This window comes from Carcharhinus amblyrhynchos, chromosome 2, assembly GCF_965287045.1.
Source record: "Carcharhinus amblyrhynchos chromosome 2, sCarAmb.v2.hapA, whole genome shotgun sequence".
In the NCBI taxonomy this organism is placed as follows: Eukaryota; Metazoa; Chordata; class Chondrichthyes; order Carcharhiniformes; family Carcharhinidae; genus Carcharhinus; species Carcharhinus amblyrhynchos.
Window position 1 is genome coordinate 146,704,234 of NC_137325.1, and position 121,896 is coordinate 146,826,129.

At 44.5% G+C, this 121,896-nt stretch overlaps 2 protein-coding genes across 2 annotated transcripts; one reads left to right on the top strand and one right to left on the bottom strand.

Moving 5' to 3' along the window:
- The first annotated feature begins 15,786 nt into the window (after positions 1–15,786).
- On the top strand, positions 15,787–19,719 carry scrt1a (scratch family zinc finger 1a). Its single transcript, XM_080217750.1, has 2 exons — positions 15,787–16,005; positions 17,463–19,719. Exons 1-2 carry the CDS (start codon positions 15,852–15,854, stop codon positions 18,188–18,190), a joined length of 882 nt encoding a protein of 293 aa, XP_080073876.1. The 5' UTR covers positions 15,787–15,851; the 3' UTR covers positions 18,191–19,719.
- Positions 19,720–58,075: 38,356 nt separating this feature from the next.
- LOC145359345 (TBC1 domain family member 20) lies at positions 58,076–120,979 on the bottom strand. Its single transcript, XM_080213948.1, has 8 exons — positions 120,788–120,979; positions 104,350–104,535; positions 102,925–103,005; positions 96,980–97,166; positions 93,558–93,659; positions 89,233–89,374; positions 87,116–87,300; positions 58,076–70,851 (listed from the first exon to the last, which is right to left on the bottom strand). The coding sequence occupies exons 1-8, from the start codon at positions 120,849–120,851 to the stop codon at positions 70,599–70,601; spliced, it is 1,200 nt and encodes a 399-aa protein (XP_080070074.1). The 5' UTR covers positions 120,852–120,979; the 3' UTR covers positions 58,076–70,598.
- Positions 120,980–121,896: the final 917 nt, after the last annotated feature.

Sequence of the window (121,896 nt, forward strand, 5' to 3'; positions counted from 1 at the left end):
TTTGGCATGTCAGCTACGATTCTCACCAACTTTTACAGATGCACCATAGAAAGCATTTTTTCTGGTTGTATCACAGCTTGGTATGGGCTCCTGCTCTGCCCAAGATCACAAAAACCTACAAAAGGTCGTGAATGTGGCTCAATCCATCACTCAAACCAGCCTCTCCTCCAATGACTCTGTCTACACTTCCCACTGCCTCGGCAAAGTAGCCAGCATAACCAAGGACCTCACAGCACCCCGAACATCCTCTCTTTCCACCTTCTTCTGTTGAGAGAAAGATACAAAAATCTGAGGTCATGTACCAACCAACTCAAGAAAAGCTTCGTCCCGGCTGCCAGGAGACTTTTGAATGGACCTACCTCGCACTAAGTTGAACTTTCTCTATGACTGTAACATTACATTCAGCACTCTCTCCTTTCCTTCTCTATGAACAGTATGCTTTGTGGTTAACTCTCAACTGCCCTCTGAAATTACTTCAAAATAAATGCTGGCCAGTCGGTGACGCCCATGTCCCACGAATGAATAAAACAAGTAGTGAATGGAATCCAGCATGGAAAAGTGTGAGGTTATGCACTTTGGTAGGAAGAATAGAGGCATAGACTATTTTCTAAGTGATGTGGAGATGTAATTATCTTGCAGTTGTGTCTTTGCCTATATGTGCTGTGTTTGTGAACTAACCTCCACTCACCTGATGAAGGGACAATGCTCCAAAATCTTGTGATTCCAAATAAACCTGTTGGACTTTAACCTGTGACACTTCTTACCATTTTCTGAAAGTGGACAGAATTCAGAAATGAGAAGTGTAAAGGGCTTTGGGAGTCCTAGTTCAGGATTGTCTTAAGGTTAACTGGCAGGTTGAGTTGGTAATTGGGAAAGCAAGTGCTATGTTAGCATTCATTTTGAGAGGACTAGAATACAAAAGCAGGGATGTGCTTTTGATGCTTTATAAGGCTCTGGTCAGACCACATTTGGAATATTTTGAGCAATTTTGGTCCCTTTATCTAATGGAGGATTGGAGAAGGTCCAGAGGAGGTTCATGAGAATGATCCCTGGAATAAAAAGCTTGACATATGAGGAATGGTTGAGGACTCAGGGTCTGTACTAGACAGAGTTTAGAAGGATGACAGGTATCTCATTGAAATTCACAGAATACTGAGAGGCCTGGATAGAGTGGACGTGGAGAAGATGTTTCCATCAGTAGGAGAGACTAGGCTCAGAGGGCACAGCCTCAGAATAAAGAGATGACCCTTTAGAACTGAGATCAGGAGGAATTTCTTCAGCCAGAGAGTGGTGAATCTGTGGGACTCGTTGCCACAGGAGACTGTGGAGGCCGGGTCACTGAGTGCATTTAGGATGGAGATAGATAGGTTCTTGATTGGCAAGGGGATCAAAAATTACTGGGAAAAGATGGGAGAATGAGGTTGAGGAACTTATCAGCCATGATTGAAGGGCAGAGCAGACTTGATGGGCTGAATGGCCTAATTCTGCTCCTATATCTTACAGGCTTATGGTTTATTCACCCTGACTGTCAATGTTCCATTGTCACTTATAAACCCAGTACAACAGTGAGTATGAGGGGTAGGTAAAACAGCAACAACTTACATTCATATAGCACCTCTAACATCAAAAGCTGCAGAAAGGATGATGGGGGATAGTTTACTTTTTCATGGTCACAGGATCAGTTGTGATTTTGATAATTGTGAGGCAGACATAACCATCCACATGGTTTCTGTGGGTAAGATTGCAATTTTCTGAAAATTGCACGGTAATTATTCAGCCGTTTTGTTCTTACATAGCTGGAATTGATTTACTGATCATTACTTGTTACTCTGAAGTTGAGCGTCTCGATGGATAACACCAATGAGTGTGAGTCAATCACATGTGGGGTTGGAGTTAGGTGTTCAGGTAGATTCATTTCCCTGAAGAAAAAGTAGTGAATGAGCTGGGTTTCAGTGACAATCCTGCTGTTATTATGCCCATCAGCTTCTACTGCCAGCTCAGAAAGTAGCAGTGCTGTTGTCTTGGTGAGATGCCAATGTCATTACCATTCACATGATTGGGTGTACTTTAGTGCCTCTGAGCCCAGAACCGAAGCTGATTCAAACTCACTTTGCTTTGGCCCCTAATGGGTTTTCAAAGATAGTTTTGATCCCATGTAAGAATTATTCTATATACAAACCACCCAAACCTTTCAATTAGCCAACTCAACCCCAGCTATCCATTATTCTATATTTAAAATAACCAAACCCTTTGATTAGATTCCAGACACTAACTCACTCCCAGAAACCAGTTTCTATTCAGTTCCTGGGCATCAAACAGTTCACATCTGTTCACATTATATCCTGGGGAGGAGATAACCATGAATATTTTGTAATAAACTTGCTTTGGCCTACATCTGCCTCATTTCACATACAGCTCTGGGTCTTCACCTCCATTCATGTGAGGAAGGCACTAACTGGAGGTCAAACCCCTAAACATTAAATATTCTCCAATTAATCACACTGTGAGCTCTTATAATGGCTGTGCCCATGAAAACCCATGCAGATCAATTATTTCTATCTATAGTGTGCGTTTCAAGTATTACATCCAAAAATGCTTCACAGGAGAACTGTGACACTGAAGAGTAGAACATAGAACATAGAACACTACAGCACAAACAGGCCCTTAGGCCCACAAGTTGCGCTGATCACATCTATACCTACCAAGCCATAGACCTATCTGTAACTCCCAATCCCATTAAGTCCCATATATTCATCCAGAAGTCTTTTAAAAGACCCCAGCGAGTTCGCCTCTACCACCACTGACGGCAGCCGATTCCATTCACTCACCACCCTCTGAGTGAAAAACTTTCCCCTAACATCTCCTCTGTACCTGCTCCCCAGTACCTTAAATCTGTGTCCTCTCGTAGCGACCATTTCAACCCGGGGAAATAGCCTCCGAGAATCCACCCTATCTATTCCTCTCAACATTTTATAAACCTCTATCAGGTCACCTCTCAACCTTTGTCTCTCCAGGGAGAAGAGTCCCAGCTCCCTCAACCTATCTTCATAAGGCATGCCTCCCAATCCAGGCAACATCCTTGTAAATCTCCTCTGTACCCTTTCAATAGCTCAATAGAGTAGTTACAAAGAACAAAGAAAATTACAGGATCTGCCCAACTGAACTGAACCCCCCTACCCTTCCAAGGACCATATCCCTCTATTCCCATCCTATTCATGTACTTATCAAGGCACCCCTTAAAATGCACTACCATATCCGCTTCCACTATCTCCCCGGCACCGAGTTCCAGGCATCCACACCCTCTGTGTAAAAAATTTACCTTGTACATTTCCTTTAAAGCTTGCCCCTTGGAATTGACTCTCCCACCCTGGGAAAAAGCTTCTGACTATCCAAAATGTTCAAAAATTTGATCAAAGAGTTAGTTTGTACGAAACATCTTATAAAGGGAGTTAAAGCCAAGGAGAGGTTGAGAAAGCGTTTTGAAGATTGTGGAGCTTAGGCAGTTGAAGGCACAGCCACCAATGGTGGAGTGATTGAGATCAGGGATACCTGTGAAATCTGTATCAGAGGGACGCCAATATCTCGGAGAGTCGTGTGGCTAGAGGAGATTACAGAAGAAAGGAGGGGTGAGGCCATGGACAGTTCGACAATAAGGATGAGAATTGTAACATCGCTTCACAAGGATTCAATGTATGTCAGTGAGCACGGGGGATTGATCTCTGAATGAGACTTGGTGTGAGTTTGGACAGAGCTTTGAATGAGCTGGTATTTGTGGACGAGAAGGAGATAGAAGGCAGACTAGAGTTAACTGGAACAATCGCAGTAAGAAAGAGTTGGACAAGGGTTTCAGTAGCAGGACAGCTGAGGTAAAACCAGTTAAGAAGGGGAACATCACAAGTGCTCACATTATAGTAACCACAGCTGAAATGTGCCACACAAACAACAGTTTTCCCAATTTGGACATTAATCTTCAGGCCTTTGAGTCATAGATTCACGATGACACAGAAAGAGAGCATTGGCCCATCATAATGTGAGGAGAAGGAGTAAACCTTTTAGAACTGAGGTGAGAAATTTTTTTCACCCAGAGGGTGGTGAATGTGTGGAATTCACTCCCACAGAAAGTAGTCGAGGCCAAAACATTGTCTGATTTGAAGAAATTAGATTTTGTTCTTAGCACCAAAGGGATCAAGGGATATAAGAATATAAGAACATAAGAAATAGGAGCAGGAGTAGGCCATCTAGCCCCTCGAGCCTGCCCCGCCATTCAACAAGATCATGGCTGATCTGTCGTGGCTCAGTTCCACATTCCCGCCCCCTCCCCATAACCCTTAATCCCCTCTCTTATCAAAAACCCATCAACCCGCGTCTTAAAAATATTTAGCGAGGCAGCCTCCACCACTTCAACGGGCAGAGAATTCCAGAGATTCACTACCCTTTGAGTGAAGAAGTTCCTCCTCAACTCCGTTCTAAACCGCCCCCCCTTTATCTTGAGGCTGTGCCCCCTAGTCCTACTATCCTTTCTGAGCAGGAAGAGTCTCTCCACCTCTATCCTATCCATCCCATTCATCATCTTATATGTCTCAATGAGATCTCCCCTCATTCTTCTAAACTCTAATGAGTACAAGCCTAGTTTATTCAGCCTCTCCTCATAGCTCAATCCCCTCAACTCCAGTATCAGCCTAGTAAACCTCCTCTGCACTCTCTCCAAGGCCAAAATATCCTTGCGTAAGTGCGGCGACCAAAACTGCGCACAGTACTCCAGCTGCGGCCTCACCAATGCCCTATACAGCTGCAGCAAGACCTCCCTACTTTTATATTCAATCCCCCTCACTATGAAGGCCAGCATCCCATTCGCCTTCCTGACCACCTGCTGCACCTGCAGGCTGGGTTTTTGCGACTCATGCACAAGGACCCCGAGGTCCCTCTGCACTGTCGCCTGCTGCAGTTTTTCTCCACGTAAGTAATAGTCCTTCCTACCATTATTCCTACCAAAGTGGACCACCTCGCACTTGCCAACATTAAATTCCATTTGCCATTTCCTGGCCCATTCACCCAGCCTATCTAGATCCTTCTGCAGACCCTCCACACCCTCCGCACAATTTGCCGTTCCACCAATCTTGGTGTCATCAGCAAATTTCGACACCATATACTCGGTTCCCTCCTCCAGATCATCTATATAAATGGTAAATAGCTGAGGCCCCAGCACCGACCCCTGGGGCACTCCACTAGTCACCAACCGCCAATCCGAGTAGCACCCATTAACCCCCACTCTCTGCCTCCTATTTGACAACCAGTCCTCTATCCACGCTAACACCCTACCCCCAACTCCATGCCCCCTTACCTTCTGCAATAACCTCTTGTGAGGTACCTTGTCAAACGCCTTCTGAAAATCAAGAAAGACCACATCCACCGGCTCTCCTCTATCCACTGCCCTAGACACATCCTCATAGAACTCCAATAAATTTGTCAGACACGACTTCCCCTTAACAAAACCGTGCTGCGTCTGCTCTATCAAGCAATTCCCGTCAAGATGCCTCGCTATTTCCTCCTTGATGATGGATTCTAACATTTTACCTACAACAGACTGGGGACTTGTCCACAATCAGTCCCTCCAGTCTGTTGAGCACTGCCTCTCTAGTAACAATAATGTCATTCAGACCCTCCACTCCTACCACCTTTCCATCGCTAACACGCGTCCTTTGTTTGAACAGACCTACCACCTTTCCATCGCTAACACCCGACAAATTATTCACGTCCTCCTCCGTGAAGACCGAAACAAAAAAGTTATTCAAGACCTCAGCCGTTTCCCCATCCCCTACCACTAAGTCCCCCTTCTCATCCTCTAAGGGTCCAACGTTCACCCTAGTCAGCCTCTTCCTTTTTATATACTTATAAAAACTCTTGCTATCCTTTTTTATATTAAGTGCTAGCCCAGCTTCATAGTTTCTCCTACCCTTCTTTATCAACTTCTTTGTCAATCTTTGTTGACATTTAAACCTCTCCCAATCCTCTTCTCGCCCACTACTCTTAGCTACTCTAAACGCCTCCGCTTTTAATTTAACACTTTCCTTCACCTCCTTCGTTATCCACGGCTTATTACCTCTCCTCCTACGGTCCTTTTTAACCATCGGAATAAATTTCTGCTGAGCACCAAGAAAGATCTCCTTAAGGATCCTCCACTGCTCCTCAGCAGACCTACCTTCCAACGCGCTCCCCCAGTCCACATTCGCCAACTCCTCTCTCATCCTACCGTACTCCCCTCTGTTCAAACAAAGGACGCGTGTCCAGGAACCCACTTTCTCCTCCTCCATCTGCACCAGAAACTCCACCGTACAATGATCACTCTCCCCAAGAGGATCCTTCACCGCAAGGTCCCTAATTCTACCCGCCTCATTACATAACACCAGATCCAAGATAGCTCGCTCCCTCGTCGGCTCCAACACACACTATTCAAGGAAACTATCCTGGCAGCATTCCAAGAACTCCTCCTCGAGCCCACCGTGTCCAACATGGGTCGACCAATTGAAATCCCCCATAATTACAGCCGTCCCATTCCTGCACGCCGCACTTATTTGCGCGTTAACAGCCCGCCCCACCTCCAGATCATTACTTGGGGGCCTATAGACGACACCCACCAGCATCTTCCTCCCTTTGCTGTTCCTAATCTCTACCCACAACGATTCCACTTTCTGCTCTTTGGCTCCAATATCATCCCTTGCTACCACCCCGATGCTATCCTTAATCAGCAGAGCTATGCACCCCCCTTTTTCCTCCCGCCTATCCTTCCTAAACACTTGATACCCCTGGACATTCAGCTCCCAGTCCCTGTCACCTTGCAGCCACGTCTCTGTAATGGCCACCAGATCATATCCATTTGTGCTGATCTGCGCCACCAGCTCATCCACTTTATTCCGAATGCTTCGTGCATTCAGATAAAGTGCCTTCATCCCAGCCTTCACCTGGACCCTATTTGCCAGAACGCCACCAACCATACTCACACCCCCTACTCCTTTTATTATTGGGACATCCTTGGCCTCTTCCCTTACCTGCACCCTCTCCTTAACTTTAGACCCTGTAATGTCACCTACCCTCGCACCCTCCTTCCCCCTAATTAGTTTAAAGCCCTACCTACAGTCCTATGATATGGGGGGAAGGGGGATCAGGATATTGAATTCAATGATCAGCCATGATCAAAATGAATGAAAAAGCAGGCTCGATGGGCTGAATGGCCTCCTCCTGCTTCTAGTTTATGTTTCTATGAAAATGTGTGCTAGTTCTCAGTAAAATAAATCCAGTCAATTGCATTCCCCCATTCTATTCCCATAACCATTCATATTCAGTGCTCTTTTGAAATCAGTGATTGTATCTTCCTCAAGAGTTTCAGCTCATTGCATAAACAAAGTCCTCTTCATATCCATCCTCTCTTGCCCAAAATCCTACATCTGTGTCCCCTACTCCTTATACCTTGAGCTAATGAGACCATTTTATCTTTCTCCTAACCCATAACTCAATTCCTTCATTTACGAAGCCTAATATACTTTCCTAACTATTCTTTCAGTATGTCCTTCCACCTTCAAAGATAATCTTAGAACCATAGAATCCCTACAATGCAGGAGGAGGCCGTTCAGCCCATTAAACTTCACCGACCACAATCCCACCCATGCCCTACTCCAGCAACCCCACATATTTACCCTGCTAATCCCCTGACACTAGGGTCAATTTAGGACATCTTTGGACTGTGGGAGAAAACCAGAGGACTCGGATGGAACACACGCAGACATGGGGAGAATGTGCAAACTACACACACTGACAGTGACCCAAGCCGGGAATTGAACCCGGGTCCCTGGCACTGTGAGGCAGGAGTGCTAACCACTGTGCCATTGTGTCACCCCTCACACTACCTAAAATAACAACGAAACACTGGATTCTGGAAATCTGAAATAAAAACAGAATGTGCTGGAAAAACTCAGCAGGCCAGGCAGCATCTGTGGAGAGAGAAACATTTCTCTGAAGAACATAAGAACATAAGAAATAGGAGCAGGAGTAGGCCATCTAGCCCTTCGAGCCTGCCCCGCCATTCAATAAGATCATGGCTGATCTGAAGTGGATCAGTTCCACTTTCCCACTTCCTCCCCATAACCCTTAATTCCTTTGTCTATCAGAAACCTATCTACCAGTGTCTTAAATATATTCAGTGAGGTTGCCTCCACCACTTCAATGGGCAGAGAATTCCAGAGATTCACCATCCTTTGCGTGAAGAAGTTCCTCCTCAGCTCCGATCTAAACTGCGCCCCCCATCTTATCTTGAGGCTGTGCCCTCTAGTTCTGCTGTCCTTTCTAAGCGGGAAGAATCTCTCTACCTCTACCCTATCCATCCCCTTCATTATCTTATACGTCTCTATAAGATCCCCCCTCATCCTTCTAAACTCCAACGAGTACAGACCCAGTCTATTCAATCTCTCCTCATAGGCTAACCCCCTCATCTCCAGTATCAGCCTGGTGAACCTTGAAGAATCACATGAACTCAAAACATTAACTCTGTTCCCCTCTCCAGATATGCTGCTATACCTGCTGAGTTTTTCCAGCATTTTCAGTTTATAATATATCTCCCTATCTCTTCTTCTATCTCACATTTCTCTGCTTGAAGTCCAGCTATCACCTATCTGTCCATTCTACTAACCTACGCATCGCTTGTTGCAGTCAGTTGATATCATCCTCACGGTTTGCCACACCTCCAAGTTTGGTATCACCACAGCATTTTGAAATGTTACTTTGTATTGCAGGATTTATAAATGTTAAAACACAATCACCCGACTGCTAACCTTTGTGGAACATTATTATCTATCATTCTCCAGTTTCATAACTATTTGCCAGACTTTTTTTTGTTTTTAATTCTTTCTTTAATCAGCCCATTTTGGAGTGAGATGTTATGTGATGTCACCCTCACCAGCCCCCCCAACTACCCCTCACTCCATTCCCAAGGTAAATGTGATGATTAAACAGATCTAGGGCTACTAATGGAAAGGAACAATGGAACAGTTTTTCCGAGAATAGTTTGATATTAGTGCTTCTAGTGGATGAGAAGTCTCTCTCTCTCTCTGGTCAGGTAAAGATGAACAGAGGCATTCTATCGAATTTTGGCCAACATTCTTTCATGAACCAACCCCACCAAAAGAAGCCGTGAATTCAGATCTTTATAAACAATGATACAATTGCTTACCTGACGAAGGGGCAGAGCCCTGAAAGCTAGTGGCTTTTGCTACCAAATAAACCTGTTGGACTTTAACCTGGTGTTGTGAGACTTCTTACTGTGTTTACCCCAGTCCAACGCCGGCATCTCCACACGATGGATCTATGCAGCCAATCGAAATGAAGCGTCGCTCTGAATAAATCAACTTCAGGAAGGAAAGAGATTATTGGTAAGTTTGTAATACAAAATTAAAACCGAGCGCTGGTTTCCCTCACCTCCTCCATGGCTGGGACTCTCCAGCCCTGCTTCAGTGAACAGAGATTTGGCTGAGCACCAAATTCTCCATTCTCACTGGCAGCAGCGGGGCTTGTGAGACTGGAGAACATTAAACTGCAATGTTCAATATCTCTGACAGTTCTTGCTGGTTATGGAAAGGGGAAATAGTAATTTTGAGAATCAACAATTCATGATTCCCTTTATTATCCAGTTCCATTCTTGAGAATATTCATTGTGCATGGATCAATTCTAAATTCACTTCCACACTGCCGTCGTTCAGTAGAGCTGGCCATCCGCTATTGAAGATAAGTTCCCAATCTTCATGTGTGACCTGAAAGAGTGAGAGGCTATTCAACATTGGACACATCACAGCCAAGTCACATTTTATCTCATTTCAAGATCCAACAGACATCTCGAAACAACAGACAAGAGGAAGACTTGACCAAGAGATCTGACTCCATGACAGTTAATGCATTTCCCAGGCGCAAAGTAAATTGTTTATTCAGGGAGTCAGTGCAGGCATGATGCACCAATGGCAACGTCACCTCTTCAGGCTGACCAATCCTGAGCAAGGATCTCCCATGATGCAGGTTTTCAGGGAATCCTTGAAGCATTTCACCTGGTTGCCATGGGATCTTGCTGTGTTCACATTAGAAGGTTCACTTAGGGAGTTGGCTGTCAGGCATTCTGGTGATATGTCCAACCCATTTTCTTCTAACATTGTGAAGGTGCTGCCATGCTGGTTCTCCCAATAGCCTCTGTGTCTGGCACTTTGTCTTCCCACTTTATATTGAGGAGCTGGCAGGGGCAGAAAGGTGGTAGTGATTGATTTTCTTTGCGTGTTGTTGATGGACAGTCCAGGTCTCACTCACATAGAGAAGGGTGTCGAGGACAACTGCTTGCCCTGGAGCTTGGTTTTAGGCTCACCCTTCTATGTTCCCTGATTGAATAGTGGAGTCTTCCAAAGACACACTGGCCTTGGCAATTCTAGCATCCACCTTGACATCAATGTGAACATAGCGTGAGACAGTGCTGCCTAGGTAGGTGAACTCATCAACAGTTGACAGCTTCTGGTCATTCACTCTCACTGTCAGCTTTCCTGGAGCAGGATGAAACATGACTTCTGTCTTCTTTGTGCTGGTGGTACAATGAAATTTATCACAGGATGAGGAGAACAGGCCCATAATGTGCTGTATATCGACCTCACTTCCAGCATTTAGTGCACAGTCATCAGCAAGTAGAAAGTCATGAGAACTTTGGTCTTGGCCTGGAGCTTCACAGATCGAGGATCTTGCCATCTATTTGGTAGTTGATGTTGATGCCTGGGCCCTTGTTGTGGAAGGTCTCAGTGAATATAACTGAGAACATGATGCTGAAGAGGGCTGGTGCCAGAACACAGCCCTGTTTCAATCCATTGGTGACAGAGAGGGGGCCAAAGTCTCATTGTCAAAAAGAACATGGGCCTGCATGCCATCCTGGAACCTTCAAACTACCTGAATGAAATCTTCTGGGTACCCAAATTTGCTCATGGTCTGCCAGAATCCTTCACAGCTGGTCAATAAAGTTGGTGTATAGGTCAGCATTTTATTCTTGGCATTTCTTCTGCAGTTGGCAGGCAGTAAACAGCATGTCAATGATTCCCTTACCCTTTCTGAAATCACACTGGCTCTCCAGAAGTAGACCCTGCTCACGATGTATTATGAGCCGGTTTAGACAAGACAGATAACAGGAATGAGATAGAGAACATGGTGAACTGGTACGGCAACAATAATCTCTCCCTCAATGTCAACAAAATGAAGGAGATTGTCATCAACTTCAGGAAGCATAAAGGAGAACATGCACAACAGGGTTGAAGTAGAAAGAGTCGAGAGCTTCAGGCTTTTAGGTGTCTAGATCCCCAACAACCCACCATGCTGACACTATAGTTAAGAAAGCCCACCAACACCTCTACTTTCTCAGAATACTATGGAAATTTGGCAGATCACTCTCACCAATGTTTACAGATGCACCATAGAACACATTCTTTCTGGTTGTATCACAGCTAATGGATGTCCTCAACAGACTTCTGCTCTGCCCAAGACCACAAGGAACTACAAAAGGTCATGAATGTAGCCCAATCCATCACGCAAACCAGCCTCCCATCCATTGACTCTGTCTATACTTCCTGCTGCATCAGCAAAGCAGCCGACATAATTAAGGACCCCCAGATTTTTGTATCTTCGGGAAAAAGATACAAAACTCACAAACCAACTGACTCAAGAACAGCTTCTTCCCTGCTGCTTCAGACTTTTGAAAGGACCTACCTCACATTAAGTTGATCTTTCTCGACACCCCAGCTATGACTGTAACACTACATTCTACACTCTCTCATTTCCTTCTCTGTGAATGGTATGCTTTGTCCATATGGCACGCAAGAAACAATCGTTTTCACTGTATACTGATACATGTAACAATAATAAATCAAATCAACTCAAATCAGAGGATTCTGGCAACTAATTTTCCATCAATAGACAGAAGAGATATTCCTCCGTTATTGCCACAGGACTAGTGGTTGTCCTTGTATTTGTAGGTGTCAGCAATGAAAGAGTCTTTATAGTCTTCTGGAAGGACCCACTGCTCCCACACGGACTGGACCAGCTAGATGAGCTTTCTGAGCAGTTGTGATCCACTGGATTTATAGATCTTTGCTGGAATGCAATCGGCTCCAGGAGTTTTGCTATTTGATAAAAGTTCTCCAGCTTCCTCTGTTTCCAGCTGTGTGGGTGGAGTGTCGAGAGTAGGGTTGGTGTTGGCCTGGGAAAACCTATTTATAGCTTCCTCACTGATGTGGGATAGTCTGTTGAGGACATTATTGAAATGCTCATCCCATCTCTCCAGGATCTGAGATTTCTGTGAATAGTATAGTCCCATTAGCAATGAGTGGCTGAGAGAAGCTGGCTGATTGAGGACCATGGACCATCTTGATGGATTTGTAGAAGAGTTTTATGTCATTTTTATCAGCATTGACTTGTATTTCATCTGGCTTTTGACTCAGCGACTTGTCCTGCATCCCACATAGTCTGCATTGTATTGTACTGCGAATGTTGTTATGAGCACTTTGTTTGGCTGTGGACTTGTCATTTAGGTACACTCTGTGTAACTTGGATTTTTTTCGAGGAGATGCTCAATTTCAGCGTTATTTTTATCAAATCAGTTCTGATGCTTGTGCTTGGTGGGACTGAGTATCTCATAAGCTGTGGTGTACACAGTTCCCCATAGGGTAGCCCAGGTTCCCTCAATGTTGTCTGAGGGGATGTGAAATTCATTTTGCCTCTTCTCTAAATCACCAATGAGTTGCCATTGATGTAGTTGATCTTCAATCTTGAGATGTTCAGGAGCTTGGGAATCTTCTTTCCTTCAGAGCTTCACTTTGGCTGAATGTTCAGACATATTTTGCAGATGACTAGTCTGTGGTCAGTCCAGCAGTCAGCACCATGCATGGTCATAGTCACCCTGACATCCTATCTATCATTCTCCCTGACAATGGCATAGGTGATGAGATGCCAATTCCCGAGTGACAGTGCTTCGAGGACATCTTATTTCAGTTTGGGAGCTGAAAAACTGTGTTTGTGCTCAGCGGAGAATTGCAGGAGTAGAAAGCCATTGCTGTTGCCTTTCCCAACTCTGTTTTTACCAAGAAAACTTCCCTGCGTTTGGTGATCTGTGCCAACTCCGGCATTAAAGTCATCAAGTAGGATCCACATGTCTGACTTTGATATCTCTGTAATCAGGGAGTGGAGGACTCAATAAAATTCACCTTCATGTCTTCAGGGTTGGTCATTGTGAGGGTACATGTGCTGATGATGGTAGCTTGCTTCTTGCCTGTCAGTGGGATATTGAGTGACATGAGGCACTCATTTAAACCCTTCAGAAGGCTGGTCAACTTGTTAGTTTTGAATTTGAAGTCCACACATGCCTCATGCCAGTCCCCTTTGACACGACCATTCCAGAAGAATGTATATCCTATCCCCCTTTCTCTGAGATGACCTTCCTCTACAAGGCTGGGTGGGGCAATGTCAACTATGTATTGTGCTAGCTGTCTGCCCACTAGGACAATTCTCTGTTCTGGTTTATCAGCTTAGGTGTTGTCCAGGAGACTGCAAACATTCCATGCACCAAAGGTGAGATTTGTCACATTTACTTTATTTTTCTTTTTGATATTGCTACCACTGAAGTGGGAAGCCCACCAGCCATGGAAAGCTAGTCAGGTTTTGGTGATGGTTTAGGTAAAGCTGGCAAGGATTTGGTGAAGCAGGCAATGTTAGGGACACCTTTTCTTGCCACTTCCTCAGACTAAGTACGTGAGAAGTGCAGTCCTGAAAAGTGCTGCTCAGTCACTGAGATGGCTGCCAGTTTTCACCACTGCTTTAGTTCAGTGAAAGACCACCCTACAGCCTGAGCAGCCTGTGTTCAGGTTTGTAACTACATCTCCCAGTGAACCACACCTGCTGCTTCATCGCTCACCCATCACCACAGGACTGGCATTTTGGATGATAGACGTATGAAGGTAACTTGCACATCATTTAGATTGAAATGAGGGAGAATTGTGCACCATTAGTCTCATTCTCCACTCCCACATTCAGCTGCATCCAGTGGCTGGACAGATTCCAGATGGCTGGAAGTAGAACAGGGTGCAGTGGATGACCAGGACATCTTCAGTGCTTTGTCCTGCTCTTTGTGTTCCACAACATAATGCTGATCCTGCCATCCAGCCCATTCCAACTGCTTCCAGCAGTTCACCAGTTCACATGCTCAGGTAGACAAGTCCTGTCTCAAAGAGGGCAGAGGCCTATCAGCTACCCTCACATAGTTAAGGCTGCCCAGCGAGGTGGTATTCTGGGATGTGGCTGCAGTTGCATGCAAACAGCTACTTGAAGCCACAGGTTGGGCCCAATAGAACCATAGAAACCCTACAGTGCAGAAAAGGGCCATTCACCCATCAAGTCTGCACCAAGACTCTGAAAGAGCATCTGACCCAGGACCACCACAACCTGCCCAACCCCATAACCTCATGCATTTAGCATGGCCAATTCACCTAACCTGCACATCATTAGAGTGTAGGAGGAAACTGGAGCACCCAGAGGAAACCCACAGACATGGGGAGAAGGTGCAGACTCCATACAGTCAACAAAGGCCAGAATCGAACCCAGGTCCCTGGAGTTGTGAGGCAACTGTGCTAACCACTGTGCCACTATAACACCCTAATGCAGATGGACAGTTCCATGAAGAACGTGTTCCCTGACAGATACTAACCACTGCAGAGATACACCCCTGTGGAAGTTCCTAAGAAGAAGACTGTTAAACTCAGCAGCCAGAATAGCGAGTGCACAGATATTCTCTTTCAGTTAAGATGGGACTATTAACCAAGACACCAAAAGAGATTCCTGTTCTTCTTCACCAGCTGCCATAGGATCTTCAATATTCAACTAAGCAGGCAAAAGGAAGTTTCAGTTTACCATCTGGTCTGACAAGCAGATCTTTGGCAATGCAGCACTCCTTCACTTCTGCACTGAGTTGTTAGGCTGGGATATTTGTTCAATTCATGCAGAGAAGGCTTGAACTCATAAACTCCAGACTGAAAAGACAGAACTGACGGACACTGAAATGCTATGGGCCTTTTGAGGCGCTATCCAGGATACGATCAGCACCGTGCAGGGAATCAAACCTCTTTGATCAACCACGAATGTGAACTCGAGGCAGTCTTGGAAAAAAAAGGAAGGAGGAAAAATGGAGAGTGCGGCGACAACAAACGAAAAATTGAATTAGTCTGGCGTAATGTGGATCCCCAGAGAATTTTTGATGGACTGAATTAAGCATTTCCATTTACCACCTGATCGCGACTGTATAAAACCTACAGCTGCTGACCTCACAGCCTGTAGAATTCATTCTCATCCTTCAGCCAGCCTCAGGAAGCGGTGGAGCAGAGAGCAGCGGAGAGCTGTCCACAGTGCTGAAACTGCAAAGCGGGACTAACCCAGTGCGAGGAGCCTCTGGGAGCTGTCCACAGTGCTGAAACTGCAAAGCGGGACTAACCCAGTGCGAGGAGCCTCTGGGAGCTGTCCACAGTGCTGAAACTGCAAAGCGGAACTGCCCCAGTGTGAAGAGCCGCTGGGAGCTGTCCACAGTGCTGAAATCAAAGCCGAGGCTCTCCATCCCAGCACAGGCGCTGCTGCTGGGAGCTCTCCAGTTCCGAAACTACAGCCCGGGACTCTTTACCTCCTCCCCCCGCCCCCGCCCCCTCCCCGCCCTCCCCCCACTCCGCCAACTAAGCAAGCGTACAGAATCGCTGTCCAGTGCTGAAAGTACACCCTGCTCTCTGCCCCACTCGGATCTGCAGAAGGAAAACATGCCCCGCTCCTTCCTTGTCAAGAAAGTCAAGCTTGATGATTTCCCATCTCCTACAACCAGCATCCCATCGCCGACCTCAGACTACGATAACGCTTATGGCAGACGCGCCGCCAGTAACGTTGGAAGCCTCACTGCCCGATTGCACGAAAAAGGTAAATGCTTCCCGTCCTTTGATCTGTTGCTGTGCCCTGCACCAGTGTTTCTCAGTCTCTTCGTTCTCCACACTGCATTTACAAAGCTTAACACCAAACATACGCTGAAAAAAAATCTCCCGGCTGGAATAACTGCATCAGGGATGAGTGCAAAAATAAGCCTCTGTAAGCATTTTACGCATTGCGTGTAATATTTTGAGGTATTTATCCAAGAATTATGTTTTCATTGATTGCATTGTTCCTTGATGCGGTCCCCTCTCGTTTTTATTTTTTTTAAATAGGCGTTCTCTAATTTCAACGTATACTTTGGTCAAACCTTTGGACACCGGCCGCTTTCCTGTTTTAAAACGGGGGAGTTTAAAAGCGAGAGAGAAATGCGAAGAGGTAACAACCTCGCGTGTAGCAACTGGCTGCACCTAGAGGCAGAGGAGAGAAAGTTGGAAAAGACTGCAGTACATATCTGAGCGCAAGCGATGGTCTGCCGGCACCTCGGTACTCCGTTCCTTGCTCCGACTGCCAGGAACCAATCTTTGTGTAATATATTATTCATAACAATACAATCATGCTTGTTGCATCTTCAGTCAAATGAAATTCAAACAAAAATCGATTCTAAATCCTGACTTACACTTGTCCCTCAAGCTTTGACTCCGGCACTAGCTGTTAACAAAGGGATCTCTGTGTGCGTGTGTGTTAATGTGTATGTTTTGGTTTTATTTCACAATATATTTCTCATTCCTGCGATGGTCAAGGTAGCTTTATTGAGTGCTGCATACGCGGCCGCGTAGAGCCATGGACCATGCTGTCCCTTGGCATTGCAATATTTGCTTAAGGACACAATGGGACTTCATTGGCAGGGCTTTGTAATCGCAGGCACCGTGCAGTCTATCTCACTGACCCAATGTTGCGTCTAAATTGGATTTTACATCTGACGGCGTTACAAAGGCAGAGAGACTAACAGCTTGTTGATCGTTCTGAGATCGACTTTCCTTCACTGGAATGCGGCCCTGTCCCCATCAAATGGCCAATCTCCCGCCATGGGCGCTGTGGTGGCTGTTATTGTGTGTGTGTGTGTGTGTGTGTGCGTGTGCAAGTGTGTGTATGTGTGTGTGAGCCTGCGCTTAAAAGGAATTAAATGCAGTTATTTTATATATTGATATACACAGAAACTGCAACTCGGAGCTAAATGCAATGTGCGTGTTATTGGCTGCTTTACTGTGAAGTCATTTGGCGAGGCGGGTTACATTTATAGCGCATGGGCCCTAGCTTTTGTCCCCAGTTGTAATGTTACTAAAAATAAATCGCAAACTGCAGTTTGCTTGTTGCGGTATATAAATAGCAAAGACTGCAACAAAAAAGGAGGCTGTATTTAAGGACATGGTGATTTCTGCCATGACCTCTAAGTGAACAAAGATCCCCATCTCTCTCTCTCTCTCTCTCTCTCTATTTTTCATCGTCAGGATATATCAGTGACTATATCACGCCTTCCGTTTATGATGGAGATCCGCAGAACGCGATTAAACTCTCTTCGGCCGAGCCTATCTATGCAACGGTTCACGGTGAGTACGGAGTTCCGGACTCGGAGCCACCAGACAGCCCACAATCGGGGATTACAACCGGTTACATCAATGGGGACGCGGCGGTGAGCGAAGGCTACACGGTGGATGCTTTCTTCATCACTGACGGCCGCTCCAGGAGGAAAGCCATCGCCGGCCCCAGGAACACCATCCAGCGCCATACATGCAACGAGTGCGGGAAGACGTACGCCACATCCTCCAACCTGAGCCGGCACAAGCAGACCCACCGCAGCCTGGACAGTAAGATGGCCAAAAAGTGTCCGACCTGTGCCAAGGTCTATGTCTCCATGCCAGCCATGGCCATGCACCTCCTGACCCACGACCTCAAGCACAAGTGTGAAATCTGCGGCAAAGCCTTCAGCAGACCCTGGCTCCTCCAGGGTCACATGCGGTCCCACACGGGGGAGAAGCCGTTCGGGTGCGCTCACTGTGGCAAAGCTTTCGCTGACCGCTCCAACCTCAGAGCCCACATGCAAACTCACTCAGCTTTCAAACACTTCAAATGTAAACGGTGTAACAAGACCTTTGCTCTGAAGTCCTACCTGAACAAGCATTATGAATCCGCCTGTTTTAAAGGCGCTGTCCCGGTACTGAACGCAGTCGAAGCCTGATCTTCACCTCCTTCCCTTGTTCCCTCCTGCCCATCCCCGGCCCTTCCACCCCTCTCCTATCTACTACCCCAAACTCCTCAAACATAAAGGAACCCTGAAAAAAAAGCCCCAGAGGGGAGAAATTGCGTTAGAGCACATCTAAAAAAAATATTTTCTATAAGAAAGAACTGAAGACAAATAATACCTTGCTTGCGATCTTCGAACAAACTGTACACAGAGCAACTTCCTAGCTCAATCTATAGACAACACTCCATCCTTGCCAAATTACCCGCTGAAATTCAGTGAGGGCAGTAAAGGTGTTTGCAACTATTGAGAGGTCAAACCTTTTTTTAAAAAAAGAGAAATCGGAGGACAATAATGTACTTTTGCCAACGACCAGAAATAGGCCCCTCCCCCCTCGTCTTTGAGGTAACATTACCGGTAACAAAATGGTTTATTTATTCATGAGTTATTTCATTTCTTTACTTGGTGACAATTTGTTTGATCTTCCTGCATTGAGAATCCTCACCCCCAGCACTCTTACTTGCTCGAAACACAATTTGAAGTTTTTTTTTGTTCTGAATGTTTGAGTTGCACTTTATTTATTTATTTATTTATTTGTCGAACGAATTAATTATTGAATCAGAATCGGATCAGTATTTAACAGGTTGCCAATCTGTTACTGACATGCCAAAGCGCTTGCCACTTTCAGAGGGAGAAACTAAAACAAACTTTGGTTCGATTATTTCCGTCGAACTCTGCATTTTATGCATGTGACTGTATTCAATCTATGCCAATTGTAAGATAACTATATTTTGAATTTTTTGCAAGAAGATGAAGAAAAAACATAATAATTAAATAATGTAGTCAGTTTTGAGGGCAATATTTCACGTAGAAGCCTGAACTATGCTATAGAGCAATAATTATTTGATGCATGATATTTTTAAGAGAAAAAATAGTATTTGGATAAGCAGAGAAATCAGGTACATTTTAATCCAGTATTCTGAATAGTAAGACAGTTATTTAGGATAATAATAAATGATTAATATCAGGGAACTTTCCAATGTAGTCTTATAGGATTTAAGACAAATGAATCTTCCATGTTAACATTGCCTGCCTTTGTTTCAATGTAGTATTAGAGGGTGGCCCTTATGGTGCTGATGGAACAGCTCCCTGCCAGCCAATGACTTTTGATAAATGAACAAGTCGCAGTAAAACCACTTCCAACGCACTCCCATTGCCGTCTTGACTCTGTCTCATCCCATTATAGAGTTTACACCCGGTAGCACTAAACATCCGAGCCCCTAGATTCAGGTAGCAGGAATTGTAACTATTATTGACAATGTCCATTTAAGGAACACACACGCGAACACAGGGGAACACTGTTATGTCGTGAGAAGTCTTGTAAATAACATTTGCAACAAAAAAAAGCAGGATTTTTACAAATTGTAAAAAGTGTTTAACCCTCCCAGTTTCTGGGGGAAATTTTCACGGGAATTTTTAAGCCAGTATCTGATATGACGGTTGTAAGCACAATGATACAGACATTATGGCGCACTTCATAATTTAAATGAATAATAAGAATTAATAAAGGCAATTCTTAATATATGATGTATGCCTTGTTATTTTTCCAATTTTTATATGTAAATATATAAAATATTCATTGCAATGATTGGAGGCTAAAGTCCTTGCCCCAAGCTTCTGTTAATCTGGATAGTAACAGGTTGATATTGTAACAGGTAGTGTATGTTTTTTTAAAATCCATTTGATGGCAATTGGTGAATAGGTAGTCTGGTCACGTATTCAGAATGTGTTAACAATTGCTAGAACGTGACACCTTTCGGGGCCTCACAATTATCTGCTGGTTCTCTGACCCCCCCAGGCTCTGAACCTGCACAATAGCCACAGTCAGACATCTGTGTACATCACATCTCCCCTCCCAACCCTTCCGCCTCCAGCACCTCCCCTTCCCCACACAATCTATTCAGCAATCAATATGCAACCTTTATGCCCCATTTAAAATGCCCACAGCCCCACCGAATGACCAGTGAATACGCCACGGGATTGGCAAATCCAGAATTTGACCTTGAAAAATGTTATTCTGAACCCAGTCATGATAAAAACCAGTTCAGTCCTTTCATCTATTGTCTTTGTGTTGCTTTTTGAAAAGGCACCAATGCTACAATCAGCATCCTGTTTTCTAGCTTTCTTTTAGGAGCTGTTGTTAAAGGGTCAGCAAAATGATGGGGTAAGATTCAAGTACTCACTGGCTGTTGTGATTCTTCAGCTGCCGGCACTGTGGTTCCTGTGTGGAGCAGTGAAGTTGTGATCTACAGCAGTATTTGATTCTTTCCCAGTGTCAGAATCAATTTGACTTTCTCTTGTCTTATACAGAGAGGGTGATGGGGGGGGTGAGGGGATGGAGGGGAGGAGAAGGGGAAAGAAAGATAGAGAGAGAGAGAAGAGAGAGAGATTGAGAGAAAGAGAGGCAGTCATGCAGAGGAGGAGAAAGACGCAGGAAAGAAGAAATGGATGGCAAGAGGGAGTGAGAGGTAAAATACACAGAGGGAAAGAGAATGACAGAGAGGGAGACATGTAGAGAGAGAGGGAGAATGGTAGGGAGAGACAGAGAAAGATGTAGAGAGCAATAGAGAGAGACACAAGAAGAAAGAGAGAGCGAAACAGAGACAGAAATAGGGAAGGAGTGACATACACAAAGACAGACAGACAGAAACTGAGAGGGGGAGAGAGACACACACAGAAAGACAGACACACTTGGAGACATAGAGAGAGAGACAGACAGAAACCAGAAGGGACAGAGAGGCAAAGAGACAGACAGACAGAAACAGGGAGAGAGAGAGACACACACAGACAAGCACACACTGCAAGAGACATAGAGAGAGGGGCAGAGAGACAGACAGACAGACAGAAACTGAGAGAAAGATGTAGAGAGAGAAACAGACAGACAGAAGCATGAATGGAGAGAGACATTCAAAGAGAGACACAGAGAGACAGACGGTCCAAAAAAATGGCAGAGAAAGATACTGAGAGATATAAAGGGAGAAATGGAAAGATAAAGAAGCAAGGGGAGATAGAGAGAGAAATAGAGGCAATGAGAAAATGTAATAATCGAGGAAAGTGACGGGGGGGAAGAGAGAGTTTGAGAGAAAAAGAGGAATGAGCGAGACAGACAGGGAAAGAGAGAGAGTGTGTAAGAGAGAGAGAGAGAAAGTAAGAGACTGAGTAGCAGAGAGACAGAGAATGAGGGAGGGAACTATACAAGAGGCATCATGATCAGTAGTCTCAAAGCTGGTTCCGAAAGCTTTGCCCTGGTTGGATTGGTGTGAAATTGACGAGAAACTGATCAGCAGATGGCTGCAAAGAGGCACATCACACCAGCTCGAGTGTAAATACATTCATGGGAAGAATAGAATCCCTACAGATCAATCATTGCCTCAAGTCACTGCTCTCCTGGTTTTGGTGCAGGGAGAGAGGAGGCAGACTTGACAAGGCCACAAACTGTAAACATCCAGGAGGAATGTACTTTAACAAGCAGCTCTGAGTGCTGCTCACTCACTCTGCCACAATAGCTCTTCCCCAGATTCATTGTATACACTGCTGTTTGCACTGCTGCTCTGTTGGTTCAGGGCCTATACAGTGTCAGACACTGGGCATGAAGCGGCCCTTCCAGTGACTCCCTGCAGCCGTCAGAACCTGCTCACAGGGAGGATGGAGGGTGAGCAGATGGGCACTGGGGAATTAAGTAGAGTTGTACTCGGACACGTTTAGATGTTGGAGTCAGCCATTGAGTTTGAGAGTTTCCATTGAAAATACTTACTAATTTTTAAAAATCAAACATTTGAATCTCATTCCATGAAATGACTGGCAAAGGAGCTTCATGTGACTGGAATGGAGAATGAGAATAATGACAAGTTTGCAGTTTAATGAGAGTCTCAGATTCTGGATATGAGGAAGGAAAGCAGGAGCTTTGGTAATGAGTTGCAGGCTGGGTAGGTTCCTGGTGTAGGTGATCCCTGGATTGCAGAGAGACTGGAAGAGCTGGAATCAGGGAAGTTTAAGAAGAGGTGCTGATCAGAGTTATGGAGGCATCTGATGGAGTAAATAAGGAAAAACTTCCCAGTGGCAGAAAGGCTGGGGGTCCAAAGGGACACAGAATGAAGAGAATGGGCAAAGGGGAGATTGAGGAGAATTTAAAAGTAAATTACTGCGGATGCTGGAATCTGAAACCAAAAGAGAAAATGCTGGAAAATCTCAGCTGGTCTGGCAGCATCTGTAAGGAGAGAAAAGGGCTGACGTTTCAAGTCCAGATGATCCTTTGTCAAAAAGTTAAAGAATCATCAGATTTTCCAGCATTTTCTCTTTTGGGGAGAATTTGCTTTTGTGTGGGGAGTTGTGGAGTTTTAGAATGCATAGGGTGGGTGGGGGAGGGGGGGGGGGAGCCATCATAAAGGAAACATTGTTAGGGTGATGGGGAAGAGCAGCTGAGTGGGACAAATTGTATTAGCCTTTCAAAGGGACATCAACAATGGGCCGAATGACTCCCCAGTAATAGTCTATGAAAGTTAGGAATGGCATTTGTGTGTTGCTGGGCAGTATGCAGAGGAAGGTTTTAGTGACACACACACCATAAATAATAGCTCCTAAATTGTCCCTAATTATGTTTTAAACTTTAATGTTACCAGTTGGTCAATAATATTATCAAACTTCATGGTATGGTCCAGCTATGTAATCATGTGATCAGCATTGAGATGATTCATATCTCTGAAAGGGATGTTATCAAACGTAGTGCATGGTTGTCTAATGCAGATTGAAGCAAAATGCTTCACATAGCTATAGGAGAAGGATAGATGGCGAAAGATGGAATGTCTATTGTTTCAGGGAGAATGGGGTCACTGGGCTAGTAATTCAGTTCTGAAAAAGTGCCATATTGCACCCGAAATATTAACTGTTTTCTCTCTCCCCAGATGCTGCCAGACCTGCTGAATTTTTGCAGCACTTGTTGTTTTTATTTTAGCATTCCAGGCTAGTGTTCTGAAGACATAGGTTCAAATCCTGGCACAGCAGCTGGTGAAATTTGAATTAAGTGAATCAGTCTGGGATATAAAGTTGAGTCTCAATAACGTCAACCTTGGAACTATCATCAAATGTGGTAAAAACCCATCTGGTTCACTAATGTCCTTTAAGGAAGGAAACCTGCCGTCCTTACTTGGAGTGGCCTGTACATGACCCCAGATCCACAGCAGTGTGGTTGACTTTCAACTGCCCTCTGAAATGGTCTAACAATCCACTCAATTCAAGGGGCAATTAGGAATGGGTAACAAATGCTGACCCAAGTCAGGATGCCCACATCCCATGAAAGGATAAAGAAAAAGGGGTGGCGTGATGGCACAGTGGTTAGCACTGCTGCCTCACAGCACCAGGGAACTAGGTTCAATTCCCATCTTGGATCACTGTCTGCGTGGAGTCTGCACATTCTCTCTGTATCTGCATGGATTTCCTCCGGGTGCTCCAGTTTCCTCCCATACTCCAAAGATGTGCAGATTAGGTGCATTGGCCATGCTAAATTCTCCTTCAGTGTACCCAAACAGGTGCCGGAATGTGGCAACTAGGGGACTTTCACAGTAATTTCATTGCCAAGTCGACTTGGGACTAATAAACTTTAACTTTACAGTGGTTAGCACTGCTGGCTCACAGCTCCAGCGACCTAGGATCGATTCCTGGCTTGGGTCACTGTCTGTGTGGGGTTTGCACATTCTCCCTGTGTCTACATGGGTTTCCTCCCACAGGCCAAAGATATGCAGGTTAGATTATTGGCCATGCTAAATTGCCCCTTAGTGTCCCAGAATGTGTGGGTTAGAGGGATTAGCTGGATATATATGTGGGGTTTTGGTGATAAGGCCTGTGTGGGATTGTTGTTGGTGCAGACTTGATGGACTGAATGGCCTCCTTCTGCATTGTAGGAATTCTATGATTCAATGAAAAAAATGGATTCAACCGAAGCAGGTTTCGTCAATGAAGCTGGTTAATTACTGAGATGCATCTCAAAGGGTGTTAACTAAAAGCCAAACCAGGTTATCCTGACCTAATTAAATACACAAGGTCGGATGTGGAATTTTGACTGTTTTATCTTACAAATGTATTGACTTCTTAGGACAAGTTCAGGTGTGAGTAACAAGGTCAAGGTTAAAATCCAACTAAGGAAGTATTAAACTCAAAAACCTGAAGGAAAGAAGATTGAGAGCCAAAATGAAACCTGTGTTAAGTGCTCAGAGGTACAGATAGTGTTGAATAAGCAGCATATTTACTGTAAGCTGTGAGTATCATGTTGCTTAACCTCAAGAGGTTCCAGAGATCAGAATATTTTCCAATGATGTTGCAGATTACTGAGCTGCAATCCAGACCAAATCAGTTTGCAGTGTTTCCGTTCACTGCCTTCAGCATACTTTCCCCAGATTTCTCTCCGATTCTCCCCAAGGTGCTGACTCCAAAGTTCCTATAGGAATGGGAACATTGCAAATCTTCACATGGATGGACAAACTTCTTGCATGAACTTAGCTATTGATTGACCACCATTGATGAGGTTCACAGGTAATGTCTTGAGATGGATAGAAGCTGGTTAGCAGATAGGAAGCAGAGTTGGTATAAATGGGTCTCTTTCTGACTGGCAAGCACTGACTAGTGGGGTTCTGCAGGGATCTGTGCTAGGACCCCAACTGTTCACATTACATATTAATGATTTGGAAGAGGGAACTGAATGTATTATCTCTGAATTTGCAGAAGGTATAAAGTTGGGTGGAAGGGTGAGCTGTGAGGATGATACAGAGATGCTTCAGCGTGATTTGGACAGGCTGAGTGTGTGGGCATCTGCAAGGCAGATACAGTATAATGTGGATAAATGTGAGATTATCCACTTTGGTAGCAATAATAGGAAGACAGATTGTTACTGGAATGGCTATAAATTGACAGAGGTGGATACTCAACAAGACCTTTGAGTCCTTGTGCACTAGTCTCTAAAGTAAGCACGCAGGTACAGCAGCAGTAAAGAAGGCAAGTGGTATGTTGGCCTTCATAGCAAGAGGATCTGAGTATAGGGATGGGGATGTTTTACTACAATTGTATAGGGCATGGTGAAGCCACACCCAGAGTATTGTCCTTATCGGAGCAAGGATGTCCTTCCTATCAAGGGAGTACAGCAAAGTTTTATTTTCCAGGCAGCTTCTTTCCTCATATGACAGAGAATAAGTCAGTTAGGGTGATATTCATTGGAATTCACTGGAAACATTCCCTCCACATCCATCCTGTCAACATCCCTCACAATCTTAAAGCTTTCAATCAAGTCACCTCTCTCACTTCTAAACTCCAGCAGATACAAGCCTACCCTGTCCAACCTTTCCTCATAAGATAACCTACCCATTCCTGGTATTTACATAGTAAACCTTCTCTGACCTGCTACTAATGCTTTTTGATTTGATTTGATTTATTATTGTCACATGTATTAACATACTGTGAAAGTTATTGTGTCTTGTGCGCTATACAGACAAAGCATACCATTCATAGAGAAGGGAATGAGACAGTGCAGAATGTCGTGTTACAGTCATTCCTATGATGTAGGGAAAGATCAACTTAATGCAAGGTAGGTCCATTCAAAAGTCTGATGGCAGCAGGGAAGAAGCTATTCTTGAGTCAGCTGGTACATGGCCTCAGACCTTTGTATCTTTTTCCCAATGGTAGAAAATGGAAGAGAAAATGTCCAGGGTGCATGGGGTCCTTAATTATTCTGGCTGCTTTGCTGAGGCAGCTGGAAGTGTAGACAGAGTCAATGGATGGGAGACTGGTTTGCATGATGGATTGGGCATGGATTACATGATAGTATGTTGACTTTTAGAGCAAGAGGGTTGAACAATAGGGATAGGGATGGTTTGCTGCAATTGTATAGGGCATTGGTGAGGCTACATCTGGAGTATTGTGTGTAGTTTGGTCTCCTTATCTGAGGAAGGATGTCCTAGGTATAGAGGGAGTACAGCGAAGGTTTATCAGGCTGATTCCTGTGATGGCAGGTTTGTCATATGAGGAGACACTAAATTGGTTTGGATTTAATTCACTGGAGTTTAGAAGAGTGAGAAGGGATTTCATAGAAACCTATAAAATTCTAACAGGGTTAGACGAGGTAGATTCAGGAAGAATGTTCCCAATGGTGGGGGAGTCCAGAACTAGGTGTCATAGCTTGAGGTTAAAGGGTAAACCTTTTAGAACTGAGTTGAGGAGCGATTTCTTCACCCAGAGAGTGGTGAATGTGTGGGATTCACTTCCACAGAAAGTAGTTGAGGCCAAAACTTTGTGTGATTTCAAGAAGAAATTAGATATTTCTAATTTAGCTCTTGGGACTAAAGGGATTGAGGGATATGAGGAGGGAAGGAGGAAATCAGGATATTGAATGCAATGATCAAAATAAATGATGGAGCATGCTCAAAGGGCCGAATGGCCTACTCCTATTTCTAGTTTCTATTTTTCTATCACCTACCACCATCATCAACATCCATACATGTAGAGACAGTGATGTATGATGATCAACGCTTGTTCCCACATCCAATATTCCCATAAGTTCAGAGCACCACTACAGCTGAGACTCGTTAACTTGATAGAGACCAGGAATGAATAGCCCCCTATTCCCCCAATCAATATAGTTTAGCACCAACTGTGCTTTAGCTGGGTGAGAATATTGGAAAAATTCAGGGTAATCAGGCAGAGGCAACATGGTTTGGTGAAAGAAAAACAATGTTTAGCCAATTTATTGAACTTCTTTGTAGAAGTAAGATATGCTGTAGATAAAGGGGAATTGATGGATGTACTATACTTAGGACATAGATAGGATGCAGGACTGGGCGGAGAAGTGGCAGATGGACTTCAACGCGGATAAATGTGTAGTCGTCCATTTTGGCAGAACCAACGGGATGAACGAGTACACTATCAAGGGCAGAAGTCTGAGTAGTGTTGAGGAGCAGAAGGATCTTGGGGTCCGGGTCCACAGGACTCTTAAATCGGCCTCGCAGGTGGAGGAGGTGGTCAAGAAGGCGTATGGTGTACTGGCCTTCATTAATCGGGGGATTGAGTTTAGGAGTCGGGAGGTAATGCTGGAACTTTATAAGACCCTTGTCAGGCCTCATTTGGAGTATTGTGCGCAGTTCTGGTCGCCTCACTATAGGAAAGATGTAGAAGCTATTGAAAGGGTGCAGAGGAGATTTACAAGGATGTTGCCTGGACTGGGAGGCATGCCTTATGAAGTTAGGTTGAGGGAGCTGGGACTCTTTTCCCTGGAGAGACGAAGGTTGAGAGGCGACCTGATAGAAGTTTACAAAATGTTGAGAGGAATAGATAGGGTGGACTCTCAGAGGCTATTTCCCCGGTTTGAAATGGTCACTACAAGAGGACACAGATTTAAGGTGCGGGGAGGGAGGTTCAGAAGTGATGTTAGGGGTAAGTTTTTCACTCAGAGGGTGGTGAGTGAATGGAATCGGCTGCCGTCAGTGGTGGTGGAGGCGAACTCGCTGGGGTCTTTTAAAAGACTTCTGGATGAGTATATGGGGTTTAATGAGATTGAGGGTTATAGATAGGTCTGTAGGTTGGTAGGTGATGATGTGATCGGCGCAACTTGTGGGCCGAAGGGCCTGTTTGTGCTGTAGTGTTCTATGTTCTATGTTCTATCTCCAGATAATATCTGACGAGGTGCCACATCAAACGTTATAGTGAAACGTAAACGCTCATGGTGTAGAGGGTTACATATTGGCATGGATATAAGATTGGCTAGCTAACAGGAAACAGAGTTGGCGTAAATGGGTTTTTTTCTGGTTGGCTAGGTGTGACAAGTTGCGTGATACAGAGATCAGTGCTAGGGCCTCATTTATATAATTTGCAAATTATATCAATGACTTGGATGAAGGGATTGAAAGTTTGGTTGCTAAATTTGCTGATGGGACACTTGCTTTTATCAGTTGTGGCATAGAGCATAAAAGCACAAGACCATAAGATATAGGAGCTGAATTAGGCGATTCAGCCCATTGAGTCTGCTCTGCTATTTGATCATGGTTGTTATGTTTCTCAACCCCATTCTCCCGCCTTTTCCCCATGACCGTTGATCTGCTTACCAATCAAGAACCTATCTATCTCGATGAGAGCAAGAAGGAGTGGTATAGGATGTTGATTAGACCACAGCCGGAGTGCTGTGTGCAGTTCTGGTCACCTCACTATAAGAAGGATGTGATAGCACTAGAGGGGGTACAGAGGAGGTTCACCAGGATGCTGCTTGGGATGGAGCATTTGAGCTTTAAGGAGAGACTGGGTGGGCTTGGATTGTTTTCTTTACACCAGAGAAGGCTGAGGGGGGACATGCATAAGATTATGAGGGTATGGACAGGGGGAGTAGGGAGCAGCTGTCCACCTTGGTTGAGGGGTCAAACACGTTTTAGGGTGAGGAACAGGAAATTCAGAAGGGATTTGAGAAAAATGCTTTCACTCAGAGGGTGGTGAGAATCCAGAATGCACTGCGTGGGAAGGTAGTAGAGGCCGGAAACCTTACAACCTTTAAAAAGTATCTGGATGAGCACGTGAAATACCATAACATTCAAAGATATGGGACAAGAGCAGGAAAGTAAGACTAGCCCACCTTCAGTAGTAGTTATTGTCGGTGCAGACTCGATGGGCCAAAGGGCCTTTTCTGCACTGTATGATTCATGACTATGAGTCTATAAAAAAGATATGTAGGAAAGTAAAATGTGAAGAGGACATAAGGAGACTGCAAAGGGATTTGGGTAAGTGAGTGGACAAAGTTCTGGCAAATGGAGTATAATGTGGGAAAATACAAAACTGTCCATTTTTGCAGAAAAATAGAAAAAGTTCATTATCTAAATGGCAAGAGATTGCAGAACTCTGAGGTGCAGAGGGATCTGGACGTCCTAATGCATGAATCACAAAAGGCTAGTTTATAGGTACAGTAAGTAATTAGAAAAGCTAATGGAATGATATTGTTTATTGTGAGGATAATTGATTACAAAATTAGGAAAGTTATGCTTCAGTTATACAGGGCATTGGTGAGACCACATTTTGAGTTTTGTGTACAATATTGGTATCCTTATTTAAGGAAAGGTGTAAAAGGGTTAGTAGCAGTTCAGAGAAGGTTTACTAGGTAAATATCAGGAATGGGTGGGTTGTCTTATGAGGAAAGGTTGAACAGGCTAAGCTTATACCTGCTGGAATTTAGAAGAGTAAGAGGCAACTTGATTAAAAACTTAAAGCTCCTGAGGGGCACTGACAAGGTGGATGTGGAGAGAATGTTTTCTCTTGTGAGAGGATCTATAATGAGGGGGGTCGCTGTTTAAAAATCACATATTTAAGATGAAATGACGAGAATTGTCTTTTCCTCAAAAGGCAGTGCAAGCAGCCTATTCGTGCTCCTAATTCATATGTTCCTGTGTTCGTATGTCACATCTGAGAGTGGGGAGAAAATGGGTGAGGTAATATCAGCTTTGATCTAACTGCGGCAGAGCAGTTTCCAGGACTGAGTTGTTTACTTCTGTTCCTGAAATATTTATTGACAAAATTTACTGACTTATTTACTGACTCTTTTCAAGGGGAGAGGGATAATTATTTGGTCAAGAACAGGATTAGAGGTTATTGGAATAATAGGTTAATGCAGGTATCACTTTGGACATCATTGGACTTTGGAAATAACATCTGCAAATCAGATATTATGGGGATAGAGGCTGGGTGGGATTGTTTTCAGTCCAGGCTTCAATGGGCTGAATGGCCTCCTTCTGCACCGTTGGGATTCTATTAAAAAAAAGTGAGCCCTTCCAAATTTACTCATGTTTGTCTTATTCTCCTTCAAATCATTCGCCAGATGTGGACTTCATTGGCAAGCTCAGCATTCATCGTAAATTCCTAATTGGCTTTGCGAAACAACTTGCAGGACAGTGAGGAGTCAATGATTTGGATCTGGAACCACATACGTAAGCAGAGCAAATAATGTTAGCATTTTTTCTTCCCCAAAGGGCATTAATGAACTCAATGTGTTTTACAACAATCTGCTATGGTAGTTCAGTGGTCACCAGGATTGAGTATTCTAATTTATATCATTAGCTGGATCCACAATTGTTGTGGTGGGGGTTTGAATTCATCTCTGCATATCTTGTAGCATTGCTGTTACGTTACTGTAACCCAGAGCATGACTAGGCCATTGGACCCAACACACTTATTTGCAGTATCTCCATCAGTTCCCACGTACCCTCCTTCCAATCCAACCCTTCACTCCTTTCTCCCTCATCTGATTATCCAGATTCACTTTAGTACCATCCATACTAATCACCAATGCTCGTTCCAACTCTTCACTGAGTAAGGATGCCTTCCCTGAATTCCCTATAGGGAATTGTCTGTATAGCGCACAAAAAATAATACTTTTCACTATGTACTAATACATGTGACACTGATAAATCAAATCAAATCAAATCAAACCTATAGGATTTATCAGTGACTGTCTCACATTGATGGCTCCTAGTTCTGATTTCTCCTGCAAATGCAAACATCTCTCTGTCTCTCCAATATAAACCTTTAATTCTCTTAAAGATCCCTATCAGGTCAACCCACAGTTTTCTTGTTTTAGAAGAAAGGGTTTCCATTTTTTTCAATCTGATATCATAAAATCATAAAAATCTTACAGTGCAGAAAGAGGCCATTTGGCCCATCAAATCTGCACCGAACACAATCCCACCCAGGCTAACCAGGTTGATACTGGAGATGAGTGGGTTAGCTTATGAAGAGAGATTGAGTAGACTGGGCCTGTACTCGTTGGAGTTTAGAAGGCTGAGGGGAGACCATATAGAGACATATAAAATAATGAAGGGGCTAGACAGGGTAGAGGCAGAGAGATTATTTCCACTTAGAAAGGAAACAAGAACTAGAGGGCACAGCCTCAAAATAAGGGAGACTCAATTTAGGACAGAGTTGAGGAGGAACTTCTTCTCCCAGAGGGTAGTGAATCTTTGGAATTTTCTGCCCATTGAAGTTGTGGAGGCTACCTCGTTAAATGTGTTTAAGTCACATATAGATAGATTTTTGACCAATAAGGGAATTAAGGGTTATAGGGAGCAAGCAGGTAAGTGTTACTGAACCACTATCAGATCAGCCATGATCTTATCGAATGGCGGGGCGGGCTCGAGGGGCTAGATGGCCTACTCCTGCTCTGATTTCTTATGTTCAAATCCTAACCCTATTCCCATAACCGCATGCGTTTACCCTAGCTAGTCCCTCTGACACTAAGGGGCAATTTAGCATGGCTAATCCATTTAACCAGCACGTCTTTGGACTGTGGGAGGAAACTGGAGCACCTGGAGAAAACCCATGTAGACACAGGGAGAATGTGCAAACTTCACTCAGACAGTGACCCAAGCTGGGGTTCGAACCCAATTCCCTGGTGCTGTGAGGCAGCAGTGCCATGCCTGTCAATATACATGTACAACCTTGCAGTTTTGGTGTCATGTGAGTAAATCAGGTTTTTTTTGCACTTTCTCTGGCGCCTTTCTATCCTTTTAAGAAGGAGATCTGAACGGTTCACAGTAACCCAAGTGTAGTTCAATCACAAACTGTGGTTCTATACAAATTTAACAGATTTGCCCTCCTTATTCTGCCTATCAAAACATGCCTATCTATATTAATGCTCATTTGCCAATTACATGACAATGCCACAGTTTTATTAACGTCATCCAGCGTTTGTACGAGTCCTCCTCTGACCTAACAACACTTCCCAAGTCATCCACTAATTTTGATATTGTGTTCCCACTTCCCAGTGCAAATCATTTATGGAAATGATGAACAGGAGTGATTCCAATGCCTGTCCTTGTGAAACATTAATTCGCACAATTTGCCAATTAGGTTAAAGCATGTGGTAATGGAAGCAGATACAATAGTAACTTTTAAGGGGTGTCTTTTTGACTACCTCCTCCGCCTGCGTTGCCACTTTCAATGACCTGTATACCTGTACACCCAGATCCCTCTGTCTATCAATACTCTTGGGGGCTCTGCCATTTGCTGTATATTTCCTAGGTGCTAAAGAAATGCAAGTTTTTTTTTTGTTTCCGTGTACTCTGTAATTTTAATTTGAAGTGCTAGTTTTCTTCATTGTTAGAAGTACACGGTGCCGTGGTCAGTTGGATTTTTGCTCTGTGCCATTGGAGCATTGGCGTCTATGATGGGCGAGTAAAGGCAATAGGCATTCGGTTCATCCATACATTTTTTTCAGCTTCTCACTGGGGATCACGGTGGGAAAGAACTACTTCAGCTAATTATCAGCGTTGAGCTGATGGGCAGAAACTCTGTAGTTAGTGGTTAATAATGAATAGCTGGCAGGGACTGGGGGAATACTCTGAGATCCTGGCAGTGGATGGTGTAGCAGTAAGCAGGTTAATTAAACCAGAGTGTAGAAGGAGAGGAAATTCATTTCTATTAATCAGGCAAAAGAAGAGATGAATGAGGATTTTCATTGGCGGGAAGGGGTTGGTGATTAAATGAATTGGGAACAGCCCATTACATTGTACACATAGGAAACCAAGTTCTTGAAAGTTAGAGAGTGATTTGAAAAGTGCTGGATAAACGTCCAGTTTGACTGCATTTTCTAAGGACACATCACAGAGAGTGATGATCAAGTATTCTGCAAATCTGGGTTATTCTGCAGCTGCTGGGAAAGCAAAACTACCCGGTCGACAGAGAACATGCAGCCAAAGATACAGAAAGTAAGGGAGGAACTTCTTGTGTTGTTGTGATCAGCATTCCATTTGGGAAAGGGGTTTGGGAGCACAAACATAGTTATTGCAGTTACTGTAGACACAGAGGGGCGATAGTCTGTGGAATTCTCTTCCTCAGGGAGCAGTGGAGGCTGGAATCTGATCAAATCCCAGTTAGACAGATTTCTGATAGGCAAGGGCTCAAAGGTTATGGGAGACAGATGGCAAGGTGGAGTTAAGACCACAACCAAATCAGCCATAATCTAACTGAATGGCAGAGCATGTTCGAAGGGCTGAATGGCCTACTCCCACTGCCTAATCCTTCTCTTCTTATGATTGAGAATGGACTGATGGGCTGATAATTGGCCAGATTGGACTTGTCTTGTTATCTGTGTACAGGACATACCTGGGCAATTTTCCACAATGCCGAGTAGATGCCAGCATTGTACTGGAACAGCTTGACTAGGTGTGCATCAAGTTCTGGAGTACAAGTCTTTAATACTACTGTTGGAATATTGTCATGGTCCATTGCCTTTCCAGCATCCAGTGCCTTCAGCTGTTTCTTGGTATCATAAGTTGGCTGACATCTGAGATACTGGGGAGCACTGGAGGAGGCCGGTTGGATCATCCGCTCGGCACTCCTGGCTGAAGATTGTCGCAAATGCCTTTCTTTTTGCACTGATGTGCTGGCTCCTCCATCATTGAGAATGGGAATATTTGTGGACCCTCCTCATCCAGTGAGCACATGGAGTCCTTACCCTGCAGAAGGAGGCCATTCAATCTATCCAGTCTGAACCCACTCTCTGAAAATGCATCTTAACCAGGCCCTATCCCCATAACCCCATGTATTTACCCACCTAATCTGCCTAACCTACACATCTTGGGACACCAAGGGACAATTTAACATAGATCAATCCATCTAACCCGTGCACCTTTGGAGTGTGGGAGAAAACCGGAGCACCCGGAAGAAACCCACAGAGACGCAGGGCGGAGGTGGGGGGGGGAAGGTGTTGTGCAGACTCCACACAGTCACCCAAGGCCAGAATTGATCCTAGGTCCCTGGTGCTGTGAGGCAGCAGTGCTAATCACTGTGCCATTGTGCATTGAGTCACTCTTGGTGATGGACATTAAATTTCCTTTAGGAAATGTCATTTAGTGTCAATGTCCTTTAGTTTCCACTCCTGCTGACCGTAAGTTATTGTGTCATCATCTCTAGTAGTGGGGCCTATCCTGTTAGCAAGACAGGACACACCCTGAGATGGTGATGGTGATATCTGGCACATTTTTTGAGAAAACATTCTTACACAGGGATGTGGGAATCCCTGGGAACATCACCATGAGAGTGCCCTTTAACTGAGTGGTTTGCTAGATCATTACAGAAGGCAATTAAAAGTCAACCATATTGCTGTGGTTCTGGAGCCAGGCCAGGTAAGAATGGCAGATTTCCTTTCCTAAAGAATATTAGTGAACTAGATGGGTTTTTATAACAAATGATGATAGTTTCATGGTCATCATTACTGAGACTAGCTTAACTGAATTTAAATTCTACCAGCTGCCATGATGGGATTTGAACCAGTTATCTCCAGAACACTAAATTGGGCTATGTCTGGATTACTACATCAGTGACATAACCATGATGGCACTATCTCCCCGCCAGTCGCCTGACTTTGTAAGATAGGATTCAGCAAGTATATTTATGCCAAACTATGCGGAGTCTGCACATTCTCCCATGTCTGCATGGGTTTCCTCAATAACTTCATTGCAGTGACAATGTAATCCTACTTGTGATACCAATAAAAGAACTTAAATTTAAACTATTTCTCAACTAGTCTGTGGGATAGATTTCCCAATTCTGGCACGATTATTTGGGGCATTGATCAGGGCTCACCCAGACTATCGACAACGCTAAATAAAAGACTCGTGCTGTCGTGGCTTTTCATTGCATTTATCAGGTCTGACAGCATCTGTGGGGAGAGAATGGAGCCAGTGTTTCGAGTCAATAGTGTTACTGAGGGACTGTTACACTGTCATTGGTGCTGTCTTTCAAGTGAGTCAGAGACTCTGACTCATGGCCAGTCATTTGAAGAAGGACAGGGGAGTTTTCTCCAGTGTCCTGGCCAGTATTCATCCCACAACCAACCTCATCAAAACAGGCCAATTGGCCATTTATCCCAATTCTGGGAGCTTGCTGCATCCTTATCCTTTCTTTGCCCGAGATGGAGCTGGAGGAAGAAACGTAGATGAAGGGTTATTTGGACTCAAAACCTGGCTCTGTTCTGTCCCCACGGACTCTGTCAGACCTGCTGAGATTCTCCAGCATTTTCTGTTTTTGTTTCAGATTCCAGCATCCGCAGTATTTGGTTTTTACAGGGTGTGAGGGCAAGTTATGGATGGTTGGCCTGTTTCTCCATCAATTTTAGAATGGGTGATCTTACCAAATTCTTTCAACCAATATTTGATTGGAATAGATTTGATTAGGTGGGTATAAAGAAATTGCCTCTTCGAGTAGGGGAATCTACCCTGACCAGGCAGGCAGCATGGTGGCACAGTGATTAGCACTGCTGCCTCACAGTGCCAAGGTTTAATTCCTGGCTTGGGTCACTGCTTGTGCAGAGGCTGCACATTCTCCCCGTGTCTGCGTGGGTTCCCTCCGGTTGCTCCAGTTTCCTCCCACAGTCCAAAGATGTGCTGGTTAGGTGCACTGACCATGGGAAATTGCCCCATAGTGTCCCAAGATGTGTGAGTTAGTTGGATTAGCCGTTTTAAATGCATGGGGTTATGGAGATAGGGCGGGGGTGGGGGGAGTGTAGATCTAGGTGGGATGCTCTTTCGAAGGGTCGGTGCACACTTGATGGGCCAAATAGCTTCTTTCTACACTGTTGGAATTCAGTGAAATCCGTGATGTGGCTGACTAGAGCTCTGCAGCCAGTCCCATTCCCTAACCTTTACCCTGCCCAAGACTGACAAATTCAATTCCCTTTTTGATTGTCTCTTCCTCCAGCACACTCTCAGGCAGAGAAAGGATAAGGATGCAGCAAGCTCCCAGAATTGGGATAAATGGCCAATTGGCCTGTTTTGATGGGGTTGGTTGTGGGATGAATATAGGTCAGGACACTGGAGAAAACTCCTCTGCCCTTCTTCAAATGACTGGCCATGAGTCGGAGCCTCTGTCCCACCTGAAAGACAGCACCAATGACAGTGTAGCACTCCCTCAATAACACTATAGAGTGTCAGTCTGGATTCTCAACTTGCGTTGCTGCAGAGGGATTTGAATTATGGGCTCAATGTTAAAAAGCCACCAAAATGAGCCTTTAACTTTAGTATGACATTTAAACCTTAGCACTGGCAGCCTGGGCTACAGTGGAGGAAATCAGTAAGCATTCCGCTCCCGATCGCAATTTCAATGAAGCCTGTGCTGTACATTCATCGTGCATTTACAGATAATATTTGAGGACAGAGAAAGATTTGGTTCCAATGCCCCAATACCCCTGGTGGTTTCACATAATATTGGATTGATTGGCTGGATGTGAGAGTGGAACTGTCCCCAGCAATCCCGAATGGGGAGAGACTTCCTCACAAAGTAGGAAAGGAAGCTGTCACTGAAAGGATTCATTAGACTGGAATGGAAGAGATTCTTCCATATGTTGAACACCTGTCCTCCTTTTTCAGCTGGCTGCTGTGCTCATTCTCAATTATTGATATGAGTCGCCAGTTGTTCACATTCACTGTGTAAACTACGATAGGGCCAATTGAAGTCCAGTCATAATCTCTCCTCAATCAATATCTATATCACTGTGTAGATTACAATTTAACTCGCCAGTTCTCAGGACATGGGTAGCATGGTGGCATACTGATTGGCACTGCTGCCTCACAGCGCCAGGGACCTGGGTTCGATTCCCGGCTTGGGTCACTGTCTGTGCAGAGTTTGCACATTCTCCCCATGTCTGCATGGGTTTCCTCTGGATGCTCCGGTTTCCTCCCACGTTCCAAAAGACGTACTGGTTAGGTGCATTGACCATGCTAAATTCTCCCTCGCGTACCCAAACAGGCGCCGGAGTGTGACAACTCAGGGATTTTCGCAGTTATTTCATTGCAGTGTTAATGTGAGCCTATTTGTGACACTAATAAATAAACTTTAAAACATTACACCCAATGAGTAGATCCCAGTGGGGCAACTCCTTCACATTCTCTCCCAGTATTGAAATTCTACAGGTTTCATCACCCACTCATTTCTATGGAAACACTGAATTATTTCTGCCCAATTTCTACACTCTGGATCCAAAAAGAATCATGGTTTATGGAATCAGAATGGCACAGTGCTGACCCTCTGAAGACAGTCCTCTCAACTCAAGTTAATATGTTCAAGTTTCATTCCAAAGATTTGAGAATATAATCCCAACAAGAGATGGGGCCACATTGGACTTGGTACTGGGTAATGAACGGGGCCAAGTGTTAGATTTGTTTGTGGGAGAGCACTTTGGAGATAGTGACCACAATTCGGTGTCCTTCATTATTGCAATGGAGAGGGATAGGGTCACACGGCAGGGCAAGGTTTATAATTGGGGCAGGGGTAATTATGACAAGATTAGGCCAGAATTAGGGAGCATAAAATAGGAACAGAAACTGTCAGGCATGGGCACAAATGAGAAGTGGAGCTTGTTCAAGAAACAAATACTGCGTGTCCTTGATAGGTATGTCCCTGTCAGGCAGGGAGGAAATGGCTGAGTAAGGGAACCATTGCTCACAAAGGAGGTTGAATGTCTTGTCAAGAGGAAAAAGGAAGCGTATGTAAGAATGAAAAAACAAGGTTCAGTTGGGTCACTTGGGGGTTACAAGGTAGCAAGGAATGAATTAAAAAAAGTGCTTAGGACAGCTAGGAAGGGGCATGATAAGATCAGATCAAGGAAAACTCCAAGGCTTTTTACTCTTACGAGAGAAATAAAACAATGGCCAGGGTGAGGTTAGGGCTGGTCAAGGACAGTAGTGGGAGCTTGTGCATGGAGTCAGAAGAGATAGGAAAGGCAATGAATGAATATTTTTCTTCAGTGTTCACTAAGGAGAGGGGCCATGTTTTTGAGGATGAGAGTGTGATACAGGCTGATAGGATGGAGGAGATAGAAGTTCTGAGGGGAGACGTATTAGCAATTTTGAAAAACCTGAGGGTCGATAAGTTCCCTGGGCCCGATGGGATACATCCTATGATACTTTGGGAGGCAAGGAGTGAGATTGCAGAGCCTTTAGCTTTGATCTTTGGGCCCTCACTGTCCACGGGGATTGTGCCAGAGGACTGGAGAGTGGCAAATGTTGCTCCTCTCTTCAAGAAAGGAAATAGGAATGACCCTGGTAATTACAGGCCAGTTAGTCTTACTTCGTAGTCAGTAAGTTAATGGAAAGGGTCCTGACAGATAGGATTTATGACCATTTGGAAAGATGCAGCTTAATCCAGGATAGTCAGCACGGTTTTGTGAGAGGTAAGTCTTGCCTCACAAATTTGATTGAATTCTTTGAGGAGGCAACTAAGTGTGTAGACGAAGGTAGAGCAGTTGATGTTGTATATATGGATTTTAGTAAGGTGTTTGATAAGGTTCCCCATGGTAGGCTCATGAAGAAAGTGAGGAGGTGTGGGATACAAGGAAATTTGGCCGATTGACTAAGTAACTGGCTATCTCATAGAAGACAGAGGGTGGTGGTGGATGGAAATTTTCAGACTGGAGGCCAGTTACCAGCTGTGTACCACAGGGATCAGTGCTGGGTCCTCTGTTATTTGTGATTTTTATCAATGACTTAAAAGAGGGGGCTGAAGAATGGGTTAGTAAATTTGCTGATGACACCAAGATTGGTGGAGTAGTGGATGAGGTGGAGGGCTCTTGTAAGCTGCAAAGAGACATTGATAGGATACAGAGCTGGGCCAAAAAGTGGCAGATGGAGTTTAACCCTGATAAGTGTGAGGTGATTCATTTTGGTAGGACAAACCTGAATGCGAATTACAGGGTCAACGGCAGGGTTCTGAGGAATGTGGAGGAACAGATCTTGGGGTTCATATCCACAGATTTGTGAAGTTTGCCACTAAAGTGGATAGAGCCGTGAAGAAGGCTTATGGTGCATTAGTGTTTATTAACAGGAGGTTTGAGTTTAAGAGCCGTGGGGTCATGCTGCAATAATACAGGACTTTGGTGAGACCACATTTGGAATATTGTGTGTAGTTCTGGTTATCTCACTGTAAGAAGGATGCAGAAGATTTGGAGAGAGTGCAGAGGAGATTTACCTGGATGCTGCCTGGTTTGGAGGGTAGGTCATATGAGGAAAGGTTGAGGGAGCTGGGGCTTTTCTCTTTGGAGCGGAGGAGGATGAGAAGTGACTTAATAGAAGTTTATAAGATGATGAGGGGAATAAATAGAGTGGACATGCAGAGATTATTTCCTTGGGTGGATGTAGCTGTTACTAGGGGGCATAACTATAAGGTCATGGTGGGAGATATAGGAGCGATGTCCGAGGTAGATTCTTTGCTCAGAGAGTGTTTGGGGTGTGGAATGCACTGCCTGCTGTGATAGTGGAGTCAGACACTTTAGAAACTTTCAAGCAATTATTGGATAGGCACATGGAACACTCCAGAATGATAGGGAGTGGGATAGCTTGATCTTGGGTTGGACATAGCTCGGCACAACATTGAGGGCCGAAGGGCCTGTACTGTTCTATGTTCTAATCCAGGCTGACTGTCCCAATGTTTGACTTTTGATTTGATTTACTATTGTCACATGTATTGTTATACAGTGAAAAGTATTGTTTCATGCATATTGCAGACAAAGCATACTGTTCCTAGAGTACACTGGGGAGAAGGAAAGGAGAGAGTGCAGAGTATAGTATTACAGTCATTGCTAGGGTGCAGAGAAAAATCAATTTAAAATGAGATTGGTCCATTCAGAAATCTGACAGCAGCAGGGAAGAACCTGTTCTTGAGTTGGTTGGTACGTGACATCAAACTTCTGTATGTTTTTCTTGACAGAAGAAGGTGGAAGACAGCATGTCCAGGTGCATGGGGGTTTTTGATTATGCTGGCTACTTTTCCAAGGCAGCAGGAAGTATAGACAGTGCCGCACTGTCAGAGGGTCAGTGCTGAGGGAGTGCCGTATTGACAAAGGGTCAGTACTGAGGGAGTGCCGCACTGTCAGAGGGTCAGTACAGAGGGAGTGCCGCACTGTCGGAGGGTCAGTGCTGAGGGAGCGCCGCACTGCCAGAGGGTCAGTGCTGAGGGAGTGCCGCACTGTCAGAGGGTCAGTGCTGAGGGAGTGCCGCACTGTCAGAGGGTCAGTACTGAGGGAGCGCCGCACTGTCAGAGGGTCAGTGCTGAGGGAGTGCCGCATTGTCAGAGGGTCAGTGCTGAGGGAGTGCCGCACTGCCAGAGGGACAGTACTGAGGGAGTGCCGTATTGACAGAGGGTCAGTACTGAGGGAGTGCCGCACTGTCAGAGGGACAGTACTGAGGGAGTGCCGTATTGATAGAGGGTCAGTGCTGAGGGAGTGCCACACTGTCAGAGAGTCAGTGCTGAGGGAGTGCTGCACTGTCAGAGGGTCAGTGCTGAGGGAGTGCCACACTCTCAGAGGGCCAGTAGTGAGGGAGTGCTGCACTGTCAGAGGGTCAGTGCTGAGGGAGTGCCGCACTGTCAGAGGGTCAGTACTGAGGGAGCGCCGCACTGTCAGAGGGTCAGTGCTGAGGGAGTGCCGCATTGTCAGAGGGTCAGTGCTGAGGGAGTGCCGCACTGCCAGAGGGACAGTACTGAGGGAGTGCCGTATTGACAGAGGGTCAGTACTGAGGGAGTGCCGCACTGTCAGAGGGACAGTACTGAGGGAGTGCCGTATTGATAGAGGGTCAGTGCTGAGGGAGTGCCACACTGTCAGAGAGTCAGTGCTGAGGGAGTGCTGCACTGTCAGAGGGTCAGTGCTGAGGGAGTGCCACACTCTCAGAGGGCCAGTAGTGAGGGAGTGCCGCACTGTCAGAGAGTCAGTGCTGAGGGAGTGCCACACTGACCAGAGCAGGTCAGAAGCTGTGAATCCTGAAGTGAGGAACTCTGAAAACATGAGCAGGAAGCTGTGCTGGAGCCAAGTGGAACATGGTGGCACTGTGGTTAACACTGCTTCTTCACTGCTCCAGGGACCTGGGTTCAATTCCAGCCTCAGATGACTGTCTGTGTGAAGTTTGCATGTTCTCGCTGTGCCTGCATGGGTTTCCTCTGGATGCTACAGTTTCATCCCACAGTCCAAAGATGTGTGGGTTAGGTGGATTGGCCATGGGAAATGTGCAGGGTTACAGGGATAGGGCAGAGGGGAGGGCCTGGGTGGGATCTTCTTTTGCAGAGTCAGTGCAGATTCTTTCTGCACTGTTGGGATTCTATGGTCCTATGAGTTAAAGCACAATCTGAGTGTTGTGAATAGTTCTGGTCACCTCATAATAAAGAGAATTGAATTGCACCGGAGAGGAGATTTACAAGGAGTGAAAAATTGCAGCTTTGAGCAAAGATTGGAAAGACTGGGATTGTTCTCCTTGAAACAGAGGAAACTGAGGTGAGATTTGATTGCAATGTACAAAACAGTGAGGGTCCTGGATAGGGAGGGCCAATTTACTTTAGCAGCAAGGTCAGTGACTAGGAGACAGAAGGAATGATAGAAAGATTAGAGAGGAGATTAGGGAAAAGTTGTTCAGCCAAATGTTATGGGGGTCTGGAACTCACTGTCTGAAAGATTAAGAGAGGCAGAAACCCTCAACTCATCTTTGGCCACAATTAACACTCTTCAATCCTTAATTGCATCATTAACTCTCCCTCCCTTTGTCTTATGTCCAGGTCAAATGTGTCCATTCCTCCTTTTCCATGTCCTATCCTAATCTTCTGTCTTTCTCCACCTCCTCTGCTCCCTTTTCTATATAATTCAGTACACTTCTACCTTGCTTCAGTTATGCAGAAGGATCATTTAGATCCAAAGTTAACTCTTGTTTCTCTCTCCACAGATGCTGCCACACCTGCTGACTTTATCCAGCATTTTCTGTTTTTATTTCATTCTAAAGGTGTCCTCAATCACCGTTACCTGCAGAACTACAGACCAAATACGAGGGTGTGAGATTTTCTATGATTTTAGAATTAGGACATTCTTCCCCTCGAGCTTCCTCCACCTTTCAGGTAGATTTTGGCCAATTTTCCCCATCTTCCTTAATATCATTAATACTTAAAAATCTCTCAGTCTCTGTCTCAATGACTGAGCCCTCACTTCACACTGTGGTCAGGAATTCCACCCTCCGAGTGAAGAAATCCATCTATATCTCAATCCTAAACTTAGCTCCTGACTCCCAAAGCCTGTCCACCCCCTACAAGGCACAAGTGTGTTGGAATACTCCGCACTTGCCTGGATGGGTGCAACTCCAATAACACTTGAGAAGCTCGACGCGATCCAGGACAAAGCAGCCTGCTTGATTACCACCCAGTCCAGCAAACACCCATTCCCTCCACCACCAGCCACTTGGACCACCTACAACTTGCACTGCAGCAACTCACCAACATTCCTTTGACAACTCTGCGATCTTTACAACCTTGAAGGGGAAGGGCAGCAGATACCTGGGGACACCACCACCAGCTGGAGGTTGCCCTCTGAGTCACTCACTATTCTGACTTGGAAATATATCACTGTTCCTTCACTGTCACTAGGTCAAAATCCTGGAACTCCTTCCCTAACAGCATTCTGGGTGTACCTACACCACATGGACTGCAGCAAGTGAAGAAGGCAGCTCACCAGCACCTTCACAAAGGTGACTAGGGATGGCCTTGCCAGCGATGCCCACATCCCATGGAAGGTTTTTCAAAAAGTTGAGGGAACTTTATTGAAAGTTTGGTGAAAGGAATAAATTTCAAGGATGGCGTTAAAAGGAGGGGAAGGGAGAACATCCGAGAGGCTTAAGGAGATAATTCCTGAGCTCAGGGCCTTAGGCAGGTGAAGGCACAGCCACCAATGGTGCAGTGATTAAAATGGGCCCTCTGACAGTGCGGCGCTCCCTCAGTACTGACCCTCTGACGGTGCGGCACTCCCTCAGTACTGACCCTCTGACAGTGCGGCACTCCCTCAGTACTGACTTTCTCACAGTGCGGCACTCTCGCAGCACTGACCCTCTGACAGTGCGGCATTCTCTCAGCACTGACCCTCTGACAGTGCGGCACTCCCGGATATTAAAGATAGGAGGATGGTAGGAGTTGAGGGCCTGAATGCGATTACTGTCACTAGAGAGGTAGTGCTTGATCGACTAGCGGGACTGATGGTGGACAAGACCCCAGGACCGGATGGAATGCATCCCAGGGTTCTGAAGGAAATGGCAGAGGTGATAGTAGACACGTGAGTGATTATTTGCCAAACTTCGCTGGATTCCAGGGAAGTGCCGGAAGATTGGAAAACGCCTAATGTTACGCCGCTGTTTAAAAAAGATAGCAGGCAAACGGCAGGGAATTATAGGCCGGCTAGTTTAATGTCTGTTGTTGGAAAAATGCTTGAATCTGTCATCAAAGAAGAAATAGCGATGCACCTTGAGAAGAATTGCTTGATAGAGCAGACGCAGCACGGATTCGTTAAGGGGAAGTCATGTCTGACAAATTTATTGGAATTCCACATCCGGTGGATGTGGTGTTTCTCGATTTTCAAAAGGCGTTTGATAAGGTGCTTCACAAAAGGTTGCTTCAGAAGATTAGGGGGCATGGAGTTGGGGGTAAGGTGTTAGCGTGGATAGAGGATTGGTTGTCTAATAGGAGGCAGAGAGTTGGTATCAATGGGTGCTATTCTGATTGGCGGTTGGTGACTAGTGGAGTGCCGCAGGGATCAGTGCTGGGGCCTCAGCTATTTACCATTTATATAGATGATCTGGAGGAGGGAGCTGAGTGTAGGGTGTCAAAACTTGCTGATGACATGAAGATAAGTGGAAAAGCAAATTGTGCAGAGGGTGTGGAAAGTCTGCAGAGGGATCTAGATAGGCTGAGCGAGTGGCCGAGGACCTGGCAGATGGAGTGCAATGTTAGCAAGTGTGAGGTTATCCACTTTGGCAGGAATAATAGTAGGAGGGATTACTATTTAAAGGGTGAAAAGCTGCAGCATACTACGGTGCAGAGGGACCTGGGGGTCCTTGTGCATGAGTCGCAAAAACTAAGTCTGCAGGTGCAGCAGGTGATCAAGAAGGCGAATGGGATGCTGGCCTTTATAGCAAGGGGGATAGAATATAAAAGCAGGGAGGTCTTGCTGCAACTGGATAGGGCACTGGTGAGACCGTAGCTAGAGTACTGTGTGCAGTTTTGGTCGCAGCACTTGCGCAAGGATATTTTGGCCTTGGAGGGAGTGCACTAGGCTGATACCGGAGATGAGGGGGTTGGACTATGAAGAGACACTAAATAGACTGGGCCTGTACTTGTTGGAGTTTAGAAGGATGAGGGGGGATCTTATACAGACGTATAAGATAATGAAGGGGATGGATAGGGTAGAGGTAGAGAGATTCTTCCCGCTCAGAAAAGACAGCAGGACTAGAGGGCACAGCCTCAAGATAAGGGGGGTGCAGTTTAGAACAGAGTTGATGAGGAACTTCTTCACTCAAAGGGTGGTGAATCTCTGGAATTCTCTGTCCGTTGAAGTGGTGGAGGCTACCTCGCTAAATATATTTAAGACACGGGTAGATAGGTTTTTGGTAGGCAAGGGAATTAAGGGTTATGGGGAGAAAGCGGGAAAGTGGAACTGAGCCACTTCAGATCAGCCATGATCTTATTGAATGGCGGGGCAGGCTCGAAGGGCTAGACGGCCTACTCCTGCTCCTATTTCTTATGTTCTTATGTTCTCAGTACTGACCCTCTGACAGTGCAGCATTCTCTCAGTACTGACTTTCTCACAGTGCAGCACTCCCTCAGCACTGACCCTCTGACGGTGCGGCACTCCCTCAGCACTGACCCTCTGCCGGTGCGGCACTCCCTCAGCACTGACCCTCTGACAGTGCGGCACTCCTTCAGTACTGACCCTTTGACAGCGCGGCGCTCCCTCAGCACTGCATTGGAATGACTGTTTGGATTTTTGTTCTCATTCTCTGCATTGAGACTTCCTCTGGAAATGCTGACTCTAGGCAGAGATTAAATTCCAATTGGAACTAAACCGCACTGAGTAACACTGCTGCTAAAAAAAATAAAAAACCTTGCAGCATCAATTTTTCATGCAATTGAAGAAAGCAGAGAGAGGACAACCATTGCTATGAATGATTTAACATTCTGCGATATTAACCATGCTGAGAATAGGCATGATCTTACTAGTCACACTCATCTGTGCAAAGGTGGAGGTAGAGGTCTACCCTGGGGTAGAGATCTGACTTGAGGACTGATGATATGGGTTGTAGGGACCTATTACAGAGACAGTTCAGAGTCAACCGCATTGTTCATAGAATCGCTACAGTGCGGAAGGAGCCATTCGGCCTATCGAGTCTGCACTGACCACAATTCCACCCAGGCCCCATTCCTGTAACCCCACATGTTTACTCTGGCGCTAAAAGTCAATTTAGCATGGCCTACACATCTTTGGACTGAGAGAGGAAATCAGAGCACTGGAGGAAACCCACGCAGGCACAAGCAAAACGTGCAGACTCCACACAGACAATGACCCAAGCCGGGAACTGAGCCCAGATCCCTGGTACTGTGAGGCAGGAGTGCTAACCACTGTGCCGCCTCTTGTTGTGGGCCTTGAGTCACCAGCAGGTCAGACCAAGTAAGGACGGCAGATTTCCCTCCCTAAAGGACATTAGTGAATCCGGTGGGATTTTCCGACAATCGACCATAGCTTTATGGTCACTTTACTGAGACTTGGTTAATACTAGTGTGTTTTAGTTTATTTATTATTGTCACAAGTAGGCTTACAGTAACACTGCAATGAAGTTACTGTGAAAATCTCCTAGTCACCACTCTCTGACACCTGTTCGGGTACACTGAGGGAGAATTTGGCTTGGCCAATGCACCTAACTGGCATGTCTTTCAGACTGTGGGAGGAAACTAGAGCACACAGAGAAACTCCGTGCAGACACGGGGAGAATGGGTAGGCTCCACGCAGACAGTGACTCAAGCCAGGAATCGAATCTGGCACTGTGAGGCAGCAGTGTTAACCACCGTGTCTTCCAGACCAGGTGGTTCCAGAGTTAATAATTGAATTGAGTTTTCACCAATGCCCATGTAGAGATTTGAACTCACGTTTGCAGAGTATTAACCTGGGTCTCTGGATTACTCATCCAGTGACATCGCTACTCTGCCACCATCTCAAGATTCAGTCTCCTCAGATCAGTGATTGAGGTGAGTCCATACAGTGAGGGATTATCAACTTTATGTTGATCAGGTACGCTATCCAAATGGAATTTCTCAGCTGCTCACAGGAGCAACGTTGAGTTTCCTTTCACATGCCAGACTTATTAAAATACATCAGCAACTGTATATTAAAGGGCAAAAGATGGAATTCTGGGGACATGCTGGATGTCCAAGAGGGAAAAGCATGAGAACTGCAGTTACTCTGCTGGCAACAGTTGAGTGCGAAATAAATAGAAAATGGCACCAGTAAACTGAGGATGGGAAGCAGCTGTTTTAAGTTTATTTATTAGTGTCACAAGTTGGCTTACATTAACATTGCAATGAAGTTACTGTGAAAATCGCCTAGTCGCCACATTCCAGCACACTGAGGGAGAATTTGGCATAGCCAATGCACCTAACCAGCACATCTTTCAGAATGTGGGAGGAAACTGGAGCACCCGGAGGAAACCCACACAGACACGGGAAGAACGTGCAACTCTGTACAGACAGACACCCAAGCTGGGAATCGAACTCGGGTTCCTGGCGCTGTGAGGCAGCATTGCTATCCACTGTGCTGCCAGCTGTGATGGGATTAGAATGGTCCATGTTGCAGGGTGATCATAGAGGGTTATGATGACAATAGTTTCAATCACAGAGGGATATTACCAGTATTTTTGATCAAGATGGCATTAGCACAAGGATTAACACTGGACAGAACTCCACTTGCTCTTCTCGGAATAGTGTCATGGGATTTTTAAACGTTAGTACACAAGATGTCTCTTCTGCCATTACTTCCACCTCCTCCTGGCCATCCGCACTCTTTGGTGTTCACTTGTTATCCACAGTCATGAAATATTTCTCAGTATGTAACGAGTGTCATGAGGTACTCTGGTACGGAAACTATTGGAGGAACGTCTGAAGGAGAGCATCTATCTCCACTTGAAGAGGCAACCTTGATCAGGGATAATCAGCATGGCTTCTTCAGAAGGTCATGCCTAAAAAACGTGATTGAATTTTTTGAGGAGAGGACCAGGTGTATAGGTAAGGGTAGTGCAGTTGACATAGTTTATAGGACTTCAGCAAAGCCTTCGATAAGGTCCCATATGGGAGACTTGTAAAGTCAAATGAACATGGAATACAAAGTAATTTGATGAAGTGGATTCAAAATTGACTCAGTTGTAGGAAACAAAGGGTGATGACAGAAGGCTGCTTTAGTGACTGGAAGCCAGTGTCCAGTGGTGTACCACAGGAATCAGTGTTGGGCTGCTTATTATTTGTCACTTATATAAATGACAAAGATGGCTGGGTGGGGATAGGATTAGTAAGTTTGTGGATGACAAAGACTGGCCAGGTGGTTAACTGTGAGAAGTGTCTTGGACAACAAGAAGATATAGACGGAATGGTCAAACAAGAAGATAAAATTTAACCCTGAAAAGTGTGAGGTGATAGACTTTGGAAGGAGCAATCTGACAAGGTAGGACGCTAGGAAGTTCTGTGGAGCAAAGGGATCTTGGCGTGTTTGTCCACAGATCTCAAAGCAGAAGGGCATGTTAGTAGGGTAGCGAAAAAGACATATGGAAAACTTGCATTTAATCAATCGAGGTGCAGATTACAAAAGCACAGAAGTCATGTTGAAGTTATAAGGAATTTTGGTGAGGCCACAGCTGGAGTATTGTGTGCAGTTCTGGTCACCTCATTTCAGCAAGGATGTGACTGCATTGGAGAGGGTGCAGAGGAGATTCAACAGGATGCTGCCTGGGGTGGAACATTTCAGTTATGAGGAGAGGTTGGGTAGGCTTGGGTTGTTTTAGATAGAACATAGAACACTACAGCACAAACAGGCCCTTTGGCCCACAAGTTGAGCCGATCATATCCATACCTACCAAGCCTATCTATAACTCTCAATCCCATTAAATCCCATATATTCATCCCGGAGTCTCTTAAAAGACCCCAACGAGTTCACCTCTCCCACCACTGACGGCAGCTGATTCCACACACTCACCACCCTCTGAGGGAAAAACTTACCCGACATCTCCTCTGTACCTGCTCCCCAGCACCTTAAACCTGTGTCCTCTCGTAGCGACCATTTCAGCCCGGGGAAATAGCCTCCAAGAATCCACCCTATCTATTCCTCTCAACATCTTATAAACCTCTATCAGGTCACCTCTCAACCTTCGTCTCTCCAGGGAGAAGAGGCCTAGCTCCCTCAACCTATCCTCATAAGGCATGCCTCCCAATCCAGGCAACATCCTTGTAAATCTCCTCTGCACCCTCTCAATAGCTTCCACATCCTTCTTGTAGTGAGGTGACCAGAACTGCGCACAGTACTCCAAGTGCTCTACTCCAAGTTTTCTTTGGAGTAGAGATGACTGAGGGTCGACCTGATTGAGGTGTTGAAGATTTTGAGGGACATGGACAGAATGGATAAAGAGCATCCGTTCCCCTGAGTTCAGTCACGAAGGGACATACGTTCAAGGTGAGGGGCAGGAATTTAAGGGGGAATGTGAGGAAAAGTTTTTTTTAAACAGAGAAGGTGGTGATGGTCTGGAATGCACTGCCTGGGAGGATGGTACAGGCAGGTTGCCTCACATCCTTTAATAAGTACCTGGATGAGAACTTGGCACATCACAACATTCAGGGCTATGGGCCAAGTGCTGGCAGATGGGAGTTCAGATGTTTCTAATGCATCGGTGCAGACTGGATGGGCTGAAGACCTAGGAATCTGCGTCCCAGGAATCAGCCTGATAAACTTTGATGTACTCCCTCTATAGCAAGAACACCCTTCCTCAGATGACACCAAAACTGCACACAACTTGTATGGGTATTGGGCACTAATTAACAAGCAGAAAAACATAACTGCAAATGTATATACACACACACACAAACGCTCACATACAGTATCAAATTCCATGTGCGAGATTCTTACTGGGCAAAAGTTCTCTTCTGCACTCTATGATTCTATGAAATACAAGTTGTCGTTATTGTTTTCTGGACTCAACATTTTGACTTCAAGCTCATTAGACATGGGATTACCAAACTTGATGAATATAATCTGCAGTTACAGGCTGGTAGGGTCTGTCCTATGGGAGCACATTGGCCACAATTTATTTGTCTAATCTCAAAAATTGATAGCCAGATGGGCTTCAGAATGATAACAGCACCGTGTCCAGAAATGAAATCTTCATCTTTGCAACGTTACCAGAATGTGGCACATCTTTATTTCATTCTCCATCCCCATAAAAATATCCAATCTGCAAAGATCACTTTTCTGTAGAGGTTCTGTTAGTTTTTCATTCATTGTGGGCGCCACATCACAAAGAAATTCAGAGAGCCTAATTATGATGAGCAGAAGCATCCAATTATTCTGCCTGAGAAAATAATATACATATTATTGGTTATAAGAACTGACTGGATGGCCCTTCATCCAATTCAAGGCAGTAGCTGCTGACACCTGCCTCATCTGCCAACTGTATTATTTGGAGATTAAGTCTCTCATTAATGTCAAGACTAGTTTCACACCCATGGTACTACAGGCCTCAGGCTTCAACATATGTTCAACCTGTATGGGTATTGGGCACTAATTAACAAGCAGAAAAACATAGCTGCAGATGTATACACACAAACGCACGCACAAACGCTCATACACGCACGCACGCACACACACATTATTAAATTCCATATGAGAGATTCTCACAGGGCTAAAGCTACTGGTTTTCATTCCCTTGAGTTTAGAAAGTTGAGAGGTGTACTAATCGAGGTCATAGAGTCGTAGCGATACACAGCAAAGAAACAAGCCCTTTGGCCCAACTCATCCATGCCGATCAGGTTTCCTAAACTGAGCCAGTACCATTTGCCAGCGTTTGGTCCCTATCCCTCTAGATCTTTACCATTATGTATCTGTCCAAATGTTTTAAATGTTGTAATTGAACCTGCCTCTATCCCCTCCTCTAGCAGATCATTCCATACACACACCACCCTCTGTGTGAAAAAGTTGTCCCTCAGCTCCCTTTTAAGTTTTTCCCCTCTCATCTTAAACCTATGCTCTCTAGTTTTGGACTCACCTACCCTAGGGAAAAGACATTGAATCCTCACTTTGTGCTCCAAGTTTAAAATGATGCAAGTGTTTAATAGGACAGATTTAGCTATTGTGTTTAATCTGGTGAGGAGTAATCCAGAGGAGGGGGGGAACATTCTTAAAACTGGAGCAAGGCCTTTCAGCCTTGAAGTCTAAAAGTATTCTTTCCCTTAAAGGGCATTGACAATTGGAACTCTCTTCCCCCGAGAAGCTGGAAGTCAATTGAAAATTTCAACATAGAGACCAATAGGTCTCTGAGACCAGAAGGTTATGAATGTAGCCCAATCCATCACATCAACCAGCCTCCCATCCATTGACTCTGTCTATACTTCCCACTGCCTTGACAAAGCAGCTAGCATAATTAAGGACCCTACACACCCTGGACATTCTCTCTTCCACCTTCTTCCATTGGGAAAAAGATACAAAAGTCTGAGGTCACGTACCTACCGATTAAAGAACAGCTTCTTCCCTGCTGCTGTCAGACTTTTGAATGGACTTACCTGGCATTAAGTCGATCTTTCTCAACACCCTAGCTATGACTGTAACACTACATTCTGCACGCTCTCATTTCCTTCTCAATGAATGGTATGTTTTGTCTGTATAGCATGCAAGAAACAATACTTTTCACTGTATGATAATACATGTGACAATAATAAATCAAATCAAATCAAAATCAAAGTACTGGTCAAAATATTCCTGTCCTTCAAAATAGTGGCCAATATTTTTTAATGAGTGGGCAGATGGGATCTTAGCTTAACTTTATACCCAAAGATAGCATCACCAACAGTGCAGCACTCCTGCGTACCGCACTGGTGAATGGGCATAGATTTGGCTTTGAACTCCCTGGAGTGGGCCAAACCCCTTGACCATGAAGTGAGTATGTTACTAACTGAGCCAAGTGGTGGGATGATTGCCTACAGTTCTATGGTTTGGAGTGAAGTTAAACTGCTGATTTTATCATTGCTTGCAGCATTTTTAACATACACAGCATGCTGCCTCACACATTTTTTTTCTCCCAGGTCAGTAAACATTTGCCTGCAATCCCAGAATGTTAGGCTCCGCTCTCATCCGCATCTCCATGCGAAAGCTACACATGCATTTCCTTCTTTGACATCAAATTCTGAATCGCAGCGTGGCCATCTGTGAAGAGCAGGTGTGGGGTGGAAGGAGAGAAGATGCTGCTGAGGCAAAACTACACAGTTGTGAAACAGAATATTAGGATAAGATGGTGCCTATGTACAGGAAATTTGCACCTATGCACCTTATTCCAACATTACAGCAACTATACACTTCCCTATTCCTGATTCTTCTGCATCACCTCAAATCCTGCTCCCTCAATCCCAAATCCTGACTACCCAACTTCCATTTTGAACTCCACACATGCCAACATTATCAAAGATTCTCTAATAAAACTATTATGATGCCCAAAATTCTATCCTTCAACCCATTGCCAACCTTCCTTGTCTCTTCAGGATCTCAAATGTGTCCACTTCATCTTCCTCTGCCAATAATTCCCTCCTTAAATCTCCACAGTCGATAGCACGAAAAAGGCTTTCTTCAAACATCATGAACAATATTCTCTTAAAGGTTTTCATTTAGAGTTATAGAGTCAGAGGTTTACAGCATGGAAACACGCCCTTCAGCCCAACTTGTCCACGCTGCCCTTTTTTTAAACCCCTAAGCTAATCTTAATTGCACGCATTTGGCCCATATCTCTCTATACCCATCTTACCCATGTAACTGTCTAAATGTTTTTAAAGGACAAAATTATACCCACCCTTACTATTACCTCTGGCAGCTTGTTCCAGACATTCTCCACCTTCTGTATTAAAAAATTGCCCCTCTGGAACTTCTGTATCTCTCCCCTCTCACCTTAAACCTATGCCCTCTTGTTTTAGACTCCCCTACCTTTGGGAAAAGATATTGACTAACTAGCTGATCTGTGCCCCTCATTATTTCTGCATACTCTCTTCAAAAGCTTCTGCTCTACAGTTCAATCCTTAATAGGCTGCCCGCTCTTTTACAGATGCCATAGAGCCATTCTTTCTGGTTGCATCACAGCTTGGTATGGCTCCTGTTCTACCCAAGACCTCAAGAAACTACAAAACGTCGTGAATGTGGCCCAATCCATCATGCAAACCAATCTCCCATTCTTTGGCTGTTTATACCTCCCGCTGCTTCAGCAAAGCCGCCAGCATAATTAGGGACTCCACGCACCCCAGACATGCTCTCTTCCACCTTTTGCCGTAGGGGAAAAATATACATAAGTCTGAGGTCATGTAACAAATGACTCAAGAGTAGCTTCTTCCCTGTTGTTTTCAGACTTTTGAATGGACCTACCTTGCATTAAGCTGATCTTTTTCTACACCCTAGCTATGACTGTAAACTACATTCTGCACTCTCTTGTTTCCTTCTCTATGAACGGTATGCTTTGTCTGTACAATGCGCAAACAATACTTTCCACTGCATCCTAACACGTGACAATAATAAAGCAAATTAAAATCACCTCTTTCCACTCTTAAGACCTAGGAACATAGAAACATGGAAACTGGAAGCAGGAGTAGGCCATTCGGCCCTTTGAGCCTGTTCCACCATTCATTTTGATCATAGCTGATCATCAAATTCAATATCCTGATCCCTCTTCCCTTCCATATCCCTTGATCCCTTTAGCCCCAAGAGCTATATCTACTTCCTGCTTGTGATCACACAACATTTTGACCTCAACTACACACTGCAGTAGTGAATTCCACACATTCACCATCCTCTGGATGAAGAAATTTCTCCATGCCTCAGTTCTGAAAGGTTTACCCCTTATCCTCAAACTATGACCCCTAGTTCTGGACTCCCCCACCACTGGGAACATTCTTTCTGAATCTATTTTGTCTAACCCTGTTAGAATTTTATAAGTTTCTATGAGATCCCCTCTAACTCTTCTAAACTCCAGTGAATATAATCCTAACTGACTCAGTCCCTCCTCATGTGACAGACCTGCGATTCCAGGAATCAGTCTGGTAAACCTTCGCTGTATTCCCTCTATAGTAAGGACATTCTTTCTCATAAGAACACCAAAACTGCACACAATACTCCAGGCGAGGCCTCACCAAAGCCCTGTAGAGTTGCAGCAAAACATCTCTATCCCTATACTTAAATCCTCTCACTATGAAGGCCAACATAACATTTGCCTTCTTTACTGTCTGCTGTACCTGCAAGCTTACTTTCAGAGACTGATGCATAAGGACACCAAGATCTCACTGAGTATCTATCTCTCTCAACTTACATCCATTCAAGTAATAATCTGTCTTCCTATTATTGCTACCAAAGTGGATAACCTCACATTTATCCACATTATACTGCATCTGCCTTACAGATGCACACACACTCAGCCTGTCCAAATCATGCTGAAGCATCTTTGCATCCTCCTCACAGTGCACCCTCCCACCCAACTTCGTATCATATGCAAATTTGGAGATAATACATTCAGTTCCCTCTTTCAAATCAATATATACTGTGAACAGTTGGAGTTCTATCACAGATCCCTGCGGAACCCCACTAGTCACTGCCTGCCAATCAGAAAAAGCCCCATTTATGCCAACTCCTTGCTTCCTATTTGCTAACCAGTTTTCTATCCATCTCAAGACATTATCTGCAATCCTCTGCGCCATAACTTTACATTATAGTCTGTTATGTGAGACATTGTTGAAAGCCTTCTGAAAGTCTAAATAAACCACATCCACTGGTACTCCTCGGTCAACTCTCTTTATATCCTCAAAAAATTCCAATAGATTCATCAAGCATGATTTCCCTTTTGTAAATCCATGCTGACTTTGTCTGATTATATCACTGCCTTCCAAATGCTGAGTTATGAAATCCTTTGTAATGGACTCTAGCAACTTCCTAGTACCGATGTTAAGCTCAGTTCCATGTTTTCTCTCTCCCTCACATCTGTGGTGGGTAAATTGTTGGAAGGTATTTTGAGAGACAGGATCTATAGGCATTTAGAGATGCAAGAGCTAATTAGGGACAGTCAGCATAGCTTTGTGAGTGGAAAATCATGTCACACAAATTTATTGAGTTTTCTGAAGGGGTAACCAAGAAGGTAGATGAGGGCAGTGCAGTTGCTGTTGTCTACATGGACTTTAGCATGGTCTTTGACAAGGTACCACATGGTAGATTGTTGCATAAAGTTAAATCTCATGGGACCCAGGATGAGGTATCTAAATGGATACAAAATTGGCTTGACAGAAGCCAGAGGGTGGTTGTAGAGAATTGTTTTTCAAATTGGAGGTCTGTGACCAGTGATGTGCCTCAGGGGTCAGTGCTGGGCCCTCTGTTATTTGTCATTTATATTAATGATTTGGATGAGAACATAGGGGGCATGGTTAGTAAGTTTGCAGATGACACCAAGATTGGTGGCATAGAGGACAGCGAAGAAAGTTATCTCCGATTGCAACGGGATCTTAATCAATTGGACCAGTGGGCTGACAAATGGCAGATGGAGTTTAATTTAGACAAACGCAAAGTGATGCAATCTGGTAGACTGAACGAGGGCCGGATTTATTCAACTAATGGTAGGGCGTTGGGAAGAGTTACAGAACAAAGAGAAGCTATATTCACAGCTTCTTGGAAGCGGAGTCACAAGTCGACAGAATGGTGAAGAAGGCATTCAGCATGCTTGGTTTCATCAGTCGGAACACTGAATATAGCAGTTGGGATGTCTTGAAGTTGTACAACACTGGTAAGCCACACATGGAATACTGTGTGCAATTCTGGTCACCCTATTATAGAAAGGATACTATTAAAATAGAAACGGTGCAGAAAAGATTTACTAGGATGCTACTGGGACTTGATGGATTGAGTTATAAGGAGAGGCTGAACAGACTGGGATTTTTTTCTCTGCAGCATAAGAGGCTGAGGGGCAATCTTATAGAGGTCTATAAAATAATGAGGTACATAGACAAGGTAGATAGTCAATATCTTTTCCCAAAGATAGGGGAGTCTAAAACTAGAGGGCATAGGTTTAAGGTGAGAGGGGAAGAGATACAAAAGTGTCCAGAGGGGCGATTTATTCATATAGAGGGTGGTGAGTGTCTAGAACACGCTGCCAGAGGTAGTAGTAGAGACAGGTATAATTTTATCTTTTAAAAAGCATTTAGATACTTACATGGATATGATGGGTCGAGGGGGATATGGGTCAAACGTGGGCAATTGGGATTAGCATATGGGTTTTAAAAGAAAGGGCGGCATGGACAAGTTGGGCTGAAGGGCCTGTTTCCATGCTGTAAACCTCTATGACTCTATAACTTTCCTTTCTGAATATCGGGCTTACATTAGCTACCCTCTAATCTGTGGGCACAAGTCCAGAGTCATAAGAATTTTGGAAAATGACTACCAATGGATCTACTATTTCCAGGACCACTTCCTTCGGTACACTGGGATGAAGATTATCAAGACCTGGAGATTTATCCACCTGCAATCCCAACAATTTACTCGAGACCATTTCTCTACTAATGCTGATTTCCTTCAGCTCCTCACTATAACATGTTTCTCTGAGCAATTCTAGTACATTTTTCATGTCTTCTTTTGTAAAGATTGAAGCAAAGTACAAATTTAATTCATCGACCATTTCTTTATTCCCCATTATGAATTCTCCCATTTTTGACTGGAAGAGGCCTACATTCATTTTTGTCAATCTTTTTCTCTTTACATACCTATAGAAACTTTTAGTCAGTCTTTATGTTCCCCAATAGCTTACTTTCATACTCGATTTTTACCTTCTTAATCAATCCTGGGTCCTCCTTTGCTGAATTTTAAATTACTCCCAATCTTCAGGCTGATTGTTTCTTCTTGCCAATTTATTTACTTCTTCCTCGAATCTCATACTATCTCTAGTTTCCCATGAAAGGCATGATTTGGCCACAATTCCTTTACCACTCTTGCACCAAACAGGAATATAAAACTTCTGGAGTTCACCTATTTATTCTTTAAATGCCTGCCATTGTCTGACCACTGTCCTTCGTTTCAGTTGTCTCCCAGTCCATCATGGCCAATTCATATCTCATACCATCATAGTTACCTTTGAGATTCAGGACCCTGGTCTCAGAATCAACAACATCACGATTCACATTGACAAACTTCTACCATATTGTGGTCACTCACCCCCAAGGGTTTTTTCACAACTAGATGCCAACTAATCCTTTCTCAATGCGCAACAGCCAGTCAAAATGCCTGTTCCCTTGTTGATTCCTCAAAGTAGTGCTCCAGAAAACTGTCCTGTACGCACTCCAGAAATTCCTCCTCTATTGTACTGTGGCTAATTTGACTCTCCCAATCTATTTGCAGATTAAAGTCACCCATAATCACACAGATGTTCCTTTAATACATCCATCTCTGATTTTCTGTCTAATGTTTTTCCCAACATTACAATTAATTTGGTGGTTTGTATACCAGCCCCATCAATGTTTTTTGCCTCTTGTTGATTCTTAACTTGACCCGTACAGATTCAATATCATCTATGTTAATATCTTTTTTCAATATCCTATCAATATTATATTTGATTAACAATGCTACTCCACCATCTTTTACTTTCTCTGTCCTTTCTAAACACTGAACAGCCCTCAATGTATAGTTCCCATCTTTACTCACTTTGGAGTCATGTCTCTTAAATATCAACTATTTATTACCCCCTTTACATCTATCTGTGCAACTGATTCATCCATTTTGTTGCACATGCTCTGAGCATTCAGGTACAAAACCTTAGGGTGAGAACTTTTAACGTTTCTTTTCCCTTTCCTACTTTTTTTTAAACTCGGTCCTTATCTGACTCTTTCTCTGCCCACCTGTTTCCTTATTTTTCTGTCTTTTCCTCTTGTTCTTAACTCCCCCTGCTCTGAATCCTTGCAAAGATTCCCAACCACCTCCCCGCCCCCCCATCATATTAGTTTAGAACATGTTTTAACTGCTTCAGTGTGCAGCATGGTGGGGCAGTGGTAAGCCCTGTGTTTGTCAGAGTCAGTGCAGACTTGATGGACTGAATGGTCTCTTCTGCACTGTAGGCATTCTATGGTTCAATCCACTTGGCCACTTCGCCTCCTTCAACTGGAATTGACTCTGTACAATATCCAGTTCTTGCCAAGTCTTACCTTTTTCCAGGTCAACCTCAGTAAGCCAAAGCCACATGCCTGTAATACTACTGCCGTCCCACAAGATCCTCCCCTGTGGAAACCTCACCATAACCCACTCCTTCCCTTCGGTAAAACCTTAAAACCCAAACCTTTCTCCAAACTTTTTTAGAAGGATGGTTAACTTGGAAAAAAAAATCTGATCATTATAATAACGTTGTGCTATGTGATGGTGGGTTGAGGGATAATTAATCTCCAGGACACAACAATTAGCTTCTATTTAGTGCCTTTCGGGTAATAAACATGCTAAGGTGCATCACAAGGTCATTAAAAAAACACAGTATGACACCAAGGCACTTAAGGAGATATTAGATTAAAGTTTAAAGGTGTATCTTAGAGCAAGAGAGCAAGGTAAGGAGTTATAGGGAGGAAACAAAGTCTACCTGACAGGACAGTTTGGGATCCTCAGTTTTACCTGTTATCTGAAAGGTTCAAATCTTTACACTCACCATTTAACACAGAATCCTGCAGGGAAACAAGGTAAAGGTTTCTTATTAATAAATCAAACATTTTGAGATGTAGCTTCTGGTTCTGTTTATTGAAGAATTTGAATGCTAGATGGAACACAATGGAGTAATTTTATTGCACATTTCAGACTCCCTATTGCCTCCAACTCCGCAAGCTTAAGAAGCAAATTTCATCAGGTTTTAACATACATATGTACAAATAAATTAACAATGGCTCTCAATGTGTTTACATCTCCACAATTTGCTATAAATCCAATCACCAATGGTCTGATGAGAGATGGCAGGGAGGACACTGTCCAGCCAGTGAACTTAAACCTACCATCATATCACATCCTTGGTACAGAAATTTCACAAAAACACTCCAGCAGTTAGTTAGAACTGTTCACAGCAGCAACAAGGAATAAAAAGCCAGTTCTTGAAGGGTCTCTAATGCATCAGAGGGAGAGACAGGCCTGATTACCAAATGCAGATGTGGCCTGAACATATCCAGTGACCTTGGAACCGAACTGGTAGGTTTTCATCAACATTCTTAGAGCTACATCTGATTGGCAACAGAGGCATTCCATGAGGGGTGAAGGGCAATTGTCAAATGTATCTTAAAAACATCAGCTCAATTTAAACAAATGTTCTCAGTCTGCAGAAGGGCCTCCAGATAGACAGCAGCAATGTGATTCTACATAGATCATCATGTGTGCAACACAGCAGAGATGTGGGGATGCTTTTCTCCTCCTTGTCAATTCACTCCACTTCTCACAGCCACTATCTTTTGGCCCCGTGTGCGATTGTTACTCACTAATGTTTCACCCAGGCAGCTATGATGTGCAAGAGAGTCTGGAGGGTAAGTATCAACCATCTCAATTTCACCCAACATCTGTGTACACACTATCCAAATGGTGGAGGAAAGGAGTGATTGGATTTTGGCTGAATTTTCTCCCCATAACTCTCAGTCTGGTCATTAATAGAATCCCTATTGCCACCCTAGCCAAGATCAATGAACCGTTGCTTAAACATACACCACCAGTGGAGTAACTGAAATGTGTACCATACACAAAGTGCACTGCAGCAATTCCTAAACCCGCAAATCTAGGAAGACAAGGGCAGCAAATGCATGAAACACTATCACCTTCAAATCCGTCTTGTGACACTCTCTTTTGAAGGAACACAGAAATTAGTATACAGATGCAGCAAGTAATTAGGAAGGCAAATGGCATGTTAGACCTTTATTGCAAGGGGATTGGAGTACAGGAATAAAGAAGTCTTGCTCGGGTTGTATAGGGTTTTGGTGACACCACAACTGGGATATTGTGTGAAGTTCTGCTCTCCATATTTAAGAAAGAATACATTTGCATTGGTGGTGGTTGGAGCAAATGTTCACTAGATTGTTCCCGGAGATGAGGGGGTTGTCTTTTGGCGACAGGCTGAGTAAATTGGGTCTATTTTCTCTGGAGTTTGGAAGAATGAGAGGCAATTTCATAAAAACCTACAAAATTCTGAGAGGGGTTTGATAGGGTGAGCACCAAGGGATTGGGTGTGATTTTGCCACCCATTCACGCCACACTCCACTGTTGGAGAATTAGGCTGCAAGCCAAACCTCCATTCACTGGAAAATTCTGCTGGCGGGAACGTTTGGAAAATTCCACTGTTTCCACTGGTCAGGGAACTAAAACATGGGATATGGTCTCAGGATAAGAGGACGATCATTAAGGACTGAGATGAGGAGAAATGTCATCACTCAGAGGTATGAATCTTTGGAATTCTCTTCCCCAGAGGGTTGTGGAATGCTGAATATTCTTAAGGCTGGTACAGATTCTGGTCTCGGGGAATGAAGAGATACCATAGAATACCATAGAACCCTACAGTGCAGAAAGAGGCCCTTCGGCCCATCGAGTCTGCAATGAACACAATCCTACCCAGGCCCTACCCCCATATCCTTACATATTATACCCACTAATCCCTTTAACCTACGCACCTCTTGACACTAAGGGGCAATTTCTTAGCATGGCCAAACAACCTAACCCGCACATCTTTGGACTGTGGGAGGAAACCGGAGTACCCGGAGGAAACCCACACAGACACGAGGAGAATGTGCAAACTCCACACAACAGTGACCCGGGCCGGGAATTGAACCCAGGACCCTGGAGCTGTGAAGCAGCAGTGCTAACCACTGTGCTACCGTGCCACCCTGGGTGAGAAAATGGAGTGGAAGCCCAAGGTCAGCCATGATGGCATTAAATGACAGAGCAGGTTCAATGCGACAAGTGGTCTACTCCTGCTCCTATTTCTTGTGCCCGTTGCCCGACTTGGGCAGATATCATCATTCCTTCGCCAGCAGTGGGTCAATATCCTAGAACTCCTGACTTAACAGCACAGGAGGGCGCCTTCATCATAAAAACTGCAAACGTTTAAGGAGAAGGTCCACCATAAGCTCGAAATGCCAGCCTTGCGAGTGAAGATAGTACCCAGAGAACATTAAAATCTCAGCACAGATCCTGAGCCCCTCCTGGACAATTAGAGAGCAGGACCATTGTGTCCATTAGGTGAACTAGGTGGGTGCCAAGGACTGTATGTATGAAAGGACAGCAAAAAAAAAGTCTGGCTTTTAAACAAAAAAACAACCAAATGCTGGCTGGATTTGTATTGAGACACAGCAAATAGTTTCCACTTCCCACCAGATGAGGTTTTTTGCACTGAAAGGTATGGATTGTATCCATTACTCCAGCTGTGTTTTCCTTTTAGAAACAGTGGTAACATTTTATCTTGATCACTGTCTTAATAGCTTTTTAAAATGACTTGTGGCACTGGTTGGGCCACCTAGTGTGGTCATTGCGACAATGTACTAATGCATATCCCTTAACAAGGTGTAAACTATGGTATCTTTTTTTAAATTAGTAATGCTCAATATGCAGTTAACATAATGCAGACTGCATACAATACCCTGATAAATAAAGATTAAAACGATCCTGCATTGGCTTTTTAAGAGTCTCTGTTGATAAAACTCATTCAACAGTTTGTGTTTTATTTCTGTCCCAAAATGTGGTGTGTGCTCGCAGGTGTGGAGTGGGGTGGGGGGGTGGGGAGGGAGTTGGGACAAATTAGCACAATAGAAGCAGACGCTACTACATTTGGTAACACATACAGAAATGTAGAGCAAATATTTTAAATTAAGTTTTTGACAAGGAATCAAAGTCTAGTAACTGAACAGCAATCATTTTTAAATTCTAACATTAAAGGTAGCTTTTTAATTGCATGTGGTTATCATCTTAGTGCAGAGCTGATGAAACTTGGCAAGTCTGATACAACATTTTGAAATCTCCTATTAAATAGCAATAAGCCCTCTGCGCCATAATCTAGCTTAACCACTCATCTAAAATTTGTAATAATAAAAGCAAAATTGGATGCTGGAAATCTGAAATAAAAACCAAAAATGCTGGAAAATCTTAGTTGGTCTGGCAGGATCTGTGGAGAGAGAAACAGATTTAACGCTTTGAGTAATAATGTAAGATGTGGTGTGCACTGCTGCCGGTACATCTTCATTTGCTGAAAGATGAGAGGAGGGGAGGCAATGGCCTAGTGGTATTATCGCTAGACTATTAATCCAGATACTCAGTTAATATTCTGGGGACCCGAGTTCGAATTCCACCATGGCAGCTGGTGGAATTTGAATTCAATAAGAAAATTTAGAATGAATAACCTGCCTGACAACTATGAAACCATTGTTGATTGTTGGAAAAACCCATCTGGTTCCCCTTAGGGAATGAAATCTGCCATCCTACATGTGAGTTCAGAGCCCCAGCAACGTGAGAGTCAATGTGCTTGACTCTCAACTCCTCTCTGAAACAGCTTAGCAAGCACTCAGTTTTAAGGACAACTAGGGATGGACAATAAATGCTGGCCCAGTCAGCAACACCCATGTCCCACAAATGAATAAAAAAAACAATAATGCAGCATAACATTTTTCTTAATGGACATTCTAGATCCTTTGTTATTCCAACATCAACAAATATCTAGTCAGGCTAGAGTGTACTTCGTAGGTGACAAATATTTCAGGGGTTTTTTTTTGAAACATATAACTTGCACTAGTACAACTGTTGATTTCCAATTTGGATATTTTGTTCCACATGATCACAAAGGGGTTGGATATCTTGGCACAATGTTGTATTAGTGAGATTAAGACAAATATGAAAATAAGCAAAAGCGGATTCTTTACTGGGAGGGGAAAGAACTGACCACAGAATCAATAGCTTTGAATTACAATTCGGAACTCATCACAGTCAAAGAAATTGATTTTTAGGGTTGCAAATATTTTGAAATAGCCAGATAATGTTCGTTATGTGAGACTGCAGAAATAAAAGAAATCACAGATGAACATTTTGGGTAGTTTCAGATAACACAGGAGTAATAGCCACTTGCTTGTTCAACAGCAATGATAGGAACTTCTTAGTGGATTGAGGCATTTAGCAACACAATTTCTTTAGTATTGTGAAGGAAAAGAAGATGAAGAGTGAAAAATTGTTGCCAGAGCGATTCGAGTGTCTTGAACATTTCCTCATCACATCAGTTCTAACTTGATCTGCTTCCTGCTTGTTAATCGTACACTTGAACATCCCCCATGCAATGTAGAGACTGTAAATCTCATCATTGTTTAGTACATCAGTGTCCCTCCCAAAGTCCAAATTTCTGGTATTTGAGCCATTGTGTGATAAGAATGAACAAAAGTTAATTTGGAACTTTTCCTTATTGTTTGTTTGTCTACTCAGCACGCATGACAAATTGGTAATGCTAGTTCTGTGTTTTCAACCAAAGTTCTTGGTTTACCTTGAGTTTTTGATTTGATTTATTAATTTCACATGTATTGGGATACAGTGAAAAGTATGGTGGCAAAGAGGCCGTTGAGTTCTGAAGGTTTGCCTAGGGTGGCAAATATCTGACAAAGAGCTAGCATTCGTACAACACCTTTTATGACCTTCAGACATCCCAAAGTACTTTACAACCAGTGATACTTAATATTGTAATGTGAGACACAAGGCAGAAAACTCCTACAAAGAGCAAATCAGATAATGGCCAGTGTCTGTTTTAGTGATGGTGGGAGGGGGTTAAATTTTGGCCAGGAAGCCAGGGATAAATTTCCTGCTCATTTTCAAAATGGTGTCACAATATTTTTTATGTCCATGTGAGACCGCAGACAGAAGCCAGATTTAACATTCCATCTGAGAAACAGAACCTCCTACACTGGATTGTCAGCCCAAGTTTGTGCTCAAGTCTCTAGAGTGAACATCAACACACAATCACGATACTGAAGGTATTTGGTGTTTGGTGCTACCAAATGATCCACAGATAAAGACACTGGAAAAGGTTCATTAGAGGTTGACTAGAATGTTGCCTGGGATGGAGCATTTGAGCTACAAGGAGATTCTAGATAGGCTTGGATTGCTTTCTGTAGAGCAGAGAAGGCTGAGGGAGACATGATTGAGTGGTATAAGATCATAAGGGGTATGGGCAGGGCCAGCAGGGAGCAGCTGTTCCCCTTGGTTGAGGGGTTAATCACGAGGGGCACAGTTTTAGACTGAGGGGCAGAAGATTCAGAGAAAATTTGAGAAAAAAAATGTTTTCATTCAGAAGGTGGTGAGAATCTGGAATGCACTGCCTGGGAAAATAGTGGAGGCTGGAAACCTTACAATCTTTTTAAAAAAATTGGATGAGCACTTGAAATATCATAACATTCAAGGATATGGGTCATGTACTGGAGAATGGGATTAGCATGACCATAGTGATAGATTTGTCGGTGCAGACTCAAAGAACAAAGAACAGTACAGCACAGGAAACAGGCCCTTTGGCCCTCCAAGCCTGTGCCGTGCACTGGTCCAACTAGGCCATTCGTTTGTATCCCTCCTTTCCCAGGCTGCTCATGTGACTATCCAAGTAATTCTTAAATGATGCAAGTGTGTCTGCCTCCACCACCCTACTTGGCAGCGCATTCCAGGCCCCCACCACCCTCTGTGTAAAAAAAGTCCCTCTGATATCGAAGTTATACCTCGCCCCTCTCACCGTGAGCCTGTGACCCCTCGTGATCGTCACCTCCGACCTGGGACAAAGCTTCCCACTATTCACTCTATCTATACCCTTCATAATTTTGTACACCTCTATTAGGTCTCCCCTCATTCTCCTTCTTTCCAGGGAGAACAACCCCAGTCTACCCAACCTCTTCTCATAGCTAAGACCCTCCATACGAGGCAACATCCTGGTAAACCTCCTCTGCACTCTCTCTAAAGCCTCCACATCGTTCTGGTAGTGCAGCGACCAGAACTAGACGTAGTACTCCAAATGTGGCCTAACCAGTGTTCTATACAGCTGCAACATCAGACTCCAGCTTTTATACTCTATACCCCGTCCTATAAAGGCAAGCATACCATATGCCTTCTTCACCACCTTCTCCACCTGTGCTGCCACCTTCAAGGATTTGTGGACTTGCACACCTAGGTCCCTCTGTGTGTCTATACTCTTGATGGCCCTGCCATTTATTGTATAGCTCCCCCCTACATTAGTTCTTCCAAAATGCATCACCTCGCATTTATCTGGATTAAATTCCATCTGCCATTTCTCCGCCCAATTTTCCAGCCTATCTATATCCTGCTGTATTGTTTGACAATGTTCATAGCTATCCGCAAGTCCAGCCAGCTTCGTGTCATCCGCAAACTTGCTGATAACACAAGTTACACCCTCTTCTAAATCATTAAAATATGTCACAAATAACAGAGGTCCCAGTACAAAGCCCTGCAGAACATCATTGGTCACAGACCTCCAGCCAGAAAAAGACCCTTCAACTGCTACCCTCGATGGACCAAAGGGCCTTTTCTGCACTGTATTATTCTATGACTCGCAGAGGCATTCAGCCCCATATTCTTGCACCACAATTCAATCAGATCACTCCTGATCTGTACTTCAACTGCAATTACACATCTTTAATCCCTATGTCTCGATATCCCTGCTCAACAAAAATCTCTCGACCTTAGCTTTGTAAGTGTCGCTCTCCACTCACCAGATAACCTCAGAATTACCATGAAGACTGCTGCTTTCAGTTATGTGGCAGTGAACGGCACTGATACATGCACGATAGGTATGCTAGATGTCTGGGTACTTGAGCTAGTAAAGGATTAACAGGACTCTGACAGTAAACTGGGCTTGAATATTAGAGGCACACATAAATAGACAGCAAAGTATTGCATATACCACATAAGATTAAACATTGATTCAAATTTAGGAAACACATAAAAAGGGTCATTGTTTACTGGCGGGCACCTCTCGGGGCTAGCAATGTTATTTTCTTGGTAGAGAGAGGTGTTTTTTGGTTCAGATATAGCTGCCTGATAAAGGTGATCAAATGGACCAAAACAAATGCTGGAAAGTCTCAAAGGCCAAAACGTTGCGAGATTTCAAGAAATTAGATGTAGCCCTAGGGGCTAAAGGGATCAAGTGATATGGAGGAAAAGAGGGAACCAGGATATTGAATTTGATGATCAGCCATGATCAAAATGAATGGTGTAGCAGGCTCGAAGGGCTGAATGGCCTACTGCTGCTTCTAGATTCTTATGTTACAGGGCTGTGATTGGATGATGGGATTTTAGTTGTAATTCAGTTACTGATGAATGAGTTTGATGGGCTGGGATTTAATGGAGTCTCAGAAATGGACTAGATTGGGGGTGGGCCAGCATAATTGCACAGGAGGCTACACAGCCCAATCCCACCAGTGGGAAAGCTTAATCAGCAATGGGAATGGTTGATTTGGGGGAAATCTGACCATTGGCCATTAGGCTCATTATTGAGCCACCTAGAGAGTATTATCCCCAAGGCCCCCAGGATTTATTGCTGGCTCAGGAACTCTCCCACATTCACACCGATCTCTCATGCTGCCAAGTTTACCAGGGGTCTCCCCAGAGGGATTCCTCTTTCACAGGCCTTTCATTCCTAATCAAGGCACCCGGCCTCAGGAAGTAGGATGCCCATTGAAAGCTAACATCTTCCCTTGCATCTGACCTTCACCTGCTAAGTCCCAACCATCCACTACCTCCACTCAGCTGTCTCCAGGAACCCAAGGTGATCCCTTATGAGGACACACTGAATTATGATCAGGTGCCAGCCTCCAATTTATCACCATCTTTTGGAGGAAGAATTTCTCCGCTGCTGAGGACTTAATTCTGTGAGAATGCTGACACTATCCACTTAGGTAGTTAATTGTACTGAAATAGAACTGGGTGACCCTCAGGGAGAAGACATAGGTTTCCCATCTTTTCTCCACCGGTGGATTGAATCCATGTGGTGTATATTAAATTCTGCTCATATTTTGCTGGCTTTACTGTCAACCACAAACTAAGTGTGTGTCTGTGCATATACGAAGGCCTCCATGGATGTGCGTGCCTCCACATCTACGCATACATCACTTCATGTGTCTCTCCACATGTATGTGTCTACGTTTCCACAAATGTGCAGGAGAGAAATTCTAAAGTGGCTTGCCTTTGTTGTATATCGATATACATCAGATTGATTCCATACTCTGAAGAACTAATGACTTCAGAGCCTGCAACGCATGGCACAATGTTTATATAATGCCTAAGGATGTGTCTCAAAGAAGCACAGACCCTCACACTTTACAATGTAAAGTAACTGATGTCAAAGAACAGGCTCCCTGTGATAGAAAGAGTGTTTAAAGTCTAAAACACGAATAAGGACCCAGTCAGTGTTGATCAGGCAGTTACACCCAGTGTATGCCCAGACATGGGAATGGGAAAGTGCAAGGCACCCAATGATAGTTACTTTGCAGAGATTATGATTGCCTGTACAATGTATTAGGTCGTCCTCACTCCCAAAATATAAATAGGCATATGCTCTATGCTTTCACTGAACCCTGCAGCACACAGCAGCTGCAGGAACAGATCAGCCTTGGTTAACCAGTACAGCTTACAACATAGATAGTGGTTTAAATCTCAGGTTCTTTCCATTATAGCTACATTCACACTGATTTCCAGAATTCATGTTATGGAACACTTTGCTGTGGGCTCCAGTTTTCACATAGGATACTACATAGCCATGAGCAGTCATGGTCTGCAATTTAATCAAGGGTTTGAGTGGTAGCAGGTATCAAGGTGCGAGTGACAGGCTGGAATCTAAGCGAGCTGTTTTCTCCATTGCAATAAATTTCTAGTGGTATGAGCCATACTGCTGACCTGCAAATAATTCAGCACTCAGCAGTATCGCAGAAAGCATGGAATTACCGGTGTGAGGAACAGAACCTCACTGAGGCAGTGTGGTGAGGTGTACTTGTCTAAAATGGAAATAGGAGCCTTGTTTGGAATAGATGGAACTTAATTAAAGAGATGACACGGTGGTTAGCACTGTTGCCTCACAGCACCAGGGATCCGGTTTAATTCCAGCCTCCATGTTAGCTATATGGAATTTGCATGTTCTCTCCATGTCTGCATGGGTTTCCTCCAGTTTCCTCCCACAGTCCAAAGATGTGCAGGTTAGGCCATGATAAATTGCACCGTCGTGTCCCAAGGTGTATAGGTTAGGGGAATTAGCGGGGTAAATATATAGGGTTATGGGCACAGGGCCTGGATGGGATGCTCTGTCAGAGAATTGGTGCAGACTCCTTCTGCACTGTTCGGATTTTATGATTCTATTTGGTATTCAACCCATTCTCAAGAGGACGGAGGCTCATGGAAGTTATTACAGGAAAGATTAAAGTTGTTTCTTAGAAGAGACCACCAAAAGGATCTAACTGACACTTCAAAGAAAGCAAACAGTTAACACAAGTTAATCCATGTCAATTTGGCAACAGTGTCAAAAAGCAGTGGCCCCAGTTAATTATTAGAGTGACTGGGCCTAGAGAGGGAGGTCCAACAGGCACACCACTGGATAGCATCAGTGGGGGCAATGTTATGAGTTAAAAGGGACAATTTGGCATCGTTCTGGAGAAAGAAGTGATTGAAAGATAAGAAAGAATCCAGGAACATAGGAATTACTGGACCAAGATCATGATATGGCCCCTTGCTATCCTGATAGTCACATGATGTAACAATCATGGAATTATTAATCAGTAGCAATCAGTCTCTATCCATGAGTCTACAACAGATGCAGACACAAGGTGAGGAAAACCCTTAGTGGTGGAAACCCTAGATCCAAAGTCACCTGCACCTCCCACACAACTTTCATCACGTGATGTCTCAGATTACTCACATCACGTCCCTAAGTGTGGTTTTCTGAAAGGTGGAAGACACCAACAGTCTTTTCCTGTTCTAACATACAAAATGCAGCACAAAGCTGTAAAGCAGCTGGAGCCTATCAGGGAGCATCACTATGTCCATCATTGGGGTCGGTAACATATTGAGCATCAGCTGTTAGCAACATTCTAGCAATAAGAACTCCTATTAGATATTAGTGACGGACAATTAAACTTCAACAGAATTCAGTGACTCACAAAGGATTATGTTAGTTAATGTTGTTTCTCTTGCCACATTCAATGTGATCCCATCTTCTCTAGACTCCTGATAAAGGAACTCTTCCTGGCTCAGGGAAGTATCTCCAATTAACAAAGCCACAGACACTGATTACACTGTTCATATAGTGTGCCCTCCACAGCCAGCAGCCCAGTCCAGTGTGATTACCAAGATGTTCTTGATGTTAAACATCATGGACAGCGCAGAAGGCCTTTCAGTCATTCAATTTCACTAACAAAAGCAGATCAGTTTCTAAATACATTGTCACCACTAACCCAAGCTGAGCAAGATTCATTGCCTCAATGCCAATGACAAAAAAAGGCAGCAAATTTAGTTCTATCTGAGCCACCAACATTGAAGTTTTTTTTTTAACTATCCAAAACACAAAATAAAAAGTTTCAAATGAGAAATTTTGGGACTGGATGAAACAAGGTAGATTTCTCCTCTGGTGGGAAAACCTTGCCCAAGGGAACATAATCTTAAAATTAGAGGAGGGAAATCGGAAGCATTTCTCCCCGACACAAAAGGGGGATGGAAATCTGGATCTTCCTCATCCAAAAGGCTAGCGATATTGTAACAATTGAAATGTTTAACTCTGATATCAAGGGATCGGGAGTAAAGACGAGCCCACCAGTCCTGATCTAATACAATGGCAGAGCAGACTTCGGGAACAAATTGCCCTCTATCTACTCCTACGACCCTATGCTATAATGTGCTTATTTACAACACTATGTCCTCTGTACAGCCCCCTCCCTCTTTAAAGTATTTACAACTAGACCAGGTACCAAGACACAAGCCATGACCCAATGCACATTCCATCAACTCTGGTCTTGACCATCCATGAAAAGTGGCAAACGGTCCATGAGCCACCAAATTTTTTAGCTGTGCAAATCCTTAGCTATTGTTTTGTATTTCTTCCAGTGAAAATCTGTGATAATTTTGCACATTAAAAAACCCAAGTTTTTCAAAACCCCTTTGCATTTCCTCAGATAATAAAGAAGTCCATGCAGCAAGAATTGGACAAAATTCTGGCTTGGGCTGATAGTGATGCAAATGTTTCTCGACAATAATCATCTCAAACAAGCAAGGGCCTTATCACCTCCCTTCCACACTGACCTGTGAAATCCTCCATCATAAACATCCTTGAGTTAATTTAGTTTAACGATATTGATTGAAGGATAAATATTGGCCAGGGTGTAAAGGGGAACTCAGCTACTCCAGGGAATCTTTCATGCCTGTCTGAGAGGGCAAATGAGTCCTCAGTTTAACCTCTCAAACAAAGGGTGGGAAGACAGTCACAAGCTTGGAAAATGTAAACCTTCTGTCCTCTCCTTCAAGGACATACCCCTCTGTGTCTCTATAGCTCTTCTATGTTTCTACAGCTTTTGGGGTTAAAGGGATCAAGAGATATGGGAGGAAGGGTGGATCAGGATGTTGAATTTGATGATCAACCATGATCAAAATGAATGGCAAAGCAGGCTCGCAGACCCAAATAGCTTACTCCATCTTCTAATTTCTACTGAGATAAAAGTCCAGTTTTACACGTATCTGGTCATGAGAGACTCTGTAGATGTGCTCATACAAAACTTCTCAATTTACTCTCTACAGTAACAGCCAAGTGCCCCACAGGTCTGAAGGACACTAGGTTCCCTCTAATCTGGAATGAATTCACAATTCCACTCTGACAAGTCACACAAACCCAAAAATTACCTCGCTTTCTCTCTCCACAGATGCTGCCAGACCTGCTGAGTTTTCCAGCATTTTTTGCTCTTATTTTGAATTCACAATGACATTGGTCTTACATCGATAAAAGCAATCAAATGGAAGAAAATAAATGCTTACTGGTTTTCAATTTCTTTAAGTGGTCCTTGGCTGCATAATTGGCAGGGTAGGAAGTGGAGGGAAAGGGCTTGGCAGGGTTTTTGACTGGTCCACAAGTGCACCTCCCATTTTGGCAGAGATTGTAAACGGTTAATGTAAGGCCTACATTTACTGCTCCTTAACATAGACTTTTGGCACACTGCACCTTGTTTCGATGGTTGTGTTCCAGCAGGGATGTCTCTCCCAATTCAGCAGGCCATAGGTAGGCTCTGCCTCAGTCCCTGGTTATGGAAACAGCTGAAAAATAAACTCCGGGGCCCATTCCACTGCTGAGTTTACCACAGCAAAAGCTGCTGCACCCAGGGTTGCTGTCAGTCCCCACACTGCCATCTTTACCAGTTGGCTGGCCCGCACTGGTGCTGCCTCAGTGCTGGCAAGTGGTAGGCAAGATTTTCCTTTGAACTGTTTGCGAAGTACGGCATCAGGGTGTTGCTGGGAGGTTGCCATTTGGAAGTCCTGGAAGGTGCTGATGGCGATGCTGCAGAGGAAAAAGGGAAACAATTAACACAAGTTGATCAGCAGAAAAACTTGAGAAGCTGGATTGTTCCTTTTTGAACAGAGAAGGTGAAGGGAAGATTTAACAGAGGGTAAAATGATGCGGTGTTTTGACAGGGTAAGCCATTTAAAGCAGCTGAAGGGTTGTTAACCAGAGGATGCAAATTTAAAATAATTTTCATGAGAGATGAGGACTTTTTTTTTAAATAGTCAATAAATTCCAATGATTTGGAATACACTGCCTGAAAGGATGTGAGAGCAGGCAGAGACCATAATGACTTAAATTGGATAAACACCTGTAAAAGGAAAATGTTGCAGGGGTTTGAAGATGTGGAGTGTAAAATTAATTGGATCACTCTTAAAACACCGCACAGCCATAATGGGCTGAATGGCCTCCTTTCTGTGTTCTACAATTCTATGATTCAGATTCTTGGGCCGTGTTCTCAAGAGCTGAGTTCTTGATTTGTGTAGTTCAAGGAAAGTGTGATGCAGTGAAATGCACAACTAGATGTCTTTGGTTTGTAAATGTGATAGCGTGCTTACTACTGCATTCCCTCTGACAGAACATCAATACTGCACTTATCTTTACTACGCTGGGATGAAAAAAGGTTACTTGGTCCACTGAATCTATTTTCTCTGCACATCACTGCAACTTGTTGCAATCTAAATAACCTTAACATTTTCCACTTTTATCGTGATATTAAAAAAATTCAAATTTCAGATCCCTGTTTCAAATTACTTTTCACTAATTTTAAATATATGCCCTATGGATCTACCTCCTTGGTGTATGTTGAAGTAACATTCTGCTTTCAGCTTCTCACCATAATGTTTATTATATTTATGCAGTTTTATTGGGTCCCACTTGCCACATTATCAAAAGTAAGCTTTTCTAGAATTTCCTAAACTTGTGATCAGTCTTGAATAGTAGGTTAAAAACTCTTGGGAGAGGCAGAAGAAAATTAATCCACATTGCCCGCATGAGGCAAAATAACAACATACAGTGCATCTTTAGCAGTGTAAAAAATCCCAAGAGCTAATCTTCGGGGAACAGACAGAACAGGACCTCCAAGGGACACTCCAGGAGCGGAGTTCAGAGAACGATATGGGACCAACAAAGATAGCTGATTAGTAAGTCCTGGTGAGTATTTTCAATCTATTAAAATAGTTCACTGCTTAATACTGAGGTAGGGACTGAAAAAGATATTGAATAATACTGTACAATTATAATAGAAGTGTTTGATAAGAAATATGGTTCCTAGCTAACATAAATAAGGCCCATTGTTAATGTAACCTTTTTTTCAAAAGGGATTAACAAACTTAATCGAGAGAGACATCATGGCAGGAAACCACAGACCCGTGATATACCCCTCCTGCACAATGTGGGAAACGAGGGACACTGCGATGTGTGCAGGTGATGTGTCCAAATGCAGCTGTGTGTTGGGACCCTGAATTGTGTTATATACTAACGATTTGGACGTGAATGCAGGAGGCACGACTGGAAAATCTGCAGATGACATTGGCCAAGCAGTGGATAGTTAGAGGGTAGCTATGATTTCCAAAATGGGTTGTTGGAGAGGGCAGTAAAGTGGCATATGGATTTTAACATAGGGAAGTGTAATGTAATGCATTTAGGGAGGTCAAACAGTTATAGGGAATACAAAATAAATGGGAATACACTAAGAATGAAAGATGAAGTGAGAGATCTTGGTGTACAAGTACACAAGTCCATAAAGGCAGCAGTTCAAGGAGACAAGGTTGTAAACAAGGCATATAGAATGGTCTCCTTCATTGCGAAGTATAGAATGTAAAAGGATATCATGTTGGAATTGTATAAACACTGATGAGGCCACAACTGGAGTATTGTTTCTAGTTCTGGTCATCACATTACAGGAAGGATGCAGTGGGACCTGGGTATCTTTGTGAACCGATCACCGAAGATAAGCATGCAGGTGCTGCAGACGGTAAAGAAGGCAAGTGGTATACTGGCCTTCATTTCCAGAGGTTTTGAGTACAGGAGCAGGGATACCCAGTCCAACTCCGCCTCTCCACATCAGGAGCAGGGATGAGTTATTGCAATTGAAGCCACACCTAGAGTATTGTGTGCAGTTTTGGTCTCCTTTTCTGAGGAAAGATATTCTTGCTCTTAAGGGAGTGCAGCCAGGCTGATTCCGGGAATGGCAGGACTGATATATGAGGAGGGATTGACTAGGCTGGGATTGTTTTCACTGGAGCTCAGATGAATGAGGGGGGATCTCAGAGATTTACAAAATTCGAAGAGGACTAGACAGGGTGGATGCAAGGGGGATATTCCCAGTGGTGGAGGAATCCAGAACGAGGAGTCACAGTCTGAGAATTCAGGGTAGATCATTTAGGGTGGAGGTGAGGAAACACTTCTTCACACAAAGAGTGGTGAGCCTGTGGAATTCATTACCACAGGAAGTAGTTGAGGCCAAAACATTGAATGTATTCAAGAGACGGCTAGATATAGCACTTGGGGTGAATGGGATCAAAGGTTATGGGGAAAAAGCAGGATTAGGCTTTGAGTTAGACGATCAGCCTATTGAATTGGATGATCAGCCATGATCGTAATGAACGGAGGAGCAGGCTCTAAAGGGCCAAATGGCCTCCTCCTGCTCCTATCCTCTATGTTTCTAGGTAATTACTCTTAGGAGAGTGTGCAGAGGTGGTTTACAAGAATGTTGCCAGGCCTAGAAAATTGGAGCTATGAGGAGAGATTGTATAGGTTGGGGTTATTTTCTAAAGAAGGCTGATGGCTGACTTATTGAGGCGCACAAAATTAAGAGGCAAAGAGATAGATTGGACAGGAAATTATTTCCCTAGGTGAAGAATTCTAGAACAAGAGGACAAAGATTCAAGTGACAGAAGGTGTAGAGGGGACATGAAGAACTTTTTTTTTTACACCAAGGGTAGTGGATGTCTGGAAATCACTGCCCAAGTTTCTACTCCAGTAGAAGCGGCTGAGGGACTTCACTGGTGCATTCTGGGAGAAGTCAGACCAGCAACATTTACCAAGAAGTGGGAAGCGGAAGATCTGGTGTCAAGGAGCAGTAAGACCGAAACACTACATTAGTGTTTCTCTCCCTCCCTCCTCTCTTAACCAAAAAAAAAAGGCCACTGTGAGATGGTAAAAGTGAAAGTAAGAGTTTTATAAATTTTCTCAAATAATTTAATTGGTGCTCAAAATGTCGGTCAATAGGGTTAGGTGTTTCATTTGTGAGATGTGGGAGATCCGTGACACTTCAGCGTCTCGGATGGCTATGTCTGCAGGAACTGCACACAATTACAGACCACATGGATAGGTTAGAGCAGCAGTTGGATGCACTTAGGAACATGAAGGAGGCAGAAAGCATCATAGATAGGAGATTTAGAGACATGGTCACACCCAAGGTGCAGGCATACGGATGGGTGACCATCAGAAGAGGCAGGCAGTCAGTGCAGGAATTCTCTGCGGTCATCCCCCTTTCTAACAAGTATATCGTTTTGGATACTGTTGGGGGAGATGGGTTATCAGGGGATACTGGTAGCAGCAGCCAAAGCAGTGATACCACAGCTGGCTCTGTTGTTAAGCAGGGAGGGACAAGGAGGACTAGAGCAATAGTTATAGGGGATTCTATAGCTAGGGGTGCAGATAGGCATTTCTGTGGAAGTGAAAGAGATTCCAGGGTGGTATGTTGCCTTTCTGGTACCATTCCTGGTAAACCTATGTGGTTTAAATGTCAACAAAGAATGACAAAGAAGCTGATAAAGAAGGGTAGGATAAACTATGAAGCTGGGCTACCGCTTAATATAAAAAAGGAAAGCAAGAGTTTTTATAAAAAGGAAGAGGCTGACTAGAGTGAACGTTGGGCCCTCAGAGGATGAGAGGGGGGACTTAGTGGTAGGGGATGGGGAAATGGCAGAGGCCTTGAATAACTTTTTTGTTTCGGTCTTCACGGAGGAGGACGTGAATAATTTGCCGGGTGTTAGCGATGGAAAGATGGTAGGAGTGGAGGGCCTGAATGACATTATTGTTACTAGAGAGGCAGTGCTCGACAGACTGGAGGGACTGATTGTGGACAAGTCCCCAGGACCGGATGGAATGCATCCAAGGGTTCTGAAAGAAATGGCGGAGGTGATAGTGGATGCCTTGGTGATTATTTTCCAAACGTCGCTGGATTCCGGGGAAGTGCTGGAAGATTGGAAAGCGGCTAATGTTACGCCGTTGTTTAAGAAGGGTGCCAGGCAAAAGGCAGGGAATTATAGGCCAGTTAGTTTAACATCTGTTGTAGGTAAAATGTTAGAATCTGTCATCAAGGAGAAAATAGCAAGGCATCTTGAGGAGAATTGTTTGATAGAGCAGACGCAACACGGTTTCGTTAAGGGGAAGTCGTGTCTGACAAATTTATTGGAGTTCTATGAGGATGTGTCTAGGGCGGTGGATATGGTGTTTCTTGATTTTCAGAAGGCGTTTGATAAGGTGCCTCACAAGAGGTTATTACAGAAGGTCAGGGGGCATGGAGTTGGGGGTAGGGTGTTAGCGTGGATAGGGGATTGGCTGTCAAATAGGAGGCAGAGAGTGGGGGTCAATGGGTGCTATTCGGATTGGCGGTTGGTGACTAGTGGAGTGCCCCAGGGGTCGGTGCTGGGGCCTCAGCTATTTACCATTTATATAGATGATCTGGAGGAGGGAACTGAGTGTATGGTGTCGAAATTTGCTGATGACACCAAGATTGGTGGAACAGCAAATTGTGCGGAGGGTGTGGAGAGTCTGCAGAAGGATCTAGATAGGCTGGGCGAATGGGCCAGGAACTGGCAAATGGAATTTAATGTTGGCAAGTGTGAAGTTGTCCACTTTGGTAGGAATAATGGTAGGAAGGACTATTACTTACATGGCAAAAAACTGCAGCATGCGACGGTGCGGAGGGACCTTGGGGTCCTTGTGCATGAGTTGCAAAAACCCAGCCTGCAGGTGCAGCAGGTGGTCAGGAAGGCTAATGGGATGCTGGCCTTCATAGTGAGGGGGATTGAATATAAAAGTAGGGAGGTCTTGCTGCAGCTGTATAGGGCACTGGTGAGGCTGCAGCTGGAGTACTGTGTGCAGTTTTGGTCGCCGCACTTACGCAAGGATATTTTGGCCTTGGAGGGAGTGCAGAGGAGGTTTACTAGGCTGATACCGGAGTTGAGGGGGTTGAACTATGAGGAGAGGCTGAATAAACTAGGCTTGCACTCGTTAGAGTTTAGAAGAATGAGGGGAGATCTCATTGAGACATATAAGATGATGAATGGGATGGACAGGGTAGAGGTGGAGAGGCTCTTCCCGCTCAGAAAGGACAGAAGGACTAGAGGGCACAGCCTCAAGGTAAAGGGGGGGCGGTTTAGAACGGAGTTGAGGAGGAACTTCTTCACTCAAAGGGTGGTGAATCTCTGGAATTCTCTGCCCGTTGAAGTGGTGGAGGCTGCCTCGCTAAATATATTTAAGACGTGGGTTGATAGGTTTTTGACAGGCAAGGGGATTAAGGGTTATGGGGAGAGGGTGGGAATGTGGAACTGAGACACGACAGATCAGCCATGATCTTATTGAATGGCGGGACAGGCTCGAGGGGCTAGATGGCCTACTCCTGCTCCTATTTCTTACGTTCTTACGTTCACTCGCTCAGCCTATCCAGCTCCCTCTGCAGACTTTCCACACCCTCCGCACAATTTGCTTTTCCACTCATCTTCGTGTCATCAGTAAATTTCGTCACCCTACACTCAGCCCCCTCCTCTAGATCATCTATATAAATGGTAAATAGCTGAGGCCCCAGCACCGATCCCTGCGGCACTCCACTAGTCACCAACTACCAATCAGAATAGCACCCATTGATACCAACTCTCTGCTTCCTATTAGACAACCAATCCTGTATCCATGCTAACACCTTACCCCCAACTCCGTGCACCCTAACCTTCTGTAGCAACTTTTTGTGAGGCACCTTATCAAACGCCTTTTGAAAATCTAGAAACACCACATCCACCAGTTCCCCTCTGCCTACCGCACTAGTCACATCCTCATAGAAATCCAATAAATTTGTTAAACACGACTTCCCCTTAACGAATCTGTGCTGTGCCTGCTCTACCAAACCATTCTTTTCTAGGTGCCTCGCTATTTCTTCTTTGATGACGGATTCAAGCATTTTTCCAACTACAGACATTAAACTAAGCGGCCTATAATTTCCTGCCTTTTGTCTGCTACCTTTTTTAAACAGCGGCGTTACATTAGTCGTTTTCCAATCTTCCAGCACGTCTCCGGAATCCAGTGAATTTTGGTAAATAATCACTAAGGCATCCACTATCACCTCTGCCATTTCCTTCAGAAACCTGGGATGCATTCCATCCGGTCCTGGGGACTTGTCCACCATCAGTCCCATTAGTCTATCAGAATAGAAGGATATGGTCCCCAAAAGGGTAGGTGTTTTCAGTTAAGTCAGGCAGCATGGTCGCTGCAGGCTTGGGGGGCTGAAGGGCCTGTTCTTGTGCTGTAATTTTCTTTATTCTTTGAGTCGGTAGTGGGGGCAGAGACCCTAAATTCTAAAGTACCTGGGTCTGCACCTTTCGTACTATTAGCTACAGGCCTATGGGCTAGTTGCAGGAAGGTGAGGTTAGAAAGGACACCTGGATGTCCTTGGACTGGCACGGACTAGATGGTCCGAATTGTCTCTTGTGCTGTAACTTTCCTATGGTCCCATGGTGCTTCAAGGCAGCATTACCAAATAAAATTTATCACTCAGCCACATAAGGAGATATGAAGAGGTTAACAAAAGATATGTCAAACATTTTAAGAAATTTCTTAAACGAGGGAAGGCAGAAAAATGGAGAGCGATTCACAGAGGGAATCCCAGAGTTTAGGCCTTTGGCAGTTTCCAATGGTGAAGCTCAGAAAGTGAGTGGATGCATGAGGTGTCAGAATTGCAGGAGCACTGAGAACTCAACTGTTTAGGATTGGAGGAGGTTAGAGAGATGGATGATGATTTCAGCAGATGAGCTAAGGAAGAGGCAGGTTAGACGATGTTAAGGAGATCTTGGTGATGGAGGAGATAAAGGAATGGAAGCTCAGGGTCAATTAGGTGCCCAACCTGTGAACAGATAAGTTCAGTCTCAAGGGTCTGTTTCAGTTCCACAACAATGTGCTGTATTAGTCTTTAAGTTGTAATTTTCTTTTAAAGGTACTGATCCTTAAATTCACAAAAACTGCTAGGAGGGTATATCAAGGCAGCACAAGGAACTTTTTATGGTTTAAATTAGGGGATCAATAACTAGTAATGGGTACAGCAGTCCGTGACCAGAATAATCAGAAATGTGACAGGGCTTAATGGAGCCAATCCAAAATAATCAAGTAATAATGTAATGGGACAGTGGGTTTGTGTGTGATCTGGTCACAGATTGGCAGACAGGTCAATAACCAGGGAGCTTCAATTTAAACCAAGTCAGAGAAGGATTAAAGGAAAGTTGAGGATTATTTTTTCACTTAAAGGCTGGTGAGGATCTGAAGCTCTCTGTAAGAATAGATGAGGCAGAAGTTCTCATCACATAAAAAAAACTTGGATATGGACTTGAGGTATGGCAAACTACAGACTGCAAACCAAGTGGACTTCCCAGTCTGTGCCCTAAATCTGTTTGCATCTCATTGGAGCTCTGGAATTTACACAGCCTCCATGACTCTATATCGATCCAAAGGCAAATAGCAAGACTTCAATTCAATTCATTCCTTTTGTGCAGAAGGAAAGATTTTGCTGTCACTAAGCACACTCTTACAGAATTTAGAAAATGAAGGGATAGTATTGCTACATCAACTAATATACATGATTTATAACTGAGTGATGAGATTTTTTTTAATTCTTCATGGGATGTGGGTATTGCTGGCTCACTGCCATTTACTGATCAAACTCTCATTTATTGCCCATCCAGAGCTGAAAGGAGGTTCACATTGTGGAGAGCACACCATGTCCAAATAGGTACTAACGCCAACTCTCTCAATGTCCTGATAAGGAGCAGTATCTAGAAGATCTGCCTTATATTGTAGTAATTCAGCAATTCAATCACAAGCTTGAAACAGATCCTGGGAATTCATCAGGATAGAGAGTTGGCTTTAATAGCAGATGGTAGGTTAGGTTTCAGCTTCCTGTGTAATGGGGAATAACATCACTGACATTAAGGTTAGATCGATAAAAAGGCAGGTCAAATTACACCTACTGGCAAAATGAATGCTTCCCATTTCTGGTGTTAAGCAAAATACACCAAAGAGGAGGTAACTGCAGCATCACCTTACAAACAATGACACTTCAATGACATGGGAACAAAAGATGGTTAACAACCGCAAAATTACCTCACAATCAGCTCAGATCTGAAGGAATCCTGATGGGACATATATTACAACACAAGAACATAAAACATGTCACAGAATCAAATTCCAACAGGTCGTTACAACAATTCCCTGCACTGATCTTCAATAGATCAATACAATGATTCACTGCACTGCTCACCATCAATAGATCAATACAATGACTCACTGCGCTGCTCACCATCAATAGATCAATACAATGATTCACTGCACTGATCACCATCAATAGATCAATACAATGATTCACTGCACTGATCACCATCAATAGATCAATACAATGATTCACTGCACTAATCACGATCAATAGATCAATACAATGATTCACTGCACTGATCACCAATAGATCAATACAATGATTCACTGCATTGATCACCATCAATAGATCAATACAATGATTCACTGCACTAATCACGATCAATAGATCAATACAATGATTCACTGCACTGATCACCATCAATAGATCAATACAATGATTCACTGCATTGATCACCATCAATAGATCAATACAATGATTCACTGCACTGATCACCAATAGATCAATACAATGATTCACTGCATTGATCACCATCAATAGATCAATGCAATGATTCACTGCAATGATCACCATCAATAGATCAATCCCCAACTCAGAACAATATTCCTGGTCCCAATCATAGGAACATGGGAATCAGGTGCAGTGGAGGGCTCCTCAGCCCATTGTTCATAGAAATATCATATAAGAACATAAGAAATAGGAGTAGGAGTAGGCCATCTAGCCCCTCGAGCCTGCCCCGCCATTCACTAAGATCATGGCTGATCTGTCGTGTCTCAGTTCCACATTCCCGCCCTCTCCCCATAACCCTTAATCCCCTTGCCTATCAAAAACCTATCAACTCGCGTCTTAAATATATTCAGCGAGGCAGCCTCCAGCACTTCAACGGGCAGAGAATTCCAGAGATTCACCACCCTTTGAGTGAAGAAGTTCCTCCTCAACTCTGTTCTAAACCACCCCCCCTTTATCTTGAGGCTGTGTCCTCTAGTCCTACTGTCCTTTCTGAGCAGGAAGAGTCTCTCCACCTCTATCCTATCCATCCCATTCATCATCTTATACGTCTGAATGAGATCTCCCCTCATTCTTCTATACTCTAACGAGTACAAGCCTAGTTTATTCAGCCTCTCCTCATAGTTCAACCCCCTCAACTCCGGTATCAGCCTAGTAAACCGCCTCTGCACTCCCTCCAAGGCCAAGATATCCTTGCGTAAGTACGGCGACCAAAACTGCACACAGTACTCCAGCTGCGGCCTCACCAGTGCCCTGTACAGTTGCAGCAAGACCTCCCTACTTTTATATTCAATCCTCCTCGCTATGAAGGCCAGCATCCCATTAGCCTTCCTGACCACCTGCTGCACCTGCAGGCTGGGTTTTTGCGACTCATGCACAAGGACCCCGAGGTCCCTCTGCACCGTCGCATGCTGCAGTTTTTCGCCATGTAAGTAATCATCCTTCCTACCATTATTCCTACCAAAGTGGACCACCTCGCACTTGCCAACATTAAATTCCATTTGCCAGTTCCTGGCCCATTCGCCCAGCCTATCTAGATCCTCCTGCAGACTCTCCACACCCTCTGCACAATTTGCCGTTCCACCAATCTTGGTGTCATCAGCAAATTTCGACACCATACACTCAGTTCCCTCCTCCAGATCATCTATATAAATGGTAAATAGCTGAGGCCCCAGCACCGACCCCTGGGGCACTCCACTAGTCACCAACCGCCAATCCGAATAGCACCCATTGACCCCCATTCTCTGCCTCCTATTTGACAGCCAATCCCCTATCCACGCTAACACCCTACCCCCAACTCCATGCCCCCTGACCTTCTGTAATAACCTCTTGTGAGGCACCTTATCAAACACCTTCTGAAAATCAAGAAACACCACATCCACCGGCTCTCCTCTATCCACCGCCCTAGACACATCCTCATAGGACTCCAATAAATTCATCAGACACGACTTCCCCTTAACGAAACCGTGCTGCGTCTGCTCTATCAAACAATTCTCCTCAAGATGCCTTGCTATTTTCTCCTTGATGACGGATTCTAACATTTTACCTACAACAGACGTTAAACTAACCGGCCTATAATTCCCTGCCTTTTGCCTGCCACCTTCTTAAACAACGGCGTAACATTAGCCGTTTTCCAATCTTCCGGCACTTCCCCAGAATGCAGCGACGTTTGGAAAATAATCACCAAGGCATCCACTATCACCTCCGCCATTTCTTTCAGAACCCTTGGATGCATTCCATCCAGTCCTGGGAACTTGTCCACAATCAGTCCCTCCAGTCTGTCGAGCACTGCCTCTCTAGTAACAATAATGTCATTCAGGCCCTCCACTCCTACCATCTTTCCATCGCTAACACCCGGCAAATTATTCACGTCTTCCTCCGTGAAGACCGAAACAAAAAAGTTATTCAAGGCCTCAGCCATTTCCCCATCCCCTACCACTAAGTCCCCTCTCTCATCCTCTAAGGGTCCAACGTTCACCCTAGTCAGCCTCTTCCTTTTTATAAAAACTCTTACTATCCTTTTTTATATTAAGTGCTAGCCCAGCTTCATAGTTTATCCTACCCTTCTTTATCAACTTCTTTGTTGACATTTAAACCTCTCCCAATCCTCTTCTCGCCCACTACTCTTAGCTACTCTAAACGCATCCGCTTTTAATTTAACACTTTCCTTTACCTCCTTCGTTATCCACAGCTGATTATCTCTCCTCCTACGATCCTTTTTAACCATCGGAATAAATTTCTGCTGAGCACCAAGAAAGATCTCCTTAAAGATCCTCCACTGTTCCTCAGCAGACCTACCTTCCAACGCGCTCCCCTAATCAACATTCGCCAATTCCTCTCTCATCCTACCATACTCCCCTCTGTTCAAACGAAGGACATGTCCGGGAACCCACTTTCTCCTCCTCCATCTGCATCAGAAACTCCACCATACAATGATCACTCTTCCCAAGAGGATCCTTCATCACAAGGTCCCTAATTCTTCCCGTCTCATTACATAACACCAGATCCAAGCTAGCTCGCTCCCTCGTCGGCTCCAACACACACTGTTCAAGGAAACTATCCCAGCAGCATTCCAAGAACTCTTCCTCAAGCCCACCATGCCCAACATGTGTCAACCAATCAATATGTAGATTGAAATCCCCCATAATTATCGCCACCACTCTACCTACAGCATGGCTGATCCTCCTTGTCACTCCAATTTCCATACTGTCCACATATCTCTTGTTATCAACTTCTTAAAATCCATCAATCTGTGTCTCAAACATACTCAGTTACTGAACTTTCTCAACCTTAAAGGATTCAAAAAATTCACAACCGTCTGTGCGAATAAATCCCTGCTCATCTCACATCTGAGCAAGAAGTGGCCTTTTGACCCTTTGAGCCTGCAGTGCCATTCATTATGACCATGGCTGATTATCCAACTCAACAGCCTGATCCTGCTTTCCCCCTGTTGTTTGATCCCTTTCGCCCCAATGCCATATCTAATTGCTTCTTGAAAACATTCAATGTTTTGGCCTCAACTATTTTCTGTGGTTGTGAATTCCACAGGCTGACCACTCTCTGGGTGAAGAATTTTCTCCTCATCTCTGTCCTAAACCATCTACCCTAACTCCTCAGACTCATTCCGGAAACCCTCACATCCTTCCTGCATCTACCCCATTTAGTCCTGCTGGAATTTTTTAAGTTTGTATGAGATACTCCCTCATTCTTTTGAACTCCAGCGAATACAATCCTAACTGACTCAAACTCTCCTCAATTTTGTCCTGTCATCTTCAGAATCAGTCTGATAAACCTTCTCTGCACTCCCTCTACAGCAAGAGCATCCTTCTTCTGATTAGATTATCAAAACTGCACACACTATTCCAGGTGTGGCCTTACCAAAGCCCTGTATAATTGCATCAACACATTCCTGCTCATGTACTCAGTAATCCAGTCCTAAACAGTGCTAATTTAGAGACAACCTTTGCTGGTTCGAAAACCCTCAACTAAGGGAAGCATCTTCTTGAATCTCCCGTGTCATGCTAGCAAGAATTTTTAAATCTTCAATGAGATCACCTCTCATTCTTCTAAACTCTAGAGAATAATCTCAGATATCATGCTAACAGCTCACTAATTTTCCAGGTGAAGGTACCAGTTGGTTGAGTCATTTCAGCACCTCAGACTGATGGAGGATGAAAAATAAGGGCAGCAACTGAGGGAACAGATGATAAAAATTGTTGGGGTTCCTGCTCCCAATCACTATCCTTGGTGATAGCAATAAGGGTGGCATTACTGCCTCACAGTGCTAGGTACCCAGGTTTAATTCCCGGCACGTCCTCCCCTTCTCCGCATGGGTTTCCCCTGGGTGTCAGAGGTTTACAGCATGGAAACAGGCCCTTCAGCCCAACATATCTATGCCACTTTTTTTTAAACCCCAACCTAATTCCAATTGCTCACATTTGGCCCATATCCCTCTATACTCATCTTACCCATGTAACGATCAAAATGCTTTTTAAAAGACAAATGTGTACCCACCTCTACTACAACCTCTAGCAGCTTGTTCCAGATATTCACCAAACTCTGTCAAGAAATTGCCTCTCTGGACATTTCTATATCTCTCCCCTCTCACCTGTAGCCTCTAGTTTTAGACTCCTCCACCTTTGGGAAAAGATATTGACTATCTAGCTGATCTGTGCCCCTCTTTTTTTTAATACACCTCTATAAGATCAGCCCTCAGCCTCCTACACTCCAGAGAAAAAAGTCCTAGTCTATCCAACCTCTCCTTGTAACTCAAACCATCAAGTCCGGGTAGCATCCTAGTAAATCTTTTCTGCACTCTTCGTAGTTAAATAATATCCTTTCTATAATAGGGTGACCAAAACTGCACATAGTATTCCAAGTGCCCTTATCAATGTCTTGTACAACTTCATCAAGATGTCCCAACTCCTGTATTCAATGTTCTGGCCTATGAAACCAAGCATGCCAAATGCCTTCTTCACCACTCTGTCTACCTGTGACTCCAAGCAGCTATGAACCTGTACTCCTAGATCTCTTTGTTCTGTAACTCTCCCCAATGCCCTACCATTAACTGAATAAGTCCTGCCCTGGTTCAATCTACCAAAAAGCATCACCTCGCATTTGTCTAAATTAAACTCCATCTGCCATTCGTCAGCCCACTGGCCCAATTGATCAAGATCCCATTGCAATCGGAGATAACCTTCTTCATTGTCCACTATGCCACCAATCTTGGTGTCCTCTGCAAACTAATTAACCATGCCTCCTATACTCTCAACCAAATGATTAATATAAAATGACAAAAAGAGTGGACCTAGCACTGATCCCAGAGGTACACCACTGCTCACAGACCTCCAGTTTGAAAAACAACCCTCTACAACTACCCTCTGGTTTCTGTCAAGGCGGCAATTTTGTATCCATTTAGACACCTCACTCTGAATCCCATGCTCCAGTTTCCTCCCACAGTCTGAAAGACGTGCTGGTTAGGTACACTGGCCATGCTAAATTCTCACTCAGTGCACTTGAACAGGCGCCGGAGTGTGGCAACTAGGGGATATTCATAATAACTTTATTGCATTGTTAATGTAACTTACTTGTGACACAAATAAATAAACTTTAAACTTTTAGATATCTACTGGAAGCAACCAATTAGAAATGGAATGATAGCACTGTACAGCACTCCATCTACTATGTCCAACATTCACTCCCTCTACCACTGATGCACAGAGCAATCACACCCTGGCGACATTCACTAAATTCTCCAATTTAGCAAGGCCCATTGGGAAAACATAATTTCTTTTTTGCCTGATTTATCTTTCTCCACTTTCTTGTTTTCCACCAAACAGTAAATATGGTCAATGCACAGAATTCAAACACTTGATTTGCATATTAGATTTCGCTGTGGTTGAGACAAATATTTTCCAGGTTTATTCTGCTGACTCAGTGATGATTGGCTGGATGCTCAGCGATGTCCTAGTTATTAGCACACTGCAAAGGTGAAGCTGCAGCAGGATAGTGTGCTGGGAGATTAGATACAAGTGAAATAAAGAATGGAAGAAGACACAATGAACAATTGCAGTGAATGAAGCTGAATAAGTGGAGAGGCTGAATCAGCCAAGTCAACTATCATTGGGGTCTGGCTCCTATCCAACTCATTTCTTATTACAATACTCTGCCCATGATTGCAGACCGATGCAGCCCAACCAAAAATATATACAATTAACTTCCCCAGTCATTCTACATAGGATGATCTGAGGCAGCAGTAGCTATAGTTAGTCTCTGCATGGAGAGGAGAAAAGCAAGCATTGTTATCCAGCATTTCTTCTTTCTGCAACTCAAGATGTTGTCTTCTGAGAATTAACCAGATTGTCAACAATCACGTGCTAGCCTGGTTGCTTGGTCAACATCTTGAAAGCCTATCCCATCCCAAGGTCAATGGACCTTTGCACGGTCTGCCCCTCGCCATGACGGACGGAACTGGAAAATTCACCTCGGTGTTTAAGCCTTGTTCTCTCCCAGAAAGTTTCAGAGATAGGCATGGCCATGTGTTCAGAAGTTAATTTTGCAGTCAAATGTGGTACCAAGGTTGCAAACTATCTGATTCAACTTCAGGATGGAGAGATGGCTCGGAAATGGACTTTGGAGCAAGGACCAAAGACAATGAATTCCTTTTCCTAATATTTAATTGGTAGAAATTTGTACTCATCCAATTGCGGATATCAGCTAAATAGTCTACTAATTTAGCAGCAGTGGAGAAGTTAAGATGGTAAAGCAAGGCTGGATGTCATCAGCATTCTTGCAAAAACTAAAGCTGTGTTTTCTATTGACATCACAGCAGCATATGGAAATTCTAAAGAAATTTATATTGTGGCTTTCACAGTCACTGGACATCCCTAAGTGTTTTAAAGTGAAGTATTTGTTATGCAGGAAGTCCAGTGCCAATTTGCTGAAATTTGCAATTTAAAGATCCAAGATGACACCAGTGAGGCGACTTCTTGCAAGCTGCGCCCAGCATACCTTCTAATTCTATCTTTTACTCTCGTTCTATGCTTCTAAAACTTCATTCTAACTCTTTTAAACTCTCTAACAATGCTTAAGTTGCTCTTTCTCTACACCCTAACTATGACTGTACCACTACATTCTGCACTTTCTTGTTTCCTTCTCTATGTATGGTATGCTTTGTCTATATAACGCGCAAGAAACAAGACTTTTAACTGTATACCAATACATGTGACAATAATAAATCAAATGAAATCAAATCAAACCATTGACTGCAAGATGGTGCCACACTGCAAAATGAACCTCTGAACACATGTCCATGCCTGATCTAGGTGAGAGCAAGGTTTGGATATTGCATCCTGTAGAAAGTGAGGAGTCAAACAACGTTTTATACCAATAGATTTGTTTGTCGTTTTCCCTAAAGTAAAGTAGTAAGCTCCCAGAAACAACCAGCTCATCTGTTTTTGTAATGTTGATTGAGGGATAAATATTGGCCATGGTACCAAAGAAATAGGAGAGGATCAAAGACAGATTTTTATGGGACGCCATAAGTAATAGCGCAAGAGCAGGAAGAGAATCTGTTGCTGGTGATACCAGGGAGAGCAGTCCCACCCAGCTGGACGACAGTGGAGAGGTACTGGAGGAGGATGGTGTGGTCAACCATGTCAAAGGCTGCAGACAGGTCAAGTAAAATAAAGGAGGAAAGTTTACATTTGTCACAGTCACAAGAGGTATCATTTGCGACATTGATAAGAGCCATTTTGGTATTTTGACAGGGATGGGAACTTGATAGGAGGTTTACAAACATTCACACATGCATTTATAAAAGAGAAGTCTTGCCTTTTGTGCAGTTGAAGTGCTGCTTGCTTTGCAAGCTCTTGTGGTGGGTAGTGGGAAAAGAGCTCCTCTGCTCGGATGATCAGCACCTCGTAAGGAAGATCCTGTGGTATGTTGGACAGTAACTGATGGACACTGGCCATGTCACAGTCACAACTCAGTACTTCTTTCTCTCTATGCAACACAATCTGAAACAAGGCAGGCAGTCATTTTCATTGCTGTCTTCATAATTGACACAATCTGTTGTATACATAAGAACATAAGAAACAGGAGCAGGAGTTGGCCATCTAGCCCCTCGAACCTGCCCCGCCATTCGATAAGATCATGGCTGATCTGAAGTTCCACTTTCCCGCTTTCTCCCCATAACCCTTTACTCCCTTATCGATCAGGAATCTATCTAACCCATGACTTAAACATATTCAACGAGGAAGCCTCCACCACTTCAACGGGCAGAGAATTCCAGATACAATATGTCTGAATCCCCATTAGGTCAATTAGGCAGAATAACCAGGAAGTCTGGTGTTCCATTCATCATGTTAACTACCCTCAGCTTGGGCTGCAGTTCGTAAATTATTATGGATGAGTACCACTACATCTTTGTTTATTTATTTAGAAAGACTCTCAGGTCAATCCACTGCAACATCCAGCTGGTGCTATGATCTCAGGATTTTTCTAGATTATCCCACCCCTCTAATCATCTTATTCCCAGCTTCACTGGGAAGAATTCACAACACTTGAGTAACTTGCAAACCATCCAAGACAAAGCAGCCTGCTTAACCAGCATCCTCTCCATCACCTTCAACATTCACTCCTTCCACTATTGACACACACATATCTTTAGTAGGTAGGTGTAGAGCAGACGTTTCCACTTTTGAGGGAGCCCAGAACGAGGGGGCACAAATATAAGACATTCATTAATAAGTCCATTAGGAATTCAGGAGAAATTTCTTTACGATGAAATTGATTAGAATGTGAAACTTGTTACTAAACAGTGTGGTTGGGGTGAGCAATATATTTTCGTCTCATGTTGAAGAAAGGTTATACTTGCATTAGAGGTGATACAGCAAACTACGTTGATCCTTAGGTTGAAGGAGTTGTCTTAGAGAGACTACGGATGCATTCCCTGGAGTTCAGAAAAATGAGAAACCTACAAAATCAAGGTTTTTTTGCACCCACAGTGCTGTTAGGTAGGGAGATCCAAGATACTGATCCAGCAACAGTGAGGAAACAGTAATCTATTCACAAGTGAGGGGAACTTGCAGGTGCAGGTCTTTCCATGCATCCACTATCTTTATCTTTTATGTGGTAGAAGTCAAATGTTTGGAAAGTGCTGTCAAAGGAGCCTTGGTGAGTTGCTGCAGTGCATCTTGTAGATGATACACGCTGCTGCCTCAGTGGTGGAGAGACTGAACGTTGCAGGTGATGGATGGGATGTCGATCAAGTGGATTGCTTTATCCTGGATAGTGTTGAGTTTAAGTGTTGTTGGAGCTGCATTCATCCAAGCAAGTGGGGAGAAACATAGAAAATAGTAGATCATTCAGTTCATTATTCAATGTGATCATGGTTGATCCTCTATCTCAACACCACACTCCCACTCTCTGACCATGCCTAAAGGTGTCAAGATGGCTTTTGAATATCAAGGGCAAATGGTTAGATTCTCTCATAGGAGATGATCCTTGCTTGGCACTGGTGGGGCAAGAATGGTACTTACCACTTATCAGTCCAAGCCTGAATATTGTCCAGATCTTGTGACATTTGGGCATGAATTGCTTCAGTATCTGAGGAGCTGAACATTGTGTTGGCAATCATCAGTGAACATTCCTCCTTTGTGAAGGAAGAAAGATCATTGATGAAGCTGATTCAGGTATTTGGGCCTAGGAAACTATTTTGAGGAGCTACAGCAGCAGTGTCCTGAGTCTGAGATGACTGACCTCCAACAACCACAACCCTGGCAGAATCAAGTGGAAGGGGGAGGCTTTTGTAGGGCATAAACTCTGGCATAGACTAATTACGCAAGATTTTTTTTTGCTGTGAGTCTATGTCATTCAGAATAATCATTGAGAACGAGGGGCAGTGAAGTACCAGATGTTCAGAGAGGCAGGCATGTGATGCTACGTACCGCCGCTGCAATGTAGACTGGCATCAGTGGGTGACTTGCCAGGAAGAAGTCATATAACCTGACGGTATGGCGAAACTTGGAGAGGACATGACCATACCAGGTGATCAGCCAGCTCAGGGCAAAGATGGTACCAACCTCAGCCCTAAATCAGACACACAAAACAGCTTCAGACATGGTGATTACTTTCATTCAAAGCAAGAAATGTCATGAATTTATATCACATCTATTCACACCCTCAGGACTCCAAGGTGTTTCAAATGCAATGAATTATTTTTGAAATGCAGTCATCACAGTGTAGACAAATGTGGCAGCCAATTGCCACACTGCAAGGTCCCACAACCATAAATCAAATAAATACAACAAATGTTCCAAAGTAATTAATTGCCTGCAAAGCACTTTGGAATATCCTGAGGTTGTGAAAGTTGCCATAGAAATACAAGTTCTTTTCTTACACACAAGATTTGAGCCATCATCTTATCCTCCCTGTAGCCAGCTCCAAACACTACCCAAAAACCTAGCCATATCTCCCCCATACAACAAACATTTCTCACTCATTGTCCTAAGCTCACTGACATGCTGATTCCCAGCACATCAAATTTAAAACTCTCATCCTCAAGTCCCTCATGGCCTCTTACTCTCCCCAGCTCTGGAACCACAGCCAACTCTATAAATTCACTACGCCTGTGACACTGCCCTCTGTGCAATATCTCCTTTTGCTCCACCCTTGGCAGTTGCACCTTCAGCCTCCCGGGCCAGATAATAACCAGATTGTCTGTTTTTGTCAAGCTGATTGAGGGATAAATATTGGCCAGAACATTGGGGTCAACTCTCCTGGTCTTTTGGAATGTATTTGTATCCATTTGAGAGGGTAGTGGGGACCTCAGTTTAATATTTCAGGTGAAAGATGGCACCATCATCGATGCAGTGCTCCCTCAGCGTCAGTCTTGATGTTCGTGCTCAAGAGTGGGACTTTGAATCCACATGTTTTGATTAGCAGTGATGATGCTACCAATTGAACCACAGCTGACAGGCTAAAGGCCATTTTTTTGGTCAAGCCTTTGGTGACCTCAGTCAATATCTCTCTGGCATTTTCTGAATTCCCTCATTGTGTCTCTCTGGAGCTCTTTGGAAAGATTTTCTATGTGAAAGGTGCAACAAATGGGGTTATTTTGCTGCAGTACTGAGTTTTCACACTGGAGGTCGACAGTGAGACACATAACTCTCAGATTTCCATCTACAAGCATTTAATGGGTAAGGCAGCAATTCAATTAGTTTGATTAAAGTCAACTCCCACTATCGATGGGGGCTCCGTTCCCGTGGGGTCTTACAAAGGGTGAAATAGTGAACAGCATACACAGTTTCTGATGGGACTGAATTACAAAGGTTCCAGACACAAGTATAAGATGAACAGCTGAGGGTAAGAACAACTCCCCTACATGATAATGTGGTAAATTGGATCAGCAAATTTGCTGATGATACAAAGATTGGAGGTATAGTGGACAGCGAGGAAGGTTTTCAAAGCTTGCAGAGGGATTTAGAGAACTAGAAAAATGGGCTGAAAAATGGCAAATGGAATTTAACGCAGACAAATGTGAGGTATTGCACTTTGGAAGGACAAACCAAAGTCAAACATACAGGGTAAATGGTAGGACTCTGAAGACTGCAGTTGAACAGAGGATCTGGGAATACAGGTACAGAATTCCCTAAAAGTGACGTCACAGGTGGATAGGGTCGTAAAGAGTGCTTTTGGTACATTGGCCTTTATAAATCGGAGTATTGAGTATAAAATTGGAGTGTTATGGTAAGGTTATATAAGGCATTGGTAAGGCCGAATTTAGAGTATTATGTACAGTTTTGGTTACCTAGTTACAGGAAGGATGTAAATAAGGTTGAAAGAGTGCAGAGAAGGTTCACAAGGATGTTGACCTGAGAAGCTGAGTTACAGAGAGAGATTGAATAGGTTACGACTTTATTCCCTCAAGCGTAGAAGAATGAGGGGAGATCTGATAGAGGTGTACAAGATTTTGATGGGTGTAGATAGAGTGAATGCTAGCAAGCTTTTTCCACTGAGGCTAGAGGAGAAAAAAAAAACCAGAGGGCATGAGTTAAGGGTGAAAGGAGAAAAGTTTAAAGGGAATATTAGGGGGGGCTTCTTCACGCAGAGAGTGGTGGGAGTGTGGAACGAGCTGCCAGATAAAGTGGTAAATGCGGGGTCACTTTTAACATTTAAGAAAAACTTGGACGGGTTGATGGATGAGGGGGGTGTGGAGGGATATGGTTCAAGTGCAGGTCAGTGGGACTAGACAAAAAATGGTTCAGCACAGACAAGAAGGGCCAAAAGGCCTGTTTCTGAGCTGTAATTTTCTATGGTTTCTATATGGGGGAATTGAAGATGAGGGTGGGTGGGGGTAAGGTGGTGATGAAGCTCATGGAATTAAGGGATATGGGGAGCTGACAGTAAATGGAATTGAAGCCCAAGGTCAGCAGTGGTAATATTGAATGGCAGGGCAGGCTCAATAGGCCAAGTGGTCTACTCCTGCTCCTATTTCGTGAACCCTGATGTACATTTTCTCCCCCTGACCAAATGCAGCATTCCTATTGCTGCAGAATTTAACAAGTCAGAGAACCACCACATTAACGAGGCACGAGGAGGGAGTGCAGAGGAGGTTTACTAGGCTGATACCGGAGTTGAGGGGATTGAGCTATGAGGAGAGGCTGAATAAACTAGGCTTGTACTCGTTAGAGTTTAGAAGAATGAGGGGAGATCTCATTGAGACGTATAAGATGATGAATGGGATGGATAGGATAGAGGTGGAGAGACTCTTCCCGCTCAAAAAAGACAGTAGGACTAGGGGGCACAGCCTCAAGATAAAGGGGAGGCGGTTTAGAACGGAGTTGAGGAGGAACTTCTTCACTCAAAGGGTGGTGAATCTCTGGAATTCTCTGCCCGTTGAAGTGGTGGAGGCTGCCTCGCTAAATATTTTTAAGAAGCGGGTTGATGGGTTCTTGATAAGAGAGGGGATTAAGGGTTATGGGGAGAGGGCGGGAAAGTGGAACTGAGCCACAACAGATCAGCCATGGTCTTATTGAATGGCGGGGCAGGCTCGAAGGGCTAGATGGCCTACTCCTGCTCCTGTTTCTTATGTTCTTATGTTCTTATGTTCAATTCAGTGTCAAGAGGAACTTTTCCCACCAGTTGAGACCTGAGACTAAAAATTAGAACTAGGAGTGAAATTAGGAAACACTTCTATACACAATGTGGTAGAAATCAAAATACTCTTATGCAAATGTCATATTAATACCAATTGTTAATTTTAATACTGAAACTGATAAGATTTTTATTAACCATAGATACTAGTGGGATATGGAATAAAGACAGGTATGTGAAGTTAGCTCACAGATCATGCAGGGTCTCAGTAAATGGGCAGAACAGTCTTGAGGGGCTAGGTGACCTTCTCCTGCTCCTATGTTCCAGTACTGAGGGAGCTCTGCACTGTCAGAGGTGCTATCTTTCCAATGCCCTATTAAACATAGGTTCTGTCCAGTCTCTCAAGTGAACATGAAATATCTCTCTGCATTATGGAAAGAACAAGCAGAGAAGTTCTCCCTTTGCTGGGATCTTGCTGTGCAAATTAGCTGATGCGTTTCCCTACATTAACAGTTTCTTCACTGTATAAGTATTTCATTGGCTGGTAAGCTCTTTGGGATGTTCCAATGTCATGAAGGCACAAGAAATGAAAGTTGTTTCCATTTCTGGCTTCTAATATTTTGCTCTTTAGAACCACAGAGTAAGATAGCAGTCAAAATTCACTGCTATTTTGACTGCAATTTCTCAGGCTGCTTTTCACAAATGCTGGTGACTGTTTATTGAAAGGACGTGAGGAGGGATGCTTTGATGGCAGAATGTTAGTTCCTCTCCTAAATCAGGAAGGTAGGTTACTCAGGATGGTCCTGTGCTTTTCTTTCCCTCCCCTTATCTGGATAGTGTGCTGAAGGAACCACTTGCCTTCAGTTACAGGTAGCTATCATTTAGTGGGGGAGGAGAAATGAGTAGGCAGTTTCAACATCTGCAGTGAGCCATTGCAGGCTATTTAGCTGGAGGGGCATCACAAACAACCCTTACCCCTTATTTGCTCACAAATTTAAAGAGGGTTGCTCACCAGCAAGAAGAGTCCCCTCTTACTGACCAACTTTAGCACTCAATGTCTGAGAAACCAGTCGACGGTCCTGATCTACAGGGTCTACTGTTCATTGGACATATAGGTGGGGGAAGGAGGTCCAAACAGTTAATGTTGCCAAGGGTGGAAAATGTATCAGAAACTCACCTTTGCATGAAGTCGTGGAGTTCTGGGTTCACCCTTTCCAGAATTGGCATTAGGTAGTTTAAGATATGTTTAGTGCTGTCCATTGTGGGATCCATAAAATCCCTGTGGAGTACCAAAAGAGAGAAGGGTTACCCTTTATCTCATACAATACCACAAAGCACATGCTGTATTCTGCAACATGTGCTGTACCAGAATGGCATGACTGGCATCTGTACCCATCATCTCCCAAACAGCACCCTCCAAACCACCATCATTTTCTTCTTTGCTCATTGCCAGCTTGCTCCACCTCCATTCTAAAGCTGTTGACAGGAATACATAGCTTTCCAGGCTCCCTCTGGTAATTCATTTTAATCCACTTTTTGAAATGTGCCTGTTCCACTAGCCAAACTTAAACTTTATTTATTAGTCACAAGTAAGGCTTACAATAATATTGTAATGAAGTTACTGTGAAATTTCCCTAGTCGCCACACTCCAGCGCCTGTTCAGGTCAATGCACCTAATCAGCACATCTTTCAGACAGCAGGAGGAAACTGAAGCGCCCAGAGGAAACCCACGCAGACACAGGGAGGGCGTGCAAACTCCACACAGTGACCCAAGCCGAGAATCGAACCCGGCTCCCTGGCACTGTGCCACCCCATCACACTGATGATGTGTTATCGCTTGATACCAATATGGGTAAGAGTCAATAAAGAGAAGGGCATGAGAAAAAGACAATAATGGGACATATTAACATAGTTAGAAAAGTAAGATGGGAGCAAGCTCATGTGCGACACAAACACAAGCATTGCTTGGTTGGACTGAATGACCTCTGTCTGTGCTGTTAATTTCATGTAGTGGCAGCACTGGATAAATAACCCAAATCACTGCAAGAGCTTCACCTCCACCAGAACACGAGGTCCCAAACACCTCACCCCATGCAAACAAAATTCTTCATTTATTTTTATTTACAATTACTATGTTCAATATCAGAACAGGATCTCCAGTAACGTCAATAACATTGCATCTCGCACCACAAATGCTGCTTGACCTAATTCCAGCTGTTTCTGTTCTTAATTATCTTTTTCAATTGTTTGACCATGTTACTCAATTTTGCATTTCAGAACACTCCATGGTTAAATGTCTATCGAAAATACAGCAGAGCACGGGGATTACAAATAGGGAATTAATTCAATATTTAAGACAATTTCAGCTGGAGGTCCTATTCCTAGCTTGTGTGGGATCTTCCTCTTTGAAAGCTGCAGAGCAACACTAAGATGGATTTTGTTTCAGGAATACCTACCAGAAAGGTTGAGTAAACAGCAACAGAGAAAGCATATAGCAGTAACGATGTGACATACATGTTCATCGTAGTGAAACTTCGCTGGCACTCGATCGAGTAAAAATAATGGCTTGCAAACAAGTGTTAAAAACTAATATGTAATTTACTTTGTACTTTCTCCTTTTTCTCAAGTAGCCGGGAGTTTGTTGTCTCAAACAAATTCTTTAAAAATTCAAGACACTGTCATCTTTCTAAACAAACCAGACTCGCACACATTTCTGAACCATCCTCAACCTAGTGAATCTCCTCTGCACCTGCTCAAGCACCACTATATCCTTTCTCAAGTAAGGAGACCAAAATTGTACACAGTACTCACCAGCACCATACGAACTGCAACATAACCTCCCTGGTTATAAAGTCTATTCCTCTAGCAATGAAGGACAACATTTCTATGCCTTCTTAATTACCTGCTGCACCTGCAAACCAACATTTTGCAATTCATGCACAAGGGCACCCAGGTGTCCTTAAATTTAAATAATAGTCCATTTTGCTGTCATTCCTACCAAAATGGATGACCTCATACATACCAACATTATACTCCATATGCTAGACCCTTGCCCACTCACTTAAACTATCTATATCCCTCTGCTAACTTTCGGTACCCTCTGCACACTTTGCTCTACCAGATTGTAGTATCGGCTGCAAACTTTGATAACTACAATTGGTTCCCAATTCCAAATCATCCATGTAAATTGTAAACAATTGCGGTCCCAATACTGACCCAAGGCACACCCCTAGTCACTGATCGCCAACCAGAAATACACCCATTTATACCCATTCTTTGCTTTCTGTTAGTTAACCAATCCTCTATCCATGCTAATACATTTCCCATAACACAGTGTACCTTTACCTCATGCAACAGCCTTTGGTGTGGCACCTTGTCAAATGCCTTCTGGTGTATGATGCTGAAGCTATAGTTGAGAAATATTGTCAGGTTAGTGTAGAAGCCTTATTCCATTACTGACTATTCTGTATTGACCTGGAATACTCAATACTGATCTGCACAAAAAGATTCATACCATAACTTTTCTTTTTAAAATAGTGATTATCCCTATTATTTGTATAATTAGTGGCTATGTGACTCCAGACTCTCCAAAGCCTATCTACAAAGCGTAAATCAGCAGAATGATGGAATACTCTCCATTTGCCTGGATGGGTGCAGCTCCAACAACACTCAAACTTGACACCTTACAGGACAAAGTAGTCAGCATGATTGGCAAGCCATCCACCTGCTTCAACATCCACTCACCCCAACACAGCAGTGTGTACATTTACAAGATGCACTGCAGCAACTCAAAGACTCCTCTGACAATACCTTCCAAAACTGCCACCTTTACCACCAAGATGCTTGGAAACACTGCCACCTGCAAGTTCCACTCCAAACCACACGCCATCCTGATGTTGAACTATATCACCATTCCTTCACTGTCACTGGGTCAACATCCTGGAACTGAATGCATTAACTTAAGTTTATTTATTAGTGTCACCAGTAGGCTTACGTTAACACAGCAATGAAAGTTCTGCGAAAATCCCCTAGTCGCCACACTCCTACAACTGTTTGGGCACACTGAGGGAGAATTTAGCAGGTCAATGCACTGAACCAGCACATTTTTTGAACGGGGAGGAAAACGGAGGAAACCCATGCAGACACGGGGAGAATGTGCAAACTCCATACACATAGTGACCCAAGCCGGGAATCGAACCTAGGTCCCTGGTGCTATGAGATAGCAGTGCTAACCACTGAATTTAAAAACTAGGGCTGGCAATCAAGGTCCAATTTTAAAGGTTGGAACAAAGGAGTAGGTATCCTTCACATCATTGCATTACCATCAGTATTTCCCTAGGTCTTGGTCTGCCCACTCAGATCAAACAGGAAAGCCCAGATATTCTGAGATGAATTCTTTTTTGTATGTATACACAAAAGACAGGAGTCAGGTACAGTGGGCCTCATGTGACCTGGCTTATTTCATATTCCTCTTAGTCTGCATCTCTCCCAGAAACATTCTCAGCATGTCACTAAGATCAATGTCATGTGGGGTTACTGGTACTTGACTGGTATCGATGCAACCATGTGGAATACTAGTCCCATTTAGTGGTTCTTCACCTGAGATGATGGCAAGACAATATCTCCATGAGTGCGATGGCCATCCTTTCACCAACAACCAGGAGGAAGGTCACAACAATATCGTGATATCCCTGATAATAGTGAAGCTGCAGGTTTCTTTGTAAGACGTAGAGAATGACATTGATCAGTTGCTCTTGGAGGACTCCACGTTCCTCTGGTCTCATGCCTGTTAATAAGAAACATTGGAAAACATGCTAAAACTGAGAAACCAACATAGATACTTTCTTTCAATCCAGATCTCAATGGTACAGTTTCCTGTCTACATCACAAACATTACAATCAAATTAGGACCAGAAATCAATATTGGCACTGACATACATTCTACACATTTCATAGCTATCACAGAATTAACATTATTCCTATTTTCCCATTGTACTGAATTCCAACAAACTAAATACTCTCCCCATCCTTCCCACTGAATTCCAAACTGGTTGTCAAATAGGAGGCAGAGAGTGGGGGTCAATGGGTGCTATTCGGATTGGCGGTTGATGACTAGTGGAGTGCCCCAGGGGTCGGTGCTGGGACCTCAGCTATTTACCATTTATATAGATGATCTGGAGGAGGGAACCGAGTGTATGGTGTCGAAATTTGCTGATGACACCAAGATTGGTGGAACGGCAAATTGCGCGGAGGGTGTGGAGAGTCTGCAGAAGGATCTAGATAGGCTGGGCAAATGGGCCAGGAACTGGCAAATGGAATTTAATGTTGGCAAGTGCGAGGTGGTCCACTTTGGTAGGAATAATGGTAGGAAGGATTATTACTTACGTGGAGAAAAACTGCAGCAGGCGACAGTGCAGAGGGACCTCGGGGTCCTTGTGCATGAGTTGCAAAAACCCAGCTTGCAGGTACAGCAGGTGGTCAGGAAGGCAAATGGGATGCTGGCCTTCATAGCGAGGGGGATTGAATATAAAAGTAGGGAGGTCTTGCTGCGGCTGTATAGGGCATTGGTGAGACCGCAGCTGGAGTACTGTGTGCAGTTTTGGTCGCCGTACTTACGCAAGGATATTTTGGCCTTGGAGGGAGTGCAGAGGAGGTTTACTAGGCTGATACCGGAGTTGAGGGGGTTGAGCTATGAGGAGAGGCTGAATAAACTAGGCTTGTACTCGTTAGAGTTTAGAAGAATGAGGGGAGATCTCATTGAGACGTATAAGATGATGAATGGGATGGATAGGATAGAGGTGGAGAGGCTCTTCCCGCTCAGAAAAGACAGTAGGACTAGGGGGCACAGCCTCAAGATAAAGGGGGGGCGGTTTAGAACAGAGTTGAGGAGGAACTTCTTCACTCAAAGGGTGGTGAATCTCTGGAATTCTCTGCCCGTTGAGGTGGTGGAGGCTGCCTCGCTAAATATTTTTAAGACGCGGGTTGATGGGTTTTTGATAAGAGAGGGGATTAAGGGTTATGGGGAGAGGGCGGGAATGTGGAACTGAGCCACGACAGATCAGCCATGATCTTATTGAATGGCAGGGCAGGCTCGAAGGGCCAGATGGCCTACTCCTGCTCCTATTTCTTATGTTCTTATAAACTAAACTGCCTCCCCATCTTTCCCATTGTACTGAATTCCAGACTAAACGCCTTCCCTGTCTATCCCACTGCTTCTTTCTCATTTTACCAAGCTGCAACAAGCTAAATTTCCCCATTTCAGATTAAACCTCCTTACTGTCACTCATGACTATCTCAATTCCAGGGAGTACAAGTATTTGTTTCTACACTCTTGGGTTCTTCTCCCAGGCTATGCTTCAGCCATTTTTGTTTTGATACAGTAGTGATTTTGTTACCAGATGGCTGGACTGATGATCTAGAGAATAGGAGGTCAAATCCCACCATGACAAATGCTCCCATGCAAATTGAATTCAAATTCACCAAGGGTCAGCGTTGATATGAATGTCGATTTAAAAAATTGAAACTAAGCAAGTCAGTAAAAGTGATTATGAAGAGGTCAGATTGTTAAAAACAAAACTGCTTCACCAATGTCTTTTTAGTGACATATATTTGATTTATTTTTGTATTCAGATACAGTGAAAAGTATTTTTTTTTGCATGCTACATAGACAAAACATACCGTTCATGGAAGGAGGAGAGAGTGCAGAGTATGAGAGAGCGGAGAGTGCAGAGACTGTCAGCATGGCTTTGTGAGTGGAAAATCATGTCTTACAAATTTGATTGAGATTTTTGAAGGGGTAACCAAGAAGGTGGATGAGGGCAGTGCACTTGATGTTGTCTACACGGACTTTAGCAAAGCCTTTGACAAGATACCACATGGTAGGTTGTTGCATAAGGTTAAGTCTCACAGGATCCAGGGGGAGGTAGCTAAATGGATACAAAATTGGCCCCAGGGGGTGGTTTTTCAAACTGATGCCCTGTGAATAGTGGCATGCCTCAGGGATCAGTGCTAGGTCCACTGTTATTTATATTTATATAACTGATTTGGATGAGAATTTACGCATGGTATGGAGATGACACGAAGATTGATGGCATAGTGGACAGTAAAGAAGGTTATCTCAGATTGCAACAATATCTTGATCAATTGGGCCAGTGAGCTGACAAATGGCAGATAGTTTAATTTAGATAAATGCAAACTGATGCATTTTGGTAGACTGAACCAGGGCAGGACTTACTCAGTTAATGGTAGGCCGTTGGGGCGAGTTGCAGAACAAAGAGATCTAGGGGTACATATTCATAGCTCCTCGAAAGTGGAGTCACAGTGGACAGAATGGTGAAGGAGGCATTCAGCATGCTTGGTTTCATAGGCCAGAACATTGAATACAAGAGTTGGGATGTCTTGTTGAAGTTGTACAAGACATTGTTAAGGCCACACTTGGAATACTGTGTACAGTTCTGGTCAACCTATTATAGAAAGGATATCATTAAACTAGAGAGAGTGCAGAAGAGCTTTACTAGGATGCTACCGGGACTTGATGGCTTGAGTTATACAGAGAGGCTAGATAGGCTGGGACTTTTTCCTCTGGAGTGTAGGAGGCTTAGGGGTGATCTTAGAGGTCTATAAAATAATGAGGGGCATAGGTCAGCTAGATAGTCTACATCTTTTTCCAAAGGTAAGGGAGTCAAAAACTAGAAGGCATAGGTTTCAGGTGAGAGGGGAGACATACAAAAGGGTCCGGGGGGCAATTTTTTTCACACACAGCCTATTCAATCTCTCTTCATAAGCTAACCCCATCATCTCCAGTATCAGCCTGGTGAACCTTCTCTGTACTCCCTCCAAGGTAATGCTGTGTGTATGTGTGGGCAGGTGGGTCGGGTTAGTTCCAGTATTTTGACCCAGTGATGGTGAAGGAACAGCAATATATTTCCTAGTCAGGATGGTGTGCAATTTGGAGGGAGATTTCCAAATGATGATGTTCCCATGTTTATGTTGCCCTTGTCCTTCAAGATGCTAGTAGTCATGTGTTTGGAAGGTGCTGTCTAAGAAGCCATGCAGAATTCCTGCAGTGCATCTTGTAAATGGTACACACTGCTACCAATGTTTGTCGGTGGTAGAGGGAGTGGATGTCTGTGAAAGGGATGCCTATAAAGTGGGCTGATTTGTCCTGGATGGTGTCAAGCTTCATGAGTGTTAGAGCTGCACTCATTCAGGCAAGTGGGGAGAATTCCATCATGCTCCTGACTTATGCCTTATAGATGGTGGACAGGTTTTGGGCACTCGAGATGAGCTACACATTTTCCTAGACTCTGACATGCTCCTGAAGCCATTGTATTTGCATGGCTAATCCGGTTCAGTTTCTGATCAATAGTAACCCCCAGAATGATTATAATGGAGATTCAGTGATGATAATGTCATTGAATAACAAGCGGCAATGGACAGATTTTCTTTTGTTGGTGATGGTCATTGCGTAGCACTTGTGTGGCACAAATGTTATTTGCCACTTGTCAGCCCAAGCCTGGATATTGTCCAGGTCTTGCTGCATTCAGACAGTCCAAGGAGTTATGATTGGTGTTGAACGTTGTACAATCATCTGCAAACATCCACACTTCCGACCTCATGGTGGAAGGAAGGTCATTGATGAAGCAGCTACACAGTTGGGCCTAGAACACTACTCTGAGGAACTCGTGGAGTGACATCTTAGAACTGAGGGGATTAACGTCCAATGACCACAATGTCTTTCTTTGTGCAGGTATAACTCCAATCAGCGGAGAGATTTACCCAATTCTCACTGACCCCAGTTTTGCTAAGGCATCTTGATGCCACACTCTATCAAATGTTGCCTTGATGTCAAGGACAATCACTCTTACCTCACCTTTGGAATTCAGCTCCTTTGTCCATGTTTAAACCAATGCTGTAATGAGGTCAGGAACTGAGTGACACTGGCGGAACTCAACTGTGCATCAATGAGGCTATTGCTGAGCAAGTGTCACTTGATGCACTGTTGATGACTCTACTGATGATCAAGAGCAGAATGATGGGACAGTAATTGGCCAGGTTGAATGTGTCCTTTTTTTTCTGTACAGGACACCCTGGCCTATTTTTCACATTACCAGGTAGATGTCAGCTTTTACCATTACCGGGACATTGTCAGGGCCCAGAGCCTCCTCAGTATCCAGCACCTTCAGCTGTTTCCTGATAACAGGTGGAGTGAATCAAATTGGCTGAAGACTGACATCTGTGATGCTGGGGACCTCCAGAGGAAGCAGAGATAGATCATCCACTTGGCACTTCTGGCTTAAGATTGTAGCAAATGCCTGAGCCTTATCTTTTGCACTGATGTGCTGGGCTCCTCATTGAAGATGGAGACATTTTTGGAAGCTCCTCCTCCAGTGAGTTGTTTAATTGTCCATCATCATTCACAGCTGGATGTAGCAGGATTGCAGAGCTTTGATCTGATCCATTGGTCGTGGAATTGCTTAGCTCTATTACTTGTGTGCCAAACTATATAAGTAACAAGTTACGCTGTGTTGTAATTTTACCAGGGTGACAGCTCATTTTTAGGCCTGGTGTCTGCACTCCTCATTTAACCAGGGCATTTAATCCTTTCACTTGGCGGTAATGGTATAGTAGGGGATATGCCACACCATAAGGTTGAGTGCAATTCTCTGGCTGATGGTCTATATCACCTCATTGATGCCCAGTCTTGAGTTGCTAGATCTGTTTGAAGTCGATCCCATTGAGCATGGTGGTACTGCCACATAACATAATGATGAATATCCTCTATGTGAAGATGGGAACTTGTCTTCACAAGGACTGTGGTTACGGCTACTGATACTATCATGAACAGATGCACCTATGGCAGGCAGAGTGGCAAGAATGAGATTAAGTTCTTCCCTTTAGTTGGTTCTCTTGCCACCTGCTGCATTCTAGCAGCTATATCCTTTAAGTCTGGCCAGCTCAGTCTGTAGTGCTGCAGATGTTAATAAGGAGGACTTTGCAGGGTTGACAGGACTGGGTTTGCCATTGTCGTTTCTGGTGCCTAAATTGACGCTGGGTGGTCCAGCTTCATTCCTTTTTACTGAGTTTGTAGCTGGGCCATTTAAGAGTCAATCACACTGCTGTGGGTCTAGTATCACATGCAGGCCAGGCCAGGTGAGGACGGCAGATTTTCTTCCATAAAAGGCCATTAGTGACCAGATGGGTTTTTGCCCTCTTATTTCCAGATTTTTATTGAATTCAAGTTCCACAATCTGCCGTGAGGGGATTTGAACCCAGATCCACAGAGAATTAATATGGTTCTCTACAAATCCACTAATCGCTATGACACTGCCTCCCCCTAATTTAGGACACCTGGTTTTGTATTCTATTATCAAAGACCCTTACGAACCATTTTAAGATTACCAAGAATGAATCATTCACGAGTTACAGCCATCCACACAAAGAACTCAGCAGACAACACAGGCTAGACTTATTTGCAGGTGAGAGGAGATTATTTTTAAAGTGGAGTTCTTTAAAGACTCAGAACTGAATCTTCATGTGCTTACCATGAGGAAACCTGCGCAGCGACCGCTGTACATCCATGAGCACCTGGTTGTAGTCTTTGTGGCCTTCCCTTATATCCTTGCCTTAAAAGACAAATATACATCAATTTTTAACACACCATTTGGATTTTCTTCCTGAGGCATGCAAGCCTCCTCAACCTGACTCCAACCCTGCAAACAGTGCCACCTTACAGCCACAAGGGTATGTGCAAGAACTGGGCCTGAGCTCTCCGTTTTCCCTGGGAAGGAAGACTGATTTGATTCATTATTGTCACATGTATTAACAAAGTGAAAAGTATTGTTTCTTGCACACTATAATGACAAGGGATACCGTTCATAGAGAAGAAAAGGAGAGAGTGCAGAATGTAGTGTTACAGTAATAGCTAGAGGATAGAGAAACATCAACTTGAAAGTCAGTGTCAGAGAAAGACAGTTGTCTCAGCCTGACGGCATGATCCAGAACCTGAACTCGTGGTGCAAGGAACTGCCCTGCTCACACATGGCAACACAGAGACATTTCACAACTCATTCCATAGCTCATGCGGTCTGAATGTGCTTGTATGCAGTGCCCTCTAAGCCCATGTCCAGCAGGTAGGACAGACAATAATGCTGACCTGTGTGTCCTCACTCAGTTGGTATTTAAGCGTGACTTGGTTGAGTGAGAAGATTAGCAATGCCCAGGAGAAGTTTGCACCTTCTCTCCACGTCAGCGTGCTCCTGTTTCCTCCCACATACCAAAGATGTATGGCTTAGGTTGATTGGCCATGCTAAATTGTTTCTTAGAGTCAGGCAGATTAGCAGGGTAAATACATGAGGTTAGGGCCTGGCTGGGATTGTTGGGCTCGATGGGCCAAATGGCCTCCTTCTGCACTGCAGGCATTTGAGGATTCTATGAAAGCCTTATATTCCCTCAAGTATAGAAGATTAAGAGATAATTTAATTATTTGTGATTAAAGGTGTTGGTAAGAGAGAGAGCACAAAACAAGCTATTACGGCTGGGGGAGGGAGAATAAGGCGGCAGAACTCTAAAATGAGAAAGAGGTCGTTCTGGCATGATGTCAGGAAGCACTTTTGCCACACAAAGGGCAGTGCAAACTCGGAACCCTCTCTCTTGAAAAGCTGCTAAAATTTCAAAACCGAGTGTGACCGATCTTACTTGGGTAAAGGTTATGGAACCAATACAGAGAAATGGAGTTAAAATAGAGATTGGACATGATTAAACTGAATGGTGGAATCGGGCTAAATAGCCTCCTCTTTCTATCATGGGCATCACTCATCTTGGACAAAAAATATTGATCAAAAAATGAAATGATATACTTGAACACTCAGCATAAGTAAATGGATAGAAGCAGGATTAAATCGCTACAGAGAAGCTTGCAAGTCTGCAAAAGAATAAAGCTGTAAAGAATTTTCCATACTGTCTCTTACCTGGTTTTGGAGGTAGGGTGTAAACATTTACATTCAGCAGCTTTGGCCAGACCTTCCTGCGGATCTCGTCAGTCAGGAGCCCACCCTCACTGATGGCAGACTGTCGTAGAGTCTCGACATCCACCGGGTCAACGTTCAAGGCCTGATGGATTGCCACCAATTTCTTCTTCTTCTTCGATTCTGGCTCTGTAAGGCAAAAAATGTGGTCAATATTCAGTGCAGAATTTGTCACCAGAATTCCAGTAAAGCACAGCCTTTGGTGAGTAAAATTACATCAAGAAGCTCACTGAGTTGTTCCAGTCCTTTTGGAAGCAAGGATCTATTCTTCAGGAACTTAAAGATGCTTCCATCGTACATCTCTACAAGAGGAAGGGCAATCGGCAAGTATGCAACAACCACTGAGGAATCTCGCTGCTCATCATCGCAAGAAAAACCCTTGCAAGAGTCCTGCTAAATCGTCTGGTCACTCATCTGGGGCTGGGCCTGCTTCCAGAGTCACACAGTGTGGCTTCCGCAAAGGTCACGGGACTACTGACATGATTTCTGCTGCGTGCCAACTTCAGGAGAAGTGTCAGGAGCAAAATCGCAAGCTCTACACAACCGTTGCTGACCTCGCGAAAGCCTTCGACACTGTAAACCGACGAGGCCTGTGGAGGATCATATCAAAGTTCAGATGGTATGCCAGTTCCATGATGGCCAGAGTACTGGATGGCGGAGAATCCTCTGAGGCATTCCTAGTCACCAATGGCGTCAAACAGGGCTGTGTGCTCGCACCTACACTGTTCAGCATGATGTTTACTGCCATGCTGAATGATGCCTTCCAGGACAGTGTTGCTGGAATCAGACTCAAGTACAGAGTGGATGGGAAGCTCTTCAACCTGAGGAGACTTCAAGCTATTACCAAAATGAAGGAGAGATTTCCTCTTTGCCGATAACTGTGCCCTGTATACTGGCTCACAGCCAGAGATGCAAGTCAGTATAGACAAATTTTCCACAGCTTGTGACAACTTTGGACTCACCATCAACATTAAAAAGACCGAAGTCCTCACCAGCCTGTTCCTCATGCACTGTACACAGAACCCATAATCACAATCAAAGGGCAGAAACTACAGGCAGTGGACTAGTTCACCTTATCTTAACAGCATCCTCTCCCAAGCAGTGACTATTGACACAGAAGTTAACTACAGAATAGCAAAGGCAAGTTCTGCTTTCAGTAGACTGCACTCCACTGTATAGGAACGTCGAAGAATCAGCCCAGCAACAAAACTGAAGGTCTACAGCGCTGTGGTACTCATTACACTCCTGTGTGCCTGTGAAACGTGGACCATGTATCAAAGGCATGCAAGACAACTCAATCATTTCCACATGACTTGTCTTCGCAGAATATTATGCATCAGATGGCAAGACAAAGTACCAGACACTGGAGTTCTCTCCAGAGCGAGTTTACCATCAGTCCACACACTGCTGATGAGAGCACAGGCCCGGTGGGCAGGTCATGTTATCTGTATGCCAGATGAGCGCATACCCAAGCAGCTCCTTTTTGGGGGAACTCTCTGCTGGAAGACACTCGCACGGAGGGCAGAAGAAACGTTACAAAAACATACTCAAGGCCTCCCTGAAGTCGCTTGACACAGACATGACCACCGGGGAAACATAAGAACATAAGAAATAGGAGCAGGAGTAGGCCATCTGGCCCTTCGAGCCTGCCCCGCCATTCAATAAGATCATGGCTGATCTGTCGTGGCTCAGTTCCACTTTCCGGCCCTCTCCCCATAACCCTTAATCCCCTCTCTTATCAAAAACCCATCAACCCGCTTCTTGAAAATATTTAGCGAGGCAGCTTCCACCACTTCAACGGGTAGAGAATTCCAGAGATTCACCACCCTTTGAGTGAAGAAGTTCCTCCTCAACTCCGTTCTAAAACGCCCCCCCCCTTTATCTTGAGGCTGTGCCCCCTAGTCCTACTGTCTTTTTTGAGCGGGAAGAGTCTCTCCACCTCTATCCTATCCATCCCATTCATCATCTTATACGTCTCAATGAGATCTCCCCACATTCTTCTAAACTCCAACGAGTACAAGCCTAGTTTATTCAGCCTCTCCTCATAGCTCAACCCCCTCAACTCCGGTATCAGCCTAGTAAACCTCCTCTGCACTCCCTCCAAGGCCAAAATATCTTTGCGCAGGTGCGGCGCCCAAAACTGCACACAGTACTCCAGCTGCGGCCTCACCAATGCCCTATACAGCTGCAGCAAGACCTCCCTACTTTTATATTCAATCCCCTTCGCTATGAAGGCCAGCATCCCATTCGCCTTCCTGACCACCTGCTGCACCTGCAAGCTGGGTTTTTGTGACTCATGCACAAGGACCCCGAGGTCCCTCTGCACCGTCGCCTGCTGCAGTTTTTCGCCCCGTAAGTAATAGTCCTTCCTACCATTCTTCCTACCAAAGTGGACCACCTCACACTTGCCAACATTAAATTCCATTTGCCATTTCCTGGCCCATTCGCCCAGCCTATCGAGATCCTTCTGCAGACTCTCCGCACAATTTGCCATTCCCCCAATCTTGGTGTCATCCGCAAATTTTGACACCCTACACTCGGTTCCCTCCTCCAGATCATCTATATAAATGGTAAAAAGCTGAGGCCCCAGCACCGACCCCTGGGGCACTCCACTAGTCACCATCCGCCAATCCGAATAACACCCGTTGACCCCCACTCTCTGCACTGCCCTACCTGGCGCTGCCTCATCTACAAGGGCTGTCAAGCTTATGGAGCAAGGTGCATTGCTGAAGCACAACTTAAGTGCAAGCTGTGCAAGTCCAGAGCCACCAGCACAACAACTACAGTGCCTACAAGTCTGTCCAATATGTGCCAGGACACTCTGTGCCCGAATTGGCCTGATCAGTCATCTTCAGAGACATTGTATCCAGCCTCAAAATGACTAATGGTGTCGTAGTCCTCATCGATGACGATGGACGAACAACAACTAAAAAGTTAGTTCAAAACATAGAAACTAGAAGCAGGGGTAGGCCATTCGGTTCTTCGAGGCTGTTCTGCCATTCATTTTGATCATGGCTGCTCATCAAATTCAATATCCTAAAACCCCCTTCCCCCCATATTCCCTTGATCCCTTTAGCCTCCAGAGCTGTATGTAGTTTCTTCTTTGTGATATCGCACAACGTTTTGGCCCCAACTACTTTCCGTGGTAGTGAACGCCACACATTCACCACTCTCTGGGTGAAGAAATTTCTCCTCATTTCAGTTCTACGAACAGTAATTCTGGATTCCCCCAGTAGCGGGAACATTCTTTCTGAATCTACCCTGTCTCACCCTCTTAGAATTTTCAGTTGTTATGAGGTCCCCTCTCACTCTTCTAAACTCCAATTAATACAATCCTAACCGAGTCTTTCTTCATGTGACAGACCTGCCAGTTCAAGAATCAGCCTGGTAAATCTTTACAGTACTCCCTCTATAGGAAGGACATACTTCCTCAGATAAGAAACTAAAACTGCAGACAATACTCCAAATGTGGCCTCACCAATGCCATACACTACTGTAGTTAAAAAATCCCTATTCTTGTACTAAAATCCTCTTGCTATGATGGCCAACATACCATTTGCCTTTTTTACTGTCTGTTGTACCTGCGCCCTTACTTTCAGCGACTGACACACAAGGACATCAAGGTCTTACTAAGTATCCACCTCTCTCAATTTACACCCATTCAAGTAATAATTTGTCTTCCTATTATTGCTACCAAAGTGGATAATCTCACATTTATCCACATTATATTGCACCTGCCATGCATGTGCCCACACACACAGCCAGTTGAAATCAATCTGAAGCATCTCTGCATCCTCCTCATAGTTCATCTTCCCACCCAACTTTGTATTATCTGCAAATTTGGAGATGATACATTCAGTTCCCTCTTCCAAATCATTAATATATAATGTGAACAGTTAAGAGCACTAGCACAGATCCCTGTGGTACCCCATTAGTCACTGACTGCCAATCAGAAAGAGACCAACTCTTTGCTTCTTGTCTGCTAACCAGCTTTCTATCCATCTCAAGACATGACTTGCAATCCAATGCACTTTAACTTTACACTGTAGTCTGCTACATGAGACTTTCTGAAGTCTAAATAATCCACTGGTTCTCCTTGGTCAACTCTACTAATTTCACCCACAAAAGAATTCCAATAGATTCATCAAGCATTTGTAAATTCATGCTGACTGTCTGATTATAGCACTGCTTTCTAAATGTTGAGTTATGAAACCCTTGATAATGGACTCTAGCCACTTCTCCAATGCTGACATTAGGCTCACTGGTCTATATTTTGCTGTTTTCTCTCTACCTTCCTTTCTGAGGAGCAGGCTTACATTAGCTACCATTCAATAAGTAGGAACCAGTCCAGAGTCCAAAGAATTTTGGAAAATGACCACCAATGGATCTACTATTTCCAGGTTCATTACCTTAAGTACCATGGGATGAAGATTATCAGGAGCTGAACATGTATCCACTAGTCCCATTAATTTTCCCATTTCTCCACTAGTGCTAGTTTCCTTCAGCTCCTCACGAAAATCCGATTCTCTCAGAACTTCTGGTACATTATTTAATTCTTATTTTGTGAAGACAGAAGCAAAATATGAATTCAGTTGCGCACCTCAATTTTAAACAACCACCTTTTATCTTGCAGCTGTGTCCCCTTATTTGAGACTCTCCCACTCGTGAAAACATTTCACCATCTACCCTGTCAAGCCTCCTCAGGATCTTACATGTTTTAATAAGGTCCCTCTCACTCAAATGCCAAAGAATACAGACCAAACTATTTGGTCTCTCGTGATGGAACGATCCTCTGTCTTCACGGAGGAGGACGTGAATAATTTGCCAGGTGTTAGCGATGGAAAGGTGGTAGGACTGGAGGGTCTTAATGACATTACTGTTACTAGAGAGGTGGTGCTCGACAGACTGGAGGGGCTGATTGTGGACAAGTCCCCAGGACTGGATGGAATGCATCCGAGGGTTCTGAAAGAAATGGCGGAGGTTATAGTGGATGCCTTGGTGGTTATTTTCCAGACGTCGCTGGATTCCGGGGAAGTGCCGGAAGATTGGAAAACGGCTAATGTTACGCCGTTGTTTAAGAAGGGTGCCAGGCAAAAGGCAGGGAATTATAGGCCGGTTAGTTTAACGTCTGTGGTAGGTAAAATGTTGGAATCCGTCATTAAGGAGGAAATTGCGAGGCATCTTGAAGGGAATTGCTTGATAGGGCAGACGCAACACGGTTTCATTAAAGGGAAGTCGTGTCTGACAAATTTACTGGAGTTCTATGAGGATGTGTCTAGGGCAGTGGATAGAGGAGAGCCGGTGGATGTGGTCTTTCTGGATTTTCAGAAGGCGTTTGACAAGGTACCTCACAAGAGGTTATTGCAGAAGGTCAGGGGACATGGAGTTGGGGGTAGGGTGTTAGCGTGGATAGAGGATTGGTTGTCAAATAGGAGGCAGAGAGTGGGGGTCAATGGGTGCTATTCGGATTGGCGGTTGGTGACTAGTGGGGTGCCCCAGGGGTCGGTGCTGGGGCCTCAGCTATTTACCATTTATATAGATGATCTGGAGGAGGGAACCGAGTGCAGGGTGTCGAAATTTGCTGATGACACCAAGATTGGGGGAAAGGCAAATTGTGCGGAGGGTGTGGAGAGTCTGCAGAAGGATCTAGATAGGCTGGGCGAATGGGCCAGGAAATGGCAAATGGAATTTAATGTTGGCAAGTGTGAGGTGGTCCACTTTGGTAGGAAGAATGGTAGGAAGGACTATTACTTACGTGGCGAAAAACTGCAGCAGGCGACGGTGCAGAGGGACCTCGGGGTCCTTGTGCATGAGTCGCAAAAACCCAGCTTGCAGGTGCAGCAGGTGGTCAGGAAGGCGAATGGGATGCTGGCCTTCATAGCGAGGGGGATTGAATATAAAAGTAGGGAGGTCTTGCTGCAGCTGTATAGGGCATTGGTGAGGCCGCAGCTGGAGTACTGTGTGCAGTTTTGGGCACCGCACCTGCGCAAGGATATTTTGGCCTTGGAGGGAGTGCAGAGGAGGTTTACTAGGCTGATACCGGAGTTGAGGGGATTGAGCTATGAGGAGAGGCTGAATAAACTAGGCTTGTACTCGTTAGAGTTTAGAAGAATGAGGGGAGATCTCATTGAGACGTATAAGATGATGAATGGGATGGATAGGATAGAGGTGGAGAGACTCTTCCCGCTCAAAAAAGACAGTAGGACTAGGGGGCACAGCCTCAAGATAAAGGGGAGGCGGTTTAGAACGGAGTTGAGGAGGAACTTCTTCACTCAAAGGGTGGTGAATCTCTGGAATTCTCTGCCCGTTGAAGTGGTGGAGGCTGCCTCGCTAAATATTTTTAAGAAGCAGGTTGATGGGTTCTTGATAAGAGAGGGGATTAAGGGTTATGGGGAGAGGGCGGGAAAGTGGAACTGAGCCACGACAGATCAGCCATGATCTTATTGAATGGCGGGGCAGGCTCGAAGGGCTAGATGGCCTACTCCTGCTCCTATTTCTTATGTTCTTATGTTCTCATCCCAGGAATTAGACTGGTGAATTTGAACTACTGCCAATGTTACTTTATCCTTTTTTAGAGTAAGGGGATCAAAACTGTATGCAGTATCCCAACTGAGGCCTCACCAAAACCTCCCTATTTTTAAACTCCAATCGCATTGCAATAAGGCCAAAATGCCATGTGCCTTCTTAACTACTTGTTGGACCTGCCTGCTAGTATGTTGTGATTCATTCACGAGAACACCTAGATTCCTCTAAACTTGACTCACCGTAGTCTCTCTCCATTTCGGTAATATCCTACCTTTTGATTCCTCCTACTCAAATGCATGACCTCACACTTCCCCATGTTAAGCTCCATTTGTCAAGTTTTGTCCAGTTACTCAATCTAGCTATAACCCATTGTAGAATCATAATATCCTCATCACAACCTGTCCTTCCATCTATCTTTGCATCATTGACAAATATGGAAACATTACATTCTGTTCCTTCCTCTAGGTGATTCATGCAAATAATGCATAAGTGCAGGCCAAGAACTGATGCCTGCAGTACTCAACTAGTTACATCTTTCCTCGCTAAAAAGCCATTTATTCCAACTCTCTGTTTTCTATGTGACAGCCAGTTTTCTATCCATGCTGTCCCAGTTGTGAGGGCCTGATGGCCCCTGTTGCGAGTTTTTTTTTAAATATTCATGGGTATCATTGACTGGCCAGCATTCTTTGACCATCCCTAGTTGCCCTTGGACAGCAGTTGAGAGTCAACAGATATTGCTGCAGCTCTGGAGTCACACATAGGCAAGACTAGGTCAAGAAAGCAGATTTCCTTCCCTAAAGTGAACCAGATGGGTTTTTTCGACAATTGACAATGATTTCATCGTCATTAATAGACTCTTAATTCCAGATACATTTTATTGAATTCAAATTCCACCATTTGACAGGGAGGGTTTCAAACCCAGGTCCCCAGAACACTGGCTGAGTTTCTGGATTAATAGTCTAGCAATAGCACCACAAGGCCATCTGCTCTCCTCAATGCATATTGACATTGCTGTCCCAATTATGAGCATACACTGACGTTGCCTCCTATAAGCAAGGATAGGCAATGTCACCTCCTCTACAATTATCCTCAACACTGGTGCTCTGCAAGGCTGTATCCTCAGCCGCTTACTATACTCTTTATGGACTGTGTGGCCAAATTCTGCTCCAACTTGATTTTCAAGTTTGCTGATGACACCACCGTAGAATCTCAAACAATGATGAGACGGAGTACAGGAATGAGACAGAGAATCTGGTGAACTGGTGCGATGACAATCGCACCAGTTAACGTCAACAAAATGAAGGAGATAGTCATCGACTTCAAAAAGCATAGTGGAGGACATGCAGCTGTCTACATCAACGGCAGGGAAGTGGAAATGGTCAAGAACATCAAGTTTCTAGGTGTTCAGATCACCAACAACCAGCCCCGTTCTCCACACTGATAGTTAAGAAAGCCAACTGACATCTCCACTTTCTCATGAGGCGTGGGAAATTCAGCATGTCCACTGCAACTCTCGCTGATTTTTACATATGCACCACAAATTACATTCTTTCTGGATGTATTACAGTCTGTATGGTTCCTGCTCTGTTCAAGACTACAAGAAACTACAAAGGATTGTGAATGTAGCCCAGTCCATAATGCAAACCAGACTCCCATCCATTGACTCTGCCCATACTTCCCACTGCCTCAGACTCCCAGTCCAAGGTGGCTTGTTCCCCTGTTGGTTCCTCAACATATTGCTCCAGAAGACCATCCCCGTACGTGCTCTATTGTATTGTGACTAATTTGACTATCCCAATCTATATGCAGATTAAAATCACCCATTATCACAGATGCTCCTTTAATATATGTATCTTCAATTTCCTTCCTAATGCTTTTTCCCTACATTATCTCTAGCCTGGTGGTCTGTATATTATCCTAACCAATGTTTTTTGCCCCTTGTTGTTTCTTAACTCGACTTATACAGATTCCACATCATCTATGCTAATATCTTCCCTCAATATCATCTTTGATCAACAATGCAACTCCACCATCTTTTCCTTTCTGTCTGTCCTTCCTTAACACTGACTAGCCCTCATTGTTTAGTTCCCATCCTTACTCACCTTGGAGCACGTCTCTGTATTATCGACCATATCGTACTCTTTTACATCTGTGAAATGAATTGATCCGTTTTGTTTTTGAATGCTCTGAGTATTCAGGTACAAAACCTTAAGGTGAGAACTTTTAACATTTCTTTACCCATTTACATCTGTCTTTTGAATGGACCTACCTTACATCAAGCTGATTTTTCTCTTCACACTAGCTGTGACTGAAACACTGTATTTTGCACACATTCTTTTCCTTCTCCCCGTGTACTCTATGAATGGTATGCTTTACATAAGAACATAAGAAATAGGAGCAGGAGTAGGCCATCTAGCCCTTCGAGCCTGCCCCACCATTCAATAAGATCATGGCTGATCTGAAGCAGATCAGTTCCACTTTCCCGGTTTCTCCCCATAACCCTTAATTCCCTCGTCTATCAGAAACCTATCTACCCGTGACTTAAGTATATTCAGCAAGGTAGCCTCCACCACTTCAATGGGCAGAGACTCACCATCCTTTGAGTGAAGTTCCACCTCAACTCTGTTCTAAACTGCACCCCCCCCTCTTATTTTGATGCTGTGCCCTCTAGTTCTGCTATCCTTTTTAAGTGGGAAGAATCTCTCTACCTCTACCCTATCTAGCCCCTTCATTCTCTTGTAAGTCTCTATAAGATCCCCCCTCAGCCTTCTAAACTCCAACGAGTACAGACCCAGTCTATTCAATCTCTCTTGATAAGCTAATCCCCTCATCTCCAGTATCAGCCTGGTGAACCTTCTCTGTACTCCCTCCAAGGCAAATATATCCTTTCGCAAATGCGAGGACCAAAACTGCACACAGTACTCCAGTTGCGGCCTCACCAGTGCCCTGCACAGTTGCAGCAAGACCTCCCTGCTTTTATAATCTATCCCCCTCGCTACAAAGGCCAATGTTCCATTCGCCTTCTTGATCACCCTTGATAAGACCCTTGTCAGGCCTCATTTGGAGTACTGTGCGCAGTTCTGGTCACCTCACTATAGGAAAGACGTAGAAGCTATTGAAAGGGTACAGAGGATGTTGCCTGGACTGGGAGGCATGCCTTATGAAGTTAGGTTGAGGGAGCTGGGACTCTTTTCCCTGGAGAGACGAAGGTTGAGAGGCGACCTGATAGAAGTTTATAAAACGTTGAGAGGAATAGATAGCCTCTGAGAATCCACCCTATTTCCCCGGGTTGAAATGGTCGCTACGAGAGGACATAGATTTAAGGTGCGGGGAGGAAAGTACAGAAGTGATGTTAGGGGTAAGTTTTTCACTCAGAGGGTGGTGAGTGAATGGAATCGGCTGCCGTCAGTGGTGGTGGAGGCGAACTCGCTGGGGTCTTTTAAAAGACTTCTGGATAAGTATATGGGGTTTAATGGGATTGGGGGTTATAGATAGGTCTATAGATTGATAGGTGTTGATGTGTTCGGCGCAACTCGTGGGCCGAAGGGCCTGTTTGTGCTGTAATGTTCTATGTTCTATCACCTGCTGCACCTGCAGACTGGGTTTTTGCGATTCATGCACAAGGACCCCCAGGTCGCTCTGCACAGTAGCATGCTGCAGCTTTTTGCCCTTTAAATAATAATCCCTCTACTATTATTTCTACCAAAGTGGATAACCTCCCATTTGATAGCGTTATACTCCATCTGCCAGGTCCTTGCCCATTCACTCAGCCTATCCAGATCTCTCTGCAGACTTTCCGTGCCCTCCACGCAATTCGCTTTTTCACTCATCTTTGTGTCATCAGCAAATTTTGTTACCCTACACTCAGCCCCCTCCTCCAGATCATCTATGTAAATGGTATTTAACTGTACTTAAAAGTTGAATGGTAGTTAAATGGTATTTAACTTTAACTGTATTATGCGCAAGAAATAATACATTTCGCTGTATACCAATACATGTGACAATAAAACAAAATCAAATATTGCTGTCCCAGTTGAAAGTATACAATCACTTTTCTAATTCATTCATGGGACATGGGTATCACTGGCTGGCCAGCATTTATTGCCCATCCCTAGTTGCCTTTTAGAAGGTGGTGGTGAGTTGCCTTCTTGAAATCGCTGTAGTCCACATGCTGTGTGTTGACCCACAGTGCCATTAGGGAAGGAATTCCAGGATTCTGACCTAGCAACTGGAAAGGAACAGCGATATATTTCCAAGATAGGACGGTGAGTGGCTTGGACGGGAGCTTATAGGTGGGGGTGCTCCCAGGTACCTACTGCCCTTGTCCTTGTAGATGAAGAGGTCATGGATTTGGAAGGTGCAGTGCAATGATCTTTGGTGAATTGCTGCAGTGCATCTTGTAGATAGTACACACTGTTGCTACTGAGTGTTGGTGTGGTGTGTTTGTAGATGTGGTGCCAATCAACAGGCTGCTTTGTCTCAAATGATGTCAAGCTTCTTGAGTATTGGAGCTGCATCCACCCAGGCAGATAGGGAGTTTTCCATTATGCTCCTGACTTGTGCTATGTACATAGTGGATAGCTTTTGGGTAGTGAGGAGGTGTGTTACATGGCACTGCTTTGCTCTTATAGCCACTGTGTTTACATGATGAGTCCAGTTGAGTTTCTAGTCAACGGTAACCCCAAGGACATTGTCGTTGGGGGATTCAGTGATGGTGTAACCGAATGTCAAGGGGTGGTGGTTAGAGTGTCTCTTATTGGTGATGGTCATTGCCTGGCATTTTTGTGGCATGAATGTTTCTTGCCACTTGTCAGCCCAAGCCTGGATATTGTCCAGATCTTGTTGCATTTGTACATGGAGTGCTTCAATATCTGAGGAGTTGTGAATGGCACTGAACAGTGATTGCACAATGGCGAACATCCCCATTTCTGACCTTATGATGGCAGGAAGGTCATTAATGAAACAGCTGAAGATTGTTAAGCCTAGGACAATACCCTGAGGGACTCCTGCAGAGATGCCTGACCTTCCACAACCATATTCCTATGTGCCAGGTATGATTTCAACAAGCAGAATGTCTGCCCTCTGATACCCACTGATTCTAGGAAGAAGTCTCACAACACCAGGTTAAAGTCCAGCAGATTTATTTGGTATCACGAGCTTTCGGAACACTGTTCCTTCATCAGATGAGTGGAGATGGGTTCACAAACACAGCATATTTAGACACAGACTTAACTGCAAGATAATGGTTGGAATGCAAGTCTTTACAGGTATAGACAATGCGAGCGGAGAGAGAGATCACAGGTTAAAAGAGGTGTGAATTGTCTCCAGCTATGTCAGTTAGTAGGATTTTGCAAGCCCAGGTCAAATGATGGGGGGTTACAAATAGTGCGACATGAACCCAAGATCCCAGTTGAGACCAACCTCATGTGTGTGGAACTTGGCTAATTGTCATGTGTCTTGAAGCTACCTTGGAGAACGCTCACCTGCAGATTGGAGGCCGAATGCCCTTGACTGCTGAAGTGTTCCCCCAGAGGAAGGGAACACTCCTGCCAGGTGACTATCGCTTGGTTTCTGTTCTTTTGTCCTAGCGTCTGCATGGTCGTGCCGATGTACCACGCCTCAGGACATCCCTTCCTACAGCATATGAGGTAGACAACCTTGCCCTAGTCACAAGAGTATGTACCACGTACCTGGTGGGTAGTGTTCTCACATGTGAAGATGGTATTCATGTCGATGATCTGGCATGTCTTGCAGAGGTTGCTGTGGCAGGGTCATGTGGTGTCGTGATTGCTGTTCTCCTGAAGGTTAAGTGGTTTGCTGCAAACAATGGTCTGTTTAAGGTTGCGTTGTTTGAAGGCAAGTAGAGGGGGTGTGAGGATGACCTTGGCAAGGTGTTCGTCTTTATCGATGATATGTTGAAGGCTCCAAACAAGATATCATAATTTCTCCTCTCCAAGGAAATACCAGACAACGAAGGGTACTATTGGTCATGACGGGATGGTCACGTTGTGGAACTTCTTGTGTCCACCTCAGTTTCTGCTCAGCGATTCTACATTGTCGTGGGTCTTGAAGGTTTACCCGAAGATTGGAGGCTGAATGCCAGACTGCTGAAGTGTTCCCCGACAAGAGGGGCACACTCCTGTCTGGTGACTGTCGCACGGTGTCTCCACATCATGCCATTGATTCCAGTTTCACTTGGGCTCCTTGATTCCACACTCAGTCAAACGCGGGCCTTGATGTCAAATGTCACTCTCACCTCACCGCACCGCTGAATTCAGCTCTTTCATCAATATGTGAACCAAGGCTGTAAAGAGGTTTGGAATTGACTGACCCTGGCAAAATCACAATTGGGTTTCAGTGAGCAGGTTATTGCTGAGTAGAGGCTGCTTGATAGCACTGTTGATGACCCCTTCCATCGCTATACTGATGATCGAGTAGATTGATTGGGTGGTAATTGGCTGGGTTGGATTTGTCCTGCTTCTTGTGTACAGGACATACCTGGGCAATTTTCCACATTGTTGGATAGATGCCAGTGTTTTAACTTTACTGGAAGAGCTTGGCTATGGGAGCGGCAAGTTCTGGAACACAAGTCTTCAGTAATCTGCTGGAATGTTATCAGAGCCCATTGCCCTTGCAGTATCCAGTACCTCCAACCATTTCTTGATATTATGTGGAGTGAATCAAATTGGCTGGGCAGGAGACTGGCATCTCTGATGCTGGGGACCACAGAAGGAGGCCGAAATGGATCATTTACTCAGCACTCCTGGCTGAAGATGGTTGCGAATGCTTCAGTCTTATCTTTTGCACTGATGTGCCGGGCTCCTCCATCATTCAGAATAGGGATATTTGTGAAGCCTCCTCCTCCAGTGAGTTGTTTAATTGGTCACCATCATTCACGAGTGGATATGGAAGCACTGAAGAGCTTAGATCTGATCTGTTGGTTGTGAGACTGCTTAGCTCAGTCACTTGCTGTTTTAGCCATTTGGGAAGTAGTCCTGTCTGGTGGCTTCACCAGGTTGATACCTCATTTTTAGGTATGCCTGGTGCTGCTCCTGGCATGGCCTACTGCACTCTCCATTGAACCAGAGTTGATCCCTTGGCTTGATGATAACGGTTGAATGGGGGATATGTCCGACCGTGAGGTTACCGATTGTGCTGAAGTACAATTCCCTGCCGTTGATGGCCCCACAGTGCCTCATGGATGCCCAGTCTTAAGCTGTGCAATCGATTCAAAGTCTGTCCCATTTAGCATGGTGATAGTGCCACACAACACAATGGAGGTTATTCTCAATGTGAAGGCAGAACTTTGTCTCCAGAAGGACTGTGTGGTGGTCACTCTTACCGATACTGTCACTAACAGGTGCATCTGCAGCCAGCAGATTGCTAAGGATGCAGTCAAGTATGTTTTTTCCTTTTGTTGGTTCCTTCACCACCTGCTGCAGACCCAGTGTAGCAGTTATATCCTTTCAGACCCAAACAGTTCGAACAGTAATGTGCTGCCGGCCCATTCTTGGTGATGGGCATTGAAATCCCCCACCCAAGGTAAATTTGTGTCCTTGCCACCCTCAGTGCCACCTCCAAGTGTTGCTCAACATGGAGGAGGACTGATTCATCAGCTAAAGGGGAACAGTACATGGTAACAAATAAGAGCTTTCCTTGTCCATCTTTAACCTGAAGCCATGAGACTTCATGAGGTCCAGAGTCAATGTTAAGGACTCCCAGGGCAACTCCCTCCCTACTGTATACCACTGTGCCACCACCTCTGCTGGGTCTGTCTTGTTGGTGAGACAGGACATATCCAGGGATGGTAATACTGGTGTCTGTGTTATCTGTAAGGTATGATTCCCCATGAGAATGACTATTTCAGGCTGCTGCTTGACTAGTCTGAGAGACAGTTGTCCCCATTTTGGCACTAGTCCCCAGATATTAGTAAGCTGAACTTTGCAGGATCGACACAGCTATTCATTTTGCCATTGTCTTTTCTGGTGCCTAGGTCGATGCCAGGCAGTCCATCTGGTTTCATTTCTTTGTGAGATTTTGAAGCGATTGATGCAACGGAGTGGCTTGCAAGGCCATTTTAGAGGGCAGTTTGGAGTCAACCATATTGCTGTGACTCTGGAGTCACGTGTAGGCCAGACCAGGACAGCAGGTTTCCTTCCCTAAAGGACATTAGTGAACCAGATGGGTTTTTCCCCAACAATCAAATGTTTCATGGTCATTAGTAAATCGTTATTGCAGATTTTTTTTTACTGAATTCAAATTCCAACATCTGCCATGGCAGGATTTGAATCCAGGTCCCCACAACATTATCTGGGTTTCTGGCACTGCTGCCGTCCCAGCTGACCGCACGCGCTGGCGCCGCCGTCCCAGCTGACCGCACGCGCTGGCGCCGCCGTCCCAGCTGACCGCAAGCGCTGGCGCCGCCGTCCCAGCTGACTATACGCGCTGGCGCCGCCGTCCCAGCTGACCGCACGCGCTGGCGCCGCCGTCGCCGTCCCAGCTGACTGCACGCGCTGGCGCCGCCGTCCCAGCTGACTGCACGCGCTGGCGCCGCCGTCCCAGCTGACTATACGCACTACGCCGCCGTCCCAGCTGACTATACGCACTACACCGCCGTCCCAGCTGACTATACGCACTACACCGCCGTCCCAGCTGACTATACGCACTACACCGCCGTCCCAGCTGACTATACGCACTACACCGCCGTCCCAGCTGACTACATGCACTAACACCACTGTCCCGGTTGACTATATGCACTGACACCGCTGTCCCAGGTGGCTACATGCACTAACACCGCTGTCCCAGGTGACTATATGCACTACACCGCCGTCCCAGTTGACTACATGCACTGACACCACTGTCCCAGTTGACTACATGCACTGACACCACTGTCCCAGTTGACTACATGCACTGACACCACTGTCCCAGTTGACTACGTGCACTGACACCACTGTCCCAGTTGACTACGTGCACTGACACCACTGTCCCAGTTGACTACGTGCACTGACACCACTGTCCCAGTTGACTACGTGCACTGACACCACTGTCCCAGTTGACTACGTGCACTGACACCACTGTCCCAGTTGACTACGTGCACTGACACCACTGTCCCAGTTGACTACGTGCACTGACACCACTGTCCCAGTTGACTACGTGCACTGACACCACTGTCCCAGTTGACTACGTGCACTGACACCACTGTCCCAGTTGACTACGTGCACTGACACCACTGTCCCAGTTGACTACGTGCACTGACACCACTGTCCCAGTTGACTACGTGCACTGACACCACTGTCCCAGTTGACTACGTGCACTGACACCACTGTCCCAGTTGACTACGTGCACTGACACCACTGTCCCAGTTGACTACGTGCACTGACACCACTGTCCCAGTTGACTACGTGCACTGACACCACTGTCCCGGTTGACTACATGCGCTACACCGCCGTCCCAGTTGACTACATGCACTGACACCACTGTCCCAATTGACTACATGCACTGACACCACTGTCCCAGTTGACTACATGCACTGACACCACTGTCCCAGTTGACTATATGCACTACACCGCCATCCCAGTTGACTACATGCACTAACACCACCGTCCCAGGTGACTACATGCACTGACACCACTGTCCCAGTTGACTAGATGCACTAACACCGCTGTCCCAGTTGACTACATGCACTAACACCGCTGTCCCAGGTGACTACATGCACTAACACCGCTGTCCCAGTTGACTACATGCACTAACACCGCTGTCCCAGGTGACTACATGCATGGACACTAAGACTGACACTCAGGGAGCAGGTGGCTCGTGCTGCTCAGGTGAACAGCTGGCTGCTGTCACGTGCTCCTACCTGCCGCTCTCGCGCCGCTAACGGTCGCCGGACCTTTCACACTCGGCCTCCGGCCCTTCCTCATTTGGCGAATCGTCTTTTCTTGTCGCGCTTATGTTTTAAAAATAACAATGACAGAATCTGGAGAGCAGCGTTCGGCGAGGCCGCCATCGCCCGCTTTCCTCATCAAACAGCTGCCAGCACCGCCATCGACCTCCGCCGCCGCCGCTCGCGCTCCGGTCTCCTCCGCCTCCACCACCTCCGCCCGCCGCTGCTCCCGCCCCGCGCCGCGCCGCCGCCTGATTGGCGGACTCTGGTCAATCAGTGCCCAGCTTCCATATTTCCGCCTAGTGATTGGTCTATGCTGCTGTCAATCAGTCCCGGAGACGTCTCCCTGCGCCGTCCCAACGCCTGCTGGGAGTGGTAGTTCCCTGTGTCAGTGTGTATAGTGTTGACTACACTGAATATATAGTCAACTGGGACAGCGGCGTCAGCGCACATAGTCAACTGGGACAGCGGCGTCAGCGCACATAGTCAACTGGGACAGCGGCGTCAGCGCACATGGTCAACTGGGACAGCGGCGTCAGCGCACATGGTCAACTGGGACAGCGGCGTCAGCGCACATGGTCAACTGGGACAGCGGCGTCAGCGCACATGGTCAACTGGGACAGCGGCGTCAGCGTACATGGTCAACTGGGACAGCGGCGTCAGCGCACATAGTCAACTGGGACAGCGGCGTCAGCGCACGTAGTCCCATGGTGGATGGAGTTTAAAGTTTATCTATTAGTTTCACAAGTAGGCTTACTTTGACATTGCAATGAAAATTTCCTTGTCGCCATACTCTGGCACCTGTTCAGATACACTAAGGGAGAATTTAGCATGGTCAACCCACCAAACCAACATGGAGGAGAATGTCACTGAGTTTGTTGGGAATCCTGAGGCTTTACACACATAGGTTCAAACCTCACCATGGCAACTGGTAGAATTTGAATTTAGTTAATAAAACTGAATGGAAAGGTAATGACAACTGTCATTGATTTCCTTTAGGAAAGGACATCTGCCATCCTTGAAGAGAAAATAGAGCCAACGTTGAATCTAGATGACCCTTCGTCAGAGCTAAGATGGAAGAA

Coding starts and splice junctions, on each gene's coding strand:
- scrt1a (XM_080217750.1), top strand. CDS start 15,852: ATGCCCCGCTCCTTCCTTGTCAAGAAAGTCAAGCTTGATGATTTCCCA. Junction 16,006..17,462: donor TGCCCGATTGCACGAAAAAG/GTAAATGCTTCC, acceptor TTTCATCGTCAG/GATATATCAGTGACTATATC.
- LOC145359345 (XM_080213948.1), bottom strand. CDS start 120,851: ATGAGGAAGGGCCGGAGGCCGAGTGTGAAAGGTCCGGCGACCGTTAGC. Junction 89,375..93,557: donor CTCCACGACTTCATGCAAAG/GTGAGTTTCTGA, acceptor TGTCTGATTTAG/GGCTGAGGTTGGTACCATCT. Junction 87,301..89,232: donor CAGTCTACATTGCAGCGGCG/GTACGTAGCATC, acceptor GCCTTGTTTCAG/ATTGTGTTGCATAGAGAGAA.